Below are 114,494 nucleotides of genomic sequence, written 5' to 3'. Positions count from 1 at the left end.
AGCTCATCAAGAGAATGCCAAGAGTGTGCAAAGCAGTAATCAAAGCAAAAGGTGGCTACTTTGAAGAACCTAGAATATTACATATTTTCAGTTGTTTCACACTTGTTTGTTATGTATATAATTCCACATGTGTTAATTCATAGTTTTGATGCCTTCAGTGTGAATCTACAATTTTCATAGTCATGAAAATAAAGAAAACTCTTTGAATGAGAAGGTGTGTCCAAACTTTTGGTCTGTACTGTATATTATATAAAAATAACCAATTCATAATAGGTGAATGCATGCTAACAGTGCATAATGAATACATGTGTTATATAGATGACACATGTCAGATGAAGTCAGCCCATCAGACATTGAGAGAACAAGGACCAATGGGCAAAGTACATCTACCATGTGACATCTGACAATGATCCCTAAAGTGCAAGTGCAGAAATAATCGCCTCATAATTCATGATCAACTCCACATGATTAAAAATATACATACCCAAAATAACCCAAATTATGGAGGATGGAGTCAACCCATCAGAAGTCCATCCCCCTATTAGCTGTAAGAACCTCAAAGTGCAAAATGTAACAATACAGATCGAACCCCTAATCAAATAATATGAATAGTAAAATGATAAGGAGGCTCAGTGTCTTCAGAATTCTGGATCCTTCACTCCATATTCTTTTACTTCTTTAAATCACATAGACTTCCGCTTGTACATCATTAAAGGTTATCTGCCACCATACAAAGAACAAGAAACAACCTAAACACATAACAACATAATTAAAACCAAAATATATAGGTACCCCAGTAATTAAAATTCACGTAAATTAAAAAAAGGACTTGAAGCTATTCGATTCGTTTAGACCTCCTGGGGTCATGGTATCTAACAATACAATCCACTTGGTTTCTTTACGCAATAGAGCACGTTTAACATCCCCGTCTCTAGATCCCAATTTAACCCTGTCTATTCTTTCAAACCCCTTGGGTCGCAAGCATGATACTTACAAAAATGACGAGGGATAGACTGCAAACCATCCACTTCCCTTTCATAGGGTATCCAAAGCAGCTTGAATTTTGTTGACATGTTCCAAAACACGTACCTTTAATGCTCTTGTGGTCATTCCAATAAATATTAGGTCACATGGGCAAGTGATCAAATATATAACGGCTTCCATATTGCACCTAATGTTATATACAATTTTATATTCTTACTCCTTGGAGGAGTCCCAGAATGTGATGGAGCGAAGCATGTATTTGCAAGCTGCACATGTACCACACGAAAAGGATCCCCATTTAGGGCCTTTACTGCCAAACATCCCTTTTGATGTATCCACAGTGTAGTGACTGTTGGTTAAAAGATCACGTAAATTTTGTGATCTTTTCCATGTAATCTGGGGATATGGCGGTAATGATGCCAAAAGGTCTCTATCTGTTTAAAGTACTGACCAGTGTTTGTGAAAAATATTCTGAATGGAACGCCATTCCTTATTAAACGGAGTAATAAATTTCACCATAGAATAATCCGTCTTTCTTTTTCTTTTTTTCACTAACAATGCATCCCAAGATGACCTTTTGGCTCTTTCATATCCTTCCTTTATTACTTTTGAGTGGTATTCTCGTTCTAAAAATCGTTTCGTCAAGTGAGAGGATTGTTTTTCAAAGTTCTCTTCCTCAGAGCAGATACGTCGCATTCTAAGGAATTGGCTCATCGGAATAGCCTGTATTACCTTCGGATAATGAGATGACGTAGCATGTAAGAGAGAATTGACCACAGTCGTCTTTCTATGGACATCAGTAATTACAACTGCATCAAATCTCCTTCTAATCATGATATCCAGAAACTCAACCTCTACTGAACTAGATTTCCAAGTTAGCTTGATGTTCAACTCATTATCATTTAGGTTGTTAAGGAAATCTTCCAACTGTGATGTGGAGCACTGCCAGATGAAAAATACATCGTCTATATACCCTGACCAGAGGAGTACGGCGTCATATCCCGGAGCATTCTGAATGATCTCTCTTTCCCACAGCCCCAGGAACAAATTAGCATGTGAGGGCGCACAAGACGCCCCCATAGCAGTCCCCTGGAGCTGTAGGAAAAACCGATCCTTAAACAAAAAATTATTATGCGTCAACATAAATTATAATAATAGTATGATCAGTTCAATCAATTCATTATGGAGATCTGTCATCGATAAAAAGAATCTTGACGCTCATACTCCCTGGTCATGGCCTGTAGACACATCACACGTAACTAGATATGTCCCTTCCTCCAATGGATTCCTTTCAGACGTCGCAGCATATCAGTTGTGTCTTTTGTAAATGAAGGAAGTGTTTCAACACATTTCTGTAAAAAGAAATCAATAAATCTCCCAATATTTGTACATAGCCCACCAATCCCCCGAGACGATAGGACGTCCCGGAGGAGTGGTTGGGCTTTTATGAATTTTTGGGAGGAGATACAGTGTAGGTTTCACTGGACAATCTATGGTCAATCCCTCCATCATTTTCTTACTGATAATATTATTATCAAAGCTCTCCTGAAGTATAAGATCTAATTCTTTCTTAAATTTATACGTGGGATCCCTATCTAATCATTGAGCTGTCTAAAGGCTTCCTTTTCATACATCTGCATCGGCCATATCACCACAATCCCCCTTCATCAGTGGGTTTTATAACCACATCCTTAGATGCCTTTAGTTCTTCCAATGCTTGTCTCTGCAGTTTAGTTAAATTGTCTTTTTTCTTGTTAGGAACTATATTTTTAAGATCCTGTTTTACTAGTTTCACAAAGGTATCAACTGCATTGTCTTAGCGGGAAAAAACGCGATCTCCGGTGCAGATGTACGGGATACCTATTCTTTTCTGGATCTTGTTGCTCTGCCAGCAGTGTCCCCAGATCTCGTAAGGCTTGGCTTTCAGCAGGGGATATTAGGGGAATAACCTCCTGTCCCCTACTGAAGTGTTTCTTCAAAATTAATTTACGTGAAAATAATTTGAGATCCTTAAACACCTCAAACAGATGAAATTTACTAGTGGGTGAGAATGACAGCCCTTTTTGTAAAAACCTGCTGTTGGGGAATAGTTAGCTTAATTTGTGACAAATTAATTACCTTTAATTCTTGAATATCTTCTCCTTGTCGTTTATACTCCTGTTCTTTCACAGACACAACATGGATTATATCCGTGGTGCATCCGTTTTTCACTGAAGACTGATAGGAGATGCTTTTGAAATTAATTTTCAGCTAAGCAGCGTCCATGGATTACAAATGACACACAGAGGGTAAAAACGGACACATGGATCCATCACACATCCTTCACAGATAAAACATGGACTCTTTTTTCCCCGGAAATGTGGACGAGGCCTTATTCTGCAAGGCTCTGCTCCTGAATGTGCTGCTTAGAGTACAGAGGAGGGGCAGTGAAGCAGCTCACTGCAGACAGCACTTCAGAACGAAATTCTGCTTCCTGCAGGAACGGCAGCTGATGGTATAAAAGTTCATATTTACACCGCTCCTGAGAACAAAGGGGGTCATTTATTAAGACTGGTCTTAATAAGCCCCTTAGTTGCGGGTGGATCCGCCGAAGTTATGTAGAAGCGCAGGCCTGTACATAAGTTCGGTGTATTTACCGCCGGTCTAAATCTAAGACAGCTTCCTAGCCGACTTAAATTTAGACCATTTTCTGCACCTAAAACAGGGGTAGAAAATGATGAATGAGACAGGCCTACCGCCCGCCCAACTTTTTTTAGACATGCCGTGAGCAGGGAAAAGTCGCAGATTGCAACGCAAATAACCTTTGTGCTGCAATCTGCTCCAGAAATACACCTAATATAGATGTATTTCTGATAGTAAATGACCCCCAAAATCTCCACTAAAGAAGTCCGACACTCCCCAGCCCCTACCTAGTGCTGACAGTCTACTTATAATTAGCAAATGCTAATGCTCATTTTATCTAGGGACTACACCCTGAAGTAAATAAAAATTGGAGTGCAGCCTTTTTAGTTCACTCTAAAGATTACCCCTCCCCCCCTCACGATAAATGAAATATGGTTTGCAAACTAAAACGGAAACTATTGATCACTTCTTAAACTTCCTACTACAGAATAGTTACAATTTTGATTTAGTACCATCTTTAACTGGGTAACCCCTGGGTAGTAAAAAAAAAAAATCCAACATTGGCCATCACCATGTGAAACCGCACTCTGTGGTCTACGGATTTCTTCTACTCTCCCCCATCGTGTGCTCTCTCAAGCTGTTTCCGAAACACTGACTGCTCGATATTGCTGTCATGGAAGCGCATACCCTATCTGGCTGCGAACCGAGGGCATGGGCATCACTAACATGACACATTGACAGACGGCAGAGAAAGAGTTTGTCCATCAGCCATCTAATTACAACTCATTTAAAAAGATAGCAAAATTGGGTGAAATAAAATAAAGAAAACCACACAGCATGTATGGCACCAGCACTGTAACGGCATACCAGTGGGGTCTTTAGCGGGGGGGGGGGGGGGGGGGGGGGGGTGAAATGATGAGTATTGTTTATAACTCAAGAAGCTGCCCAGGAGAAGACTGATCTCATGCGTGTTTGGTTGTGGAATATATGGGGGCGTTACACTGACATGATTACAGGGAAGGGCACTACTATTACTACTGTGGTGGAAGTACTGCTGTGTTTACCGGACAAGGGGAATGCACTGGCGTGACTGCTAGGGGGATTAGAGCCCTGCGGTGATTACGGGGAAGCAGACTATTTAACTTGGTATTTTTAATTCAGATTTTGGCATACTAGCTGAGGTACCAAGGCTTTTTGGTAAATTTATAAAAATGCCAATAAATAATTGTGCCAAGTGGTTTAAAATCAAGCGACTTAGAGAAACTGAAAGCATTTTGTGGACGTTTTTTTTATGTTTTTATATTTTATTATGTGATTACTATTGTTTATATCAACGTCATTGCCAATTTTCAGTATTTGATGCCCTTTCATGTGTTTTTATTGTCTTTTTGCCAGACATATCAAGATGTGGAAGGATACAGGACGGCATTCAATTGACACAGTATTGGATATAATGTCTGATTTCTGGATTCTTCAAATGTGTGAAAAATGCAAATAAAATTCCCAATATTATCTTAGCAACAATGGGCTGCAATGGCACAGCTCTCGGCAGCTGCACTTTTTTCAGTATGAATGTGACGACAACGAGCCAGGATTTCAGTTTTAGTGCATTCCCTACACCACTCAGGATATTGTTGGCAATATTAATGGTACTCATGATTGCCATAGCTTTTTTGGGCAATGCCATTGTTTGCCTTATTGTCTACCAGAAGCCAGCCATGCGTTCTGCAATCAACCTGCTTCTTGCCACGCTTGCGTTCTCTGACATCATGCTGTCACTGTTCTGCATGCCTTTTACTGCCGTTACCATTATCACTGGGAGCTGGCACTTTGGCTCTCAGTTTTGCCAGATCTCAGCCATGCTCTACTGGTTCTTCGTCTTAGAAGGGGTTGCCATACTTCTTATTATCAGTGTTGATCGCTTCCTGATCATTGTGCAGAGACAGGATAAATTAAACCCACACCGTGCCAAAATAATGATCGTCACCTCTTGGATATTTTCTTTTTGCATATCGTTCCCCTCTGTTGTAGGTTGGACATTGGTTGAAGTTCCGACACGAGCACCACAGTGTGTTCTGGGATATACAGAATTTTCGGCCGATAGGGCATATGCAGTAATGCTAGTGGTGGCAGTGTTCTTCATCCCTTTCAGTGTAATGCTATATTCTTATCTATGCATCCTAAACACAGTGAGACGAAATGCTGTCCGAATTCATAACCATGCGGAGAGCTTATGCCTTAGCCAAGTAAGCAAGTTAGGGTTGATGGGGCTTCAGAGGCCTCATCAATTAAATGTGGACATGAGCTTCAAGACCAGGGCCTTCACTACCATACTGATTCTCTTTATTGGATTCTCTCTTTGCTGGCTTCCTCATTCAGTGTTCAGTCTACTGTCAGTCTTCAGTAGGACTTTCTACTACAGTTCCTCCTTTTATGTCATCAGTACTTGCATTTTGTGGCTTAGTTACCTCAAATCTGTATTCAACCCTGTCATATACTGCTGGAGGATAAAGAAGTTTCGTGAGGCTTGCATGGAATTTATGCCCAAAACATTTAAGATCCTTCCCAAACTTCCAGGGAGGACAAGGAGAAGAATACGTCCTAGCACCATCTATGTTTGTAATGAACATCAATCGGCTGTCTAGGAAAACTCCTTTCAGGGATTCTTGTTGAACAAGCACAGAACACTTTTGCCTGATATTGCACATATCTTTAGTTTTTGTCCAGATTTTGCAGAATCTTTTTGGCATTATGTAAAATAAGCGTGCTCCACTGATTTATGACTTTCATACTGATGAGCTGTCCATGGACGTTCTTCTGTGATGCCAATTGTAAACTCATAAGGTCATACGTGTTAATAGTGTTTTATAGGAGAGCGAAAGAAAAAATAGCAGGATTGAACAGATGAGTTGATCAGATTTTTAAGGGGAAGGTGATTGAGCAATAGAGAACAGAATGCCAAACCATTTGCAATAATTAATAAAAGTAGCCTTTTCATACATCGATGCCATTGTTTTGCCTTCTGTTTACAGTGTGCCATTGTGTGTTTGTATTTATACGACAATTCAAGTGTCCTAGGGTACTTTTTACTACACTAGCATTTTGTTTTATGTGTCCAAATTAATTTTTAATAGATATGAACAATCTTAGCCTCTGATCACATTTGCATTGTAAGCTGCATTGCAAATTCCGTCAGATTACGGAACCTGATGGACCTCATTAAAGGGGTTGTCCGAGTTTGAAAAAAAAAAATATAGCACTCTAAATCTGATGGGCAGCTATATATAACTGAGCTAAGCAAGTTTTAGGTAAAAAAAAAATATTTTTCCTCATTTCCCTGGTTCTCTCCTTACCCTTTGTTTACCTGCAGTAACAACAATCTCTGCCCCTCCCCCTGCCCTGCAAAGGGAGTGAATATAAGTGCTACCCTGAGTGACATGTCTGCCTGCTGGGAGACTCAGCAGCATGTTGTATGTGTAGGACTACAGGTCCCAGCTGTACAATTACACTGCTGATACACACAGGATCTTCGCCCTACTTGTTGTGCAATGCTCTGCAGAACTCCTCTGTCAGTTCCTGTGCCCAGCATTTTTCTCCTCACTGCCTGCAGCTACTCAGTAAAGCCTTCAGCCCTGAGTTTGTGCTGCTGAAGGGGTTAAGAATCCAGGGACAGAGCAATAAGCAGCAGCTGGCAGTGCAGGGGGGCGTGGTCAGCACTCTGATGTCTTGTGTACAGCTCTCTCAGGCTTGTGCACAAATCATTATCAGAGCAGGGAGAGAAGCTAACATCACAGGTCATGTGACCCTCAGTGAAATCTGAGAAAGAAGCAACTACAGATGCATAAGTGCATGGCAAAGCTGTTACATTTGATTAGTTAGAAACATATAAAGAACAAATAAATAACTCTGACAACCCCTTTAGGGGCTAATTCACATGGCCATATTTATAACGGTATGAGGTTTCTCCAGTTGGCCACTTCTGCAACTATAGAGGTGTAAAAATGAAATGTTAGAACATGACAAGGGAGATAATAGGAGAAAGATAAGGAATGGTAGATTCAAAATGGAATGGGGTAAAGTTGAAGTAAAGAGCAGGGAAGAAATGGGAGAGTTGTTAAGTATAGAGGAGATGAAGTTATAGAATAGCTTCACATACAGCCATCTGAGCAGCTGCCTAACAGATTCTCTGAAACAGAAAGCAAGATAGTCTGCAGATACACTGCAAGTGAAGGCTGTAGAACAGAGACTATTGACATTTAAAAAAATAAAGATCAGTTGAAAAAAAAAAGATCTTTCTTTAGCTTAAAATTTGTAAATTGCTATGGTAAAAAAAAATTGCACCTGATACCTGTATGTGCTGCCTGCCCTGATCTCAGACTAGTTTCATGGATTTGTACAAACTCTGACTGCCCTGACCTCTGCCTGTTTCCTGACTACTAGTATTGCCTGACCCCTTGGTGCTTTGCATCAGTGTCTCTGACCCCACCTGGGTCAGCTGCCAATCTCAGAGGGACTATTCCAAGAGGTAGTGGCCTAGAGCTCCCCTGCAGTGAAGGGCAGATCCCTGTATAGGGGTTAGAAGGTGAATACCAGGGGACTTCCAGGAAAATGCCCTTAGATCTAGCCCAAAGTCAAACTGGTTGGTTGGCGCAGTGGTTCCACACCCACTGACCATAACACAAAGCTCAGGCCATTGAACCCACTGGTCCACATTTATGGGTCTACCAGAGGAATTCCAACAACTAGCTCAACTCCAGGCCCTCCAGGAGCAATTACTGTCATACATACACAACATATCGGCCTCTGTGAATACCCTCACCGGTACCGCAATGGGGCTGCAGCCTCCAGCCACAGTACCAATTCCTCAAGTTATACTCACAGGAGGATCTGACCCATGACTATCACTTCTTCCACGCTGTGATAGAGACCCCAAACTCTGGTGGATTCATGAACCAGTCTACCATCCACTTTGAATTGGAGCCCCACCAGTTCCCAACTGATCAGGCCAAGATGACCTTCCTGATTTTACTCCTGTCTGGTGAGGCTGTAGCCTGGGCTAACCTGTTATGGAAAAAAAAGTGATCCTGTGACTGGGAATCTGCAAAAGTTCCTAGCAACTTTCTGCAGAGGTTTTGAGGAACCCAAACTTACTTTTTCTGCCGCCTCCTCTCTACTGCAACTTCACTGGGCAGTATGCCGTTCAGTTCTGCACCCTGGCCTCCGAGTTGGCCTAAAACAATGAGGTCCTAGTAACAGCATTCTGGGAGGGTCTGTCAGGGTGTATAAATTGAAGGGAAGTGACATGCCAGCTACAAACCTTGATCTCTCTTACCACCCGCATTCATCTGCGTTTTCTGGGAATGTGCCAAGGAAGCTGTTCATGAGAGGAGACCTCCTCGGCTGGCACTGTCATTCCAGAGACCACTTGCTTCTCCTCCTTCTTCTGCACCAGAACCCATGCAAGTGGAAAGAGTCAGACTCTCTGAAGAGGAACATTTCCTGGGCTTTGCAAACTACTACATTCAATTCATTCCCCATTTCTCCACCTTAACTGCACCTATCTCTGCTCTAATCCACAAGTGGATGAATGCGAGGGAATGGACATCTGAGGCAGGATCTGCCTTCCAAATGCTTAAACAGGCCTTTTCTTTTACACCTGCCCTTTACCGTCCTGATGTCTCAAAGCAATTCTTTGTGGAGATGGACACATCCTTCATGGGAGAAGGAGCTATCCTAACTCAGAAGGCTAAATCTGGCAAGGTGGTTACATGTGGCTTTTTTTCCATGGCTTTTTCTGCAGGTGAGCAGAATTACTATATCGGAGACAGAGAGTTACTGGCCATCAAAGTGGCCCTAGAAGAATGACGTTATCTTCTGGACGGTGGTAATCATCCAGTTATCATTTACACTGATCATAAAAATTTCACTTATCTCCAATCTGCTCAATGACTCAATCCCTGTCAGGGATGGTCCTTGTTTTTGCTTGTTTCAATTTGTTACATTTTTGTTCTGTAGACAAGAACATTAAGGTGGATGGCCTGTCCCAGTCCTTTGATCTATTTGAGCAAGAGGGGATGCCACAGCACATGATCTATCTTGCCAAAATAGTGAGGGGTGGCTCCTGTCCAATTAAAAGACATCCCGCCCAGTAAAAGTTTCATTCATTTGCCCAAGAGCAAGCAGGTCCTATCCTGGAGTCATTTTACCATTTGATGGAAAAAATTAACTCATTCAGCAATTCATCTCAAAAATGTCGGGACAGGGGCAACAGAGGGCTGGAAAAGTTAGTGGTACTAATCAGTCTCTCAGAAGCAAAGCTGGGCAGAAGTTCACCAGTCTGCGAAAAACTGCATCTATAAATTGAATGGAACAATTTCAAAAAATATTCCTCAGTGTACAATTGTGAAGACTTTGAATATTCCACCATCTACAGTTCATAATATTATCAAAAGATTCAGAGAATCTGGAGAAATCCATGTCCACAAGGGACCAGGCGAACGGTCAATATTGGATGCACTACATTAAAAACAGGCATTATTCTGTACTGGAAATCACTGCATGAGCTCAGGAACTCTTCCAGAAATCATTGTCTCTGAACACAGTTCGCTGTGCAATCCACAAATGCAAGTAAGGCTACTTTCACACTAGCGTTCGGAGCGGGTCCGTCTGATGTTTCATCAGACGGATCCGCTCCTATAATGCAAACGTTTGCATCCGTTCAGAACGGATCCGTCTGCATTATAACTTAGAAAAATTTCTAAGTGTGAAAGTAGCCTGAACGGATCCGTCCAGACTTTACATTGAAAGTCAATGGGGGACGGATCAGCTTGAAGATTCAGCCATATAGTGTCATCTTCAAGCGGATCCGTCCCCATTGACTTACATTGTAAGTCTGGACGGATCCGCTCGCCTCCGCACGGCCAGGCGGACACCCGAACGCTGCAAGCAGCGTTCAGGTGTCCGCTCACTGAGCGGAGGCTGAACGCTGGCAGACTGATGCATTCTGAGCGGATCCGCCTCCACTGAGAATGCATTAGGGCCAGACGGATGCGTTCGGGGCCGCTTGTGAGCCCCTTCAAACGGAGCTCACGAGCGGACACCTGAACGCAGGTGTGAAAGTAGCCTTAAAGCTGTATCATGTAAAGAAGAAGCTATATGTGAACACGATCCAGAAACGCCAACGTGTTCTCTGGGCCAGAGCTCATTTAAAATGGACTGAGGCAAAATGGAAAACTGTTCTGTGGTCAGATGAATCAAAATTTTAAATTCTTTTTGGAAACCATGGACGCCTTGTTCTGCAGACTCAAGAGGAGAGGAGCCATTCAGCTTGTTATAGGCACACAGATCAAAAGCCTGCCTCTTTGACATTATAAGGTTGCATTAGTTCGTATGGCATGAGCAGTTTACACATCTGGAAAGGCACTGTCAATGCCGAATAGTATATAGAGGTGATAGAACAACATATGCTCTCATCCAGACAACTTCTCTTTCAGGGAAGGCCTTGCCTATTTCAGCAAGACAATACTAAACCACACACTGCATCCATCACAGCAACATGGCTTCACAGAAGATGAGTCCATGTGCTGAACTGGCCTGCCTGCAGTCCAGACCTTTCACCAATAGATAGCACTAGCAGAAGGACCCAGCTTCGCACGGGTATATTTCATCTATTTAATTTAATGTTTCTGTGTGTCGTTAAAATATATCAACAGTATCGCCCATAACATGATCTCTACAGCACCCTGCACCCTTAACCCCTTAGTGACCAAGCCTGTTTGGGCCTTTATGACCAAGCGTTTTTTTCTTCCTTTTTTTATGGTCTCGTTCCAAGAGCTATAACTTTTTTATTTTTTCATCTATATAGCTTTATGAGAGCTTGTTTTTTACGGGACAAGTTGTAGTTTTTAATGGCGCCATTTTGGGGTACACATAACTTTCTGATTAACTTTTATTAACTCTTTCTGGGAGGGAGATGGGGAAAAATAGCAATACTGCCACTGCGTTTTTACATTATACATTTTTTGGCGTTCATTTTTCGGTGCAAATAACATAATATCTTTATTCTCTGGGTCAGTACGATTACAGTGATACTAAATATAATTTTGTTTACGTTTTACTACTTTTTTTGCAATAAAACACCTTTTATTAACCCAAAAAATTATTTTGCATTGCCACTTCACAAGACCCATAACTTTTTTTAATTTTTTTATATGGAATTGTGTGAGGGCTTGATTTTTGAAAGACGACTTGTATTTTTCATGGGTATGATTTTGGAGTAAATGCCGCTTTTTGATCGCTTGTTATTACGTTTTTTTTCGGTGGAAACTAAGAATAAATTAGAAATTCTGTCTTTTTTTATTTTTTATGGCGTTCACCATAGGGGATAATTTATGTAATATTTATGTAGTCCCGGTCGTTACGGACGCGGCAATACCAAACATATGGGGGATATTTTCTTTTTGCAATTTTTTTAATTGAAAAGCGTATTTTCAATGGAAAAAAAGGCATATTTTTTTATTTTATGGAATTTTTTTTATTTAATAAATGTGTATTTTTTTTCTATTTTTTTTACTACTTAATAGTCCCACAAGGGGACTATAATATACAGTATTTTGATTGCTTTTAAAATGTAATGCATTATCTCTATAATGCATTGCATTTCAATAGCAATGCTATTCGAACATTGACCAGCAGGCTACGCCAGAGAGGCACAGCCTGCTGGAAGTAACTGAAGACAGGCTCGGGCCCTAATCGGAAGCAAGGTAAGCTTCCCAGCACATCAGCACCCCGCGATCGCATTTTCGGGGTGCTGATGGGAGACAGAGGGAGTCCGCTCCCTCTGTCACCACTTTACATGCAGCGGGCGCCATTGCGCCCGGCATGTAAAGATTTAAACAGCCCGGATCGGCACTCCTGCCGTTCCGGGCTGTTAGAGCAGGGACCCGGCTCTCATGTGAGAGCCAGGTCCGCGCTCCCCGCTGCACGGGGGAGCCGCGCGGCGCTTAAACTGTGCCGCCGTAAAAACGCGGCGGCCCAGCCTAAGGCCCCTTAGTGACCGCCGTAAAAACACGTATGGGTGGTCACTAAGGGGTTAAAGGGTTTCTGTCACCCCACAAAACTCATTTTTTTTTTTTTGGATAGTTAGATTCCTCATAGCGCGATATAGGAGAATATAATAGTCTTACTTACTTTCATGCGGCCGATTCTTTATAAAACGAAGTTTTATAATATGTAAATGAGGGCTCTACCAGCAAGTAGGGCGTCTACTTGCTGGTAGCCGCAGCAGAAAACCGCCCCCTCGCCGTGTTGATTGACAGGGCCAGCCGTGATCTCCTCCTCCGGCCGGCCCTGTTAGTAATTCAAAAATCGCGCGCCTCTGGTCATTCGGCGCAGGCGCTCTGAGATGAGGAGGCTCGTCTCCTCAGCACTCCCTCAGTGCGCCTGCGCCGATGACATCATCGAAAGAGAAGACGTCATCGGCGCAGGCGCACTGAGGGAGTGCTGAGGAGACGAGCCTCCTCATCTCAGAGCGCCTGCGCCGAATGACCAGAGGCGCGCGATTTTTGAATTACTGACAGGACCGGCCGGAGGAGGAGATCACGGCTGGCCCTGTCAACCAACACGGCGAGGGGGCGGTTTTCTGCTGCGGCTACCAGCAAGTAGACGCCCTACTTGCTGGTAGAGCCCTCATTTACATATTATAAAACTTCGATTTATAAAGAATCGGCCGCATGAAAGTAAGTAAGACTATTATATTCTCCTATATCGCGCTATGAGGAATCTAACTATCAAAAAAAAAATAATGAGTTTTGTGGGGTGACAGAAACCCTTTAACAGTGACCTCCACAGCACCCCACTCCTTAACAATGACCCCCCCACAGTGCCCCACCTCCTTAAAATGGGACCTCCACAGCAGACCACCCCCTTAACTTTGACCTTCACAGCAGCCTGCCCCTTTAACAGTGAGTTCCACAGCACCCCAACCCCTTGACAGGTTCCTCCACAGGGGCCCACCCTCTTAACAGAGACCTCTACAGCACTCCACACCCTAACAGTGACCTCCATAGGGGGCAGTACCCTTAACTGTGACCTCCACCATTCCCTGCCCCCATTACAGAGACCTCCACAGCACCTGCCCCTTTAAAAGTGACAGCCACAGTACCCCGCTCCCTTAACAGTGACCTCACAGTACCCTGCTGCCTTAACAGTGACCTCCACAGCAGCTGCCCCTTTAATAGTGGCCTCCACAGCAGGGCTGGCTCCAGGTTCATGTGGGCCCTTGGGCGATAAATCTCAGTGGGCCCCCTTGTGGCATTTTTCAGATGTCACCACGGCATCTGAGCGTGTTAAAAAAATGGAAGCGCAGGCTTCCTGCTCAGACGCGCCTTCCCCCAGCGGAGCCCCTGTTCTAAAAATGAGCCACAGCCTGTACTAGGCTTCCAGGCTCATTGTTAGTATATCCCAGTTCAGTCCACTAGGTGGCATCACTAAACTGTGATATAGTGATTTCTATCGAGAATAATGGAGCAATTTCCATTATTCTGTATAAGTTGCAATCTGATGAAGTAATTTAAAAAAAAAGTAAAAAACTTGAAAGGTAAAATCACCCCACTTTCCCCAAAAATGAACCAAAATAAAATAACATTATGGGCATCGTCGCATGCGAAAACACCCATACTATTAAAATATTTAAAAAAGTTAGCCCATATGGTGAAGGATGTAACAGAAAAAAAAGGCTGATTTGCAGTTTTTTCATCACTTTATCTCCCAAGAAAATTTTATAAAAAGTGATAAAGTCATACACACCCCAAAATGGTATTGTCAAGAAAGACAGATTTCCCTCAAATGAGCCCCCACACATCTCCATAGACATAACTATAAAAAAAAGTTATGGGGGTCACCGGGGAGCAGGGGTTCTGTTAGGGTTGGCAACTTTCCCAACAAAAAATAATAATTACACAAATTAAAAAGGTTGGTGTGTCTATTTAAGTTTTATTTAGCCTCTATTTTTGAAATGATTCTGCTAAGATTTGAACTCACAGCCTTCTACATTAAGAACCTTAACCACTGGGCTATAGAGATTCATGTTAACCGGCTGTACATATATTATGGCTAAAAACCTCAGTTGTAGTTTCCCACATATTATGCATTCATACAGTCAGGTCCATAAATAGTGGGACATCAACACAATTCTAACATGTTTGGCTCTATACACCATCACAATGGATTTGAAATGAAACAAACAAGATGTGCTTTAACTGCAGACTGTCAGCTTTAATTTGAGGGTATTTACAGCCAAATAAGGTGAATTACAACAGTTTGCATATGTGCCTTCCACTTGTTAAGGGACCAAAAGTAATGGGACAGAATTATAATCCTAAATCAAACTTTCACTTTTTAATACTTGGTTGCAAATCCTTTGCAGTCAATTACAGCCTGAAGTCTGGAACGCATAGACATCACCAGACGCTGGGTTTCATCCCTGGTGATGCTTTGCCAGGCCACTACTGCAAATGTCTTCAGTTCCTGCTTGTTATTGGGGCATTTTTCCTTCAGTTTTGTCTTCAGCAAGTGAAATGCATGCTCAATCGGATTCAGATCAGGTGATTGACTTGGCCATTGCATAACATTCTACTTCTTTCCCTTAAAAAACTCTTTGGTTGCTTTTGCAGTATGCTTTGGGTCATTGTCCATCTGCACTGTGAAGCGCCGTCCAATGAGTTCTGAAGTATTTGGCTGAATATGAGCAGATAATATTGCCCAAAACACTTCAGAATTCATCCTGCTGCTTTTGTCAGCAGTCACATCATCAATAAATACAAGAGAACCAGTTCCATTGGCAGCCAAACATGCTCACGCCATGACAATACCACCACCAGGCTTCGCTGATGAGGTGGTATGCTTAGGATCATGAGCAGTTCCTTTCCTTTTCCATACTCTTCTCTTCCCATCACTCTGGTACAAGTTGATCTTGGTCTCATCTGTCCATAGGATGTTGTTCCAGAAGTGTGAAGGCTTTTTTAGATGACGTTTGGCAAACTCTAATCTGGCCTTCCTGTTTTTGAGGCTCACCAATGGTTTACATCTTGTGGTGAACCCTCTGTATTCACTCTGTTGAAGTCTTCTCTTGATTGTTGACTTTGACACACGTACACCTACCTCCTGGAGAGTGTTCTTGATCTGGCCAACTGTTGTGAAGGGTGTTTTCTTCACCAGGGAAAAAATTCTTCGGTCTTCTGGGTCTTTTGGTGTTGAGCTCACCGATGCGTTCCTTCTTTTTAAGAATGTTCCAAACAGTTGTTTTGGCCGCGCCTAATGTTTTTGCTATCTCTCTGATGGGTTTGTTTTGTTTTTTCAGCCTAATGATGGCTTGCTTCACTGATAGTGACAGCTCTTTGGATCTCCTCTTGAGAGTTGACAGCAACAGATTCCAAATGCAAATAGCACACTTGAAATGAACTCTGGACCTTTTATCTGCTTATTGTAATTGGGATAATGAGGGAATAACACACGCCTGGCCATGGAACAGCTGAGAAGCCAATTATCCCATTACTTTTGGTCCCTTAACAAATGGGGGGCACATATGCAAACTGTTGTAATTCCTACACCGTTCACCCGATTAGGATGTAAATACCCTAAAATTAAAGCTGACAGTCTGCAGTTAAAGCACATCTTGTTCGTTTCATTTCAAATCCATTGTGGTGATGTAGTGATGTATAGAGCCAAAAATGTTGGAATTGTGTCGATGTCCCAATATATATGGACCTGACTGTATATATCAGAGGTATGATTTTATATATATATATATTTTTTTTGTAATTACACATTTATTTTGTGCCATACATTTTTTTTTTATTACTAAAAAAAATATAAAATTATACTTCTGCTGTATAGGAATACCTATTTCACGAGAAACTACTATGAGGGTTTTCTAGCACAGTTGAGCATTGAGCTCCATAGCCCAGTGGTTAAGGTTCTTGCCTCTAATGTAGAAGGTTGTGAGTTCAAATCCTGGCAGAAACATTTCAGAAATAGAGGCTAAATTAGACTTAAATACACTGGGTGTCCCCAAGCATACCGACAATGCTTGGGGATACCCCCTTCATGTTCATAGCACTGACTCCATATATGGAGTCATAGCAGGGACTCCTAAGCCAGGAACTAGAGTCCTGACTGTTCAGTAACACTGAGGGATTCCCATCTTCGGCATAGACCTGAGTGGGCCCCTTAGGAGTACTTGCCCGGGTTTGCTGGGTGCTTACGCCGGCCCTGCTCCACAGTCCCCTGCCCCCTTAACAGTGACCTCCACAGCGGCCTGACAATTGTCCAATCAAATTCCTTTTCTTATGGGGCATTATTGTCTGTAATTGACAGTCTATTAAACCCCACAGAATTAGTATACACTTAAGGTCATGTGAGTTACATCAGCCTCTACAACAACGTTGGCTAAGTGTCGCAATCAAAATCATATTAACTCACACATAAGCCGTCTTATACTAAGAATGCCCTGGCTTTATGCCAGATAAATCTATATCAGAGAATATCAGAAGATGTTATATAAATATGCAAATAAAAGGTGCCAATACCAGTCAATGATTAGTAGTCTCACTGGATGTGAGTAAGGCTTTTGACACAGTAGAGTGGCCTTTTATGGTAGCCACTTTAAGGAAAATGGGCTTTGGGAATAACTTTATAGCTGGGGTTGAGCTTTTGTATACAGATATAACAGCAAGAATTACAATCAACGGAGAGATATCGGACCCAATTGATATCAAGCGGGGGTAAGACAAGGGTGTCCATTATCCCCGCTTCTTTTCGCTATTGTAGTGGAACCTCTCGCCGCTCTGATAAGACAGGATAAGAATATAGTGGGTTTTAAATTTGGTCAGCACGAGGAAAAAATTTCTTTGTATGCGGACGACTTGATGTTGTTTGTAGGGTCCCACGACTCCTTGCTTTGATCAATTGCGACATTTGAGAGTTATGGGAAGGTGGCCGGCCTCATTAGAATAAATCAGCCTGTATTCCGTTAGACCCAATTGGTGAATTTTATCCCTGGTTGCCTGAAGATTATAAAAGAGGGAGAGAATTTGCAGTATTTGGGAATACAGATATCTAACCCTCAAGACTACATAAAATTAAATTTAGTCCCTACAATAGCGAAAATTAGAAATAAGATACGTATTTGGAAAAAATTACCCCTGTCTATGTCTGGTAGAATATCGTTGATTCGGATGTGTCTACTTCCAATGATAAACCATATTTTATGGCAGGGCTTGACAAATTTCCTTGGAATCTAGGAGCCAGCTAAAAAAGTTAGGAGCCAGCTAAAAAAGTTAGGAGCCGTTTTTTTTTTTACCTAATAAAGCCTTATTTTCAGCGACAAAAATAATACCTCTTAAATTAACATATAAAGAAGTCTAGAACCAAACAACATGGGCATTGTTTATTATCAGTGTACTGTGACGTCACTGTGTGCAGCATCTCTTCAGTGTTTATCATTGTACTGTGACGTCACTGTGTGCACCATCTCTTCAGTGTTTATCAGTGTACTGTGACGTCACTGTGTGCCGCATCTCTTCAGTGTTTATCATTGTACTGTGACGTCACTGTGTGCACCATCTCTTCAGTGTTTATCATTGTACTGTGACGTCACTGTGTGCACCATCTCTTCAGTGTTTATCATTGTACTGTGACGTCACTGTGTGCAGCATCTCTTCAGTGTTTATCAGTGTACTGTGACGTCACTGTGTGCACCATCTCTTCAGTGTTTATCAGTGTACTGTGACGTCACTGTGTGCACCATCTCTTCACATTGTTTATTATCAGTGTACTGTGACGTCACTGTGTGCAGCATCTCTTCAGTGTTTATCAATGTACTGTGACGTCACTGTGTGCAGCATCTCTTCAGTGTTTATCAGTGTACTGTGACGTCACTGTGTGCAGCATCTCTTCACATTGTTTATTATCAGTGTACTGTGATGTCACTGTGTGCAGCATCTCTTCAGTGTTTATCAGTGTACTGTGACATCACTGTGTGCAGCATCTCTTCAGTGTTTATTAGTGTACTGTGACGTCACTGTGTGCAGCATCTCTTCACATTGTTTATTATCAGTGTACTGTGACGTCACTGTGTGCAGCATCTCTTCAGTGTTTATCAGTGTACTGTGACGTCACTGTGTGCAGCATCTCTTCAGTGTTTATCATCAGTGTACTGTGACGTCACTGTGTGCAGCATCTCTTCACATTGTTTATTATCAGTGTACTGTGACGTCACTGTGCAGCATCTCTTCAGTGTTTATCAATGTACTGTGACGTCACTGTGTGCAGCATCTCTTCAGTGTTTATCAGTGTACTGTGACGTCACTGTGTGCAGCATCTCTTCAGTGTTTATCAGTGTACTGTGACGTCACTGTGTGCAGCATCTCTTCAGTGTTTATCATCAGTGTACTGTGACGTCACTGTGTGCCGCATCTCTTCAGTGTTTATCAATGTACTGTGACGTCACTGTGTGCAGCATCTCTTCAGTGTTTATCAATGTACTGTGACGTCACTGTGTGCAGCATCTCTTCAGTGTTTATCAGTGTACTGTGACGTCACTGTGCAGCATCTCTTCACATTGTTTATTATCAGTGTACTGTGATGTCACTGTGTGCAGCATCTCTTCAGTGTTTATCAGTGTACTGTGACGACACTGTGTGCAGCATCTCTTCAGTGTTTATCAGTGTACTGTGACGTCACTGTGCAGCATCTCTTCAAATTGTTTATTATCAGTGTACTGTGATGTCACTGTGTGCAGCATCTCTTCAGTGTTTATCAGTGTACTGTGACGACACTGTGTGCAGCATCTCTTCAGTGTTTATCATCAGTGTACTGTGACGTCACTGTGTGCAGCATCTCTTCAGTGTTTATCATCAGTGTACTGTGACGTCACTGTGTGCAGCATCTCTTCACATTGTTTATTATCAGTGTACTGTGATGTCACTGTGTGCCGCATCTCTTCAGTGTTTATCAGTGTACTGTGACGTCACTGTGTGCAGCATCTCTTCAGTGTTTATCATCAGTGTACTGTGACGTCACTGTGTGCAGCATCTCTTCACATTGTTTATTATCAGTGTACTGTGACTTCACTGTGTGCAGCATCTCTTCAGTGTTTATCAGTGTACTGTGACGTCACTGTGTGCAGCATCTCTTCAGTGTTTATCATCAGTGTACTGTGACGTCACTGTGTGCAGCATCTCTTCACATTGTTTATTATCAGTGTACTGTGACTTCACTGTGTGCAGCATCTCTTCAGTGTTTATCAGTGTACTCGTCATTGTGTGCAGCATCTCTTCAGTGTTTATCAGTGTACTCGTCATTGTGTGCAGCATCTCTTCAGTGTTTATCAGTGTACTGTGATGTCACTGTGTGCAGCATCTCTTCAGTGTTTATCAGTGTACTGTGACGTCACTGTGTGCAGCATCTCTTCACATTGTTTATTATCAGTGTACTGTGACGTCACTGTGTGCAGCATCTCTTCACATTGTTTATTATCAGTGTACTGTGACGTCACTGTATGCTGCATCTCTTCACATTGTTTATTATCAGTGTACTGTGACGTCACTGTGTGCAGCATCTCTTCACGTTGTTTATTATCAGTGTACTGTGATGTCACTGTGTGCCGCATCTCTTCAGTGTTTATCAGTGTACTCGTCACTGTGTGCCGCATCTCTTCAGTGTTTATCAGTGTACTGTGATGTCACTGTGTGCAGCATCTCTTCAGTGTTTATCAGTGTACTGTGACGTCACTGTGTGCCGCATCTCTTCACATTGTTTATTATCAGTGTACTGTGACTTCACTGTGTGCAGCATCTCTTCAGTGTTTATCAGTGTACTGTGACGTCACTGTGTGCAGCATCTCTTCACATTGTTTATTATCAGTGTACTGTGATGTCACTGTGTGCCGCATCTCTTCAGTGTTTATCAGTGTACTGTGACGTCACTGTGCAGCATCTCTTCACATTGTTTATTATCAGTGTACTGTGATGTCACTGTGTGCAGCATCTCTTCAGTGTTTATCAGTGTACTGTGACGACACTGTGTGCAGCATCTCTTCAGTGTTTATCAGTGTACTGTGACGTCACTGTGCAGCATCTCTTCAAATTGTTTATTATCAGTGTACTGTGATGTCACTGTGTGCAGCATCTCTTCAGTGTTTATCAGTGTACTGTGACGACACTGTGTGCAGCATCTCTTCAGTGTTTATCATCAGTGTACTGTGACGTCACTGTGTGCAGCATCTCTTCAGTGTTTATCATCAGTGTACTGTGACGTCACTGTGTGCAGCATCTCTTCACATTGTTTATTATCAGTGTACTGTGATGTCACTGTGTGCCGCATCTCTTCAGTGTTTATCAGTGTACTGTGACGTCACTGTGTGCAGCATCTCTTCAGTGTTTATCATCAGTGTACTGTGACGTCACTGTGTGCAGCATCTCTTCACATTGTTTATTATCAGTGTACTGTGACTTCACTGTGTGCAGCATCTCTTCAGTGTTTATCAGTGTACTGTGACGTCACTGTGTGCAGCATCTCTTCAGTGTTTATCATCAGTGTACTGTGACGTCACTGTGTGCAGCATCTCTTCACATTGTTTATTATCAGTGTACTGTGACTTCACTGTGTGCAGCATCTCTTCAGTGTTTATCAGTGTACTCGTCATTGTGTGCAGCATCTCTTCAGTGTTTATCAGTGTACTCGTCATTGTGTGCAGCATCTCTTCAGTGTTTATCAGTGTACTGTGATGTCACTGTGTGCAGCATCTCTTCAGTGTTTATCAGTGTACTGTGACGTCACTGTGTGCAGCATCTCTTCACATTGTTTATTATCAGTGTACTGTGACGTCACTGTGTGCAGCATCTCTTCACATTGTTTATTATCAGTGTACTGTGACGTCACTGTATGCTGCATCTCTTCACATTGTTTATTATCAGTGTACTGTGACGTCACTGTGTGCAGCATCTCTTCACGTTGTTTATTATCAGTGTACTGTGATGTCACTGTGTGCCGCATCTCTTCAGTGTTTATCAGTGTACTCGTCACTGTGTGCCGCATCTCTTCAGTGTTTATCAGTGTACTGTGATGTCACTGTGTGCAGCATCTCTTCAGTGTTTATCAGTGTACTGTGACGTCACTGTGTGCCGCATCTCTTCACATTGTTTATTATCAGTGTACTGTGACTTCACTGTGTGCAGCATCTCTTCAGTGTTTATCAGTGTACTCGTCATTGTGTGCAGCATCTCTTCAGTGTTTATCAGTGTACTCGTCATTGTGTGCAGCATCTCTTCAGTGTTTATCAGTGTACTGTGATGTCACTGTGTGCAGCATCTCTTCAGTGTTTATCGGTGTACTGTGACGTCACTGTGTGCAGCATCTCTTCACATTGTTTATTATCAGTGTACTATGACGTCACTGTGTGCAGCATCTCTTCAGTGTTTATCAGTGTACTGTGATGTCACTGTGTGCCGCATCTCTTCAGTGTTTATCAGTGTACTGTGACGTCACTGTGCAGCATCTCTTCAGTGTTTATCAGTGTACTGTGATGTCACTGTGCAGCATCTCTTCACATTGTTTATCATCAGTGTACTGTGACGTCACTGTGTGCCGCATCTCTTCAGTGTTTATCAGTGTACTGTGACTTCACTGTGTGCAGCATCTCTTCAGTGTTTATCAGTGTACTGTGACGTCACTGTGTGCACCATCTCTTCAGTGTTTATCAGTGTACTGTGACTTCACTGTGTGCAGCATCTCTTCAGTGTTTATCAGTGTACTGTGACGTCACTGTGTGCAGCATCTCTTCAGTGTTTATCATCAGTGTACTGTGACGTCACTGTGTGCCGCATCTCTTCAGTGTTTATCAGTGTACTGTGATGTCACTGTGCACCATCTCTTCACATTGTTTATTATCAGTGTACTGTGACGTCACTGTGTGCAGCATCTCTTCACATTGTTTATTATCAGTGTACTGTGACGTCACTGTGTGCAGCATCTCTTCAGTGTTTATCAGTGTACTGTGACGTCACTGTGTGCAGCGTCTCTTCAGTGTTTATCAGTGTACTGTGATGTCACTGTGCAGCATCTCTTCACATTGTTTATCATCAGTGTACTGTGACGTCACTGTGTGCCGCATCTCTTCAGTGTTTATCAGTGTACTGTGACTTCACTGTGTGCAGCATCTCTTCAGTGTTTATCAGTGTACTGTGACGTCACTGTGTGCACCATCTCTTCAGTGTTTATCAGTGTACTGTGACTTCACTGTGTGCAGCATCTCTTCAGTGTTTATCAGTGTACTGTGACGTCACTGTGTGCAGCATCTCTTCAGTGTTTATCATCAGTGTACTGTGACGTCACTGTGTGCCGCATCTCTTCAGTGTTTATCAGTGTACTGTGATGTCACTGTGCACCATCTCTTCACATTGTTTATTATCAGTGTACTGTGACGTCACTGTGTGCAGCATCTCTTCACATTGTTTATTATCAGTGTACTGTGACGTCACTGTGTGCAGCATCTCTTCAGTGTTTATCAGTGTACTGTGACGTCACTGTGTGCAGCGTCTCTTCAGTGTTTATCAGTGTACTGTGACGTCACTGTGTGCAGCATCTCTTCAGTGTTTATCAGTGTACTGTGACGTCACTGTGTGCAGCATCTCTTCAGTGTTTATCAGTGTACTGTGACGTCACTGTGTGCAGCATCTCTTCACATTGTTTATTATCAGTGTACTGTGACGTCACTGTGTGCAGCATCTCTTCACATTGTTTATTATCAGTGTACTGTGACGTCACTGTGTGCTGCATCTCTTCACGTTGTTTATCATCAGTGTACTGTGACGTCACTGTGCTACATCTCTTCACATTGTTTATTATCAGTGTACTGTGATGTCACTGTGTGCCGCATCTCTTCAGTGTTTATCAGTGTACTGTGACGTCACTGTGTGCAGCATCTCTTCAGTGTTTATCAGTGTACTGTGACGTCACTGTGTGCAGCATCTCTTCACATTGTTTATTATCAGTGTACTGTGACGTCACTGTGTGCAGCATCTCTTCACATTGTTTATTATCAGTGTACTGGGACGTCACTGTGCAGCATCTCTTCACATTGTTTATCAATGTACTGTGACGTCACTGTGTGCAGCATCTCTTCACATTGTTTATCATCAGTGTACTGTGACGTCACTGTGTGCCGCATCTCTTCAGTGTTTATCAGTGTACTGTGACGTCACTGTGTGCAGCATCTCTTCAGTGTTTATCAGTGTACTGTGATGTCACTGTGCAGCATCTCTTCACATTGTTTATTATCAGTGTACTGTGACGTCACTGTGTACCATCTTCAGTGTTTATCAGTGTACTGTGACGTCACTGTGCACCATCTCTTCACATTGTTTATTATCAGTGTACTGTGACGTCACTGTGTGCTGCATCTCTTCACATTGTTTATCATCAGTGTACTGTGACGTCACTGTGCAGCATCTCTTCACATTGTTTATTATCAGTGTACTGTGACGTCACTGTGTGCAGCATCTCTTCAGTGTTTATCAGTGTACTGTGACGTCACTGTGCACCATCTCTTCACGTTGTTTATCATCAGTGTACTATGACGTCACTGTGTGCAGCATCTCTTCACATTGTTTATTATCAGTGTACTGTGATGTCACTGTGTGCCGCATCTCTTCAGTGTTTATCAGTGTACTGTGACGTCACTGTGTGCAGCATCTCTTCAGTGTTTATCAGTGTACTGTGACGTCACTGTGTGCAGCATCTCTTCACGTTGTTTATCATCAGTGTACTATGACGTCACTGTGTGCAGCATCTCTTCACATTGTTTATTATCAGTGTACTGTGATGTCACTGTGTGCCGCATCTCTTCAGTGTTTATCAGTGTACTGTGACGTCACTGTGTGCAGCATCTCTTCACATTGTTTATTATCAGTGTACTGTGATGTCACTGTGTGCCGCATCTCTTCAGTGTTTATCAGTGTACTGTGACGTCACTGTGTGCAGCATCTCTTCAGTGTTTATCAGTGTACTGTGACGTCACTGTGTGCCGCATCTCTTCACATTGTTTATTATCAGTGTACTGTGACGTCACTGTGTGCCGCATCTCTTCACATTGTTTATTATCAGTGTACTGTGACGTCACTGTGCAGCATCTCTTCACATTGTTTATCAATGTACTGTGACGTCACTGTGTGCAGCATCTCTTCACATTGTTTATCATCAGTGTACTGTGACGTCACTGTGTGCCGCATCTCTTCAGTGTTTATCAGTGTACTGTGACGTCACTGTGTGCAGCATCTCTTCAGTGTTTATCAGTGTACTGTGATGTCACTGTGCAGCATCTCTTCACATTGTTTATTATCAGTGTACTGTGACGTCACTGTGTGCAGCATCTCTTCAGTGTTTATCATCAGTGTACTGTGACGTCACTGTGTACCATCTCTTCAGTGTTTATCAGTGTACTGTGATGTCACTGTGCACCATCTCTTCACATTGTTTATTATCAGTGTACTGTGACGTCACTGTGCAGCATCTCTTCAGTGTTTATCAGTGTACTGTGACGACACTGTGTGCAGCATCTCTTCAGTGTTTATCAGTGTACTGTGACGTCACTGTGTGCAGCATCTCTTCACATTGTTTATCATCAGTGTACTGTGACGTCACTGTGTGCTGCATCTCTTCACATTGTTTATTATCAGTGTACTGTGACGTCACTGTGTGCACCATCTCTTCACATTGTTTATTATCAGTGTACTGTGACGTCACTGTGTGCAGCATCTCTTCACATTGTTTATTATCAGTGTACTGTGATGTCCCTGTGTGTATAATCCCTGCGCTGTGACGTCACTGTGTGTATAATCCCTGCGCTGTGACGTCACTGTGTATAATCACTGCGCTGTGACGTCACTGTGTGTATAATCCCTGTGCTGCAGCTGACAGAACGGAGATCCCTTCCCCAGGATGTTTGGTCCGGGTTCATCATTCATCTCATAGTTCTTCTTTTGTAAACTTATTTTGTGACTAGATAAAACTGAAGCAGCGCTGGGTTTGAAGAGAAATGTCCCTTGTTGCTGCCTGTATCCGCCGTCACTGCGGGATCACTGCCCTTCTGCTGTTCCGGATTATCTGTCCTGTCCGGGGGATAATGGAGTCGCTGTTGTCGGCGTCTCCGGGGCCGTCCTTGTGCTCCCTCCGCTGTGGACGCGCACTGAGTCCAGGCCAGGATTTGGTTCCAGCTCTTACCGGATCTACATCCCCGTGCTGTGATGGGGAGGGGGTGGGGCTGCGGTCCTGTTTGTCGGAAGGATCTCGGAGTCCTGTGAGTGCGTTAAGCCTCATGCACACGTGCGTGGAACACGGAACGTGTGATACCGGCCTGGATTTCTTCTGAGTGCAGGAGCGTACGGCGTCATTGGTTGCTATGATCTATACCAGTGTATTACTGTACTGCGGCAGCAGCAGGAAACGCACGGCGTCATAGCAACCAAAGCAAAAACAGAAACCCCGCCGTAGTCACCTGCGCCACTCACGGAACATGAGGCGTGCGGTGGAGAGCGCCTAGCGGGCAGGTGAGCGCTACCACCTACATGTCGTTTGTCACTCTGCGGCCAGCTGACACTGACAGCCAGCGGGGAGATGGAGTGATGTCACTCGGCTTAATCCGTCATGTGCACCGCCTGTCACATTGTTCGCCTCAAGGTCTTAACCCTCCAGTGGCTGCGCCCGGCTGCTGGTGTGCTGGGCCTATTTCCAAGCAGGGGCAAATACCCAGGCGCCAGGACAAAATTCCTGATCGCCATGGCGACCTGGGATTTGTTGAGCCTTGTTTTATGGAACTCCCCAATCGAAATCCCTAAGAAATATTATAAGATAATACAGAGTCTCTTGAGTGATCTAAGTTGGAGGGGTAAAAGGCGAGGAATGCGAGTACAACTGTTACAGTTGCCAACGGGAGAAGTGGCAATTGCTGACCTACAAGCATATGCTTTGGCAGGGCAGTTTAAAAACAGCTTGGACTGGAGTAAATCCCAACTTTATAATTCTGTTTTGAGCTGCCTATATAAAAATGTTACTTCTACTGGAATATGCCAGATACTAGAAGCTGGTATACACCTGCATCCCCAGTTTAATAAACCATGAAATTAATGTATAAAACAATCAAAATCTCAACCAACTATACATTCATCATATATTCATCTTGACTGCAGATCAGTTATAGGCCTAATAAAAATTGGTCATAATAGGACAGGAAAATTGGTTATAAAATGATATAAAGATCAGCCATATTTCTGGGGTCCATGAAAGATTCTCCTAAAATGTCTATTGAGATAGGTTGCATCATCATTTTCTTTTTAATATTTTTATGTATGTATTTTTATCATTCTATATTTTATCTATTTAAAAATATGTATACAACATTTCCAAGGAGATACGAACTAGTATACTCTATAATGGCTAGAATAAATAATGCCAAATTCTAGCCATATATGGATATTAGAGAATGTATTTATTTGTGATGAGAAACTATAAAATGATATATCTTTGTTAAGCAATCATGTACAACAAATCTGTTTATACCACAAGTCTATAAGAGCAAAAGGAATATGCAGTACAAAAAACGCACATACACCAAAAACCCGCATGGAAAACGCATGCAGAAAAATCGCATTCCTGAAAAGAAATCCAGCTTTCCACATTTTGGGTGCTTTCTTGGATATAAAAGGCGGAGGCATACAGGTGTCACGATACCACTGATGAAGGGAAGGCTAATTCCCGAAACGCGTCTGGTCCGGATCAGACACCTGTAAAGAGCACCTCCGCAATCATAAGCGTGGCCTTGCTATGAAAATTGGAATTACAAGATAAAGGAAACATCACTGGAACAAGAATCCACAGACCAAAAAGGCGTCCTCCTTTGTTTCATGCCGGAAGATTAACAGGTACGGACGAATCAGAGACACAAGTCCCGTCCCAACTCCCGCGATAGTTCGGGGCAGCCGGCTAGAGGAGTACGGAGCGTGACGCCGGCACCGCCCGACCCTTGTTTGGACATTAAGGAAGGTAAGAGATATTCTTCCTAACAATATACTGACCATCCATGAGGTTTTAATTATCATCAACGGCCACTAAGATTGTGACCATACCAGAGACTTACACCCTGCAATATTTATGATACGCCGAAGGATGCAATTACTGATATAGCTATATTCCGGATATTTACCTGTTCCTTATGCGGATTGATATACATGGGACAGGAATCTATATTTACTAGAAATCTGGTATCATATAGCCAGTTGATCATTGTGCTCAACAGCAATTACGTTGGCAGTATCTACTATACTGATTGGACTTTGTGTTATATATCAGAAGTGCCACAATATAATATATTGTCTCTCTATTGGTTATAGTATTTTAATGTTTTAATCTATTTTATAAAAAAACAGTGTCAGGCAGCTGCTGCCAAGGCCAATAAGATAATGGGTTGCATCAAAAGGGGCATAGATGCCCGTAATGAGAACATATTCCTACTATTTTACAAATAATTAGTCAGACCACACATGGAGTACTGTGTACAGTTCTGGGCTCCAGTGAACAAGGCAGACATAGCAGAGCTGGAGAGGGTCCAGAGGAGGGCAACTAAAGTAATAACTGGAATGGGGCAACTACAGTACCCTGAAAGATTATCAAAATTAGGGTTATTCACGTTAGAAAAAAGACAACTGAGGGGAGATCTAATTACTATGTATAAATATATCAGGGGTCAGTACAGAGATCTCTCCCATCATCTATTTATCCCCAGGACTGTGACTGTGACGAGGGGACATCCTCTGCATCTGGAGGAAAGAAGGTTTGCACACAAACATAGAAAAGGATTCTTTACGGTAAGAGCAGCGAGACTATGGAACTCTCTGCCTGAGGAGGTGGTGATGGTGAGTACAATAAAGGAATTCAAGAGGGCCCTGGATGTATTTCTGGAGTGTAATAATATTACAGGCTATGGCTACTAGAGAGGGGTCGTTGATCCAGGGAGTTATTCTGATTGCCTGATTGGAGTCGGGAAGGAATTTTTTATTCCCCTAAAGTGAGGAAAATTGGCTTCTACCTCACAGGGTTTTTTTGCCTTCCTCTGGATCAACTTGCAGGATAACAGGCCGAACTGGATGGACAAATGTCTTTTTTCGACCTTATGTACTATGTTACTATATAATTTGTTATACACGTGCTAAATCAACAATTGATTTAATAAAAATTTTAGATTGTATAAGTCCAAGTGAAGTGTGCTCACCCATTACTTTAGTATTCAATGTATAAAACATGGCAAGCTATTAGACAATTATGGGAAAAGATAGATTATTGCGACGATACACTACTTTGGGGAAATTATTACTTAAAATAACTATTAGGTATTGATAAGAGGTTCTGGCAGATACATGGAATCAGTACTCTTGGCCAGATACGGGGAAATGGAGAAATAATGGGGTTTGAAGATCTTAACCTCTTCCGGACACATGACATACCGGTACGGCATGTTGTCCTGGTACTTAAGGACACATGACGTACCGGTACGTCATGTATAGTTCCGATCAGCGGTGATCGGAACCTGGTGCCTGCTCAAATCATTGAGCAGGTACCTTGGCTAAATGCGCGGGGGGGGGGGGGTCCCGTGACACCCCCCCTTGTCGGCGATCACTGCAAACCGCAGGTCAATTCAGACCTGCGGTTTACGGCTTTTACATGTGGTTGCGGCGGTGATCAGGCGTGCCATCGGGTCCCCATGCGGCTGTAGGGGGGACCCGATGGCATGGAAGGCAGCGCGATGCCTTCCTTAGGCATCTGCGCTGCCTTCCGGTGACGAGCCTGTGAGGTCCAGCCCCCTGGATCTCACAGGCAGGAAGCTGTATGAGTAATACACACTGTATTACTCATACAGCCAATGCATTCCAATACAGAAGTATTGGAATGCATTGTAAAGGGATTAGACCCCCAAAAGTTGAAGTCCCAAAGTGGGACAAAAAATAAAGTGAAAAAAAAGTTGAAAAAATAAAGTTTTCCCCCCAAAAAATTAAGTTTCAAGTAAAAATAAACAAAAACGTTATTTTCCCCAAATAAAATTAAAAAAAAGGTAAAAAATAGGGGGAAAAAAGTATACATATAAGGTATCGCCGCGTCCGTATCGATTGGCTCTATAAACATATCACATGACCTAACCCCTCAGATGAACACCGTAAAAAATAAAAACTGTGCTAAATAAACAATTTTTAGTCACCTTACATTACAAAAAGTGTAATAGCAAGCAATCAAAAAGTCACACGCACCCCAAAATAGTGCCAAACAGTCATCTCATCCCGCAAAAATCATACTCTACCCAAGATAATCGCCCAAATACTGAAAAAATTATGGCTCTCGGACTATGGAAACACTAAAACATGATTTTTTTGTTTCAAAAAAGAAATCATTGTGTAAAACTTACATAAATAAAAAAAAAGTATACATATTAGGTATCGCAGCGTCCGTAATAACTTGCTCTATAAAAATATCACATGACCTAACCCCTCAGGTGAATACGGTAAAAAAATAAAATAATTTAAACGGTGTAAAAAAAGCAATTTTTTTGTCACCTTACATCACAAAAAGTGTAATAGCAAGCGATCAAAAAGTCACACACACCCCAAAAAAGAAATCATTGTGTAAAACTTACATAAATAAAAAAAAAAGTATACATATTAGGTATCGCCGCGTCCGTGACAACCTGGTCTATAAAAATACCACATGATCTAGCCTGTCAGATGAATGTTGTAAATAACAAAAAATAAAAACGGTGCCAAAACAGCTATTTCTTGTTACCTTGCCTCACAAAAAGTGTAATATAGAGCAACCAAAAATCATATGTACCCTAAACTAGTACCATCAAAACTTCCACCCTATCCCTTAGTTTCTAAAATGGGGTCACTTTTTTGGAGTTTCTACTCTAAGGGTGCATCAGGGGGGCTTCAAATGGGATATGGTGTAAAAAAAACAAGTCCAGCAAAATCTGCCTTCAAAAAACCGTATGGCATTCCTTTTCTTCTGCGCCCTGCTGTGTGCCCGTACAGCGGTTTACGACCACATATGGGGTGTTTCTGTAAACTACAGAATCAGAGCCATAAAAATAGAGTTTTGTTTGGCTGTTAACCCTTGCTTTGTTACTGGAAAAAAATGGATTAAAATGGAAAATTTACCAAAAAATGTAAATTCTGAAATTTAATCTCCATTTGCCAATAACTCTTGTGGAACACCTAAAGGGTTAACAACGTTTGTAAAATCAGTTTTGAAAACCTTTAGGGGTGTAGTTTCTTAGATGGGGTCACTTTTATGGAGTTTCTACTCTAGGGGTGATTCAGGGGGGCTTCAAATAGGACATGGTGTCAAAAAAAAACAGTCCAGCAAAATCTGCCTTCCAAAAACCATATGGCATTCCTTTCCTTCTGCGCCCTGCCGTGTGCCCGTACAGCAGTTTAAGACCACATATGGGGTGTTTCTGTAAACTACAGAATCAGGGCCATAAATATTGAGTTTTGTTTGGCTGTAAACCCTTGCTTTGTAACTGGAAAAAAGATATTAAAATGGAAAATCTGCCAAAAAAGTGAAATTTGGAAATCATATCTCTATTTTCCATTAATTCTTGTGGAACACCTAAAGGGTTAACAACGTTTGTAAAATCAGTTTTGAATACCCTGAGGGGTGTAGTTTCTAGAATGGGGTAATTTTTGGGTGGTTTCTAAAAATTGGTCCCTAAAAATTGGGTTTTTCAAAATTTCAGAAAAATTTCAAGATTTGCTTCTAAACTTCTAAGCCTTGTAACATCCCCAAAAAATTAAATATAATTCCCAAAATGATCCAAACATGAAGTAGACATATGGGGAATGTAAAGTAATAACTATTTTTGGAGGTATTACTATGTAATATAGAAGTAGAGAAATTGAAACTTGGAAATTTGCAATTTTGTTTACAAATTTTTGGTAAATTTGTTTTCTTTTATAAATAAAAATATATTATTTTTTTTACTTCATTTTACCAGTGTCATAAAGTACAATAGGTGACGAAAAAAACGATCTTAGAATGGCCTGGATAAGTCAAAGTGTTTTAAAGTTATCACCACTTAAAGTGACACTGGTCAGATTTGCAAAAAATGGCCTGGTCCTTAACCTCTTAAGGACACATGACGTACCGGTACGTCATGATGTCCTGGTACTTAAGGACACATGACGTACCGGTACGTCATGTGTTGTTCCGATCACTGCCGCCCGGCCGGCAGTGATCGGAACCCGGTGCCTGCTCAAATCATCGAGCAGGCACCTAGGCTAAATGCGCGGGGGGGTCCCGTGACCCCCCCATGTCGGCGATCGCGGCAAACCGCAGGTCAACTCAGACCTGCGGTTTGCTGCGATTTCTGCAGTTTCTGATCCCTGCGGTCCCTGACCGCGGGGATCAGAAACTTTAGTATTCCTAAAATAGATCTGTATCCCTCCCCCTGCACCCCCCGAGTGATTTTAGCCCGGTGGGAGGTGCAGGGGGAGGGTTGCGGGCAGTGCAATCGTTGGTTTCTAGTGGGTATACCAGGGTGCCAGCACATTGCTGGCACCCTGGTATAAACGGCTGACATCTGCGATGCGATGTCAGCCGTTAACCCTTTCCATACAGCGGTACGTACGGACCGCTGTATGGAAAAGGTTAATAGCGCAGGGAGCTCCCTCCCTCTCCCATCGGGGGGCTGCTGTGCCTTTGCAGCCCCCCGATGGGAGAGGGAGAGAGCCCCCAGAGAGCCCCCCTCAGCCCTGTGCTTACCCTTCCCCGTCTGCGCAGTTCTGAGCAGACGGGGAAGGTTCCCATGGCAACAGGACGCCTCTCAGGCGTCCTGCTGTCCATGGTGCTGAACAGATCTGTGCTAAAAGCATAGATCTGTTCATTGTAAGTAAAATACAGTACAGAACAATATATATTGTACTGTACTGTATTATACAGACATCAGACCCACTGGATCTTCAAGAACCAAGTGGGTCTGGGTCAAAAAAAAAGTGAAAAAAAGTGAAAAAAAAGTAAAAATCAAAAAACACATTTATCACTGATTAAAAATGAAAAAAATAAAATTCCCTACACATGTTTGGTATCGCCGCGTCCGTAACGACCTGATCTATAAAACGGTTATGTTACTTTACCCGAACGGTGAACGCCATAAAAATAAAAAATAAAAAACTATGATGAAATTGAAATTTTGCCCACCTTACTTCCCAAAAAAGGTAATAAAAGTGATCAAAAAAGTCGCATGTACGCCAAAATAGTACCAATCAAACCGTCATCTCATCCCGCAAAAATCATACCCTACCCAAGATAATCGCCCAAAAACTGAAAAAACTATGGCTCTTAGACTATGGAAACACTAAAACATGATTTTTTTTGTTTCAAAAATGAAATCATTGTGTAAAACTTACATAAATAAAAAAAAAAGTATACATATTAGGTATCGCCGCGTCCGTATCGACCGGCTCTATAAAAATATCACATGATCTAACCCCTCAGATGACCACCGTAAAAAAATTAAAATAAAAACGGTGTAAAAAAAGCCATTTTTTGTCATCTTACGTCACAAAAAGTGTAATAGCAAGCAATCAAAAAGTCATATGCACCCCAAAATAGATGCCAATCAAACCGTCATTTCATCCCGCAAAAAATGAGACCCTACTTAAGATAATCGCCCAAAAACTGAAAAAACTATGGCTCTTAGACTATGGAGACACTAAAACATTTTTTTTGTTTTAAAAATGAAATCATTGTGTAAAACTTACATAAATAAAAAAAATAGTATACATATTAGGTATCGCCGCGTCCGTGACAACCTGCTCTATAAAATTACCACATGATCTAACTTGTCAGATGAATGTTGTCAATAACAAAAAATAAAAACGTGCCAAAAAATCTATTTCTTGTTACCTTGCCGCACAAAAAGTGTAATATAGAGCAACCAAAAATCATATGTACCCTAAACTAGTACCAACAAAACTGCCACCCTATCCCGTAGTTTCTAAAATGGGGTCACTTTTTTGGAGTTTCTACTCTAGGGGTGCATCAGGGGGGCTTCAAATGGGACATGGTGTAAAAAAAACTGTCCAGCAAAATCTGCCTTCCAAAAACCGTATGGCGTTCCTTTCCTTCTGCGCCCTGCCGTGTGCCCGTACAGCAGTTTACGACCACATATGGGGTGTTTCTGTAAACTACAGAATCAGGGCCATAAAAATAGAGTTTTGTTTGGCTGTTAACCCTTGCTTTGTAACTGGAAAAAAAATATTAAAATGGAAAATCTGCCAAAAAAGTGAAATTTTGAAATTGTATCTCTATTTTCCATTAAATCTTGTGCAACACCTAAAGGGTTAACAAAGTTTGTAAAATCAGTTTTGAATACCTTGAGGGGTGTAGTTTCTTAGATGGGGTCACTTTTATGGAGTTTCTACTCCAGGGGTGCATCAGGGGGGCTTCAAATGGGACATGGTGCCAAAAAAACAGTCCAGCAAAATCAGCCCTCCAAAAACCAAACGGCGCACCTTTCACTCTACGCCCCGCTGTGTGCCCGTACAGTAGTTTACGGCCACATATGGGGTGTTTCTGTAAACAGCAGAGTCAGGGCAATAAAGATACAGTCTTGTTTGGCTGTTAACCCTTGCTTTGTTAGTGGAAAAAATGGGTTAAAATGGAAAATTAGGCAAAAAAATGAAATTCTCAAATTTCATCGCCATTTGCCAATAACTCCTGTGCAACACCTAAAGGGTTAACGATGTATGTAAAATCAGTTTTGAATAGCTTGAGGGGTGTAGTTTCTTAGATGGGGTCACTTTTAGGGAGTTTCTCCTCTAGGGGTGCATCAGGGGGCTTCAAATGGGACATGGTGTAAATAAACCAGTCCATAAAAATCAGCCCTCCAAAAACCATACGGCGCACCTTTCACTCTACGCCCCGCTGTGTGGCCGTACAGTAGTTTACGGCCACATATTGGGTGTTTCTGTAAACGGCAGAGTCAGGGCAATAAAGATACAGTCTTGTTTGGCTGTTAACCCTTGATTTGTTAGTGGAAAAAATGGGTTAAAATGAAAAATTAGACAAAAAAATGAAATTCTCAAATTTCCTCCCCATTTGCCAATAACTCTTGTGCAACACCTAAAGGGTTAACAACGTATGCAAAATCAGTTTTGAATACCTTGAGGGGTGTAGTTTCTTAGATGGGGTCATTTTTGGGTGGTTTCTATAATGTAAGCCTCGCAAAGTGACTTGAGACCTGAACGGGTCCCTAAAAATTGAGTTTTTGTAAATTTCTGAAAAATTTCAAGATTTGCTTCTAAACTTCTAAGCCTTATAACATCCCCAAAAAATAAAATATCATTCCCAAATCAATTCTAACATGAAGTAGACATATGGGGAATGTAAAGTCATCACAATTTTTGGGGGTATTACTATGTATTACAGAAGTAGAGAAACTGAAACTTTGAAATTTGCAAATTTTTCCAAATTTTTTGTTAAATTAGGTATTTTTTGGTGCAAAAAAAATAATTTTTTTGACTTCATTTTACCAGTGTCATGAAGTACAATATGTGACGAAAAAACAATCTCAGAACGGCCTGGATAAGTCAAAGCGTTTTAAAGTTATCAGCACTTAAAGGGACTCTGGTCAGATTTTCAAAAAATGGCCTGGTCCTAAGGTGTAAAAAGGCTGTGTCCTTAAGGGGTTAAGGTGAAATAAGGCTGTGTCCTTAAGGAGTTAAATGTAAAAATAGTCTTGTAGATAAAAATTGGTCCCATTACTTTCAACTTAGAGCGGCTCTTAAACAATCATTGTTAGGGAAAAGAATAGCTATCTCACGCCCTTAAGCAGTCAAGGCAATTTCAAAAATGATTAATGGTAGGAGGAGAATATCAAATATGTACAATATCTTGTCAAAACAAATGAGGGAAAAACAAGGCGTGAAGATTAATATGGGAAAATGGAATGGGAGAGTGGAACAGATAAATTCCGAAAGGTGGAGTAAAATATTTAAAAAATGGGCTTATTCAATTTTTTGTGGTGCATCGTTTATATTACTCCCCTGCCAAACTTATGAAATATTGCAAGAACAAGGTATTTCGATGTTTAAAATGTGGCGAGATTGGAGTTGAGGATATGCATTTACTGTGGGAGTGCCAATCTCTTCAAAAAGTTTGGAATGAAGTGCTCGGTTATATTAAGGTACTTCATAAGGTGGACATCCCCCTAACTTTTGGGGCATGTGTGCTGGGTTTGGTGGAGGATATAGGGGATTCCAGGAAATTTTCAATAATAAATAAAATGTTATTTCAGGCTAGGAGATGTATTGTAAGAAAATGGATAGAGAAAACCGTACCAACAATTAACATGTGGTTCACCCTGGTCAAATGCTCGTTGGCTTGCGAGAGACTACACATAACTACAGATGCTAAAAGGTGGAGGTTTGAGAGTATGTGGGCAGAATGGTTAAAAAACTGATTAAGATGAAAAAAGGATTAGGGTATGGGGGGAGGAGATGGAGAGAGAAGAGAGAGTCCCTTTTTTTTTCTTCTTTTTTTTTGGGTGGAATGGGGATGGGGGTAGGAAAACTATAAATTGTGATGTAGATTTGGTGATATACAATTCTGCAAAGATAGATGTATTGATTTTATATGTAGCTACGATATGTATGTCCTTTTTGTATTGTAAAATATAAAGATAATAGTAAAAAAAAAAAAAAAAAAAAAAGAATGCCCTTCGTTGCCTATAGCAACCAATCAAAGCTCTTATTAATGACCTGTAGCAAAATAGAAGCTGAGCTGTAATTGGTTGCTATATGCAACCTGATGAATATCCGGGCTAACTGCCACACCAGACAATGGCTCCTGTAGTTTGGCGGTTAGATTACTAAGCGTATTTTTTGGCAAATAACTGGAAAGTGCGAGGTGAAAATTTCCACTCAAAACATAATCTATGAAGTTCCCCGAGTCACAGGATGCGGCTGTGCAAAATCTCATGATTGTAAATGCGACGGAGCGGATTCTTTTAGTGTTATTTATTTACAATTGGTCATATAAGACCATTAGTTGTCTCTAGATTAACACGTGCTGGAATTTTATATTTAATATATAACATTTATTTTGCATCCCTAAAATCATTCCTACCTAGAACACACTTAAAGTTTAAAATTTTCAGCTGCGTTTGCATTGTCCCTTTAAATGGCCAGTTAGAGCAATGTGGCTGCCTGGATATCTGCTCAGCAATAGAGGTTGCTTAATAGACTCCTCTATTTCCACACGGCTAAGCACTGTGCTGCGCAGTGCCTGCCGTAACTTTGCAGTCTCCTATCTTAGAATCAGTGTTTGCAGGTCCTAGCTAGTCTATTTGCTAATATACATTGCTGGGCCATCACTGAGCAAACCGCTAGCTGGTTAAAACACTAAGTTCACAATCTGCCACCCGACATGTTTCGCCAGGGATCTGGCGTCTTCAGGGGTTTGGGCAGTAACTGTGAAGGGGGCGGGGTCCGGTCTTTATAACCTCCCTTTCGATGTCAAATTGCTCCTGACTAATATGTATCTCTTTTGTTGCTACCTGTATCATTTTAGCCAATCCAAGTTAGCTTCTTAGGACCTCGGCTGTTATGTTACCTCCCACGATTCCTATTGTCCAATGGGTGCCGTCTCTGTGAGTGCGCTTGCGTTCTCACTTTACTGCGTACCTGATGAGCAGATGATAGTGCGCATGTCAGGGTACTTTGTCTTCACAGCGGGCATCCTGATTACTGCGCGTGCGTGTGGTGATTGCAGTTAGCTCTCTCCCCGTTATTCGCGCTTGCGCACTTGTATTATAGAGGCATATCGTAGTAAGGTGTATACTTCCACTACGCATGCCTGGGAACTTTGGTAAGTGGGGAGACCTTGCATGAGCTACGCATGCGTGAGGTGATACCGTAGTTCAATCTTCCCATCACCAATGTTTGCATGCGAACATATGAACCTTGAATAGTTATATTTGGCATAATGCTGTATCAACTCTGCATTTCTCTGGATACTGGTGTCTGTAAGATGTTTTCTTTAGCTTTAGCATTTTCATGGGGTCCATAGCCTTTTGTCATATGCTCTTCCCTAATTGCACATATCTACTTGCTTATGTTTTAATTCACAATATTTTACTAGGCTATATTTATGTTGAGTTGTCATATGTTGTCTTACTATATTAGCCTGATGTGCATATATGGGGACCTTGACCTCCCTTAGGTCACCGAGTCACTATGCAGGCAGTCCCTGTATGTAGAACTGCAACATAATGAGTTATCCTATAGCTACTCAAAAGAAGGAGGATACAGGGCCGATGGTTACCTTTACAATTGCGTATATTATAATAGTTTTATATAACCTATTCATTATATTGTCTTCCGCAATCAGGGTATCTATCATACTTTTACGCTGGTAGCCTAACTATTTTCTTATTCAAGGATCAGTATACTTATGTTCTCTGTTTCTTTTCTTTCAGGTCGCTCGGTCTCATCTCACTACTAGGACTGCTGGTAGACTGGTAAGTATGCATGTAATTTTAATTTTCTTTATTTTCTCATATTTGTGTTGTTATCTGTATATCCCAAATTAATTTCAGAACATTTTTATTTTATTTTTTTTATAAATTTTTGAGTATATGACACATTTTGTAAGGACCACTCTGCCCCCTTACTCTTACTTATATCTTGGTTCATAGATAGTATATCAAATCTGGTTAGTAATTTTTATTTTGGAGTTCCTAAATCTCTTTTCAGAGGAACGAGGCATATGTAAATCCCTCATTTAGACCATGGGGGGCTAGACTGCCTAGACGATATATCCAGCGAGTCTCCTCCTGTTGTAACCTTTTATCAAGATTTCCCATTCTGGGGCCTAGCTTTACTTTCTGAATACCCCATATTTTTAAAGTCTGGGTATTCCCATTATGATGGGTTTGTACATGTCTTGAGAGGGGTGTATCACCGGCCGTGTTTATTGTACTAAGATGTTTCGAGATGCGTCTCCTCAGTTCCTGTATGGTCTTACCTATATAGATTTTGGGGCACCCACATTGTATGGCGTACACTACACCCGTAGATTTACAGTTAATGTATTCTTTAATTTGATATTTTTTATTATCAACCGGGTTGATGAATTCTTTTTTTGGTATCATTTTTCCACAGAAGGTGCAGTCACCACAGGGGTAGGATCCCACCGTATTCAACCAGGTAGGTTTCCTCTGCTTTTCACCCTGTGTAAAGTGACTATGCACAAGTTTTTCTTTTAAATTCTGCCCCCTCCTGTATGTGATAGCTGGATTTGGGGTGATGATCTCTTTAAGCTCTTCATCAGCTAGTAATATATGCCAATGTCGTCTTAATATACCTCGAATTTTTTCATGTTGCCCATCAAAATTCCCTATACATCGCACTACTTTCTCATTTGTATCTTCTGACTGTTGTTTGTTATCACGGAGCAGAGTATTTCTACTACTTTTTTTAGCCCGATTATACGCATAATGTAGTGTTTTTTTGGGGTATCCGCGTGATATAAATCTCTCATATAGTATTTTGCATTCTTCCTCAAAGCTCTCATTAGTAGAGCAATTTCTTTTTGCTCGAAGGTACTGCCCTATTGGGATTCCTTTTTTGAGGGTTGTGGGGTGATGGCTTCCCCAATGCAAAAGGTTGTTTGTAGAGGTGGGTTTCCTAAATATCCTAGTATTGGCACTGCCATCTTCCTCCAGGGTGATTGTAAGGTCCAAGAAGTTTAATGTTTTTTTATCTATTTCAGCCGTGAATTTTAATCCTAGTGAATTATTATTAAGTTTCTTAACGAAATTAAGAAAATGTGTGACAGTGCTATCCCATAAAATCAGAATGTCGTCGATAAATCGACCCCAATATAAAATGTGTTTAGTAAATTCCTGATTTTCGTCGATAAATACTGTGCGTTCTTCCCACCACCCCAAAAATAAATTTGCTAGACTCGGTGCGCAAATTGTCCCCATTGCTGTCCCGGTGGTCTGTAAATAAAACTTACCATCAAAAACAAAATAATTGTGAGTGAGTAAAAAGTGAAGTAATGATAATATAAAATTATTGTGCTCATAATACTGTGTGCCCTTGGTGTCTAAATAATACTTAATTGCTTCTAGGCCTAGATCGTGTCCGATGCTCGTATAGAGCGCCTCTACGTCAAGACTCGCTATCAGGGTGGTTTCATTAACCTGAATGTCCTGGATTTTGCTCAGGGTATCCTTGGTGTCTTTAAGGTAGGAAGATAGACCGGTGACAAATGGGGATATCATCTGGTCTACATAGCCGCTGATCCCTTCACACAGGCTCTGATTGCCTGACACAATAGGCCTCCCTGGTATGGGGTCACGTTTTTCTTTTAGTGGACATACATACACTCGCTTTATATATTAGATTTTGTGCAAAAATCTGGCAAAGCACTGTTTAGCAGCTATAATCCAACATCAGACAAGAATTTAAAAATATTTTTCTCCTAAAACTCCAGCAATTGGTTTCCTCACTTCCCAGATGTTAAAAGAAGAGGAGATGCTACACGATGTTAGACAAGGCCCTGTCCCAACTTTTTTGAAAAACATTGTTACCAGCAAGATCTAAATGAGTAAATTTTTTTCATGAAATTGTAAAATGTCTCACTTTTAGCATCTGATATGTGTCCTGTGATCTGCTGTGAATAAAATATGGATCTATGCAATTTGTAAATCATTGGATTCCTTTACATTTTACATAGCATCCTAACTTTTTTGGAATTGTGCTTGTATTTCGTAAGACATTCAAGACTCTCTGCCTGTACTAGTTATGCCCAGAACGAGACTTTGAAACAGAAACCGGCTGGACTATTTCTTTCTTTGCCCATGCCAAGGCCCCATGTTGCCCTTAATTTCATTACCAAATTACCCTCTTCCTCTGGGTGCATGTTTATCTGGGTGGTAGCAGATTGTTTTTTTTTTTTTTAAATGCCCAGTTTGTGTCCCTGCCTGACCTGCCTTCCACCAGCCTGCTGGCTAAATTATTTTATTCTCATCTGCGGATAAAGTCTGGCTCTCCTCTAGAAACATCAGACTCAGATTACCCTGGACATTTAAACTGGTGGACTGGAAGGGCTTTGGTCCTGAGAAGAGATCCCAGAAGCCTCTGGTGAACACTGATGCTCAGGTCCTTCTAAAGGTGTTCCTGCAAGTGTCCAGTCCAAAGAGAGGAGGGCATGAGGGGGTAATATTGCAATGGTGGCGCATGCCCGCCACTGTCTCGCTCCTCCAGGCGGGCATTGGTGCCGTGTGACTCTTTCTGCTTCCTCTGTCCCAGTGGTCAAGACCCGCTTGGCCTCCACTGCCCACCAGCAGCAAGTCTGACCACTGGCGTTACACTTGTTTTCTGCAGGCCACAGCCTTCACTTCTCTGCTAAGTCACTAAAGCTGTGCTTGCTGCTAGACCCTAAGGAGCAGTTGCAGAGGATGGGTGTGATAGTGGCCCTGGAGGGAGTGGCTGTGGCCCTGATGAGGTGTTAGGTCATGGTGTACTCCCTGAGGATCAGTGCAGGGAAATGTAGTTTGAAGAGTCAGGCCAGAAGTAAACATATAACAGCCTGTTTTTACTTAGTGCAAAATATAACTTTTGCTACATCCAGCAATATGAAATACAAAGTGCAGATTCTCTGGCACCAGATGAGCAGGTATGGAGGCTGGTTGTGTGGCAATTGATTGGCACTATCAGGCACTTGTGGAGATAGGTGTCCACTGTGTTACAGGCTTGATGTTTTTCTAACCTAGTGGTGGTTTAGGTGATGAGTGTCTGAGATGTTGTCCCTCACCTTGAAGCAGTGTCTTAATTTTTAGCTGATCCCTCTGCTGTCTTGTCTCTCAAGTGTTTTCTTGAGGCATGATTCAGTTGTTCTCAAAGGAGAAGAATATCTGGTTTCTAAGTTTGCCTCTGGAGTGTTGGGCTCATGAGGGAATAAGATATGGTTTCTGAGAGTGGGAGCTCTGACATGTGCTTTCTCATTCCCCAATATGTGAACAGGAACTCCCACTCCTTTCTCTGTCTCACTCAAATGAAAAGCCCCATCCTGGCAGGAAGCAAGACCAATCCACTCCCACCAAGAGGGTGGTGCCAACCATTGCCTCCCCTGTATCATATTACATTTTATAACATTGCACATAAAACATTAAACAATCACAGATATCTCCAGGTCTGGGGTACTGCACGCTTTCCTTGGTTCTTAAAGGGCCAGTGTATTGACCTCTGTCTTTTTAACGATTCTGATCCTCCACTGCCACTAGACCATAAAATGGTAGTATTCACTAACTCACAAGCACAAACAATGGGTCTTTTTTCCTCTTGACCTACTCTCCTGAAGCCATGGCACCAGGAGTGAGATAGTTTGTGGATTCTCACAGCAGTCCTTGGTAGCCATTTGGTGCCGGTGGTGTCGTGGACTGGGCCTGCTGTGGAACCTACACTCCCTGAAGTGTATGGTAGCCGTCATGGCACCTAACAGGTAGAATTTAGCGTAGGAACCCCTCTAACAGAGATCGCCTTGACGCTCGGCAGACGGGCTCAAATAATTTTGTACAAAACGATCTCACACTTATAGTGTAGCACTTGTTATTATTATGCAATTTTGTACTCTATATTGCAGTTAATTGTCGCATTGCATGTTTCTGTCTTTCAATGTTATTCCCTGCCATAGCAATGTGCTTCTGCGGTTTGGTATGTGCTGACTGACCCCCCCCTTTTTTTTTTTTTTATACTCTACAATATAGTAAACTATTGCAATCACCCTTCAGAAGCTGGGTCAAAAATCACAAACAGCCTGACCATTTTTTTTACTTGTGAGTTAGTGAACACTACCATTTTATGATCTAGTCGCTTTTCAGCTTGCAAATAATTTTTACATAACTCTTTCTGTATTGAAGAATTTGCTATGTTATGGACAATGGGTGTGGGACCACTACACCAGCCACCTGATTTGACTTTGGGCTAGACCTAAGGGTGTTATCCTGGCAGTCCCCAGGTATTCACCCGTTAACCTCTATACATGGATATACACTTTGCTGCAGGTGACCCACCAGGTTGCTTCCTCTTAGAATAGGCCCGGTGTGACTGCCAGCTGACCCACAAGGACACTGGTGAGAAGCACTGAGGGGTCAGGAAACAGGCAGACATCAGGGCAGGCAGAGTTCGTGCATATACATGAAACCAGTTCGACTGCAGGCAGAGGAGGGTCACTTATTCCAATCCCACCCCCCACACACACTCCAACTGAGGGGTGAGGCAACCAGTTGAAGTGGTCACACAATTGGCAGACAAAATGCCTTGCCACATCAATGAAGGCTGGACTTGCGGCACTTGTGTGCATGTGCACTTACTGAGACTGGCACGCTCCGTCTAAGGTGATGAGGCAATCAGTGAAGGAGGTCACATGAGTGACAGACCGAATGTCATACTGTGTAATTGTACCTCATATGAATAAAGGTTGGAAAGGGGAACTGGAGTCCAAACAAATACATTGTGACTTTTTTTTATATAGTTTTATATCAGTGCAGAACCTCTTTAGATGGATGACATTTAACACTGTCACCACAAGGAACTTATCATGACTGGATTAGTCTTTAGCGGCCATTCACATGGCAGGTTTTTCAGTAGAATTTTGTAGCAGACAGCCGCGCTGAAATTCTGCTGAAAACCCATCTGCGACCGCCTCCTTTCTGTCTCCCATTCATTTCAATGGAAGGAAGCGCTGAGGATCGTGGAGCTGCAGCGCTGAGAAAGGACATGTCAGAAGCCCTCCAGGACATTTGGACAACACTTTTTCAAACCATACTTTCATTCATCCATCCTTTCTAATGAACACACAATAATTCTGCATGGGATCACCTCTTTTGGCATGTTTTTCCTTCTGAAAATTAACATTGGTAGCAGTTTGGTGCCATCTGCACAGCAGGACAACACAATTATGTAAAGGGCTTTCTTGTGTCCTGTGGTTTTCAAGGTTGTGGTTTTGGCATTTTTCAGATCAACAGTCCTGTTTGATGGAACATCAAAAGTTAAAAGAGACTTCATCCATATTTCCAATCTGGCCTATTTAAAAAATAATTTTTCTTCCTAGCATTAATTTGGCTTCATATACGATTATTTTTGTAGAGACCGAAAAGCCATTGTTCCTGTGACGTGTGTTCCAGGTGGCCCAAAATGTCTCATCTGTTCAGGTCCTTTAGCATATTTTACTACCTCTAGTTTAACCTCTTGGGACACAGGGCGTAGAGGTACGCGCTGATGTCCGAGTCCTTAAGGACACAGGGCGTACCTGTACGCCCTGTGTATTTCCGATCACCGCCGTGCAGCGGGCGGTGATCGGAACAGAGTGCCTGCTAAAATCATTCAGCAGGCACTCTGTGACAATGCCAAGAAGGGTCCTGTGACCCCCCCCCTGTATCGCAGCAAACTGCAAGTCAATTCAGACCTGCGGTTTGCTGCGTTCACGGGTCATTCCGGCGGCGATTGTGGAAGCCATCAGGTCCCCGTGTTGCTGTAATGGGGACCCGATGGCATGGAAGGCAGCGCAATGCCTTCCTTAGGCATCGTGGCTGCCTTCCGGTGGAGAGCCTGTGAGATCCAGCCCCCTGGATCTCACAGGCAGGAAGCTGTATGAGTAATACACACTGTATTACTCATACAGCCAATGCATTCCAATACAGGAAGGAAAGCCTACACCCCTCCCCCCGTCTCCCTTCACCAACACACCCGCCCATCATCTCCATCATCCAACCGGTCTTTTCCCGCCAGCTGACATGCTCTGGTGTGCGGGGGACAGGTTACAGCCATGTCAGTATACACATGCGCTATATAGGACACCAGTACATCGCAGGCCACTGTCCGTATGCAGCACAGCCTGCAATGTACACAAGCGATGTGCTGGCCATGTTGCTCTATAAAACACACTGACATTTTCCCCCCACTTGTTGGGAGTGTGGGGGTGGGGGGTTGGGAGTGTGTCTTATAAAGCAAAAAGTACTGTAAATGTGGGTTTCTATATGAAACCATCCTAAGGGAGTAATGTGCTATATGTTGGGACTAAAGCAGGTTTAGGGGGATGTGCTATATGATAGCACCACCTTGAAAAAGGATATGCTGTAGAATGTGACGGACAAGACAGGGGAATGTTCTTTATGTTAGGATTATTACAGGAGTAGGGTTGTTGCGGGTCTCGAAATATCGATACCCAATCTATACTTTTGTCCCATTATCTATACGATACCGGGATTTGACATTTATCTATACTAGGTTGCCCAGATGCGGCACCTGAGGGGTTAACTGCCGCTGATCTGCTGCCGGCACCCGCCTCTTGTATTAAAAGGTTAATTATCATTGCTGGCGCAAGGTGCCCGCCCCCCCCCCCCCCCCCCCCCTTTCCCGTGTATTAAAAACATTAGTGTCGCAGTGCGCCGATCCCCCCCTTCAACCCCCCCCCCCCAGTATTAAAATCATTGGTGGCAGTGGCCACAGGGTCCTCTCCCCTCCTCCTCATTGGTGGCAGTTCTGATCAGAGCCCCAGCAATGTAATCCTGAGGATCTGATCGGTTACCATGGCAGCCAGGACGCTACTGAAGCCCTGGCTGCCATAGTCAGCTCCCTGCACACAGGGCAGCAGGGAGAGTGTGAGGTCCTATTCACCCCGATAGAGCTCTATTAGGGTGAATAGGACAAGGGATTAAAAAAATCCCAGGTCCTAGCCCCTAACGGGGGAAATAGTTATTAAATATAAAAGTAAAAAAAATATATTAAGTATAATATATACATAAAATTTTACATAAAAAATATATAAACAATAAATAAATAAACATATCACATATCACCACATCCAAAAAGTCCAAACTATTAAAATCTAAAAAAAAATCTCCTATGCGGTGAACGCCGGAACAGAAAAAAAAAAAAAAAAACTGTGCGATTCACCATTTTTGAAAATGCGGAGTGCACGTGGCTTTTTTATCTGTTTTATTTTTTTCGCGCCGTATTAAATGGTATCGAGTATCGCAATACTTTTTTATGGTATCGAAACCGAATCAAAATTTTGGTATCGCAACAACCCTATACAGGAGTGGATGTGGTTTATAGTAGGACTGCTACAAAGGGAAAAGTTCTGCATTCACAAGTCTCTGCAAAAGAAAAAGGCAAGAGGCGCTCTCCTTAAATAGGTAGGTGAAGAGTACTTCATAAGAGCCCCTTACGAGATGGCACAACACTGGTAGAGGCTTGGATGCCAACAGCAAGCGGCAGCTCCATCTCTCTGGTCTGGTCGTCCCACTGTTAATCATATGAAAGTAGTATTCACAAGGCTGACACAGAAGGGGACATGCATGTAATAGGTTGACTGATTTATTTTGAATTTGTTCCCAGTATGTGTCCATGATAAGGAAATCATACTGTGATCCTCACAGACGACAGGGAGGGATATGAGTGATCAGCATTATATTAGGAAAGGCAATAAAATGATGGGACTTAGAGGTCTGCTGAATGATGGAAGCATGAAGTACATAGACTGGGTAGTACGTCATCTGAGAAACATGGGGGGTTGGGTAAGGTGGAAAGGGGGTAAAACATTTTTCCCCGTCCTTGATTATCAGACATTTCAGTGATTAGACATGGAAATAAGAATGTAATACTTTTTACATATTGCACCATTGGGAACGGCATAGTTCATGAGCACATTAATCTGATGTTACACTTCTTCAATTCATTTAGAACAAGACTATATGGACCAGCACAACTGCTTGCAATAGTATAATACACTTATGTTTTGTATGGAACATATATACCGGTATGTGATTGACAAATAATATTTAAAAGTAAAATAAATTCTGAGGGCACAATTATTCTGCATATGATCCCTAATGCATGTATATAGTATAGACCCCAAAAGGTATACTAGACCGACAGATATGCAGGCATATTAAAGGGGTTCTGCAGTTTTTTAAACTGATGATCTATCCTCTGGATAGATCATCAGCATCTGATCGGCGAGGGTCCGACACCCGGGACCCCTGCTGATCAGCCGTTTGAGAAGGCAGCGGCACTGGCAGCAGCGCTGTTTACCGCAGGCCCAGTGACATCATGACTAGTATAACTGGCCTGGGCGCACCTAAGCTCCATTCAAGTGAACAGAGCTTAGCCGCGCCCAGGCCATTGATACTAGTTGTGACGTCACTGGGCCTACGGTAAACAGCGAGAAGGCTGTGGCGCTACTGCCAGCGTCGCTGCCTTCTCAAACAGCTGATCGGCAGGAGTCCCGGGTGTTGGACCCCCGCCGATCAGATGCTGATGATCTATCCAGAGGATAGATCATCAGTTTAAAAAACTGCAGAACCCCTTTAAAGGGAGTCTATCACCAGCATTTCACTTTTTTAACCCTTCCCACAGCTCCCTAGCATGCTTACAGTTAATAAAAACGTTACCTCTGGCATCAATCCTGGACTTCTAGAACCCTCAAAAACGATCTTTATAAGATATGCAAATGAGGGCTCGCAAGTGCCCAGGGGCGGTGTTACTCTCTTAGGTGCCCTGTTTGCTCAGCCTTCTCATTGCGTCCCCCCGCCCCTTCCTACCCTCTGCCCTCCCATCCTTTCCCTCTGACCGCCTTTGTACTAACTTGTTATGCTGCCGATATCCTACGCCTGCGCAGTCATTCCTTTGGCCGGCGCATGCGCACTGCGATGCCCATTCCTTGTACGGCATCACAGTAACTATTGCGCATGCGCCGGCTAACGACGCGAAAATCAGCAATAGTTACTGGGATGCCGTACAAGGAATGGGCATCGCAGTGCGCATGCGCCGGCCAAAGGAATGAGTGCGCAGGCGTAGGATATCGGCAGCATAACAAGTTAGTACAAAGGCGGTCAGAGGGAAAGGATGGGAGGGCAGAGGGTAGGAAGGGGCGGGGGGACGCAATGAGAAGGCTGAGCAAACAGGGCACCTAAGAGAGTAACACCGCCCCTGGGTACTTGCGAGCCCTCATTTGCATATCTTATAAAGATCGTTTTTGAGGGTTCTATAAGTCCAGGATTGATGCCAGAGGTAACGTTTTTATTAACTGTAAGCATGCTAGGGAGCTGTGGGAAGGGTTAAAAAAGTGAAATGCTGGTGACTCCCTTTAACCCTACCCTCATAAATGTAATTGGGAGAAAGTGACATTATAATGGTTTGGAAAAGAGAAGGAAAATATGAGAAGGCGCTATCATTACAATATGCATACATCGATTGAGAAATGTTCCTGAAAGCACAATCTATATTTCCTCAGCAATACAGATTAATAATAATATGGAACTTCATCATAATCAACCATGCTATTTTATTATTACATGGGCAAGTGTAATTTTGGAGGAAATAAAGACATGATCCCCATCAAGTAATTTATGCTGATTAAAATTTAGAAGACAAGAACCAATTAACAAAAGTGTAAAACACAAGACAAATGTCAAATATAAATCATGTAGTATATGGAATTTGTCTGCAAATGGGTTGTCCAAGCTTTAGATATTGGTGACCTATAAATTACTGACTGGTGGGGTCCAGCACCTTGCACCACTGCTGATCAGCTGGTCTCAGCAGCCGCTGGCACTGGAGATAACACAGTGTACAGCACCAGAAGCAGACAGCTCCATCCACAGTGTAGTTACAGTGCTAGGTTTCCTCAGGTCAGTTCCCCTTCACTTGATAGTATATTACTATCTAAAGCCAGGACAACCCTTTTAATAACTTGTCTTGATTTGAATTTTATAGGCAAAAAAGGTGATATAAGACATATGTTCTACCGATGGACACATAAAGGCCTCATGGTACAGCAGACAGCCTCCTGTGGAATGTTCTGAGCAATCATGGTATCATCTGGTGGAAGATAAGCGGTACAATACAAAATGACATCCATAATGGAGCATGTCAATAAATCATCCTCCACCATTGTTGCTTATGCCTACATAGGTCATTTTCCACACAAGAATGAACCTATGGTGGACTTGAAAGGTTTATATACCCCATCACAGCATATGCAAAATATCTTCAGTGCAAATACCTTTAAAAATGCAAAAAGCTTCATATAAGTTCACAATAATGATTCTGATGAGGTTCACTATTGTTCAAAGAACTGTGTTACATATGCCATACAATCTCCCTGCACCCCACATCATTCCAGGTCAGATATTGACAGACTTCTGCCTTCACGATTATTCATAAATCGTTTTCATTACTTCACATGGATGCTTCACAGTTCACCTTTCAGGAGATCTTATCATCTGAAGTTAGAGCAAGTACCTCCAACTCAATGATTTTATCTCAAGTTCGTTTACTAGGCTTGGACATATGGCCGTCAATGCTGCTGTTAACACGCTGGCTTGCAGCACAGTGGGTATGGACAATATGCCCATTGGGACTTCTGACAAACACCGGTTCTTGGAATGGCTTCCGGCACACATGGCAAAATTTCTTTTCTGAAAGAATTACTGGCTTATCCCTCATATTGAGCTGGAAAAAAGGTAAGAGAATGTAATTGTGTTAATCTACAAAATTAAATTGAACATCTTAAAGGGGTAATTCAGATTCAGATTAGGATGGCCTATCATCAGGAAAGGCCACCATTATCATGTCGGCACCCAATGTCAAATAGCTGTTTGCACAGGAAAATGCTGCAATACCCTTCACCGCCACTACTAAACAAAATGTGTCCATGTAGACAGACCAATATTAAAAAGGGGACACCGTGCTTGCATATCTAATGACCCAGAGTGGGCATTACCACCTCCTTTGTACTCCCACTATCTTGGTTGGTGCAGCCTGCGTCATTTATGATATTAAATGTCATTTCCTGCAATGTGTGTATTCATATTTCCTTTTAAACTACTGTTTATATGTAATGTCCCTGGTTTACCAGCAGGTGGCGGCAATCTGTGCAGAGCTATGTTATATAGAATGGAACCCTTCTTCCATTCTATTCCCCTCTCCAGAGAGGGAGGAGTTAGTTAGTTAGAAGTCAGTGTCTAGCCTATCCTCCTCAGGGAGAGGTTGTGTGTCGGCCAGTAGAGCTCTTTCTTCTGCTCTGCTGTACCCAGAGGCCCTGCCTCTGAAGTCTTCATGGTTGCTTGTCCCCTCCTGGGCTTTGCCTAATATCCAACCTGAAGCTAGAGCTTGAGGTGCTTAAAGCCAGGACAAAAAGTTCCTAGGATTGCAAATAAAGTAAGAGACAGACTACAGCTAAACTAAGTTCCAGGAGAAATGGAGAAGTTCCTATTTACTCCAGCTAGCATAGCAGTGTTGAGATTGTTGCAGAGAAGCGTTTGCCTGCCATTTAAGCCAATACCTGCTGATGACCAAGATAAAGTTTGGAAACTGGATTACTGTTTTAAGCCAAGTAAAGCTGTGTTCTACGTTCATACAAGTCTGGACTCAGTTTATTCTACTTATTCATCATCCATGTTCAACTACCCTTTTTGCACTGCTTCAGACTTCACATCTGGGATCCAAGGATATCCAGGTAGGAGCACCGTGACACGTGTTTACAACATCTGCAGAGACATTGTAGGCCACTCTACACCACTCTGGCAATTCTAACCTGGGTACCAACACTACCATCTACAAAGGGGACTCCATGTCCTCGTTGCTTAACTGCAACTGGCATCACGTTTACTTGCTCTATAAGAGGGACATATTTTGTAGAAACTTCTTAAGGGTCAAGGGATACCCTGGACGCTGGCAGTGGGCTGTTGCACATGAATACTATGGTCCCTCCAATAGGTGACTGTGGAGGTCAAAGAGTCAGACCCACATCAATCTGATATTGATGCTCTATCCTATGGATAGGCCATCAATATTCTGGAATATCCCAGAAACCCAAGAGAATATTTATTAATAGCATGTGAATTGCATTTAGAATAAAAACATAAGTAATTGAAAAATACTACCTACCTTCTCTTTCTTATAAATTATATTCTCCGCTTTTGCCAGTCCTAGTGCTATCTGGGACGTTCTTAATGCATGAACATGCTCCCTCATGGCCCCAGCTAGAAATGGGGAAAGAAGCTGCACTGACCAGTTTTCTGGTAATAGACGCAACACACTGGATGCATCAAACTCTGTAGGGTGGTTATTTAACAAGTCTACGGCGGCCACGGTCAGTGAATTGTCAGGCGTGGATGGTGTGAGGTAGGAGGAAAGGAGGAGCAGGAAGAGTCTTTTGCGATAAGAAGCATCCCTGCCTTGTGAGTTCCACATACAATAGCTCTCAGCTGCAGCAAAGTCTTTCAAATGAAGAACTAAGATATTTAAAGCCTGGTCGTGTTCCTCCAGCTTCCCATGTAATATTGCCCGCTCCATGTGCATATCGGTGCCTTTGATTTTATCTGAAAGATAAAACAATTCAAATAAATATGTACAAGTACAGATCTAAGTTGGCCACGTACTAGTTGTTGGCTGTATGCATATATATTTTCAGTGTTCGGGAGATAGGCCACTGCCATACGCCATATATTTTTGGAGGAAGAAAGTACCAAGTATGTTACAATACATCTCCATGCTCCTTTCATATAGTATACGTCAAAAGATAGTAATGCTTCCCTTATACACAGCAGACTGAAAAGTCTTATGTGTATGGCCAGCCTTTCTGTAATGTCAAAATGCTACATGATTGTTTAAAGGGACAGTCTATCTTATATTATACCTCATATAGTGCTCCTAGCTATAAAATATTTCAGGCCATGATCACTATTCTGTGTCACATATCAAGTTCTCAACACCTTCAGCAACATTAACATAAATCACTTATGCATGTAATTAGGATCTCCACTTACAATGTAAGCTGATGACTTGAATTAAGGACCACTTGCTATCAATTTCTGGAAGGTGGTCCTGGTCCTTCAACTGACATTCTTGTATATTTATGACTCTGGCGTAAATGGGTCATCCGGCCTAGGAGCAGACAACCTGTGCCCCATAAAACAAACAGAAAAACTGTCAGTGGTCCCGCCATGCCATTCCCAGTTGTTTCCTGTCCCAATATGGCACCTCATATCATTGATGTGTCGTTCAAGCAGCTGTGACCACTGAGGCCTGTTATGGGAGCTAGACACTTCCCATGAGGACACGAAGGAGCTGGGAACTGGATAATGGTGTGGGCACAGTGGGACCACGCACAGGTGAGTGTATTTTTTCTTTTATGGGGCACAGGTTAGGACCATTGGGGTTGTCTGCTCCTAGGCCGGATGACCCCTTTAAGCTCTCTACCAAATCAATCAGGCAGCCGAATGTCAAGTGCCTGGATTGCCAGAAACTGTTGTGCACCCAGGAAAGAAGACAGGGGCCACGGCTATAACAGTGACAAGTGGTACTATAAAATGGATTGAAGTTGCAGAAATCAGATACAAATAAAGACAAAAGCATATAAAATAAACACCAACCACCACCAATCATTGTCTTAACACTAACCCTGTGACCCAAGTTAGATATGTCTAAAAAGCAACACATATTTGCATGAAAAGAAAAAAAGAAAAACGCTGTTTTGTTCATAGAAACATGATACAGAAATCAAGTCCAACAATTTAAGAGCACAGTTATACACACTGAACCACGACATGCTAAAAATGGCTAAACTGACACTGGTCCTGATGGTCTAAAATGTCTCCAGGCCAGGTTTAGGGTCCATTCATTTCTATGGTGCAGCACGATGTGCTATCCGGAATTGCGGACCTGCACTTCCTGGTCCGCAATTCCGTTCCCGAAAAAAATAGAACATGTCCTATTCTTGTCCGCAATTGCGGACAAGATTAGGCATTTTCTATTAAGTTCCGGCGATGTGCGGTCCGCAAAATGCGTATTTGTGTAGTGAAACTGAAAAAAAGGAAATGCGATCCCACCACTCATATTTGGCTTATGTTTTTACAACATTAGCCATCCCCAAAAATGATGACGACCTCATTCTGCATGTCAGTCCCATTACAGACACCAAATGTATATTGTTTTTATGCTTTACTACTAGTACTTTAAAAACTAACACCCATAACTTTTCATATTTCGGTCTACACAGCTGTGCGAAGGCCTGGTTTTTGTAGGGCGAGCTGTAGTTTCTATTGGTAACATCTAGGAGTACATAAGACTTTTCCCTCACTCTTTATTCTATTTTTTTCTTTTTTTGGGGGGGTGGGTAGATAAATTGATCAAAAAACTGTTATTCGGGCATTTTTTTTATCTTTTTCTCTTCTGGCATTTACCTTTTGTATTTTAACAGCGGACATTTGTGTACACTGCAGTACTATTTATGTTTATTTTTATGTGTACAATTGGGTGATTTGAATTAATTCTATTTTTATTAGATTTTTTTTTTTATACTTTTACTTTTAGTCCCTTTACGTGACTTGACCATGAGGACAGAGGGAGCCCTTTCCGTTTGTCTAACTACTCAGAAGCCGCAGTTGCTACGGACTGGAAAATGAGTTATTATACAGCCAACAGTCACCGTGTATGTAGTGTGCTCAGTTCGTGAACCTGCTCCATACATACCTGGCATGCAAATGACGTACATGTACCTCATTTTGCATTAAGGGTTAACCCCTTTCTGACACAGCAAACTGTCACTGCATCTAATAACACAGTGACAGGGTAAAGATGGCAGCAGGCCATCTTTACAAATCTATTGGCCTTACAGCAGGCCATCATTACCAGTCACCCAGTCACCCCCAACATTGGTGATCACTGCCACTGGACAGTTATTTAGCAGTTTATTGTAAAATCATACTATACTATACGGTAGACTTGAGACAGTACACAGGGGATCTACATCCAGCTTGGTGGGAAGAGCAATGCCCACTACTCTGACATGCTGTGCAATGCCTCCTGACAATGCGTCACGCACTCACCGATCAGCAAGAGAACCCGATACAAATCTGACTGCTGTAACAGTTTCTGAAACCTTTGACGCAGATCTTCTAGCTCAGTCGGGTCTGAAGACTCCACAGACTTCAGACGCAGGATTTCTTCAAGATACAGCACAGCTAGGTGTGTGTGGTATTTTTCTTTCTGTGCAGAGAAACAGCAGCATAATGACAGACTATTAAACATATAAGCCACAGAAAAAGGTATGTGACTCAGGGAACAATAGTACGGACCTTTCCAGAACTTCAGTATGGAGAAATGTGAATGGACTGGGCAGGGAACGCTGGTGACATCACACACCAGCACCTGACCGCCTGCTCCGTTTTTTGTATTTTCTAGCTCCAACAGATGGTTAATAAACCAGTATTTGTCTCCTGTTTGCATTCTGTTTTTGCAGTATACATTTTTTTGGCCTTAACTGTATGGTGACAACATGGTGTAAGCCTAGCTTTATGCTACGCTCACACTCACGGCAGAGGCCTTTATTGCAAATGTCAAATTTGAAAGAATCAGCTGTGCACGCACGCTCCCACCAGTCCCCATTATAATCCGGTGGATGGATTCAGGAACACATGGTAGCTTCCGATATAAATGACAGCCACAAGTAAAATGTGAACAGAACCTTAGAGGGGCTGTCCATCGAAAAATATTCTACATTTTTCAAACCAGCATCTTGTTCAGAATAGTTTTGTAGTCATTTCAAATCTTGTAGACCTACTGAGTTATTCAATAAAATCGATCTGCATAACGCCTCCTGCTGTTGGCCCTTATTTCTCTGTCCACCTCACTCATATTGCTGAAGTGGTTGTACATGCTCAGCTGCCACCAGCCTAGGTATAGGGAGAGAGCTGCATCGGAAAGGACATGACCCCTGAGCAGAGTAATTGGAGTAGTGAATGTGGAGGTCTCTGGATCCATGTGAGGTACATGACTGGGTCTAGCTTTTTTTAGATTGCCGTGTACTATATGATGTCTGATTTTAATTTGTTTAAATTAATCATGGTGTAACCACTTTATCAGGAAGAAAGTGACACGCTGTACAATACTAGAGATTTCGGAATGGTAGTAGAAGTACGCAAGGGTCGTAGATAAAGCTTGTGTCACAGTATTTGCGGCTTGCGTGTATTTCATAAGGTCCTTACCTGAATGTTCTTTTCTTTGACTAAATGTTCCAGGTAGATAAGTAAAGCCTTGCGGTACTTGCAGAGATGATCGACAATCTTATCTGGACAGAAGCCATTTTGCAACTGTTCCTCTAATGACCGTTTCGTAAAGATCTGAACTCCAACCTGAAAGATGGAAAATGAAGATGTAATGAAGAGTAATACTGCACATAGGAAATAAAAACTGGAGACATCATGAATAATATTTATATAAAAGGGTTTTCCAAGATTTTTTTTTATACTGATGACCTATCCTCTGTATAGGTCATCAGTACCTGATCGGTGGGATCCAACACCAAAGACCACCGCCGATCAGCTGTTTGAGAAGGCACCTTCTCCCTGCTAACCAAGCACAGTGCTTTCCATTAGCGGCTGTGGTTGGTATCACAACTCAATAGTGCTGAGCTGCACCTAGGCCGTGCGACAGATGAACATGACGTCACATGGCCGAAGATAAGCTGCGAGAAGGCTGTGGCGCTACTGTGAGCACCAGTGCTGGGTGTCGGAACCCCACTGATCAGATACTGAGGACCAGTAAAAATATCTCAGAAAACTGCTTTTCTATTTCTAATACCTATAAAGATACTGTTAGGATAAGACACTGTTGGAGTCTACTTTTTCGGTAAATAAAACATATCCATTTTGTGTACAAAACAGGAAAACATGTTACTTTATTATGGATTTCATAGTTCCCTTTCGGTCATGATTTTACCAGTCTGCAACTTTAGTGAATGCAGATTATGTGTTCAGCTCTACGTGAGGAGATTTTTGTGGATTTTCATAATCGCAACAAAACTGCCATTTATTTTACAAAAATGTGACAGTTTTGCCTTGATTATCAAAAAAACTCCAAAAATGTAAATCAACCCATAGGTGATAGGAAGCTATGGAGCCACAGTGCTCTTATCATTACAACTAGACCACACAGACAGTATTATGTGCTAGCAATCCTAGAAGTTTATGCCCATACAGAAAAAGCTGCCTTAATCCAAGCCAAGAACCACAAACCTGCTCACTTTTCTGCAAAACCCAGTCTGCATATTGCCACACCAGTAGCTGGTCTTTGGAGAACGTCAGGAAGTCCACTATATACTCAAAGAGGTCTGGCCGAGTGTGGTCTTCAACCTCACCATCCACAATTCTTACCCAAACCTGAAAGAAGGGGAAAAACAAAGATTTCTTATCCCAAACTCTTTGTAAAGACTGTGCGTTAAATAATCAAATATGTTAAATTAGAGTCAATCACAGGTACGTGGGAATGGCAGTTAAGGCCTAATGCACATGACAGCAAAATGCGGCTCTGCAAAATATAGATGACATCCGTGTTGCATCCATTTTTTGTGGACCCACTGATTTCAATGGGTCCATGGTCCGCATTTTGCGGTCAAGTATAGGATATCTTATTCTTGCAGAACGGAAATACAGATGCAAGAAGCACAAGGATGATTTGCTTTCCGCAGGTGTATGTCGGTTTGGAGAAGTTTAGAAGATGTCCTAATCTTGGTGGCAAAATGCTGACAAAAAAAAAAAAAAAGATACAACATGGAGGTCATACATATTTGGCTGATCCCTATTTTGCAAAATACATATGGTCATGTGCATGAGGCCTAATCCATGTCCAATTCTCAACTATGGTCAGCAAATTTTGTTGCCGTTAGGGTTGAGCGAATTGGGTTCGGATTGCTGTATTTAAACCCGATTCTTTTATACACTTTGTTAAGAATATGGGCTCCGTCCTACTGTAAAATGTATGGCCTTCGCGGAGGTCGTTCCGAAGTTTCAGCAAATATTGCGAGGCTTTGTTTATTCCCATAAATTACTGTATCAAAATACTAAGCCGAGTTCAGCTTCGTGTTTGATACAATGTATGCAAATAGATGAAGTGACACATGACAGAGGCGAGAAGAAGTAAGTCTCGCAATATTTGCTGAAACTTCGGAAAGACTTCTGCGGAGACCATACATTTTACAGTAGGACGGAGCTGAGATTCACATATAGCACTAGTTGCTGTGTATCACTTTGGAAATGTCTGATAACCGCCAACTTCAACTACCATATACTATATAGGAATCAAGTAAAATCAAGTCATTGAGGGTGAGCAGGAAATGGTCAGTCATGCTTCTGAACGCATATACTGCACAATTTATACTGTAGTACACGGTGTTCTAAAAAAGGAAATTTGGGTAAATGAACCCAATTAATGATTACCTGATTGGGTTAATCCTGCTCCGTAGATACCTCATTTATGTTCCTCTGTTGTGCCTTTCCTGAGAGAAATAACCTTTTATTAATATGTAAATTAGGTCTTTAGACCTCTCCCCCATCTAATGATTGACAGGGACAGGCATCTCGCTAGGACACAGGTGCAAGATTACAGAGCCAGGCAAAATACCTGGCCCTGTCAATCAAGGGGACAAGGGGAGTGGCTCTTAGTGCAGAGCATAGGAGCTCTGGTGCTTTGAAGGGCTTGGATCCACACCAAAGACTTAATTTACATATTCATGATCAGCACAATAAAGAAACATAAATAAGGTATCGTTTCATTCAGCAGGGTCAACCCTACCAATTACTTAGTGTTTTATAGGGTTGATCCTGCTGGTGGATGCGCTTTCATTCAAATGCAAAATATAAAAAGGTGGCCAGCTGACTGAATTACCTGCACGGCAGCAGCATCTTGCTTGTTGTAGTGATACAGTAAACCAAGTGCAAAATATCTAAAGCAAAGAAAAACACATTCTGTTAGATGCATTTTTTATTGTTTTCAACAAGAGAGAGGCATTAAACATGCCAACAAACTATTTCAAAACAACCATATAATACTGATTACAGGGGACAGCGTCTAAGGCACTGATGGCGAACCTTTTAGAGGCAGAGTGCCCACACTGCAACCCAAAACCCACTTATTTATCACAAAGTGCCAACATGGCAATGGAACCTGAATACTACAGTCCCATATAGTATATCTTCCATGTACTTTATCATTTAGCTATAATAACCTGCCTACATTCAGTGCACTGCCTGTGCTGTTCATAGTGCGCCCTGCTCTGAAGAATGGCAGAAAAAGTCTAAGAAATATTGGTACAGACTTTTTCCAGGGTATGGGTGCCCACAGAGAGGGCTCCGAGTGCCGCCTCTGGCACCCATGCCATAGGTTCGCCACCACTGGTCTAGGGCATAAAAGACAGAGCTATAAGTAGAGATGTCCTCATCTCCCATCATCACAGCTGTCAAACAAGACCTGGTTAGATGCAGATCGTTAATCCTGCTGGTTCAAAGCAAAGCAACGACGTCAGGCCGATAGCCGATAATTTATACCGATATTCTGCGCATTTTCATTTTTGAAAAAACAAAAAATTCCTACACAAATCTGCTGAAAATGAACATGTTTATTGTTAACGTTTAGCTTTTTTTTGTAAATCTTTCTTTTTCATTTATACTTAATATTTTGGTGTTTGTGTTTTTATTTTACTAACTTTTAGCCCCCTTAGGGGCTAGAACCCTTGTCCTATTCACCCTGATAGATCTCTATGAGGGTGAATAGGACTTCACACTCTCCCTGCTGCTCTGTGCTTTGTGCACACAGCAGCATGGAGCTGACTATGGCTTCAGTAGCGTCCTGGCTGCCATGGTAACCGATCGGAGCCCCAGGCTTACACTGCTGGAGCTCCGATCAGAAGCTGCCACTGCACCACTAATGAGGAGAGGAGAGGGGACCCTGTGCCCACTGCCACCAATGATTAATACTGGGGGGCTTGGGTGGGGGGGGCGCACTGCACCACCAATGTTTTTAATACTGGGGTGGGGGCACACTGCGCCACCAATGTCTTTAATACTGGGGCTGGGTTGGGGTGGGGCGCACTGCGCCACCAATGAAGATAACTCGCCCATTAATTCATATACAGGAGGCAAGTGCTGGCTGCAAAATCATATAGCCGCACCCGACCTCTATGAGCGGTAGCTGCGATCCGCGGCAGTTAACCCCACTACCGCAGATCGCAGCTACCTGTCATAGAGGTCGGGAGCCGGCTATGTGTTTCTGCAGCCAGCTCCCGCCTCCTGTTGAATGAATGAGTGAGTCAACATCATTGGTGGCGCAGTGGCCACAGCCCCTCCCCTCCTCTTCTCCTCTGATTAGTGGCAGCAGCGGCACAGGGGGTGAGGGAGAGACTGCTTTCTTCTCCCCTGTGCTGCTGAGGGAACACGGAAAGCGCTGACAGCAGCGCAATCCTTGTTCCAGATTCGTTATCGGCAAAATAGATGCCCATAACATTGAAAATCCTGAATATCAGCCGATAATATCGGTAAAACGGATAATCGGTCGATTCCTAGTAAAGAGCCCCATATAAAGGTCAGTAGCTCAATCTGCTGCTTCAATAGGGCCGTATATAGAGTTGCCGTTCAACGAAAGCATGTCTAAAACCTGTGACAGCATGCATTTTTGGAAAGGTGTGATTAGTGGGTTTAAAGGGAAAGGGACACAGGGGTACTGGGGGGACAGGGGAGGGGTAAACTCACTGTGAAGCCACATGGGGGCTGCAGTCTGTTTGTTATAGCTCTTTGTTAGCATCGTAGCAGTACAATGGAAAAACGTTCCTAAATGTAATTTCTGAAGCACAGAATAGTTGAAATCACTAAAGGCCATCTACAGACCACTTACTTTTTGTGCTTCTCCAACCAGGCTGCGCTGTCTGACACCGCACAGGAATTATCGGAGACCAGTAGATCCAAGAGGCTCTCATGATCTGCTTCAGCATAAAGTTTTAGCAAGGCAGTATCTACATCTTCCTGGTACCCATTTGCCACTTCTGTGCTGCGGATTTCACTTAAGTAGGACATGAGAAAACGTTTGCACTTTCCAACTTTTTCCTGGTCGCCTCGTGTCAGCTGATTGAGATCAGCATATTCATGTAGCGGAGGGTGCGCACGGATAAATGAAGAGGAAGATGGAAGGAGGAGGGGGTAGAGAGAGATGAGTTCCCGGATATCGAGATGACTGCTTCTGCAATACAAGGCAAAAATATATCAAGAAGATAACATACATTTCCAATGGCTATGGAAAAGGCTGGGAATGTTTTACATTTTCAGTAACTCAAATCCATAAGTAGTGTCAAAATGGCTCGCGCATGCTTGGAAGATGATCTGCTGGACTCTGCAAGGTTGGCAAAACGTGTCTGCTCAGCAGTGGTGGTCAGTCACTGAATGTTCACCAAACTGAAACACTGTCCTCTATCTGTTGTCAGACGATGGAGATCATCGTCTGCAGAGGGTGGGACATATCAGCTGCCACTTGTTCTCTGCTCATGTAGATGTCCTGGAGTGAGGAGATGGTGAGAATAGTTTGGTTTGCTTTTGTTTTCTTTAAAAACTTTTACCCCATAGTAAACGTTACATTGACTACAATTTAGTTTTCAGATTTGCTGTAAATAACATACCATTCTGACTGGCACTATTAATGGGGGCACTCTGGCATTGCTTATGGAGTGTGGCCAATACCTGAGGGGTAGGACTTAACTATTCTCCTCAAAAATAGTTCTTGGAAACGTGTAATTATGAATTGAAGTGCTCTATAGGACCAGGGGTGGATTGGGAACTCAAAGTGGCCCTGTAAGAAAACGTAGAGGTGGCCCCATGCTATAGGTGGAGTCAAATTTGCTGAAAATGTGACCAAGCCAAGTAGGTGGGGGGTTTTGCGGGGCAATTAGTATTTTTTATTGATATCATGTTGGAATATGACTTTTTGATAATTTTTTATTCAGATGAAGCAACAACAAAAAAACAGTAAATCTGCAGTTAGTTTTTTTCCCATTATCGAGTTCACAATAAGCAATAAATACATTTATATTTTAATAGTACAGGCATTTTGTTGGCAACAATTCTCTTTATTTTTTGTTGTTTATTTTTGTTATTAAAAGGGTTCTCCGGGAATTAACCGGCCATTTTTCATCTTAAGGACCAGGCCATTTTTTGCAAATCTGACATGTGTCACTTTATGTGGTGATAACTTTAAAAAGCTTTTATTTATCCAGGCCATTCTGAGATAGTTTTTTCGTCACATATTGTACTTCATGACAGTGGTAAATTTGAGTCAAAATATTTCATTTGTATTTATAAAAAAAATACCAAATTTACCCAAAAATTTAGAAAAATTTGCAATTTTCAAAATTTAAATTTCTCTGCTTTTAAAACAGATAGTGATACCTCCTAAAATAGTTATTACTTTACATTTACCATGTCTACTTCATGTTTGGATCATTTTGTAAATGACATTTTTCTTTTTTTGGGATGTTAGAAGGCTTAGAAGTTTAGAAGCAAATCTTAACATTTTTAAGAAAATTTCCAAAACCCAATTTTTAAGGACCAGTTCAGCTGTGTGACCCTAGACCCCCCAGGTGTGCTGCCGCTTGCCCCCCCCCCCCCAATAACTCTTGAGCAACACCTAAAGGGTTAACGACGTATGTAAAATCAGTTTTGAATACCTTGAGGGGTGTAGTTTCTTAGATGGGGTCACTTTTAGGGAGTTTCTACTCCAGGGGTGCATCAGGGGGGTTGAAACAGGACACGGTGTAAATAAACCGGTCCATAAAAATCTGCCTTCCAAAAACCAAACGGCGCACCTTTCACTCTACGCCCCGCTGTGTGGCTGTACAGTAGTGTACGGCCACATATTGGGTGTTTCTGTAAACGGCAGAGTCAGGGCAATAAAGATACAGTCTTGTTTGGCTGTTAACCCTTGCTTTGTGACATGCGGCGAGTGCTACGCTGTGGGCTCTTGCTGAATGAAGCTAGGACAGCCACTGATGTTTCTTCATTAGAGACAGATTTCATGCATCCACATTTTGGCAAATCCAACACTGAACCAGTTTCACGAAACTTAGCAAGCAGTTTGTTAACTGTAGCATGGGAGATGGGTGGTCTCGTAGGGTGTCTTGCATTGAAATCTGCTGCAATGACCCGGTTACTGCATTCACCAGACATCAACACAATTTCTGTCCGCTCCTCACGTGTTAACCTCGGCGACATGTCAATGTAAACAAAGAGAAACTTGTAAATAACTCATGAAAGAATAAAGTTACGTTAAAACCAAGCACACTATTGTTTTTCTTGTGAAATTCCCAATAAGTTTGATGTGTCACATGACCCTCTTCCTATTGAAAAAACAAAAGTTGGATTCAAAATGGCCGACTTCAAAATGGCCGCCATGGTCACCACCCATCTAGAAAAGTTTCCCCCCTCACATATACGAATGTGCCTTGATAGCTGAGCCACAGGCTTGACAGCTGTAAATAAGTGGAATTTCTCTAAAAACCTTTACTAGTTTTCCTGTACAATCTGTGTGTGTGTATGTATATATATATATATATATATATATATATATATATACACATATACATACATACACACACACGCGTATATAGACATATATATAATTTATTTTCCTGCATTAGATTTGTGTGATTACTAAATAAATCAGTCTTTTGCTGCTACCACAGGACTTGAACTTATGAGTTTTGCGTGGAAGACAGATGCCTTACCAGTGTACTACAGTGCACACTATGACCAGCTAATGGAACTTTTCTAACTAAAATGTCCTTTTTCCTTTTCCCATAGACAACAGTGTGCTTGGTATCACAACTAGTAAGGCTTCCTTCTCTGAAGCAAAAGGTTGTGAGTTTGAACCCCTCTAGTAACAGCTTAAAAGCAGAAAATATATACAATATATCCCTCATACTAAATAGCTAGTTGACGAGGGCTCTGGACAGGCCGAAACATGTGCTATTTAACATCTGATGTTGTGATAATAAAAGCATATTGAAGAAAGCGAGTGCCAGGATCATCTGCTTTCAAATGCTGACAGACAGAGACAGGTCAGAAATATGGTAGGTCACATGTAGGAAGGGAGATAACAGGCAGGCTGAGGAGCCTGCCTCTGTAGGTTACACATAGCTGTCTTCAGCATTCAGTAGTGTTGCTAAGAATACACTTTACAGGGTGTTTTCTAATAAAAAATAAATTCAAATTCAATAAAAGTATGAAATAACAGCTACACTTTAATTATCTTTGGTACAGACATAAGATTCAGACCAATTAAGGGTATTCTTTACCTGAATAATTCTTTTGCTTCTAAAAACTGAAGCTGAGCAAACTGTATAAACCCAGCCTGTTGCAGGATTCTTCTATACATAACCTATGGAAAAACAAACACTGCTTATTGAGCTTGTAAAACCAAGAAGATTGACGGTATGCTACGTGGGCTGACACGTAACCCTTTCAGAATATCACAATATGTAGCTGTGCACTCACTTATTTTTTTGCTGGCCTTTTAGTAATAACCATAACTGAATGGAATAATTAAAGGAGAAACGCATACAAATGACGCGATTCAGGCTGCCGGCTGAACAGCACACAGGTCCACCAATGCAGATATCAGGTGCTGCCTGAACATAAAGAATCTTTAACCTTAGGATGTATTCAGATGTTGTGGAGGACTGGTAGATAACCACCTAAAAAAATCTGCATCTGAAAACTGCAGCTTTGCCACAGTTCCTTGATGTGGTAATTGACTGGGCAGTTCTTACAGGGGAAACACATGTATTTTACCTTTCACCTGTAAAAATAAGTGCAGTCAAGTACTGCACTGTAAAACCACAGCAAAACAGACACGGTTTTTAACCTCAACTTCTATATATATTCCCTTATTCAAGAAACCTTGGCTTTACCGTGGTCTTGGCAACAATATCAGACATGATGTCACAATGTACAGAAATATGGCCAGTAGGTTATAATGGACTTCTTTATAAAGATCTCTCTCTATAGCCGCTTTCAATTTTACTTTCTTTGGGCAGGTTAAGCTGGCGGTGGTTCCCCTGATTGGCACCTCTTTCTATTGACTGAAGCTGTGAGCCATATCAAGTGTGGCTCTCAGTTCCTAAAGACTTCCGACATCCATTGAAATGAATTGACTCCATACAGTGCTTCATTTTACCTTCACATATGATAAGAGAGTGTTCCTCAAGACAAAAATACTTTATTAGTGAGACAACCAGTGACTGCACCCACCAGCAAGCTCAACACTCATCTTTTTCCATCATTGCATCTCCACCTGATTGTCTGTAGAGCTCTGGGCTTCTTGTATGTGTATTGTATTCACCTCCTTGGATTTCAGCCTCCTATCTACTTCTGATCAGACATCATCCTGAATCTTTGAGGTCCCCCTACTTTCTCTTCCTTCATGCTATGCCATCACCATGATGCCTCAGTACTGCATCACATTGTTAGCTACAGCCAGTACCATCTCAGGTGAGTCATCTTCCCCCTAGACACAGGTATAGAGCCAGGGACGCTGAGCTGTCATCATAACTGTGTGACAGGAGCCTCTCTGATCGTCAGCCATCCCCATGATGAGCCCATGTGGAACACTTCATTTCACTGTAGATGAAGTCCAGTTTGCCAGTATGAGTGACAGTGTCATCGAAGCCTGATTCTTACAGCTGACAGGCAACGTGCCCGGTATGGTCAACCTGACAGTACTGACAGCAGCCGCATCACGGAGACATCAAACTCAGTAAAGGAACACACAGAAAACATTAGTATTAGGAGATTATATTGAAACCTGTATAATCTTAGCCTTCCCAAGAAGTGGTAAAGCTACTTGATAAACCATGGCCAAACGACATGTAACAGGAGGCCGGACTAGTCCGCTGGACTTTTAATTTCACATGGAGTTCTGCACATTAACATAAAAAGCTGAATTTACAAGAATGAGGAAATCTACTGAGCGGACTTCTTCACTGAGATCCCAGCAACGATTACTAAATGTTTTAATGGGAATGAAAACACTACTCAGACCATAAGTAAGGATACAGTGGGTGCTATCCGAAACGCGTAGGTTGTTTTATTGAACCAATTATGCAGTTGTGAAACATGTTTTTAACTTGAAATTAATAAAGCATCACTTTTTATGGAGAAGAGTGTTATGTGCAAGTGGTTTACCCAAAAGCCGGGACGGAGAAGCCGAGCACCGCTCCAATGTGACATCAAGGCACAGGGTTGTGGTGAGCTATAACATTTTTTATATTTTTTGTATTTAACAACATATTGGTAATAATACCCAGATTACTAGAGGGGTTTTCTGGGCTCAGAACATGGACTGCCTATCCTTAAAGGGGTTTCTGGGCTTTTTCTATTGATGACCTATCCTCACAATACCCGGCACCCCCGCCGATCAGTTGTATGAGGAGATGGCGCGCGCAGTGCGCACGTACCGCCTCCTTTATCTCTTCCTGTCCGCTTAAGCTTTGCCATAGACATACAGCAGCAAGCAGGAAGAGAGAAGGGAAACAGCACAAGTCTCCTCATACAGCTGATCAGATCGGCGGGGATCCGACACCAGGCACCCCCACCGATCTAATATTGATGACCTATCCTGACAATAGGTCATCAATAGAAAAAGCCCAGAAAACCTCTTTAAAATAGGCCATCAATATCTTATCGGTGGTGGTCTGATTCTCCCTCCATTGGAAGTGGGGTGCGGTGCTCGTGTGACTACCGCGGCCTCTTCATTGTTTACTTTCTTTTATCTACCTGTTTACTTTGGAGCAACAGTACAAGATGAAGCTACAATACCCCGCCCTGTGCCCCCTTCAGATCGTGGGCTGCCGAAAGTCAGACCCCCACCAATCTGATATTGATGGTCTATCATAATGGAGAAATGCCTAAAATATTGTCAATTTGTGATTCCTTTTATGCAATAAAACCAATGTAACTATATTTTGCATACCTGAAATTTCTCCTTTGGAATATTATGCCGTGCACCTTTGGCAAGTACAAGAGCTTCTTCGACTCTCTGGTTTGATAAAAGGTCTTGTATCTGCTTTTCCAAAGGCAAGGGTATTAAAACATACACCCCGTTACTGGTTGCTACTATTACCCTACCTGGAAAACATAGAAAGAGAGAACTTCAATCAGTCAATAATTCAAATACTGCATATTATTGAAGAAGTCTGAATAAGAGGGCATTAACACAACTGTATGTCTTTTGGGGTCCGCAAAACACGGATGACATCCATGTAACGTCCGTGTTGCCTCCAAGAGGAAGTCTTATCAGGACTATAAGGGGAATTTAGTCAAAACTGGTGTAAAGGAAAACTGATTTAGTTGCCCATAGCAACCAATTAGATTCCAAATTTCATTTTTCAGAGCTTCTTAAGAGAATGAAAGGTGGAATTGCTATGGGCAACTATGCCAGTTTTCCTTTACACTTGTTTTTATAAATGTCCCCCTATGTGTACATGCCCACAACACAGCTATGACATAATACCAATATTTTCAAGGGTTCCTATATGCTGTACTTGTTTAAAATATGACATTAAAAACTTAGGCCATTTGAATGCAGGCAAAATTTTAAAGTGAACCGGTCACGTTTACTATGCTGCTTCGCTGCGGCAGCATAGCATAGCCATAGACCCGCTGAATTCAGAGGGCTGTCACTTCTGGGCTAGAATTCAGTACTTTTACAGTACTGAGATGAGGTAAGAGTCCATTGAGACTCGTGATCTCCCCCTTCCTCGTCTCCTGTAACATGGGCAGCAAGCGGGGAGGGTGAGGTCTCGAGTCTCATCAGACTCATCTCTGTCACGGTGCTGGCGGGCGCTGCGAGGTTCGCCTTGTCAATACTATAAAAGAGTACTTAATACTAGCTCAGAAGTGACAGTCCACTGAATTCAGTGGGTTTCTCACTATACTATGCTGCCCTCAGTAAGGCAACATAATAGAGGTGACAGGTTCCCTTTAATATTTACAAGTTATGTCCACACAGGGAGCAAAAATCTGGAGCAAATACACAGGATCAGTGGATCAGGTCTCAGATTTTGATTCATCTATGGATTTCATCCTTTGTAATGGCAGCGGTGAAATTCAGGCTGAAATCTAACTTTCCTCAGCAGAATACAGCACGGTGCAGATTTGAAAATGTTTCTATAGTACTTGGGCAGAAAACTGTGTGAGGAGAAAGAGTGCACCAGAAATACCAGTCCTACAGCTTACTGCTCTCACAAAAAGAGAGGGGATGTCCGGGACCACAGCAGTCCACTATTGTTTATGGGATTACTCTAATGGAGCTCTAAATGGGTGAAAAAATTGGACGGTTGGAAGGTAATCTCCATCTGCATTCATGGTTCACATTCTTCCTGTCAATTACTGGGTAAGTATGTGGCGTAGGAAAGTGAGACTATTGCAGATAGCCTGATTTTCTTTCAATATGATATGTAATCCAACAATGTAAGTTAAAATGGTTTCTTACTGATGACCAATCCTCTGGATAGGTCATCAGTATCTGATTGGTGGTGGACCAATGCCGATCAGCTGCTTGAGAAGGCACCAGCACCCCTGTGAGCGCCGCGGCCCTCTCTGAGCTCACCAAGCACAGCGCCGTACATTGTATAGCAGCTGTGCTTGATATCACAGCCCAGTCCCATTCACTTCTAAGGGGCTGAGCTGCGCTTAGGCCATATGACCGATGAACGCGACGTCACATGGCCTAGGAAAAGCTGGAGAAGGCCATGGTGCTACTACAGCTGATCGGCAGGCGTCACGGGTGTCAGACTCTCACTGGTCAGATACTGATGACCTATCCAGAGTATAGGTCATCAGTAAAAAAAAAAACACTTGGAAAACCCCTGTAATTTGTGAGGGAAGTGTCATATCGGCCTAGGAAGAATCATTGCAGTCCACGCGGCAATGCATGTAAAGTAGCACCAGGTACAGCAGTGGCTGAAGTCTTATATCTCATGTCCAGAATTTGCCTGCCTCATGTCCACATTGGAGGTCAGAAAGCTACATACAAACCACTGACATTGGGACAGGTGACAGTGACTTTGTTCCTGGCGTTCTGCAGTAAAGAGCAAGCACCAGTATGTCAAATGCATAGAGGGCAGGTAACAGGGAAGATTTTATAGTCAATATACCCACTGTCTAATTCAAGTGGCTGTACAGAAAGAAAGATTACAGGAGATTTCAAATAATTAACTAAAGCTATTACATGCAAAATATGTATATTCTCCATCAAACTGCAGCGGGTGAAATAGTGGGAAAAGCCACAAAATAAAGAGTGGGCTTCTTTAGTACATAAGGATCTTTTACATTTGTACTTAAAAATTATTGTTGGTTCATCTCAACAAACCCTGCAGGCAGCTCTCATACGCTTTATGTGATGAACTATTAGAACTATACAAGGTTGCCGTTGCCCAGAACAGACAAATTCTCGCCTGTTACACAAGAGGAAGGAAGCAACAGCACATACTACTGACCGAGTGAAACAAGATGACGGAAGAAGACTATTCCTGTTTTAGTAGGGAAAATAAAAAGCATCAAGAGCCCTGTCCTCCCACGCTCCAAAGACATACTGATAGGAAACCTAGATTGTGAGCTCCACTGGGGAGCAGTGATAATGTCTGTACAGCACTGCAGAATATGTCACCGCTATATAAGTGAGTAAAATAATAATAAAAAAAGCACAAATTAAAAGAAACTCCTCAGGGTGCTGCCACACATTCAGGGTTTTTTTATGCAGTTTTTGAAGTCAAAACCAGGAGTGGATTTAAAAAAGGTGAAGTTGTGAAGAAGTATTTGTCCTCTTCACCTGACGCTGAGATTGACAGGGCCAGACATCTAGCCCAGCCCTGTCAATCTTCTGCCTTGTCTCTGCTCAGTGTAGAGGCGTAAGCAAGCAAGCACTGATTCGGCTGCGGGTACAGAGACTGCTCAGGTGCCACTACCCAAAAGTGCTTGCAGGACTGAATGAGTGCTTCTAAGCTGGCACCGCTACACTAAGCAGCGACAAGGCGGAAGATTGACAGAAGATTGTCAAGCCCATGGGGACAGGTGAAGAACTGCTGCTAATAAGATGAATTGATTCTCTCATTTCTAATCCACAGCTGATGGTGGCTTCAAAAAACCTGAACGTGTGGCCATACAATTAGGGCTCATGCACACGACCGTTGCCCGGCCGTGGCCGTATTGCGTGCCGCATACAGGGGGTGTGCAATACACAGGCATCAGCCGTGTGCACCCCGCACCACGGATCGCGGATCCAATCACTTTACTGGGACCAAAATCACGGAGATGCGGAACAGAACCCCACGGAAGCACTACAGAGTACTTCCGTGGTGTTTCTGGCCGTGCCGCCGCACCGCAAAAAAGTTGTGCATGCACTACTTTTTTGTGGTGCGGGCTGTCGGATGCGGATCCCATTCAAGTGAATGGGTCTGATATCCGCATGCGGCTGACCCACGGTCGTGCCCGTGCATTGCGGACCCCAAGTGTTATGGAGATGTCAGATGAATAGGCAACTCCCACGTCTCCCCGCCTGTAAAGTCACAACGCTCCCTCCGTGTGACTTTACAGGCGGTGAGACGTGGGTTTCTGTGGGGACACTTCCCCAACCAGTCCAGATACAGACCACTGTTTTCTCTGGAGACCATCATAGGAGTTGCCGGTTCATCTGACATCTCCATTACACTTCTTTTTTTAAATCAAGATAGTTTTTAATGAAAGAGTAAAACACAGTGTACAACATATGCACATAGTGTATAATTCAACATACAATGGCATGTATAATAAAATAAATTTGTGCCCTTTTTTAAATATAAATACAATGTTGTTGCGTCAGCTTATTATTTCCAAGGAGTACACATTAATCACAATGTATCCAGGGCGTACACACATCATAATAAAACCCGATCGTTAAACCAAACTCCCCCCCACCTCCCAACACCCTCAAGCATTTCAAACCTGTGAGACGACCGAGCCCTACAAAAGCAGTATCTCTTCGGTGTTGCAGCACTGTCCATTGCGAAACACTAGTGCGCAGCCATAATGCCCAGCGTTCCCACTATACCAAGCCAACCTACCGCAGTCACAGTCCCCCAGTCCCAGAAATTTGGTCTCTTATGCATTCCGCAGCGAGGGTCCCTGGCACAAGACCCGGAGCACTTAACCATCCCTGCCAAATAGATAGAAACTTATTGGGACACTTCCTTTTCAAGTATATTCCCCTTTCATATCTTAGGATGGTGTTCATTCTATTAAGGTATTCCTGAGAGGTGGGCGGGTCATGATTGGTCCAGTGTTTAGCTATTACTATTCGGGCCTGGAACAGCATTCTCTGCATACATATACACTCACCTAAAGAATTATTAGGAACACCTGTTCTATTTCTCATTAATGCAATTATCTAGTCAACCAATCACATGGCAGTTGCTTCAATGCATTTAGGGGGGGTTGTCCTGGTCAAGACAATCTCCTGAACTCCAAACGGAATGTCAGAATGGGAAAGAAAGGTGATTTAAGCAATTTTGAGCGTGGCATGGTTGTTGGTGCCAGACGGGCCGGTCTGAGTATTTCACAATCTGCTCAGTTACTGGGATTTTCACGCACAACCATTTTTAGGGTTTACAAAGAATGGTGTGAAAAGGGAAAAACATCCAGTATGCAGCAGTCCTTTGGGTAAAAATGCCTTGTGGATGCTAGATGTCAGAGGAGAATGGGCTGACTGATTCAAGCTGATAGAAGAGCAACATTAACTGAAATAACCACTCGTTACAACCGAGGTATGCAGCAAAGCATTTGTGAAGCCACAACACACACAACCTTGAGGCGGATGGGCTACAACAGCAGAAGACCCCACCGGGTACCACTCATCTCCACTACAAATAGGAAAAAGAGGCTACAATTTGCACGAGCCCACCAAAATTGGACTGTTGAAGACTGGAAAAATGTTGCCTGGTCTGATTAGTCTCGATTTCTGTTGAGACATTCAAATGGTAGAGTCCGAATTTGGCGTAAACAGAATGAGAACATGTATCCATCCTCTGATGGCTACTTCCAGCAGGATAATGCACCATGTCACAGAGCTCGAATCATTTCAAATTGGTTTCTTGAACATGACAATGAGTTCACTGTACTAAAATGGCCCCCACAGTCACCAGATCTCAACCCAATAGAGCATCTTTGGGATGTGGTGGAACGGGAGTTTCGTGCCCTGGATGTGCATCCCTCAAATCTCCATCAACTGCAAGATGCTATCCTATCAATATGGGCCAACATTTCTAAAGAATGCTATCAGCACCTTGTGGAATTAATGCCACGTAGAATTAAGACAGTTCTGAAGGCAAAAGGGGGTCCAACACCGTATTAGTATGGTGTTCCTAATAATTCTTTAGGTGAGTGTAGATAAGTTAGTATCCCCCTCATCCACTTCTAGCAGTCCCAGAAGACAAAACTTAGGGTCTCCACGAACATCCACTTAGGTAACTTCTCCCATTACACTTCTGAGCGTTGACTCTCTACTTACATATCCCCTGATGAGTCCCCAAATGGAATGAAAACATGTCATGTCGGGACATGAGAGAGGGATATTTTTAGGGAATAGGCCCCTTAAAGGGACAGGTTCCTGACGGGGTCGCCCCTATCGGGGCGGGTGCTCTGTATTACTGCTAGGTAGGGACTAATAGCCCTCATCCCAACCAATTTCAGGGTTTACATGGTAGGGTTATTTAGGATTATGTCCCCAGAAGATATACCTCAGTGATACAGACCCTGCTGTTTTCTATGTGTCTCGTCTTGACAGTGAAGGACAAACACTGGGCAGACAAAAATCGGTATATGTACTTCAGGATCTGGTAAGACCATTCCATTATAAACCTGTAAATGTCTTGACCACGTACTCAAAATAATGTTTTTATAGTTTATCGTTTTTCACCGCATGATTTGAGCACCATTTGTGTTTATTTGAATTTTAAGGACTTCAAGTAAAAGCCGGAATTAGTACTTACCGGTAATTCATTTTCCATGAGATCACCACGACGGCCATACAAGGAGATTGACCCCTGACCTCTGTAGGGGCAGGAAGCAGAGAAAGGTTTAAATGTTCCCCTCCCACCACCAAACACCAGTGCTTCCAAAATATCAGAGTAAAGGGTGGTGGCTACACACGTGAAAAAATAAATAAACAGGAGAAGATATTTCATCATATCAACCCCCGGGTAACAATAGGGAGGGAAATACGGGCCGTCGTGGTGATCTCATGGAAAATGAATTACCGGTAAGTACTAATTCCGGCTTTCCATATCATCACCACGACGGCCATACAAGGAGGTATATCAAATATGAATCTATGGGCGGGACACAGACTGAAGAACCCCATTGTCCGAAGGCCATGTCAGTCTTTTTAAAAAGATCCAACCTATAATGTTTGGCAAAAGTATGGATACTGGACCAAGTGGCTGCCCTACAGATCTCCTCTAGGGAGACACCCGCTCTTTCTGCCTGAGAAGAAGACATTGCCCTGGTAGAGTGGGCTTTGATATCGCCAGGGCAAGAAAGATTCTGTAGGGAATAACAGGAGGTGATGGTAGCTTTGATCTATCTAGCAATGGAGGACTTGGAAACTTTCTGACCCTTGTTTCTTCCTCCAAACTGAACAAAGAGGCAATCTGACTTCCTAAAGTCTTTAGTGGTCTCTAAATAATCCAGTACTGCCCGTCTGACATCAAGCGAATGAAGGGTAGATTCCCAATCGTTAGATGGGTTATTAAACAAGGAAGGGAGGGTGATCTCCTGGTCCTTATGAAATTTCGAGACCACCTTTGGTAGAAAACACGGGTCTAGTTTTAGGACTATCCTGTCATCCAGGACCTGTAGGTAAGGCTCTCTAATTGAAAGGGCCTGTAGTTTACTTATTCTCCTGGCTGAGGTGATGGCAACCAGGAATGGTTCAAATGGAGGATGCGATAGCCCCCTAAGGACGATATCTAGATCCCAGGAAGGTACATGAGACTTTAGGGTCGGACGTAGTCTTGTTGTTGCCTTCATGAAGCGTTTTATCCACCTATGGCCTGCCAGCTCGGTGTCGTAAAAGCAACTAAGGGCTGATACTTGTACCCTGAGTGTGGATGGTCTTAATCCCATCTCGAAACCTCTTTGTAGGAAATCCAGAATCATCTGGATGTTTGGGGATGAGGTATTCGGTGAAGGCAAACCTGACCATGAGCAGAAACGCTTCCAGATCTTTAGGTAAATTGAAAAGGTCACCTTCTTTTTGGAAGCCTTTAGAGTTGAAATTACCGCCTCTGATAGACCCTGACGCTTTAGGATCTGGGTCTCAGGATCCAGGCTGCTAAGTTGAGGAAGTCCGGGTCCGGGTGTAGGATCGGACCCTGATGAAGGATGTCTCGTCTTTTTGGTAGAATCCAAGGACCTTCGCTGGCAAGGTTCCACAGGATTGGGAACCAGTTCCTCTTTGGCCAGTAGGGTGTCACCAGAATGACTGAAGTACCGTCCTGTATGATCTTCTGTACCACCCTCGGTATTAATGGAAGAGGAGGGAAAGCGTAATGGAGACCTCGGTTCCAACTGAGAGGGAAAGCGTCCAGGAAACTCGGGCTGTCTCTGGGATGTAGGGAACAGAAAACTGGTAATTTTGAGTTTGCTCGAGTGGCAAAGAGATCTATTGTAGGTCTCCCCCACCTGTCCACTATCATCAGGAAGACCTCCTCGTTTAAGGACCATTCCGAGTGATCTATTCTTGCCCGGCTTAGGTAGTCTGCTTCCACATTTAGGGACCCCTTCAGGTGGACTGCGGATACTGACCGGACGTTCGCTTCGGCCCAGGCGAATATTCTTGCCGACAATTCCAGCAGGCTGCACGAACCTGTGCTTCCCTGATGGTTTAAATACCTGATCACTGTCGTGTTGTCTGACAGGACTCTTACATGATGGCCCTGAAGATGAACTTTTGCTTGTCTTAGAGTCTTCCAGACTGCCCTTAGTTCTCGAAGGTTTGATGACTGGAGGCTGACAGATCTGGGCCAGACTCCCTGGTAATAAACTTCTCCGACCTTTGCTCCCCAACCGTACTGGCTTGCATCTGTGGTGATCTGGGCATAGGGGTTTCTTGACCACTGCACCCCCTTGGAGATCTTTAGCCTGTCCTTCCACCAAAGAAGGGAGGTCTTTATCCTCTGAGGGATGATCACCCTTTGGTCTAAAGAAGATTCTCTTCTGTCCCAAACCCTGAGTATCCACATCTGTAGGGTTCGAAAATGGATCTGACACCACTGAACGGATGGTATGCAGGATGTAAGGATCCCCAGTAGACTCATTGAGTCCCTGATGGAACAGAGATTCTTTGAGTTGAAGATGGAGATCTTCCTTTGGATGTCCCGTATCTTGCTCTGAGGTAAGCAGGTTATCTGTTTCTGAGAATCCAGAATAACCCCCAGAAACTGGATCTTCGTTGTCGGATCTAACTGAGATTTTTTTATGTTGATCAACCAGCCCAGGCTTTCTAGAGTTTGACGGAAGAAACCTAGATCTCTCAGCAGGAGAGGAGTGGAACTGTTTGAAATCAGAAAATCATCCAAGTACGGAAAGACTGTCAGACCTTTTTTTCTTAGATAAGCCACTACCTCGATCATTAGCTTTGTAAAAACTCGAGGGGCTGATGATATGCCGAAGGGGAGAGAGGTGAATTGGTAATGAAGGATTCTGCCGTGATGGTCTCTGACCGCGAACCTTAAGAACCGTTGAGAGCTGGGATGTATTGGTACATGATAATAGGCGTCGGTCAGATCGACCGAGCACATTACTGAATTGCTTTGGAGCAAAGGGACTATAGATCTTAGGGTCTCCATCCTGAATTTTTGATAAGTAATGTATCTGTTCAGGCGCTTTAAGTTTATAATTGTGCGGTAGGATCCCTCCTTCTTCTTCACTAGGAAGAGGTTGGAATAGAAACCCCCTCCCTGTTCGGATAGAGGTACTTTCACCACTACCCCATTTGCGAGTAATTCCCGGATGCCCACGTAAATTGGATGATTGAAGTCTGGGACCGCAACCTTGGTGACCAAAAACCTCTTTGGGGGAAGGTCCGAGAATTGTATTCTGTAACCCGACCCTACAATCCTCAGAGCCCAGGAGTTTGAGGATATTTCCTCCCAGCGGGGAAAAAACATCCTCAATCTCCCCCCCACCCGGATGTCACTGGTTTCCATTTCCTTTCTGGGGAGCAGAAGCGGGAGCCCTACCTCTCCCCCCTTTGGGGTAACTGAAACGGCCCGACTTGCCCTTCCCCGTGTATTGACTACCTTGGTTGGAAGGGGCACGAAAGGGATACTTCCTTTTATAGACCTTCTCCTCCGGAAAACCCTTCTTTTTATCGGAGGCCCTCTCTAGGATTTTCTCTAGTTCAGGTCCGAAAACGTATTCTCCAGAGAAAGGGATGCCACATAATCTGGATTTAGATACTTTGTCCCCCGACCAGCACTTCACCCACAAGGCACGGCGAGCTGCATTGGACAGACCCGCATCTTTTGCTGAAAAACGCACTGACTCCGCGGAAGCGTCTGCCAAAAAAGCTGTAGCGGATTTTAACAGGGGAATGGCGCTCATGATTTCATTTGTAGAGGAATCGTCGGAGGCCCTATTCTCTAACTCAGAGAGCCAGATGAACATAGATCTGGCCACGGAAGTGGCTGCTATGTTTGACTTAAGCGTGAGCATGGCCGCTTCCCAGGATCTCCTCAGCAGGCCGTCAGCCTTTCTATCCAGTGGATCTCTGAGTTGAGAAGCATCCTCAAATGGTAGGCTGGTTTTCTTATTGACCCTAGCTACCTGGGCGTCAATCTTAGGGATGGTATTAAATGTCCTAGCTTCTTCCTGATCAAAGAGAAGCCGGTTTTGGAAGGATCTGGCGACGCCTAGCCGTTTCTCCGGATCTGCCCATTCATCCAAAATCATCCCCTTGATGTTCTCGTTAATAGGGAAGACTCTGGATTTCTTTACCCTGAGACCTCCAAACATCTCATCTTGTACTGACGGCGTAGAGGGAACCTCCTCTACTCCCATAGTAGCTCTGACGGCTTTTAACAGCTCGGGCATATCCTCAGAGGAAAAATAAAATTTCCTTCTGTTTTCTGAAAAATCCCGTTCAGAGAGCTTATCTTCATCCTCCATATGTTTAGAGGAGGAAGCTGAACCCCCATAAACCTCAGAGTCGGATGAGACATCATCGTCCGATTTGTGGCGTTTAGCGGGGGGCTCCGAAACCACAGGCTTCACTGTTTGAAGAGAGGAAAAAGCCGCAAAAGAGGATTTAATTTCTTCCTGCATCATGGACTTAATCTCGTCCATGAGGGACGGTTGTTCCTCCCGGACAATCTTAGTAATGCAGACCCTGCACAGTTTCTTAGGGTAATCATCAGGAAGTCGTTTGAGGCATGAGATACACTTCAATGACTTCTTGGGTTTTCTCAGAGGTTCATTTGCAGTCTGGAAAACCAAGAGAGAAAACCCCATTAAAATGTGCCCCGGTGAGAGAGGAAGAAAAACTCTCCCCTATGGGGAACTTATGGACGGTAGAGTAGAGGTCTCGGTGTGTTCAGAAGCAGACATCCTGTAGTACAGCCGAAATCAGGTAGGTACTCACCACAACACGCTGCCGGCAGGAGAATCCATTTGAATCTTCCCGCCCTCTGAAGCCGGCCCCCTCCGTCCGCGTCACTTCCGGAAACGTCCGGCTACCCGGAAGTGACGAATTTGTATAGCGCCGCACGGCGCTGGGAGCACAAGCCGGCATGGTTTCGATGAACCAGCGGGCATCTCCGTGCTCCCGGGAGCAGGCCCCAGATCAACCGGAGGCGAGTCTCTCCCTACACCCCCCTGTCCGGCGTTAGTACGAGACCGCGGGCAGACAGGGGGGGCCCGCAAAAGCAGGTACGCGACTCCATACCACTTCTGCCTTCATCTCCACGGCGGCTGCCCGCGGAGACCTTTCTCCGCCCCTGTCCTCTGTAGGGACAGGAAACACTGGTGTTTGGTGGTGGGAGGGGAACATTTAAACCTTTCTCTGCTTCCTGCCCCTACAGAGGTCAGGGGTCAATCTCCTTGTATGGCCGTCGTGGTGATGATATGGAAAGTTATGTTTTAGTATGTAATGCCTAGGTCTTTCTTGAGGATTTAAACCTGTACCAGAAATCTGTACTCATGACAACACTTCCTGCTCTGGGTTCTGCTGCTCTAAGGGGCATTATTTGGACCCTAATTGCCATCCTCATATTGAATAGTATCAGTCATGTTTGTGAACTGAGGCAAATGGTGATTTGGATCCAAACAATGTGGCTGGGACAACACTGAACAGGCAAAACAGAAATTGCAGGCATAGAGGGCAAGGCTGCCAATGTGTTGGATTACTGGATATTAGAAAGTATAGTACACCTATGTACGCATAGTCAGGGACTTCATCATGATTTCAGGAGTCACCTCTGAAGATGCACAGGTCCCGTAGGACCGGTAAAGTAGATTCCTTTTACTTCAGCATGGGACTTTTTGGGGTTGTGTGTCATGATTGGACATACTGTAATACAATATCATAATGTAAAACACGTCCATTACCTTCGAAGTCCTGCAGAATGATACCTTCCTTGAGCGGCAGGCTTTGCTTCTGCTGCTGATCCAGCATGCTGTGCACTGTGACAAACTCTTCATCCAAAGCCAACACATAGGGAAAAGATACTGCTGCGCCAATCACATTTTCTGACCAATGAACGGGTGCACGCTGAGAGATTCCTGCTACTGTGGCAAACATCCCTAAAAGAGCAGAAACAACATATCAGAAAGTGTATCCCCTGACAAAAATAGACTCAGGAGTGCGGATCTCATCTATATGTTTATAGCCATAGTAAAATCCCCCTAATCCCTGATGCTATATGTGATATAGGTACTTTATTATTGCAAGTTTTAAGGCTCATGCATTTTTTGGGAGTCGGATGCACACACATTCACTTCAATGGGGCTGCCAATAGCCTCCCTAGCATCGTGGGTGGTATTTCAGGTCGTATTAATTATCCACTTTTTTTTTTCTTTCTTTTTTAGCACTGGCACTTGCACTTTATCTCTGTATATGGGGCGTCATGTCATGTAGTTTCAATAATTTCTTTATGGTATATATGGAATATTTATTATGTACTCTCATTGCAGATTAATTACGTGTAAATAGCATTTTGGTATTTGCTATTTCAGGAGCTTTACGGTCGTTTTTTTTTTTTTTTTTTTGTGGGGATCCACCCTTTCCTATATTATCAAGTATTGTGCTATGGGTGGAAGTACTCTCATATGTACTTTTTAAAGCCTCCAGTTTTTTTTGCCTTTTTTTTTATTTTTCTTGTCCAATATAAATTTTATCCTATGGTGTGCATCGTCTTTGGCATATACCCTTATTATCGTGTTGGTGATCATGGTTACTGATACATATGCAAATTAACCTGAGATAAGTCCTGTCCCTGACTCATCTCAGGTTAATTTGCATATGTATCAAATCCTTTTTATTACACAATAAAAGCACACAGAGCTATGGAGACTGGGTATTGCGGATGTGCTAGCGGCCATCTAGCAACCCATGTCCTCAGCTCTATACACAAAATCCCGGGGACAGGTTCCCTTTAAGAAGTTGTCCATCCTAGGAGCTGACCAACTCAATCCTTGTAACCTGTGCCCAATCAAAAAACAAACAAAAAAAAACCACTCAACTGTTGCAGTTCTGCCATGCCTGTGCTATGGTCCTGTTCCCTGTCCTTCAGGTAAACCGGAAAATGTTTGGTCTTGTGACTGCTGAGGCCTATCATTGGCCTCAGCTGTTTTACATGTCCTTGAAAGGCACATCACTAGCGTATCCCCAGAAGTGACGTACCATTCTAGCACATGTGAAATGGGAAATTAAAAAGAAAAAAAAAAAATTACCAAAAAAAATAAATAAATAATTGAGATAGCAGTGGGAGTATTTGCCCTGTGAAGACTAACCGCTGATCTACAGGTGAAGGCATAATCGTATATTACATCAGGTAGTGCATTATATTAAAAACATAAAAAAACTGACTAATGAAAACCTAAACCTCACCTCAGAAACTGCAGATAGGGGAATCCAAAGGAATGTAACGCTCTTACCTGGAAAGTAGGGCATGCCCACTATTACTTCTACTCATTATAACAAGTATCACAAATGTAAGATATAAATGAGAGAGGTCTGCATTATACACAATAATAATGCTGGTTCTGATAACATAATGAATGGCTAAAAGAAGACATTCTGGTTTTCTTCATTACCTAAACCTCCGGGTCCAGCCAGAAGAAACTCCTGTCTGCTGATCCTCTTTATGATCGGCCTCTTCTGCTCACTAGGATAGGGGAAAAGGTCCTGGCAATGTCCAGTATTATAGTTCAGGGTAACATAGCGGCTGCTGAGGGCCAGGCACAGAAAATGTCCATCTGCTGCTAGTGCACAGGGCTGCTCTGGTGTGGTGACTTCCCGCACTAGCTGTACCCGCTCCTGACCCACACTGAAGATCTGTACAGTGCGTTTCTTAGAAGAGATCAGACAAACCTCCACACTGAAGGGGTCGCCACTCACCGGATTCTCATTGAGGGTGAAGCTGAGCACCCCCCGGATCTTAGTTCCTGCAACTGGCTCAAGAGAGTCACTGCTCAGCAAAGTAATGGTGTTGTCACACAGCACTAGTAACCGCCCCAGGGCCGAGGCCGCTCTCAGTTCACATACTGGCTTCTTTAAACCCAACTGTCTAGAATGTTGTCGGGTGGTTGTGAAGCTACTGTGATCAGACGGCTGAACCAAGGCGAGGCCAGTCACCTGTGTGTTGTTTTCTTCTACTAGCAGGAGATGGTGAATGCAGCCGTCATTAGTGCCAACATACAGGTCATGTCCACAGCACTCCAAACACTCAATCTGTATCCCTGGGGGAAGATGCTCCTTCTCGGAAGCGCACACCAGTCGGAACGCTTGAACACTCATGGCAAAATAGAGAGGGAGCCCCAGGGCGTCCTGCAAAGTTAAAGAGACAATGAGAAAAGTCTCGGCAGACAGAACGCACCTCATAATGTCATGTACTACTTCTGAAGACAGCAAAATCTTTAACATCTTTAAATAGAAATGTGACATGAAAATCACGAATCATTCTAAAAGATCTAGTTTACTATCCTGACAGATGTATACCGTAAATACACTCATCGACAAAAAAATAACTCGCCACAAAGGAGTTGATGGACTCGAATAAAACTTTCTATGTGTGACTGTAATGATGATATAGGTAGGTGATTACAATATTAGAGAGAAAGGGTACGTTTATCGGGGAAAACTGTACAATTGATAGAAGGGTCTACTGCCCTGCTGGACCACCTCTAGTCTGGATACAAGAAGAGATATGGTTGGGCATGGAGGCATACAGGTTCAGTATGTTGGCAGCTGGGTCTGTAGATCCTGTACACTCATAGGCTACAGAAGCTGGTGTCCCAGTTGGTCCCAAAAATACTCGATTGGTGATGAATCTGGTGACTGAGCAGGCCAAGTGTTGCAATTGGGTGGAGACGTTCCTGGCACATATCGCTGAGCTGATAATGTCCCTCATATCAATACTTGGGGTGACTGACTGTCGGATGCAATGGCTCCCCAGATCATCACACCAGTTTAAATCTAAGATTGAGGCTTCATTCACACTTGCAGATTCTGGTTAGTATTTTGCATCAGTTTTGGCAAGCCAAAACCAGGAATGGATCCAAAGCACGGAATAGGTGCAACTATTTCCATTAATGAGACCCTGTCACCATGAAAATGAATTTACAGCAGGTTATAGAGCGGGAGGAGCTGAGCAGACCTATAGTTTTATGGGAGAGGACTCAGTAAAACACATACTCTGCTCTCTCAGCACAGATGACATGTAGACAGTCTTATCAGTGATTGACAGTCTTCCCCGTGTAAGTGGGTATACGGACCCCCCATTGTACTCCAAAGCTCAGAATAAGTAGAGGTTTAAATTTAAGGGGTTATCCCATGATTAATGTAAAAACATGGAAATCAGACATTATATAGGACATGACAACCTCTTTGTAACAAAGCTAGAACCAGCCCTGTACCTCACATGGATCCAGAGATCTCCCCATTCATTGCTCTGCTAGATTTATAACAAGCTGACAGCTCTAGGGGAGGGTCTTTTCTGCTGCAGCTAAGGGGGCGTGTCCATGCTCTCCCTATCACAGCTCAGGCGGCAGTTGAAGGATAACACTGAGCATGTGCGGCCATCTCAGTGAGCAGGTCAAAGAAATAAGAAAAAATGAAAACTGCAGGTGGCGCTATACAGATACATTTTATTGAATAGCTCACTGGCTATACTAAATGTTTAATTACATGTAATTACAAAAGTATTCAGATCCAGGTGCTGGTTTGAAAACTGTAGAACATGTATCATGGGACAACCCCTTTAAAAAAATGCGATTTATACTAATTAATTTCCCATAGGACTATATACACGGAACAAAAATATAAACGCAACGCTTTCGGTTCTGCTCCCATTTTGCATGCGCTGAACTCAAAGATCTGAAACATTTTCTACATACACAAAATACCCATTACTCTCAAATATTATTCACAAATCTGTCTAAATCTGTGTTAGTCAGCACTTCTCCTTTGCCGAGATAATCCATCCCACCTCACAGGTGTGGCATATCAAGGTGCTGATTGAGCATCCCTGTTTTAGACGGAAGAAAAAGTCCTGAATGCATAACGATGTGAACTACCTCTTATTCACACAGTTAGGCCTCATTCACACGTCAGTGTTCGGTCAGTCATTTCCATCAGTGATTTTGAGCCAAAACAAGGTGTGGGTCAAAACACAGAACAGGTGCAGATCCTTCCCTTATACCTTATGTCTGTGGAGGCTCCAATCCTGGTTTTGTCTCACAATCACTGATGTAAATCACTGACCACAACACTGATGTGTGAATAAAGCCTTAGGTTTGCAATAACAGAGAAAACACAATCATTAAAGTCTATGGGTCTGTGAAAACCACTGACACAACATGGATGGTCATGGTACCCGTGTTTGGTCCATGGTTTTCAAAGTTCGTTGCTAGAAGATGCTCTGGACACTAATTTTAGCATAGTAGGGTCCGTGAAACACAGATGACTCACGGACTGAAAATCACAGAACCACAGATCAAACACGGATGGTTTGTGGACAGTGTCATGCATGGAACACAGATCATGCTGTTATGGACATACCACGGACATGTGAAAAAGGGATAACACTTTTCATTTGCTGGTAGCACCTGCCCCGTTTACATGGGTTGATATGCTGCCAATAAAATATCTGATCTCCCAGCAAATGTGCGATTGGCGGCAATGATCGGGTGAATGAATGTTCAAGCTGGGCCACTGATCCCTTGTCACGACCGCTATCCCAGCAGCAGTCGTGTCGCACCAGACGGAGGGGAAGGGGGACCCTTACCTACGGATGGGAAATAGAATGGCCACCCCTGACTAACCCTAAGCTGGCACCTGTCTGCCCTGATACCCTAGACGGGGTGTGAACCCGTGCGGCGAGCAGGATGCCTAAACCCTCAGTCGCCCTAACAAGACTGGACTGGGGAAAGGCCGATGGGAGCGCTAGTCACCATCACTCACGTCTAGGAAAACAACAGGGGAAGACAGCAACAAACAAACAACAGCAGAGATAGACTTATCCAGTCACGAGCAGAGAAGGCGATCCCAAACACGACAGTCCACGCCGGACAAGAGCTCCACAGCAACACCATCAAACGATCTCCTTCCAAGGTCAGAGTAGCACTGGAACACTGGAAGTAAGGACTATATCTGGCAATGACTGCAAGTGAAAGTGAAACTAATATAGTAGCTGGGAGTGGCAGACAGGACTCACCTGAGAAGGATGCCTACAAACTCCCAGTCAGGACAAAAAGGTTCACAAGGCAAAACCCAGATGACATACCCTGAACCACGGAGCAAACTCACAAGCTATCGCGAGTAGCAAGTCGCTGCGACCTTCTCCTCCCAGACCTGTCTGGATCAGTCACAGTCGTGACAGTACCCCCCTTTCTACGAGGGGCCCCTGGACCCTCAAGACCAGGCCTCTCCGGATGGGAGCTATGAAAAGCCCGAATGAGTCTGTCCGCTTTTATCTCTGATGCTGGAACCCACATTCTCTCTTCGGAACCATAACCTTTCCAGTGCACCAGGTACTGAAGAGAGCAGCGAACATATCGTGAATCAACAATCTTTTCTACCTGAAACTCAAGACTGCCATCAACAACCACCGGTGGAGGCGGTAGTGGCAATGGTTCAGGAGGTTCTACATATCTCTTAAGCAGAGATCTGTGGAAGACATTATGGATCCTTAGAGTCTGAGGTAGCTCCAGACGAAAAGCCACCGGGTTAATGATCTTAATTACCCTATAAGGACCAATAAATCTCGGACCTAATTTCCACGAGGGAACCTTCAACTTGATATTTCTGGTAGACAACCACACCAAGTCATTCACCCCAAGGTCCGGACCTTCAGAGCGCTTCCTATCAGCCGCACGTTTGTATCTACCACCAATGCTCTTCAAACTTTCTTGCACACTCTGCCACACTGAAGAAAGTGAAGACGCAAATCGTTCCTCCTCGGGAATCCCAGACGGCCCCCCCCTCACTAAACGTACAAAACTGAGGATGGAAACCATACGCACCAAAAAATGGTGACTTATCGGTGGATTCTTGACGACGATTATTAATGGCAAACTCGGCTAACGGTAAATAAGATGACCATTCCTCCTGATTTTCGGAAACAAAGCATCTCAAATATGTCTCTAGGTTTTGATTGGTACGTTCAGTCTGACCGTTGGACTGTGGATGGAAAGATGAAGAAAACGACAGATGAACCCCTAAACGAGAACAAAAAGCTTTCCAAAATTTAGAAACGAATTGGGTACCACGATCCGAAACAATATCGGAAGGGACCCCGTGAAGCTTCACGATGTGGTCAAAAAAACCCTGAGCCAGTGTGTTAGCATTAGGCAATGCGGCAAGAGCAATAAAGTGCACCATTTTACTGAATCTGTCAACAACTACAAGAATAACAGTCTTCCCCGCTGATACTGGTAGATCCGTAATGAAATCCATTGACAGGTGCGTCCAAGGCCTGTTGGGGATGGCCAGAGGTAAAAGACGCCCTGCCGGACGAGTATGATCTACCTTAGAACGAGCACAGGTAGCACATGCAGACACAAAATTTAACACCTCCTGGCGCCATTTAGGCCACCAGAACCGACGAGACACTAACTCAGAGGTTGCCCTACTACCTGGGTGTCCTGCCAGTGTGGAGTTATGGTGTTCTTTTAGTATCTCCAGTCGTAAATTTTCTGGCACAAACAGTTTACCCGAGGGGCAGGAGGCCGGGGCGTCCCCCTGAGCTTCCAACACCCTCCCCTCCAAACCTGAGTGTAATGCAGAGACCACCACCCCCTTTTGCAAAATGGGCTCTGGTACCTCAACATCACCCCCTCCAGGAAAACTTTGAGACAATGCATCCGCCTTAGTATTTTTTGCCCCCGGGCGATAGGTTATTACAAAATTAAACCTAGTAAAAAATAACGACCACCGAGCCTGTCTAGGGGTGAGACGTTTAGCAGACTCCAGATATAATAAGTTTTTGTGATCAGTAATCACCGTGACGGGATGAACCGCCCCCTCCAAAAAATGACGCCACTCCTCAAAAGCCAACTTAATAGCCAAAAGTTCCATGTTGCCAATATCATAGTTCCTTTCTGCAGTAGACAATTTCTTCGAAAAGAAAGCACACGGACGCCATTCACCAGGGGACGGGCCCTGAGATAGTACCGCTCCCACCCCCACCTCTGATGCGTCAACCTCTACAATAAAAGGAAGCGAGACATCTGGCTGTACGAGAATAGGGGCCGAGGTGAATCTCTCCTTCAGAGATGCAAAGGCAGTTTTGGCTGCATGTGACCATTTGGAAAAATCGGATCCCTTTCGGGTCATGTCCGTCAGAGGCTTGACCACCAAGGAATAGTTTTTTATAAACTTTCTATAAAAATTGGCAAACCCCAGGAAGCGTTGCAATGCCTTCAGGTTCTCAGGCAGATCCCAGTCTATAATCGCCCGGACTTTCTCTGGATCCATGCGGAAACCTGAATCTGACAACACATACCCCAGAAATGGCAGTTCTTTTACGGCGAACACACATTTTTCTAACTTAGCAAACAATTTGTTGGCCCTTAATATCTGCAGCACTTGTCTCACATGGATCTTATGTGTATCCAGATCCGGGGAATAGACCAGGATGTCATCAAGATATATCACAATAAATCTCCCAATAAGGTGACTAAAAATATCGTTGACAAAATGTTGGAATACCGCAGGCGCATTAGTAAGACCAAATGGCATGACCAGATTTTCATAATGCCCTTCCGGAGTATTAAAAGCCGTCTTCCACTCATCCCCCTCTTTGATGCGAACCAGGTTATAGGCTCCTCTGAGATCCATTTTGGAGAACCATTTAGCACCAGCAACCTGATTAAAGAGGTCGGGAATGAGAGGAAGAGGATAGGGATCTCGGATAGTTATCCGGTTTAATTCCCGGAAATCCAGGCAAGGACGTAGGCCCCCATCTTTCTTTTTAACGAAAAAGAACCCTGCAGCCACAGGTGAAGAAGAGGGTCTGATGTGTCCCTTAGCCAAACTCTCCGAAATATAATCTTTCATAGCCTTCCTCTCCGGGCCGGAAAGATTGTATAACCGGGTTTTAGGTAGTTTGGCCCCAGGTAGTAGATTAATCGGGCAATCATATGGATGATGAGGTGGTAACCCCTGACAACCCTTCTCAGAGAACACATCCATAAAATCTGACAGAAAGGCAGGTAAAGATGTTACAGAGAGTGTAGAGCACCTACTACTCAAGCAGTTGTCCTTACAATGTTCACTCCACTCCACAATCTCCCCGGCCTGCCAATCCACCACTGGATTTTGAGCCACCAGCCAGGGAAGCCCCAATACCATAGGAGCCGGAAGACCGTCCAGGCCATAACACGAGATATGCTCTTTATGGAGGTCCCCTACCTGCAGATGGATATTATGAATGATCTGAGTTAACTCTTTCTGAGTAAGAGGGGAGGAGTCGATGGCAAAAACAGGAATAGTTCTGCGTATCGGTTCTGGAGTAAAACCCAGAGCCTGAGCAAACCGTGAATCCACCAAGTTGACCCCCGCCCCACTGTCCAAAAAGACGGAACAGATCTCAGTCTTATTGCCCGCCTCAACGGTAGCGGACAACAAAAACTGAGACATGCGTATGGAGGAAACGAATACGCCCAGACTGTTATCCTCCGCACAATCTGGGGACTCTAGTTTTCCCGGCGGCTCCTTTGTTTGTGGTCTCTTGGGTTCTGAGGGACAAACCTTTACAAAATGACCCCTCCCCCCACAACGAAAACAAACCTCTGACCTACAGCGGAACTTAGGAGGATTCACCCGTCTAGTGGCGCCCCCTATTTGCATTGGTTCGACTGGATCATAACAAACCAATCCCTGCCCTATAGAGGCCTCCGTAAAATTTAATAGTCTCTCCCTGAGTCGTCTGTCGATTCTTATGGACAGAGACATAGCAGCCTCCAGAGACCCAGGGACCTCGTATACCGCCAGCGCATCTACGTAGCTTAGACTCAGCCAGTGAGACCCTGTCCGGGTCATCATATACGATGGGCTTCAAAAAACTCCTCCACTGATCGTAAGGCCAGAGAGTCTGATGGTAGGGAGAAAGCCCAAGCCTGCGGATCTCCTTGCAGGAGAGAAATTACAATACCCACCCATTGTTCCTCACCGCCGGAGGATCTAGGGCGTAACCTGAAGAACAATTTGCAAGCTTCTCTGAAGGTTACAAATTGGTCTCTCCCTCCTGAGAACCTATCAGGTAAAGCCACTTTTGGCTCAGGAGTACCTTGGTTTCCCGTAGCAACGGTGGAACCCAAGGATGGCTGCTGCTGCTGCAGCACTGTTGCTTTTAATCCTGCCACTTCAAGGGATAATCCCTGTAATTGTTTCGCCAAAACCGAATCCATAGTGGAACAGACAAAATACAAAGCAAAACAGCAAGCAACAAAGAGAGAAAAAAAAAAAGTGACATTTCTCTTTTTTTTTTTTTTAAAAGGCCAGATATACTGTCACGACCGCTATCCCAGCAGCAGTCGTGTCGCACCAGACGGAGGGGAAGGGGGACCCTTACCTACGGATGGGAAATAGAATGGCCACCCCTGACTAACCCTAAGCTGGCACCTGTCTACCCTGATACCCTAAACGGGGTGTGAACCCGTGCGGCGAGCAGGATGCCTAAACCCTCAGTCGCCCTAACAAGACTGGACTGGGGAAAGGCCGATGGGAGCGCTAGTCACCATCACTCATGTCTAGGAAAACAACAGGGGAAGACAGCAACAAACAAACAACAGCAGAGATAGACTTATCCAGTCACGAGCAGAGAAGGCGATCCCAAACACGACAGTCCACGCCGGACAAGAGCTCCACAGCAACACCATCAAACGATCTCCTTCCAAGGTCAGAGTAGCACTGGAAGTAAGGACTATATCTGGCAATGACTGCAAGTGAAAGTGAAACTAATATAGTAGCTGGGAGTGGTAGACAGGACTTACCTGAGAAGGATGCCTACAAACTCCCAGTCAGGACAAAAAGGTTCACAAGGCAAAACCCAGATGACATACCCTGAACCACGGAGCAAACTCACAAGCTATCGCGAGTAGCAAGTCGCTGCGACCTTCTCCTCCCAGACCTGTCTGGATCAGTCACAGTCGTGACATCCCTGTTCAGGTACAACAACCACCTATCAAGTCTATTAGTGGCTTCATATAAAAAAAAATACTAACTAAGGCCTCATGCACACAACCGTTGTGTGCATCCGTGGCCGTTGTGACGTTTTCCGTTTTTTTTCGCGGACCCATTGACTTTCAATGGGTCCGTGGAAAAATCGGAAAATGCACCATTTTGTAGCCGCATCCGTGATCCGTGTTTCCTGTCCGTCATAAAAATATGACCTGTCCTATTTTTTTGACGGACAACGGTTCACAGACCCATTCAAGTCAATAGGTCCGTGAAAGAACACGGATGCACACAAGATTGGCATCCGCGTCCGTGATCGTAGGTTACTTTCATACAGACGGATCCGAAGATCCGTCTGCATAAAAGCTTTTTCAGAGATGAGTTTTCACTTCGTGAAAACTCATATCCGACAGTATATTCTAACACAGAGGCGTTCCCATAGTGATGGGGACGCTTCTAGTTAGAATATACTACGAACTGTGTACATGACTGCCCCCTGCTGCCTGGCAGCACCCGATCTCTTACAGGGGGCTGTGATCTGCACAATTAACCCCTCAGGTGCTGCAACTGAGGGGTTAATTGTGCATATCATAGCCCCCTATAAGAGATCAGGGGCTGCCAGGCAGCAGGGGGCAGACCCCCCTCCCCTTCATTGGTGGCCAGTGCGGGCCCCCCCGCCCTCCCTCTATTGTATTATTTTCATTGGTGGCACAGTGTGCGGCCCCCCCCAGCCAGCCCTCCCTCCGTCTATTGTATTATTTTCATTGGTGGCACAGTGTGCGGGCCGCCTTCCTCCCTCTATTGTATTATTTTCATTGGTGGCACAGTGTGCAGCCCCCCCCTCCCTCTATTGTATTATTTTCATTGGTGGCACAGTGTGCAGCCTCCCCTTACTTAGCAATATTAGAAGCATCATACTTACCTGCTACGCTGTCTGTGACCGGCCGGGAGCTCCTCCTACTGGTAAGTGACAGATCATTAAGCAATGCGCCGCACAGACCTGTCACTTACCAGTAGGAGGAGCTTCCGGTCGGTCACAGACAGCGTAGCAGGTAAGTGACAGATCATTAAGCAATGCGCCGCACAGACCTGTCACTTACCAGTACGAGGAGCTTCCGGACGGTCACAGACAGCGCAGCAGGTAAGTATGATGCTTCTAATATTGCTAAGTAACCATGGCAACCAGGACTGCAGTAGCGTCCTGGTTGCCATGGTTACCGATCGGAGCCCCAGCGATTAAACTGGGACTCCGATCGGAACTCTCTGCTGCCACTAATGATCGGGGGGGGGGGGGAGGCCGCACACTATGCCACCAATGAAAATAATACAATAGAGGGAGGGCGGGAGTGTACTTTTACACTTGCGTTAAAGTTTTCTGGTATTGAGTTCCGTCCTAGGGGCTCAATACCGGAAAAGAACTGATCAGTTGTATCCTAATTCTGAATGGAGAGCAATACGTTCAGGATGCATCAGTTCAGTCCCTCCTACGTTTTTTGGCCGGAGAAAATACCGCAGCATGCTGCAGTTTTCTCTCCGGCCAAAAATCCTGAACACTTGTCGGAATGCCGGATCCGGCATTAATTTCCATTGAAATGCATTAATGCCGGATCCGGCCCCAAGTGTTCTAGCAAAAACGGATCCGGCTTTGCGTCTGCGAATGCGCATACCTTTAAAAATGATTTTAAAAAAAATACCAGATCCGTTTTTCCGGATGACAACTGGAAAGACGGATCCGGTATTGCAGTGCATTTGTGAGACGGATCCGCATCCAGATCTGTCTCACAAATGCATCCGTTTGCTTCCGGATTGCCGGATCTGGAACTGCCTGCCGGAATCCTCTGCCGCAAGTGTGAAAGTACCCTAAGAACACAGAATACTTTGTGCAAAAGTTTTTTTTCTGGCTTTGTATGTTCTACTATTGTTACAATTTTAATAAAAACAACCTTATTTAAAAAAATAAAAAACCTGAAAGTATTTGAGACAAAGTGTCACCCTGGGGAGGGGAGACTTTCCTGCTCATCCTAGTCTTCCTGTTTAGCATTCTTCCCCTGAAGGACTCTGTAGTCAGCATCATTCCAGCAGGACATATCTGACAATCTGGGACAAAGGCCAAGAACTAAAGCATTGCTGTAAAACTGTTAGATTTAGGTTTTTAATTTGGATATTGGAATTACACCTTTTGCAAACGTAAACTATAAGAACATTGCAGGTCTGCAGGGTTCCCAAATGCCGCACCATAATGTAAGGCGACATCTGCCATGCTATGGAGCAGCTTGCTGGAAGACATCTGCCACAAGGGTCATAGACACACAACCAGCGTCAGGGTGATCCACAAACAGCACATGTAGCCATTGATTTTTAATGTGTTTGTTTAGACATCAGTGATTTTTCAATGGCCATGGGTCAGTGGGAAAACCGCGGAGACATTCACTACTTCATCCCTGATGCAGACCAAACATTCCCATTGAAGTCTATAGGTCCATGAAAACCACTGGCACAACACAGGATGGCCTCCATGTTCTATCAGTGATCTTCTAGGGTCATTGGTAGGCGATGCTCTGGAAATTAATGTTCAGCCTAGCAATGTACATGGAATATGGATGACACATGGAGGGCAGAAAACAGACACGGATTCTTCACTTACATCATCTTGTCGTGTATGTCATCATGAACGTGTGAAAGAGCCCTTAAAGGGGTTGTCCTGCCATTTATATTGATGATCTATCGTCAGGATAGGTCATCAATATGAGATCGGCGGGGGGCCGACACCCCCACACACCAGGAAGCGGCGCTCAGATATGGATGACATCAATAGAAATGGCAGGACAACCCCTTTAAGCTGGTATACGCTTGAACTGACATCTGAATAATCATTTGCCCATTCCTTCCAACTCCACCATAAACACGGCACTTGGCCGAGTGTGCATGTGTTTTCCGGTGGAAGAGGGCACTGAGCCACTGCCAGGCAACTCAGATCAGCATGATGAAATCCCATATGGTCGATCTTTCCTGACATCTGTTTGGAGGCATGGCCTGTCCCTCTCTATAAGGTCTATATGATGCATAGATGCAAGGCATATATGAGAAACAATCACCATGACAGCATTATGTCAGTGTCATCTAATACATTCCAGAACTGTAAGGGTTACATAGCATCATAAATCAATATAATGCTATGTGACCCGGTCAGTGCTGGGAGGTCAGGACGGGAGCTGCGCTGCGGACTCACAGTGTGACAAACGCTCGTCTGCAAGGGGCCTAAAGGATGCAAAGACCAGATGTCAGCAGTAACCACAATAACATATGTGCTGAGACACATCAGCCCCATGCCATTGCCATATCATCCATGTCCCCAGCCAGGGCCATCAGCCCCATGCCATTGCCACCATCATCATCATGTCCCCCAGCCAGCGCCATCAGCCCCATGCCATTGCCACCATCATCATCATGTCCCCCAGCCAGCGCCATCAGCCCCATACCATTGCCACCATCATCATGTCCCCCAGCCAGCGCCATCAGCCCCATGCCATTGCCACCATCATCATGTCCCCCAGCCAGCGCCATCAGCCCCATGCCATTGCCACCATCATCATGTCCCCCAGCCAGCACCATCAGCCCCATGCCATTTCCAGTTTGCCACCATCATTATGTCCCCCAGCCAGCGCCATCAGCCCCTTGCCATAGCCCCCCCCCCCCCCCGGTAGATTAGGACCCCTGCTAATATACTTACCTTTCCTGCAGGGTGCACAGCTAGCTGATGGAGTCCGCAGGAGACGGACCTCGTCTTCTTCCCAGCATGCACTGGCTGTAAGGGGACCTGACATCACACACAGCGTCAGTCAGCTCGCTGACAATGTGTGCACACAAGGCCCCGGCCAGTGCAGTGTGGTGCAGTGTGGTGCAGTGCGGTGGTCATCTATCACTATATGGCAATATAGCTAAAATCTATATCTTTGCCCGAATTTATGTCGAATTTATATTGGTTATATCGCCCACCCCTAATATGTACCATTCATACATACACATCTTCATACAGTAACCTAATCTATATCATTTTCTACATATCACAGTATACACTGCTATATATGTGTGTGCTGTACATATACATATCTTTATACATTGACCTAGGCAGTGATGGCAAACATTTTAGAGCTCGAGTGCCTTCTCCTAAGGCATATTGGTACACCATTGACTTTTTCCAGGGTGCAGGTGCCCACAGAGAGGGCACTGAGTGCCGCCTATGAAACCCATTATAGGTTTGCCACCACTGACCTAGGCTATATCATTTTCTATATACACTACTATATATACATTTGTGTGTGTACTGTACATATATACCTATGTTTATACTTTGACCTAGGCTATACCATAGTATACACTACTATATATAGGTGGGTGTACTGTACATATACATATCTTTGTATATTGACCTAGCCTGTATAATTTATTATATACTATAGTATACACTGCATTATATGTGTGTGTGTAGTGTACATATATACATATCTATACACTGACCTAGCCGCTCTCATTTTCTATATACACCACTATATATACACGTTTGTGTGTGCAGTATATATATATATATATATATATATATATATATACATACATACATACATATCTTTATATATTGACCTAGGCTGTATAATTTATTATATGCTGTACATATACATATCTCTATACACTGACCTAGGCTATATCATGTATTATATACTATAGTATACACTGCAGTATATATGTGTGTGCTGTACATATACATATCTTTACACTGACCTAGGCTATATCATGTATTATATACTATAGTATACACTGCATTATATATGTGTGTGCTGTACATATACATATCTTTACACTGACCTAGGCTCTATCATCTCTATACCATTCGCCATACGAGCCCCATAAGCACACAGATGTATATGAGTAGAAGGGAGGCAGGCTGGCACCATGACAGGTATGGCCTACAATATGGCACACAGTCACGGGGGGCAGCGCGCGGCTCCGCACATGACACGCCTATATCGGGGTACACAGGAACTGATGAGACAGGGATGTACGGGGTAGTAGTACCTGGCTGTGCTCTGGCTGCCCCGGGCCTCCTCTCTGTCAGTGTCACGTGTTACATAAAAGGGGCGTCACTTCAGTGACATGTGACCTTCCCTGCCATTGGAAGCGCTCACGTGATAACCTATGTGGACCTGCGGCGTCCATCTTTAGTATGGGCATTCACTTCTTTCTAACATAAGTGCTGGGTCTATTCGTACGGTATCCGCACAAGCAGACCGTGATGTGGCCAGCAGCTGCACACGTGGGACAAGAGGCCCTTCAAGTTTACATAGCACACCCATATCACCTAAGCTACTGGAAGGCACAGTGTACGGCGAGCCCCCTGATGTCACTTCCGGTGGGCCGCGAGGGTCTGTGGGAAGTTTTAATGATGGCTGTTGTAGCTGGTAGATCAGGGGCAGTGGGGCAGGAGGCTGATTTTCTCCTGCACCCGGAGCTGCTGTCCAGGGATTTCCTGCTGCTGTCACTAGAGCAGGTGAGGCCTATGCTGTGTTATATGTGCTGGGGCCAGGGAGGAGACCACCATTCTCTGCTCAGTCCTGATGGGGAGCACATGCACCTAGTGGGTCACATATGTCCGCCATAGCCCCCCCAGGATGTCAGATTTATTGAAGAGACGGTAGTCTATATCTGCCATGTAGCCGCATTCACACTACTTTTGCAGAAAAGCTTCAAATATATCCATGGGCTGCCATTATACCGACCGAGGCCAAAAGACCCTCCTGTTGGGCACGTATATGTTGGCATATGTTTTTTTTGAGGAATAGTCCTAGCCAATGGGCCTGCCTTACTTTGTATGCTGCTATCTGGTGTGCAGAGGATTTGGCAGTATGTACTGAGCTGTGCGCTGCGGGTCCCACGTTCATTCGTTCTCCCAGTTCTTCCCATCATCCAGTAGAAGTAACCTTCTTCCCCGATTGCCAGGATAGGCATTATAGCCTCCTTCTGTAGGAAAGTAAGAAGTAGTGTCTAAAGCCCATGCGTGGTCACAGGATCAGGTGGCATTCGAAGCCTCAATCCCAAAGTGACCATGTGCCTTACCGTTAACACAATCATTAGGGTTACTTATTATTATTCGTATATGATGTTACTAATCTTTATTACCAGAGCGCATAAGATGTTCACTGTAACACATCACATAATGCTTGCCATCACAAGGTCCTTACGGCTCATGGGATTTAGACACTACCCTAATGCCAGCTGCCAGAGGGGGGAGGAGACTGCTTTTTCCAGAGCCTGACTGTCAGATACTTATCATCTACCCTCTGGACAGGTCATCAATATCTGATTGGGATTTGACTCCTGGTACCCCCCACCTCCCCAGGCTTCTGTCCTTTCATGCAACAGTACACTTTTTATCACATAAGTGAAAAGATGAAATAGTTAACGAACCTTCACTGTTCTGAAATTCGGATATTGCTGTCGGTATTACACTGTACTGTGTAAATTTAGCAAATGCATTCTTGTATTTTTATTTCAGAAAAACATTGCAGTCAAAGATGCTTTAAATGACAAAGAGAAGCTGACAGAGATTTTTGTCCAGCATGCTATGCCCCTTCCCCAGAGACCGTTACCCAAGAGCCGATGGGGTCAACTGATGGAAAATAAGAAGGGAGTAAAGAAACTGGAAGAACCACACAAGAAGAGGTAACATTCCTGTATACTCTTAAGTATTGTGGGGATATGTATGAAAGCTTGGTGGCTTAGCGATCAGTCAAAATCCATTCTTTATTTTTCCAATGTTAGAAGAGGCAGATTCTTAAAAAAAAATATATAATATATATACTCACCTAAAGAATTATTAGGAACACCATACTAATACGGTGTTGGACCCCCTTTTGCCTTCAGAACTGCCTTAATTCTACGTGGCATTGATTCAACAAGGTGCTGATAGCATTCTTTAGAAATGTTGGCCCATATTGATAGGATAGCATCTTGCAGTTGATGGAGATTTGAGGGATGCACATACAGGGCACGAAGCTCCCGTTCCACCACATCCCAAAGATGCTCTATTGGGTTGAGATCTGGTGACTGTGGGGGCCATTTTACTACAGTGAACTCATTGTCATGTTCGAGAAACCAATTTGAAATGATTCGAGCTTTGTGACATGGTGCATTATCCTGCTAGAAGTAGCCATCAGAGGATGGATACGTGTTCTAATTCTGTTTACGGACTCTACCATTTGAATGTCTCAACAGAAATCGAGACTCATCAGACCAGGCAACATTTTTCCGGTCTTCAACAGTCCAATTTTGGTGAGCTCGTGCAAATTGTAGCCTCTTTTTCCTATTTGTAGTGGAGATGAGTGGTACCCGGTGGGGTGTTCTGCTGTTGTAGCCCATCCGCCTCAAGGTTGTGCGTGTTGTGGCTTCACAAATGCTTTGCTCCATACCTCAGTTGTAACGAGTGGTTATTTCAGTCAACGTTGCTCTTCTATCAGCTTGAATCAGTCGGCCCATTCTCCTCTGACCTCTAGCATCCACAAGGCATTTTTGCCCACAGGACTGCCGCATACTGGATGTTTTTCCCTTTTCACACCATTCTTTGTAAACCCTAGAAATGGTTGTGCGTGAAAATCCCAGTAACTGAGCAGATTGTGAAATACTCAGACCAGCCCGTCTGGCACCAACAACCATCAAAATTGCTTAAATCACCTTTCTTTCCCATTCTGACATTCAGTTTGGAGTTCAGGAGATTGTCTTGACCAGGACCACCCCCCTAAATGCATTGAAGCAACTGCCATGTGATTGGTTGACTAGATAATTGCATTAATGAGAAATAGAACAGGTGTTCCTAATAATTCTTTAGGTGAGTGTGTATATATGTGTGTATATATATATATATATGTATATATGTGTGTGTGTGTGTGTGTGTGTGTGTGTGTGTGTGTAAAAACTACTGGCAGCACCACCTTGGAAACAGATGAAGGCGGGTGCAAAGTCCAAGTACGGTAACTGGATCTTAGCCACTTGTAGATAACGGAAAAAAATTGGACTGCACTCCAAACGGTTTCTTCAGTAAAACAACAGGTAGTGTTTATTCACTCATGTGGTGGCAGCAAAAAAGCGACGTTTCGGCTCAACATGAGCCTTTCTCAAGCCGCTTGAGAAAGGCTCGCATTGAGCCGAAACATCGCTTTTTTGCTGCCACCACATGAGTGAATAGTAACCTTGTCTGGACACTGATGGCATATCCTGGTGGTATGCGGTGATTGTCTATTCTGAGGCGAACCCTATAATGGTGCATGGTTTAAAAATATGATGCTACTCTTGACAGTATACTGCAGCAGTGGTGTGTAGGAGTAATGTAGCAATATCTGTAGGACCTGCCCTTACTGATGGCCACACGTGTCGCTCCAATAGGCCCAGGCTCAATCCCATTCATTCTGGGTGTGTATGTGTGACTTGTTAACATGTCCACATAATGCAGCATAGACTGACTGTACATACAATTTCTGTTACAGCGCTGAAAATATCAGAAAACGGCCCCTTATCGTGTTTGATGGGACCTCTACCAGCACAAGTATAAAGGTGAAAAAGACCGAAAACGGAGACACAGCGCTTCGGCTACATCAACCAGGCCCAGAAAAAAGCAGCACACCAGTAGGAGCCGTACCCACCAGTCCAGTGCCTCACAGTAATAGCTCAACTACCAGCAAAGAAACCAAGGTGCCTACAGGAAACCATGAACATTCACCTACTGGACCTGGTTCCAATACAGTAGCAGTGAAAGTAAAAGCCCTGTCACCAGTCAGTGGAAGTGTTGTCAAACTAAAAAGGGCTGCCCCAAAGGAGGATTCAGAGGCTATGGTAGGTATCATGCAGTGGTCCTGTAGCCGCCATTGCAGTAGAGTTGTCACAATACCAACATTTTGATTACATTTTTTTTTTTTTGCAAAGTATTGGTTGCCCTCCTCATATATTGGACTTACTGTTAATGTGAGGCACATGGTTTTATCAATTTAGACCTCTATGTGCCTCACATCAATAGTAAGTAACTCCAAGTACCTCACATTAACCCCAAGTTGTCCATTATGTGAGGAGTTGTTGATGGGTTGCTATTAATGTGAGGCACGTGGCGTTATTAATTTGGACCTCCATGTGCCTCACGTTAAGTGACACCATCATTAACCCCATGTTGCCCATTATATGAGCTACATGATGGGGTCACCATTACTGTTTATGTAAGAGACATGGTGGTATTAATGGGAACCTTTTGCCATGAAAATGCAGTGTAGTCTGCAGGCAGCATGTTCTAGAACGCAAGTCCAGGAGGCGGTCCTATCAGTGATTGACAGCTATCTCAGTATTCACAGTCATGGAGGGAAGGCTGTCCGTCACTGGTAGGTCCATCTCCTGGACTGCAAAGCCCAGAATGAGCAGGAGTTTAAATAAATGAATTACAAGTTTTACTGAATCTTTTCCCATAAAACTACATATTAATCTGCTCAGCTCCTTCTGATCTATAACATGCTGCCTGCAGCTGAGACTCCATGTTAAATGTGACGGAGTCCCCCTAATTCTGATTTTCATGTGCTTGATAATAGGATGTGCCACCATACTTGACCCCATGTTGCCCATTATATGATGGGGCCATGGTGTTCCTATTAATGTGAGGCACATGGAGGTACTAAAGTAATAAGACCATGTGCCTCACATTAACATACAGCAGGGAACTTCTGCAGCAAGATCCTTCTGGATGTTAAAGGATGTATGATAATGTCATTGCCATGTGACCAGTAACAAGTGAATGTAATTGGTCACATGGCGGTGACATCATTAAAGGAGTTGTCCGGGTCCAGACATACCCATATTTTCACCCAGGCAGCCCCACTAATATGAGCATTGGAGCATTTTATGCTCCGATCCTCTCCTTTGCCCTGCGCTGAATTGCGCAAGGCAAAGGCATTTTATGGAGATCCAGTGATGTACAGGTTTCTCCATAGGGCTGCCAGGCGGAGGCTTCTGCCCAGCAGTGTATTCAGTGACGTCACCGGCACTGATGGGCAGGCTTTAGTGCTGCCCTAGCCTGTAAAACTGTTCTGAACCCAGACAACCCCTTTAAAGGTCCATTAACTTATCAGCATACAGGAACGCAGTGAGTTTTTCTCTTCCCTCCCTCCCTGACACTCCCCCCATCAGGGGCACTAAGTGTTTTCATTGGTAGCAATGGCCAACCGCGTTACTGTGAGGAGGAAGGGACGCTCTCCTTTCTTCTCCACTGTGCAGCCACTTATGAGAACAGGATGTGCACTATAATTTGTGTGCGCCATGTTCTCTGAGTTTTCTGCAACCCTATTCTTCCGTTACGGACAACATCTCTGGATTCCTCCTGGCTGTTTAATCACTTTGGGGCATACTTAGCTTCAACGTTATTAAAGGACATCTGTCAGCAGATTTGTACCCATGACTCTGGCTGACCTGTTACATGTGCACTTGGCAGCTGAAGGCATCTGTGTTGGTCCCATGTTCATATGTGTCCACATTGATGAGAACAATGAGGTTTAATATATATGCATATGAGTCTCTAGGAGCAACAGGGGTGTTGTTGTTACTCCTAGAGGCTCTTCTCTCTCTGCACTTTTATTGATAGAACCAGGCAGTGTAAACGTCATCTCGCCTGCCTGGCCCTGTCAATCAAAACATAATTTTTCTCAGCAGTGCAGGCACATATGACCATGAGACCAACACAGATGTCTTCAGCTGCCAAGAACACATGTAACAGGTCAGTCAGATCCATAGCTACAAATCCACTGACAGATGTCCTTTAAAGGGAGTCTGTCACCTACCTGACTGGTTTTAAACAGATCACGTTGTTCAGTGGGGCACAAAGACATGACACAGATGTTACCTTGGCTTAGTTTCTCAGATGCTTCAAATCGGCCAAAAAGTCGTTTTTATCATATGCTAATGAGCCGTCGCAAGTGCCCAGGGGCGGAGAGTTTTCTGGAAGTGCCCAAGTTCCTCCGCCTCACTCGCGCCTAACTTCGCCCCTCAGTAAGCTCAGGCCAGCCCTGTGGCTCTGTGACATCACATTTCCCTATAGGACGTTCGAGCATCACTGCGCACTGTTCTGCCCACTGTGGGAAGAGGGACAGGGATATGGAGTGCACATGCACCAGTTACTGGCGTGAAATTGGCACATGCGCACTGCATATCTCTGTGCCTCTGACCACAGTGGGCAGAACACTGCGCATGCCCGGGCCCGACAGCGATGCGCGAACGTCCTGTAGGGAAATATGTCACAGAGCCACAGGGCTGTCCTGAGCTTACTGAGGGGCGGAGTTAGGCGCGAGTGAGGCGGAGGAACTTGGGCACTTTCAGAAAACTCTCCGCCCCTGGGCACTTGCGATGGCTCATTAGCATATGATAAAAACAACTTTTTGGGCGATTTGAAGCATCTGAAAAACTAACCACGGGTAACATCTGTGTCATGTCTTTGTGCCCCACTGAACAATGTGATCTGTTTAAAACCGGTCAGGTAGGTGACAGACTCCCTTTAAAGTGTGCCTCTACTTTAAAAACACTTTTGATATGACATATGAAAAGTTTTGAACAGTGGGGATCTAAATGCTGAGACCCCCACCGATCGCTAAAATGAGCATAAAGAAGCATATATAGAGTACTGCCTCCTTGCTGCTGGGGACGGATTTGAGATGGGTTCATAGATTTTCTATTGAGCTCATCTTTAGCATACAGAAGAGACCGCATTCTGTGTGTGTTTCTTCACCCTCCTTGAGTGATAGTGGGGGTCTCAGCACTCAGACCCTCGCTGACAACCATTGATATGTTGCTATTACATAGCAAAGGTTTTAGGGCTCTTTCACACAAGCGATACGGATTGTGTCGGTGTCTGTTGAGGAAAAAACTAATGGTATTGCATGCCAGTTCCGTCAGTGTTTGCGTTCAGAGTTTGTTTTTTTTCTGCGCGGATACAGGCAGTGTTGATGCATTTTTCATGCACGTGAAAAAAAACAAAAACCTGAAGAATAACAATCTACATCTCCTAGCAACCATCAGTGAAAAACACATTGCATCCGGATGCCTTCAGTTTTTCACTGAAGCCCCATTCACTTCTATGGAGCCAGGGCTGTGTGAAAATGCAGAATACTTGCCAGAAAAGGCACCATACAGATTAATTTTAAAGTTCCCTTTAATGATGGAGACCAAGAGTGATGTGATAGTCATTCAGCAATGTACCATGCAGTGAGGTCTGACCTTTAAAGGGGTTCTGCAGTTATTTTAAACGACTAGTATCACTGGCCTGGGTGCTGCTAAGCTCCATTCAAGTGAGCAGAGCTTAGCCGCGCCCAGGCCAGTTGATACTAGTCGTGATGTCACTGGATCTGCGGTAAACAGCGAGAAGGCCGCGGTGATCCTGGAGCGCTGCTGCCTTCTCAAACAGCTGATCGGTGAGGGTCCCGGGTGTCGGACCCCTGCCGATTAGATGCTGTTGATCTATCCAGAGGATAGATCATCAGTTTAAAATAACTGCAGAACCCCTTTAAAAAAAATATATTGTGTGGTCAAATAATTGACTGAGATACACAATAAGGATTTCACTTCCTCTCTTCCAGACTGATGGGAAGCCTACAGAAGCCAAGAAGAAGATCCAGCACGTTACATGGCCATGAGTCTACATGAAGAAGAATATCTATCTGACTGACTTTGGGGTATCACACCCTAAATAACTGATATGGGAATTTAGGTGCAAATATGTTTGAGGACATTGCCAATACTTTTCTACCAGTCAAGGACGTGTTAATGGTGCATGACCCTGTTTTAGTGTTTCTCACCCAAGACATTTCCACAAGAACAGAAGCCTCGCCGTCACCTAGGTCACGTCAGTTACTAATTTATTGCTGAGGACTGTTATGCTGATGGTTCAAGGGGAGAGGAAGGCTAACACTGTCCTACAAGTGATAGTAGCGTTCTTAGATCTGGTACTAGACATGACTGTATTATTTTTATAATATTAAAATGTTTGGATTGCAATGGCATTTGTATTCCTTGTGATGCCTCTGTGAGGACACCTCTCTGGATTCGGGAAGCACTTTTCCAGTCCATTTTAAAAGGGCACCTATCTTTGTAACAAACTTCTTGAAATGTCATACATTTTGAATTTTGATTGTTGGGGTTCTAGGATCACTTAGCAGTCATCTAGGTTCATTTGTGTTCAGCTTTCTGAGCGTATAGAAAGTCCAAATACTTTCTATGACTGTACACTGGAGAGCACAGCTGAGCAGACATAAAGGGCGCAGTGATCAGCGAGGAGCCACAATAATCCAAAGTTATGGCTGAAACTTTTTTTAAAATGATAATTACCTTTTTAAAATGGATTGGAAATCTGTTCATGGAAATGCTAAGATTTCCGATCAGAAGGCTGGAATTATACATGCAGTGATTCTGTATCCAAATACAGGAAAGCATACAAAAGAGGGGAGACGTATCAGTCTGTGCTTTTGTATTTTATCTTCTTTTTTTAGTCTACTGTTGTGTTTGCTTTAAAAACTGCATGTGTGATTCCAACCTAAAGAGTGTTCATAAATGAAGTGTTTTTCTAGTATTATTGAATTCAGCAGAACAGATCATGGAATGAATTGCAGATCGGATAGCACGGACTGTGTCTGTGGTGATTCAATGCACCATTGACTGTACTGGTGGGGGGAAAAAACCGGAAGTAAAATAATATTTGTATTCAATGGATAATAAAACTAGCTTTATGTTGTCATGTACTTGTGAAATCGAATGAAAAAAATCTTCAACTACTGTAATAATAAAGAAGAGCACAATTTCATTTTGCAGTACATCACTGAGAGAACACATACCTGGAGTCAATTGTTGTCCTCAACCAGCCACCATCTAAAGCAGGCCTGCAGCCCTCCAGATGTTGAAAGACCACAACTCCCAGCATGACTGCATAGCTTACAGCTATTAGAGCATGCTGGGAGTTGTAGTTTTGCAACAGCTGGAGGGCTGCAGGTTGAGCACACCTGATCTAAAGTGTTTAAATAATCCTTCTGCTTGGTACCCAACGTGTAGAGGTGCGCAGTGTCTATACATCAGACAACATAGTATGGTTTTAGAAAAGACACACTGAAGTTTTTCCCATTTTGTCAGGAATCCTGGTATTTTTGATGGCAAGAACAGACTAGTCTACAGCACGGTCAAAAATCCTGGAACCCCGAAAAAATCTGAGTGGGCTCAGTCGATATTCGTTGAGCTCCTTTGGGAAACAGACTCGCCATCTTTGTCATGACTGTTGCAAACAAAAACAAGCACGCTAGTGTGAACAGAGCCAAGGAGCTATAATTTGTATTATGCAATCTGTGCTTAATCTGGGTTGACTTTATATATGACAGTTAAGGTCCCTCTACACTGGTCGAGAATCGGGCAGATATTTGCTAACAAGCGTTTGTAGGAATGCTCATTATCAATTATCTGCTGGTGCAAAGGTGCTGCCGATTACTCGAGGAACAAGGGAAACACTCACTCATCAGGTAAAATGATTGTGCTGTCACCAAAATCATTGTTTGATGACTCTGTACGGGGACGAGCGATGGCATGGCGATCACTTTTCCCCATACTGTAAAGGAGATCACTCCATGTACAGTGAAGAACAGAAGTATTTGAACACCCTGCAACTTAGAATTCATGGAGGGGTCTGAAATTCCCATTGTAGGTGCATTCCCACTCTGAGAGACAGAGGAAATGTATTTGTCTTGCACTGCTGAACATAAGTATTTTAACACCTGAGAAAATCAATGTTAATATTTGGCACAGAAGACTTTGTTTGCAATTACAGAGGTCAAACGTTTCCTGTAGTTCTTAACCAGGTTTACACACACTACAACAGGGATTTTGGCCCACTCCTCCACACAGATCTCTTCTAGATCTCAGGTTTCGGGGCTGTCGCTAAGCAACACAGAGTTTCAGCTCCCTCCAAAGAGGTTCTATTGGATTTAGGTCTGGAGACTGGCTAGGCCACTCCAGAACCTTGATATGCTTCTTACGGAGCCACTCCTTGGTTATCCTGGCTGTGTGCTTTCGGGTCGGTCCCAGCCACGACCCCTATTCAATTCTCTGACTGAGGGAAGGAGGTTGTTTCTCACAATAAATGGCCCCATTCATCCTCTCCTTTATACAGTGCAGTCGTCCTGTCCCCTTCGCAGAAAAGCACCCCCAAAGCATGATGTTACCACCCCCATGCTTCACAGTAGGGATGGTGTTCTTGGGATGCAACTCATCCTTCTTTTTCCTCCAAACACGACGAGTGACGTTTAGACCAAAAAATTCTACTTTGGTCTCATCTGACCACATGACTTTCTCCTTATGCCTTCTCTGGATCATCCAGATGGTCATTGGCAAACTACAGATGGGCCTGGACATGTGATGACTTGAGCAGGGGAACCTACCGTGCAATGCATGATTTAAAACCATGACAGTGTAGTGTTCTATTGACAGTGACCTTTGAAACTGTGGTCCCAGCTCTCTTCATGTCATTGACCAGCTCCTCCCTTGTAGTAGTTCTGGGCTGATTCCTCACCTTTCTTATCATCAGTGATACCCCACGAGGTGAGATCTTAAATGGAGCCCCAGTCCGAGGGAGACTGACAGTCCTCTTTAGCCTTTTCCATTTTCTAACAATTGCTCCAACAGTGGATCTATTTTCACCAAGCTGCTTGGCAATTGCCCCATAGCCCTTTCCAGCCTTGTGGAGGTCCACAATTTTGTCTCTGGTGTCTTTTGACAGCTCTTTGGTCTTGTCCATGGTAGAAGTTGGCGTCTGACTGACTGTGGGGTGGACAGGTGTCTTTAAAGAGATCAGACAGGTGCTAATAAGTTAGATTAATGAGTGGAGTAGAGGTGGACTTTTTAAAGGCACAGCAACAGGTCTTTGAGAGCCAGAATTCTTGCTTTCTCAGGTGTTCAAATACTTATGTTCAGCAGTGCAAGACAAATGAATTCTTTAAAGGGAACCTGTCACCGGGATTTTGTGCATAGAGCTGGGAACATGGGCTGCTAGATGGCCACTAGCACATCTGCAATACCCAGGTCCCATAGCTCTGTGTGCTTTTATTGTGGGGAAAAAAGCGATTTGATACATATGCAAATTAACCTGAGATGAGTCCTGTCCCTTACTCTCAGGGACAGGACTCATCTCAGGTTAATTTGCATATGTACCTAATCCTTTTTTCTGCCAGTAAATTACCAGAGGAGAGGAGGCGGCCGGCAGGGGAGGCTGTTCTAGAAGCTCCCCACTCCTCCCTCGCCTGCCCTCTGTGATGCCGGAACATGACGTCATTCCGGCCCTGGCATACTAAACGGCGCGCTGGAAGACTGAGGAGCTGCACCACACTGGACCCCAGAGGTGAGTGTTTAAGTGTTTGACTGAGTGAGTGTCTGCCTGTGTATTTATGTCAGTGAGTGAGTGTATGTATGTCTGTCTTTCTGTCAGTAAATGTATGTGTGTCTGTCATTGAGTGTCTGTGTATGTCAGTGAGTGAGTGTATGTCAGTGAGTATGGATGTCTGTCGGTCAGTAAGTGTCTGTGTGTTTGTCAGTGAGTATGTGTATGTTTGTCAGTGAGTATAATTGTGTGTGTTTGTCTGTCAGTGAGTTTCTGTGTGTGTGTGTTTCAGTGGGGTAGGTGTGTGTCTGTCAGTGAGTGTATGTGTGTCTGTCTGTCAGTGAGTTCCTGTGTACGTCATTCAGTGAGTGTCTGAGTGTGTCTGTCTGTCAGAGTGTGTGTGTGTGTCTGTCAGTGAGTGAATGACATGAGGGGGCAGCAAAATGGATCTTTGCCTAGGGCGGCAAAAATCCTTGCACCGGCCCTGCATGGATCAATGCTCAAATTTTTTTTTTTTTAAAACAGGATGATTAGATGACCAGATCAGTATAGTCTGTGAGCATGAACCACCACCAATTTCTATAGAGGAACTGAAAGATCTTTTACTGGCATCTGACGCAACAGAATTAGCTGAGGACCCTGGCACCACTGTCCTGGTGTTCAGACCACCAGCAATCCAACATTTGGGTTCTGCAGTAGGGTATAGACTATAGTCTCATATTAATACTGGGTGGCATCTCCGCTTGCTGTGATACAGGCTCTCTGGCGTGGTAACGGTCATACAGATGCTAAATATCAATGTTCCCTCCATGAATACCAAATGGGAGCAGCCATGGTAGCTAATGGCGTCCCACACCATGTCCCCTGGTGTTGGTCCTGTGTGTCTCCCCATTGAACTTGAAGCTGAAATGTGTGCAGCAACTGCAGAAAAATGCTGGACAAGTCTGCAGTAGAATCAAATTATTTTTACCACGAAATCGCACTAAAAGCAGGAACTTTGGCTGAAACCACTGTAGTCGTACCTTAATAAAGTACCGTTCATCTTCTCTCTGGTTTACACACAACGTGATCTAATATGGCTCCAGTAATATTTGGTATACCCAGTGCCCAAAAAAGTAAAAAAAAAAATAATTTGAGAAGGATAGGTCTTGGGCTCATGTCTTGTTTTGCTTCTTTTTCCCTCCTTTTTTTGTGTAGACTGTATAAAGTGTACATTTTCTATATTGTGTAATACACTTTCTGTATTTGTAAAATGTAATAAAATATCAATATCAAATCGGTGGGGGTCCGACTCATGGTAATCCTGACAATCAGCTGTTTGAAGAGAACGCAGAGCTCGTGCAAGCACTGCATTCTCTTCAAACAGGTGATCCATGGGGGAGCAGAGTGTCAGACCCCTACAAATCTGATATTGATAACTTATCCTGAGGATAGGTCATCAATATGAGAAAACCGTAAAATCCCTTTATTAATTTCTGTGCATTGCCTTTTAATTATTATCATGCTTTTTATACACTGCTCAAAAAAATAAAGTGAACACTTAAACAACACAATGTAACTCCAAGTCAATCACACTTCTGTGAAATCAAACTGTCCACTTAGGAAGCAACACTGAGTGACAATCAATTTCACATGCTGTTGTGCAAATGGGATAGACAACAGGTGGAAATTATAGGCAATTAGCAAGACACCCCCAATAAAGGAGTGATTCTGCAGGTGGTAACCACAGACCACTTCTCAGTTCCTATGCTTCCTGGCTGATGTTTTGGTCACTTTTGAATGCTGGCGGTGCTTTCACTCTAGTGGTAGCATGAGACGGAGTCTACAACCCACACAAGTGGCTCAGGTAGTGCAGCTTATCCAGGATGGCACATCAATGCGAGCTGTGGCAAGAAGGTTTGCTGTGTCTGTCAGCGTAGTGTCCAGAGCATGGAGGCGCTACCAAGAGACAGGCCAGTACATCAGGAGACGTGGAGGAGGCCGTAGGAGGGCAACAACCCAGCAGCAGGACCGCTACCTCTGCCTTTGTGCAAGGAGGAACAGGAGGAGCACTGCCAGAGCCCTGCAAAATGACCTCCAGCAGGCCACAAATGTGTCTGCTCAAACGGTCAGAAACAGACTCCATGAGGGTGATATGAGGGCCCGACGTCCACAGGTGGGGGTTGTGCTTACAGCCCAACACCGTGCAGGACGTTTGGCATTTGCCAGAGAACACCAAGATTGGCAAATTCCCCACTGGCACCATGTGCTCTTCACAGATGAAAGCAGGTTCACACTGAGCACGTGACAGATGTGACAGAGTCTGGAGACGCCGTGGAGAACGTTCTGCTGCCTGCAACATCCTCCAGCATGACCGATTTGGCATTGGGTAAGTAATGGTGTGGGGTGGCATTTCTTTGGAGGGCCGCACAGCCCTCCATGTGCTCGCCAGAGGTAGCCTGACTGCCATTAGGTACCGAGATAAGATCCTCATACCCCTTGTGAGACCATATGCTGGTGCGGTTGGCCCTGGGTTCCTCCTAATGCAAGACAATGCTAGACCTCATGTGGCTGGAGTGTGTCAGCAGTTCCTGCAAGACGAAGGCATTGATGCTATGGACTGGCCCGCCCGTTCCCCAGACCTGAATCCAATTGAGCACATCTGGGACATCATGTCTCGCTCTTTCCTCCAACGTCACGTTGCACCACAGACTGTCCAGGAGTTGGCAGATGCTTTAGTCCAGGTCTGTGAGGAGATCCCTCAGGAGACCGTCCGCCACCTCATCAGGAGCATGCACAGGCGTTGTAGGGAGGTCATACAGGCACGTGGAGGCCACACACACTACTGAGCCTCATTTTGACTTGTTTTAAGGACATTACATCAAAGTTGGATCAGCCTGTAGTGTGTTTTTCCACTTAATTTTGAGTGTGACTCCAAATCCAGACCTCCATGGGTTAAGAAATGTAATTTCCATTTTTTTTATTTTTGTGTGATTTTGTTCTCAGCACATTCAACTATGTAAAGAACAAAGTATTTCAGAAGAATATTTAATTAATTCAGATCTAGGATGTGTTATTTTTGTGTTCCCTTTATTTTTTTGAGTAGTGTATATTCAGTGCATTTAACCTGTAGAGGACATGTATGGTGCAGCTGGACGGGACTTAAGGAACAGTGCCGTGCATGTACGGCGCAAGGTCTGCCAGGTTCTGGGGCAGGATCACGGTGGAACCGGAGCGCGATGGCTGCTCTTACCGGCAGGGATCCATGCTTGGTAAGAGCAGCATTGCGTATTTCTGCCCTCCTGCAGCTCCAAGTGCTGTGATTGGCCGGTCAATGAAGACCGGCACATCGCAGCACTGGAAGCAGCATGGAGCTGCCGGGGGAACGGGGGGGGGGGGGGGGGGGGGGGGTTCATGTGGAGGTGACCGGTGCTGAACTAGTCTCCTTTGAGGTCAGGCAGGGGACTCCAGTGTTTGGAGTCCCCTGACAGCGCTGCGATTGGCTGGAACAACGCTCCAGCCAATGGCAGCACTATAGCAGCAGAAGGAACAGGAAGAATCCTTCTGCATGCAGCCATTCTAGCTGGAGACTGCAAACAGACTGGACCTGTGCCCCTCTGTGCTGTATCTGCTGGGACTTTTGGTTCACCACTACTACTTTTACTGGTACCTATAAAGAAGAAGAAAGAAGAACATCTGCTGCAGTGATTTATTTTTTTTGCAGCAGAAGTTCCAGATCCCTAATCTACCCCCTTCCCAAGCCCTAATATCTGTCCCTATGCCGGCCCGCCATCCGATTTTGCCTACGGCGAACAAATTATGACTTTTTTTGTCACTTTTATCTGGCTTTTTTTTTTCCTGCTCTGCACCACTTTTTCTGTGTGCGAGCTGTAATTTTTAGCTAGTGTTCTTTTTTTGTATCTGCAGTCAATTTTTCTACTGCAGTGTTTGCACGGACGCAACAAACATCAGCTTGAGTGTGAAAAAAATATATTTAGTGTGACATAGAAATCAATTTTCGGTAGTGTTAGTGTAGATTTTTGCACGCACATAATATCTGTGTGTGTGCGTGCATCCTGCACCTTCTGAGCGCTGATCAGAAACATCCATTTTTCTGATCGGTCTGCTCAGTTTACTGTGCAGATTTTTTTATTTTTTTCGTGTAGTTAGTTATATCTATATTTATAGATATATAAATCTCCATATACATATGTATAGAAATCAGTTTTAGGTAGGTAGTGTTAGCGTAGATTTTTGCATGCACGCAACATCTTTGTACGTGCATCCTGCAATTTTTTTTTTTTCTACTCCTTTTCTCTATATTTCAAATTTATTACAAGCCTCTTCACGTGTAAAAACACAACATACACACCCCTCATAATAAATAAAGGTTTACACATTTCACACGTCACACCCCAATCAAATAAAAATGGCCCGTCCATACCAACGAGTATACTCAGCTGAAGAGGCATACGCATATCTTGCCTCCAATACTGGGTCTGCCAGTGAGGAAGAAGAGGATGCCACTTTCCTCTACTCCTCTACCCACTCATCATCCGCTGAAGAGGGACCCTCTAGAAGGCGCCCCAGGGTAGCAGCAGAGGCAGCCCCCCCAGAGTGAACCCTTATGGACCCCACCCCTGACGATCATCAGACCCAAATTCCAGATGTTGTGGGCAGCCCTGGAATACAGATAGATTGTGCGGGCTTCACTGAACTCATTTTTATTTTTTATCTTCTTCTCTGAAGATTTTGTAAATTTAATAGTGGCCCAAACCAATTTATACGCCCAACAATTCATTAATCAGAACCCTACATTGCCATGCGCTAGACCCCTAAGTTGGACACCAGTAAATGCAGCAGAGATGATGAAGTTTTTGGGACTCATGCTGTATATGAGCGTTATAAAAAAAACAAACGTTAGACAATATTGGAGTTCAGACATTTTCTACCAGACTCCAATTTACAGTAACACTATAACACGGAAGCGATTTTAGTCAGTTCGGAAATTCCTACACTACAACGACAATTCACAGTGCCCACCCCAAAACGACCTGACATTTGACCGTCTGTTCAAGGTTAGGCCTGTCATTGACCACTTTTGCTGAGGTGTACAACCCAGATAAAAATGTCTATGTAGATGAGTCCCTATTACTTTTCAAAAGGAGGATTAGATTCCGCCAGTACTCGCCTAACAAACGGGCAAGGTATGGCATAAAGATTTACAAACTTTGTGAGAGCAGTTCCCGGTACACCCACAAGTTCTGCATTTACGAAGGGAAAGATTCCCGGATAGAACCCCCAGAATGCCCCCCCCCCCGTCCTAGGAGTTAGTGGGAAGATCGTGTGGGACTTACTGCACCCACTGCTGGATAAGGCCTTATGCACAAGGCCGTTGTGTGTTTTGCGGTCCGTAAACCGCGGAACAGCACGGACACCCATTAATATAACTGCCTATTCTTGTCCGCAAAACACGGACAAGAATAGGACAGGTTCCGGACCACGGAACAGAGCAACGGATGCGGACAGCACACGGAGTGTTGTCCGCATCTTTTGCGGCCCCATTGAAGTGAATGGGTCCGCATCCCAGCCGCCAAAACTGCGGCTCTGATGCGGAACAGCACGGACACCCATTAATATAACTGCCTATTCTTGTCCGCAAAAACATGGACAAGAATAGGACAGGTTCCGGACCACGGAACGGAGCAACGGATGCGGACAGCACACGGAGTGTTGTCCGCATCTTTTGCGGCCCCATTGAAGTGAATGGATCCGCATCCCAGCCACCAAAACGGGGCTCTGATGCGGACCAAAGCAACGGCCGTGTGCATGAGGCCTAACTATTATATCAGCATACCCCTATTCATGTCCCTAACTGCCAGAGGTACTGTGGCTTGCGGCACAGTACGCAAAAATCTGAGAGGCCTCTCTAGATCCCTGGTAGGGCAACCACTGAGAATGAGTGAAAGTAGGGCTCTCCTCCATGAGAACATGCTGGTGGTTAAGTACAGTAGGTGATAATGACCTCCCAGAAAAAGGTGTCAAGACAGCATTGTATGTGGCAGACAATAGATGTCTAACCCCCCTGCCTCTATTCAAGCTTGGCTTCTCCATTTTTACGTAGATGGCCTCCTTCACACCTCGTTTGCACCAATCGGCCTCCTTATCCAAAACACGTACTTGACTGTCTTCAAAGGTGTGACCTGTTTCTTTTAGAGGTACTGTAAGTACACGGCTGAATCTTGACCAGAGGTTTTGGCTCTTCTATGCTGAGCCATACGCTGATGTAGTTGTTGTTTTGTTTCGCCGATATACAGTTCTGAGCATTCCTCATTACACTGGACTGCGTACACAGTGTTGTCCATCTTGTGTTTAGGCCGTTGGGTCTTTTGGGTGAACCAGTTGTTTCCTCAGTGTGTTGCTGGGTTTAAAGTAGGGATGTGATGTTTATTAAAAATCCTTTTGAGTTTCTCAGACACCCCAGCTACATATGGGATAACCATATTCTAGTACCCCCATAGATGCCGCTCAATCATGTGCCAGTAACAAGTGCCCCCATAAATACCCCCCAACCATGTGCAAGTAACAAGTGCCCCCATAGATGCCCCTCAATCATGTGCCAGTAACAGGTGCCCCCATAGATGCTCCCCAATCATGTGCAAGTAGTAGTACCATATAAAAAAATTAAATAAAAAATAAACACTTATACTTACCTCCATCAGGCTGGCAGCGATGCAATGCAGGCCTCTTCCGGCCTGTGTCCCGCGCTGTACGGCTCAGGCGGCACGATGATGTCATTGTACCGCCTGCAGCGGCCTCTGATAGGCTGCAGGCCTAGTGCCTGCAGCCTATCAGAGAAACAGGGAAGGGAGACGCCTCTCCCTCCCCTGCCCTGCCGCAGCACTTCCATCTGTATCACTGTCCTGAGGACGGCGATACAGATGACTGTGGAGATGAGCACTTCCACAATGGAAGTGTAACATCCCGGAGTATGTCACTAAACTCTTTCTCCCCGCTACAACATGTTAGGTGTATGTGTATTGTCATCTTGTGTAATCTAACACTGCATTCTCAATTATGTGTATTTTCTAGGCCTGTTTTATATATTATGCTGTAATTTCCATGTGCACCAGCAGGTGGCAGCAATATGTTTAGCAGAACCTTAGCCAGTTTAGTATATCTGGACTGGAATAGTTCATTCTAGTCTAGCTCCCCCCTCTTTGAGCAGAAGTGGGCTGGCCCATGTCCTGTCTCATGGGGAGGAAGGAAAGTTCTAGTTAGTGTACCAGCCCCCCTGCTTGGGGTAGGCTGTGTTGGTAGGAGCTCCCAGACATAGGGATCCCAACCTAGGACCCAGCCTCGGCTGAGGCCAAAGATCCCTCTTCCCAGTCTGAGCCCTTCAGCCTCAGCTGGTTGACAAGCAAGCAGCACCTCCAGTACTACAGATCTCCAGGACGAAATATACCCTACGAGCAGAACTGTGAGTGTTAATCCAAGGACCAGAAGAAGCCAAATTCCTCCTTCAGCTAGTCAGGCCCACACCAAGCAGAAGACAGACAGAGCAGAAGATAGATACCTGCCAGATTCACTAGGCATATGATCAAAAGCAGAATACATATTGATTCCTGCCACATATTGCCAATACCCGCTGGGACCCAAGACCTAGGCTGTAACTCGTATGGATTTATGCTGCATTAAGTAAAGACAAGTTGGATTATATTACCAGTCTGGATCTCATTTACTGCTACCAAAGTTCCTCAATTACTCCTACTAGCAACACTCAATTTATTGCAAGTAAGCCAGGATCCAGGAGTCCAGCCGTACCAAGGTAGGAGACACTGTTGACACTACATAGAGACATTATCCCCACTCTGGCATTCCTCACCTGGTACGTGAGTTATATCATCTTAAAGGGCCCTGAGACTATAACCTGCGCACATTGCAATTGGCGTCACAAACAAAAACTATTAATATTGCGCCAGTGTGCATCAGTCCCAATCCAGCTTACTGCAGAAGCTCTCATCTCCCTGTGCACTGCCGCCACCCCACATGTCACCAGTGGCCAGAAGGGCTCAAGAGGCAGCTGCCTTGGGCCCCCCAGGAGAAAATGGGCCCGGGGAAGCTGCTCCTTTTGCCCTGCGTTAAAGATGGCCCTAGCTGTACTACCGGCGGTGGCGGTGGCGGCAGCCAGGGTTTTTAAGGGGAATCAGCAGAGGGCATGTGGGGGGGGGGGGGAGGAATAACCTAGAGGGGGAAATTGCCCCCCTGTAGCAACGCCTATGAGGTCAGCAGAATCCATATTTTCCTGTTTGACTCTAGAGCCCTGCTGTGTTCCCATACATCATTTTTTTAGCACATATGTGGTGTTTCCGTATTCGGGGGGAAATGGGGAACAAAATGTGGTATGCATTTTGTCCTTTTACCCTTTGGTAAAGTGATAAATGTGGGTGTAAAGCAACTTTTTCTTGAAAAAAATAAAAATTTTCATTTTCGCTGCCAAGTGTTTCCTAATTCTAGGAAACACCTTTGAGGTCAAAGTGCTCACTACACACCTTGAAAGATTCCTTGAGGGGTGTAGTTTCCAAGATGGGGTCACTTTTGGGGGTTTCCACTGTAGGGTCTTCATCTGCGGCATAGCTCCCAATTACCATTCCAGCTAAATCCACTCTCCAAAAGCCATATGGTGCTCCTTCGACTCTGAAGCCTGCTGTGCGCCCATACATCAGTTTTTGAGCACATATGGGATGTTTCTGTAAACTCCAGAATCAGGGGAATAGATTTTGAGTTTTGTTTGGCTGTTAACCCCTTATGTGTTGCAGGAAAAATGGATTAAAATTTTAAATCTGCTCAAAAAAGTGAAATTTAATTTCCATTTTCATTTAATTCTCGTGTGACCCCTACAGGGTAAACAAAATTTGTAAAATCAGTTTTGAATAGCTTGAGGGATGTAGTTTATAAAATGGGGTGATTTATGGGTGGTTTCTAATATGTAAGCCCCACAAATTGACTTCATAACTGTACTGCTCCTTAAAAAATTTGGTTTTGGAAATTTTCTTAAAAATTTTAAGATTTGCTTCTAAACTTCTAAGCCTTCTAACGTCCCCAAAAAATAAAATGTCATTTTCAAAATGATCCAAATATCTACAACATGTCTACAAGAACAATTAGACATATGGGTAATGTAAAGTAATAACTATTTTTGGAGGTATTACTATCTATTTTAAAAGTAGAGAATTAGAAATTTGGAAATTTGCAAATTTTTCCAAATTTTTTGTAAATTTGGTATTTTTAAAAATAAAAAAAAAATGTTTTGACTCAAATTCACCGCTGTCATAAAGTACAATATCTGACGAGCAAACAATATCAGAATGGCTTTGATAAGTAAAAGCGTTTTAAAGTTATCACCACATAAAGTGACACGTCAGATTTGCTAAAAATGGCCTGGTCCTTAAAGGGTTATTCCCACTTCATTAAATCGGTTTACCCACATTTATTTTCCCCCATTGAACATTTATGCCTATATATGTCTTTTAAAAAAATGATTCAATCTTCTGCAAACAGCTTCTATTAGAAATCTTTGTTTACTCTGGTGTCCCATGGATACGGCCGGCTTTTCGCCGGCTGCATCGTTTCGCCGCGCCTGCGCACTACAGGCTAAGAAATAATCGGCCGGCCTCTCCATTACATGAACGCGCACGACCGCGCATGCGCAGTATATCCACCGCGTCTCAGATAGAGCTGCGCATGCGCGGCCATCCGAATAGTTCGGGCGAGTCAGCAGAGTGAGCGGACGGACGTCGGAGGAACGGGATACTGTAAGTATAATATCTGCTGTCCCACTAATCGACCAACGATAATTGTATATTCTGCAATAAGGGGGGTTCATAGGAAATTCAATGGGGGCATTTTTGTGTACAACTGGGGGGCAACTATATTCTATCTATTGGACACTGGGGGCAACTATATTCTATCTATGGACACTGGGGGCAACTATATTCTATCTATGGACACTGGGGGCAACTATATTCTATCTATTGGACACTGGGGGCAACTATATTCTATCTATGGACACTGGGGGCAACTATATTATATCTATGGACACTGGGGGAAACTATATTCTATCTATTGGACACTGGGGGCAACTATATTCTATCTATGGACACTGGGGGCAACTATATTCTATCTATGGACACTGGGGGCAACTATATTCTATCTATGGACACTGGGGGCAACTATATTCTATCTATGGACACTGGGGGCAACTATATTCTATCTATTGGACACTGGGGGCAACTATATTCTATCTATGGACACTGGGGGCAACTATATTCTATCTATGGACACTGGGGGCAACTATATTCTATCTATTGGACACTGGGGGCAACTATATTCTATCTATGGACACTGGGGGCAACTATATTATATCTATGGACACTGGGGGCAACTATATTCTATCTATTGGACACTGGGGGCAACTATATTCTATCTATGGACACTAGGGGCAACTATATTCTATCTATTGGACACTGGGGGCAACTATATTCTATCTATGGACACTGGGGGCAACTATA

The 114,494-nt window shown here is 43.7% G+C and overlaps 3 protein-coding genes across 3 annotated transcripts in view; 2 read left to right on the top strand and 1 right to left on the bottom strand.

The window, feature by feature from the left end:
- GPR45 (G protein-coupled receptor 45) overlaps nucleotides 1–6,590 on the top strand; it is a 9,052-nt gene extending 2,462 nt beyond the window's left edge. The window contains exon 2 of the mRNA XM_040421960.1: nucleotides 5,002–6,590. Within this exon, the coding sequence (XP_040277894.1) occupies nucleotides 5,130–6,251 (1,122 nt within the window). The 5' untranslated portion in view covers nucleotides 5,002–5,129 and the 3' untranslated portion in view covers nucleotides 6,252–6,590. The remainder of the gene's footprint in view (nucleotides 1–5,001) is intronic.
- A 41,273-nt stretch (nucleotides 6,591–47,863) lies between these two features.
- On the bottom strand, nucleotides 47,864–92,657 carry TGFBRAP1 (transforming growth factor beta receptor associated protein 1). The gene is made up of 12 exons (XM_040425014.1): nucleotides 92,598–92,657; nucleotides 78,944–79,676; nucleotides 77,237–77,431; nucleotides 65,568–65,722; nucleotides 62,893–62,975; nucleotides 59,448–59,789; nucleotides 57,447–57,504; nucleotides 55,799–55,942; nucleotides 54,770–54,916; nucleotides 53,612–53,771; nucleotides 50,670–51,103; nucleotides 47,864–49,232 (listed from the first exon to the last, which is right to left on the bottom strand). The coding sequence occupies exons 2-12, from the start codon at nucleotides 79,644–79,646 to the stop codon at nucleotides 49,044–49,046; spliced, it is 2,610 nt and encodes an 869-aa protein (XP_040280948.1). The 5' UTR covers nucleotides 79,647–79,676; nucleotides 92,598–92,657; the 3' UTR covers nucleotides 47,864–49,043.
- A 130-nt stretch (nucleotides 92,658–92,787) lies between these two features.
- C3H2orf49 (chromosome 3 C2orf49 homolog) lies at nucleotides 92,788–100,709 on the top strand. The gene is made up of 4 exons (XM_040425013.1): nucleotides 92,788–93,069; nucleotides 94,075–94,241; nucleotides 96,059–96,404; nucleotides 100,172–100,709. Exons 1-4 carry the CDS (start codon nucleotides 92,815–92,817, stop codon nucleotides 100,226–100,228), a joined length of 825 nt encoding a protein of 274 aa, XP_040280947.1. The 5' UTR covers nucleotides 92,788–92,814; the 3' UTR covers nucleotides 100,229–100,709.
- The last annotated feature ends 13,785 nt before the right edge of the window (nucleotides 100,710–114,494 follow it).

This window comes from Bufo bufo, chromosome 3 (assembly GCF_905171765.1).
Source record: "Bufo bufo chromosome 3, aBufBuf1.1, whole genome shotgun sequence".
Lineage (NCBI taxonomy): Eukaryota > Metazoa > Chordata > Amphibia > Anura > Bufonidae > Bufo > Bufo bufo.
The sequence above is the reverse complement of the archived record's forward strand: the minus strand, read 5'-3'. Positions and strand labels throughout refer to the sequence as shown.

Excerpts from the sequence above, each read along its gene's own strand:
- C3H2orf49 (XM_040425013.1), top strand. The coding sequence starts at position 92,815 with ATGTGGCCAGCAGCTGCACACGTGGGACAAGAGGCCCTTCAAGTTTAC. Across the intron at positions 94,242-96,058 it reads GAAGAACCACACAAGAAGAG|CGCTGAAAATATCAGAAAAC; the intron begins GTAACATTCCTG and ends TTTCTGTTACAG. Across the intron at positions 96,405-100,171 it reads AGGAGGATTCAGAGGCTATG|ACTGATGGGAAGCCTACAGA; the intron begins GTAGGTATCATG and ends CCTCTCTTCCAG.
- TGFBRAP1 (XM_040425014.1), bottom strand. The coding sequence starts at position 79,646 with ATGAGTGTTCAAGCGTTCCGACTGGTGTGCGCTTCCGAGAAGGAGCAT. Across the intron at positions 54,917-55,798 it reads TTTTGCAGAAAAGTGAGCAG|GTTGGAGTTCAGATCTTTAC; the intron begins GTTTGTGGTTCT and ends TCCATCTTTCAG. Across the intron at positions 53,772-54,769 it reads TCAAAGAAAAGAACATTCAG|AAAGAAAAATACCACACACA; the intron begins GTAAGGACCTTA and ends TTCTCTGCACAG.